Source organism: Pseudophryne corroboree, chromosome 9 (assembly GCF_028390025.1).
Source record: "Pseudophryne corroboree isolate aPseCor3 chromosome 9, aPseCor3.hap2, whole genome shotgun sequence".
Classification (NCBI taxonomy): domain Eukaryota; kingdom Metazoa; phylum Chordata; class Amphibia; order Anura; family Myobatrachidae; genus Pseudophryne; species Pseudophryne corroboree.
Genome location: NC_086452.1, coordinates 120571385 through 120693280, shown reverse-complemented (window position 1 = coordinate 120693280; position 121896 = coordinate 120571385). Strand labels below are relative to the sequence as shown.

Sequence of the window (121896 nt, the reverse complement as noted above, 5' to 3'; positions counted from 1 at the left end):
AGTAGCCGCAGGCACTACAATAGGTTGGTTCAAGTGAAAAGCTGATACCACCTTAGGGAGAAACTGGGGACGAGTCCTCAATTCTGCCCTATCCATATGGAAAATCAGATAAGGGTTTTTGCATGACAAAGCCGCCAATTCTGAAACACGCCTGGCCGAAGCCAAGGCCAATAACATGACCACTTTCCACGTGAGATCTTCAGTGGTTCAAACCAATGTGATTTTAGGAAATTCAACACCACGTTGAGATCCCAGGGTGCCACTGGAGGCACAAAAGGGGGCTGAATATGCAGCACTCCTTTTACAAATGTCTGAACTTCAGGTAGTGAAGCCAGCTCTTTTTGGAAGAAAATCGACAGAGCCGATATCTGCACCTTAATGGAGCCTAATTTTAGGCCCATAGACACTCCTGCCTGTAGGAAGTGCAGAAATCGACCCAGCTGAAATTCCTCTGTTGGGGCCTTATTGGCCTCACATCAAGCAACATATTTCCGCCATATGCGGTGATAATGTTTTACAGTTACATCTTTCCTGGCTTTAATCAGCGTAGGAATGACATCCTCCGGAATGCCTTTCTCCTTTAGGATCCGGTGTTCAACCGCCATGCCGTCAAACGCAGCCGCGGTAAGTCTTGGAACAGACAGGGCCCCTGCTGCAGCAGGTCCTGTCTGAGCGGCAGAGGCCATGGGTCCTCTGAGATCATCTCTTGAAGTTCCGGGTACCACGCTCTTCTTGGCCAATCCGGAACCACGAGAATTGTCCTTACTCCTCGTTTTCTTATTATTCTCAGTACCTTTGGTATGAGAGGCAGAGGAGGGAACACATAAACCGACAGGTACACCCACGGTGTCACTAGAGCGTCCACCGCTATCGCCTGAGGGTCCCTTGACCTGGCGCAATATCTCTCTAGTTTTTTGTTTAGGCGGGACGCCATCATGTCCACCTGTGGCCGTTCCCAACGATTTACAATCAGTGTGAAGACTTCTGGATGAAGTCCCCACTCTCCCGGGTGGAGATCGTGTCTGCTGAGGAAGTCTGCTTCCCAGTTGTCCACTCCCGGAATGAACACTGCTGACAGTGCTAACACGTGATTTTCCGCCCATCGGAGAATCCTTGTGGCTTCTGCCATCGCCGTCCTGCTTCTTGTGCCGCCCTGTCGGTTTACATGGGCGACTGCCGTGATGTTGTCTGATTGGATCAGTACCGGCTGGTTTTGAAGCAGGGATTTTGCCTGACTTAGGGCATTGTAAATGGCCCTCAGTTCTAGAATATTTATGTGTAGGGAAGTCTCCTGACTCGACCATAGTCCTTGGAAGTTTCTTCCCTGTGTGACTGCCCCCCAGCCTCGAAGGCTGGCATCCGTGGTCACCAGGACCCAGTCCTGTATGCCGAATCTGCGGCCCTCTAGAAGATGAGCACTCTGCAGCCACCACAGTAGAGACACCCTGGTTCTTGGAGACAGGGTTATTAGCCGATGCATCTGAAGATGCGATCCGGACCATTGGTCCAACAGGTCCCACTGAAAGATTCTGGCATGGAACCTGCCGAAAGGAATTGCTTCGTAAGAAGCCACCATCTTTCCCAGGACTCGCGTGCAGTGATGCACCGACACCTGTTTTGGTTTCAGGAGGTTTCTGACTAGAGATGACAGCTCCATGGCTTTTTCCTCTGGGAGAAACACTTTTTTCTGGACTGTGTCCAGAATCATTCCCAGGAACAGTAGACGTGTCGTCGGAACCAGCTGTGACTTTTGAATATTTAGAATCTAACCGTGCTGGTGTAGCACCTCCTGAGATAGTGCTACTCCTACCAACAACTGCTCCTTGGATCTCGCCTTTATTAGGAGATCGTCCAAGTATGGGATAATTAAAACTCCCTTTTTTCGAAGGAGTATCATCATTTCCGCCATTACCTTGGTAAACACCATCGGTGCCGTGGACAGACCAAACGGCAGCGTCTGGAATTGGTAATGGCAATTCTGTACTGCAAATCTGAGGTACTCCTGGTGAGGATGGTAAATGGGGACATGCAGGTAAGCATCCTTGATGTCCAGGGATACCATGTAATCCCCCTCGTCTAGACTTGCAATAACCGCCCTGAGCGATTCCATCTTGAACTTGAATTTTTTTATGTATGTGTTCAAGGATTTCAAATTTAAAATGGGTCTCACCGAACCGTCCGGTTTCGGTACCACAAACAGCGTGGAATAGTAACCCCGTCCTTGTTGAAGTAGGGGCACCTTGACTATCACGCACTGGGAATACAGCTTGTGAATTGCCTCTAGCACAGCCTCCCTGTCCGAGGGAGTTGCTGGCAAGGCTGATTTGAGGAAACGGCGGGGGGGAGACGCCTCGAATTCCAGCTTGTACCCCTGAGATACTACTTGAAAGATCCAGGGATCCACCTGTGAGCGAGCCCACTGATCGCTGAAATTTTTGAGGCGGCCCCCCACCGTACCTGGCTCCGCCTGTGGAGCCCCACCGTCATGCGGCGGACTTGGAAGAAGCGGGGGAGGACTTTTGCTCCTGGGAACTAGCTGTTTGTTGCAGCCTTTTTCCCCTACCTCTGCCTCTGGACAGAAAAGACCCGCCTTTTCCTCGCCTGTTTTTCTGGGTCCGAAAGGACTGTACCTGATAAAACTGCGCTTTTTTAGGCTGTGAGGGAACATGGGGTAAAAATGCTGACTTCCCAGCTGTCGCTGTGGAAACGAGGGCCGAGAGACCATCCCCGAATAACTCCTCACCCTTATAAGGCAAAACTTCCATGTGCCTTTTGGAATCTGCATCCCCTGTCCACTGCCGGGTCCATAAGCCTCTCCTAGCAGAAATGGACAATGCACTTATTTTAGATGCCAGCCGGCAGATCTCCCTCTGTGCATCTCTCATGTATAAGACTGAGTCTTTTATATGCTCTATGGTTAGCAGAATAGTGTCCCTGTCTAGGGTGTCAATATTTTCTGACAGGGAATCTGACCACACAGCGGCAGCACTGCACATCCATGCTGACGCAATAGCTGGTCTAAGTATAATGCCTGTGTGTGTATATATAGACTTCAGGATTGCCTCCTGTTTTCTATCCGCAGGCTCCTTCAGGGTGGCCGTATCCGGAGACGGAAGTGCCACCTTTTTAGACAAACGTGTGAGCGCTTTATCCACCCTAGGAGGTGTTTCCCAACGTGCCCTATCCTCTGGCGGGAAAGGGAACGCCATTAGTAATTTTTTTGAGATTATCAATCTCTTATCAGGGAAAGCCCACGCTTCTTCACACACTTCATTTAATTCTTCAGATGGGGGAAAAACTACGGGTAGTTTTTTCTCCCCAAACATAATACCCTTTTTTGTGGTACCTGGGTTTAAATCTGAAATGTGTAACACCTCTTTCATTGCCTCAATCATGCAGCGAATGGCCTTAGTGGACATTAGATTAGACTCATCGTCGTCGACACTGGTATCAGTATCCGTGTCGACATCTGGGTCTGCCATCTGAGGTAGCGGGCGTTTTAGAGCCCCTGATGGCCTTTGAGACACCTGGGCAGGCACAAGCTGAGAAGCCGGCTGTCCCGCATTTGGCATGTCGTCAAATTTTTTGTGTAAGGAGTCGACACTTGCACGTAATTCCTTCCATAAAACCATCCACTCAGGTGTCTGCCCCGCAGGGGATGACATCACTTCTACAGGCATCTGCTCCGCCTCCACATAATTTTCCTCCTCAAACATGTCGACACAGCCGTACCGACACACCGCACACACACCGGGAATGCTCTAAACAGAGGACAGGACCCCACAGAAGTCCTTTGGGGAGACAGAGAGAGAGTATGCCAGCACACACCAGAGCGCTATATACCGCAGGGACTAACTGAATTATGTCCCCTATAGCTGCTATAATATTTACTGCGCCTAAATTTAGTGCCCCCCCTCTCTTTTTTACCCTTTTTCTGTAGTGTAGACTGCAGGGGAGAGCCAGGGAGCTTCCTTCCAGCGGAACTGTGAGAGAAAAATGGCGCCAGTGTGCTGAGGGGGATAGCTCCGCCCCTTTTTCGCGGACTATTCTCCCGCTTTTTTAAGGATTCTGGCAGGGGTAATTATCACATATATAGCCTCTGGGGCTATATATTGTGATTGTTTTGCCAGCCAAGGTGTTTTTATTGCTGCTCAGGGCGCCCCCCCCCAGCGCCCTGCACCCTCAGTGACCGGAGTGTGAAGTGTGTATGAGAAGCAATGGCGCACAGCTGCAGTGCTGTGCGCTACCTTGGAGAAGACAGAAGTCTTCATGCCGCCGATTTTCCGGATTCTTCTTGCTTCTGGCTCTGTAAGGGGGACGGCGGCGCGGCTCCGGGACCGAACACCAAGGCCAGTTCCATGCGGTCGGTCCCTCTGGAGCTAATGGTGTCCAGTAGCCTAAGAAGCCCAAGCTAGCTGCAAGCAGGTAGGTTCGCTTCTTCTCCCCTTAGTCCCTCGTTGCAGTGAGCCTGTTGCCAGCAGGTCTCACTGTAAAATAAAAAAACTAAAATATACTTTCTTCTAAGAGCTCAGGAGAGCCCCTAGTGTGCATCCAGCTCGGCCGGGCACAAAAATCTAACTGAGGCTTGGAGGAGGGTCATAGTGGGAGGAGCCAGTGCACACCAGGTAGTCTAAAAGCTTTCTTTTAGTTGTGCCCAGACTCCTGCGGAGCCGCTATTCCCCATGGTCCTTTCGGAGTTCCCAGCATCCACTAGGACGTTAGAGAAATAACAATAATGCACTGTAGAAAATACACCATAGTCCTGTGCAGTATAATGTAACATATGCATAATGTATAATTGAGATGGTGGGCCCCCAGACAGTGGGGCCCCCAGGCAGTGGGGCCCACCGGTGGTTTCCCCTGTACCCCTATGGGCCAGTCCAAGCCTGTGCAGCGCTACTGCTGCGCCGTGAGCCTCCAGAGAGTGATTATTAAAAATAATGGGTGCAGAGTGTGCGGTGTGGGCCCCCCTGGACCATGGTCGCCCGTGTGCACCACACACACTGCACCCTTTATAAATATGCCAGTGGCTCTTTTCTTTACCAACATGACTGTGCCTCATTGCACAAAACAAGCACTATAAAGACATGGTTTGATGAGTTTGGTGTGGAAGATCTTGACTGGCCGGCACAGAGTCCTGACCTTAACCCCACTGAGCACCTTTTGGATGAACTTGAACAGAGATTGTGAGCCAGGCCTACTCGTCCAACATCAGTGCCTGACCTCATAAATGTTCTACAGAAAGAATGTGCACAAATTCCCACAGAAACACCCCAAAATCTTGTGGAAAGCCTTCCAAGAAGAATGGAAGCTTTTATAGCTGCAAAAGGGGACCAACTCCATATTAAAGTATACGTATTGAATACAATGTCATTACAGTCCCTGTAGCTGTAATGGTCAGGCGTCCGAATACTTTTGTCCATATAGTGGGTGTATATATATATATATATATATATATATATATATATATATATACACACACACACACACACACACACACACACACACACACACACACACACACACACACACGTAAAGTGGTTTTGAGTAAATAGACCCAGGTAATGGATAATAATTTCAGCAGTGGACAACGTCCAGTTGAAGAGTTCCAATATAATAAAAATAATATTTAGCTCCATGTGTAACTTACTGTTAAATGTTGTCAATTGCAACCTAAGCAATAATGTGAAAATAGTTAACAATCTGACAGCTCTTTTGCAATCTTCTTTAATAAATTGAGTCTTCAGCTGGAAAACGATTGTAGTAATTTGCTGTGTTTGGACAACACTCCTCACCTCTCTGTTCAAACTGAAGATCCTGAATGTAGGAAGTGGATATAACAGACCTGGCAAAGGGATCAAAACTACACATCACACCAGCACACCTGATAACGGAGTACCACAAATTTACCCACAGGAGTCCCATCAATACTAGGTTTGCATACCTCTCAACTTCTGTGTTAGCCATGGACGGACATTTTTTGCGTGCCGATGGTGCCTTGCTGAAATGAGGGGGGGTGGCCTTGCGGCAAGGGCGTGGCCTTGTGGCAAAGGCCGCAATCACTAACCACAACCCTGTTTTCGTCACTGTTGGGGCATGGACAGCGCTTAGCGAGCTGCTGGTCATGCCCCCTATCCCTATCTGCCAGGGAATAGATGCTCAGAGCAGTGAGTGACAGAGGGAATCTCCCAACTGGACCCCCCACCTCCACCGCAGGACACTGAGACCCGCGGGTGGGACAGTGGGACAAACCATGAAAAACTGGACTGTCCCGCCAAAATTGGGGAGGTATGGGCTTGCTTGTACAAATTAGGACATATGAAATTATACAAAAGATAATTTGCGATGCAGTTTTCATACTACAGTATGTATATAAAAATAATGCCTTGAAGAAAAAAAAAGTTTCAAACTAAATAAAATGTTTCTGTTTAGATCTTTTATTTATAATAATAAAATACATCTTTATCAGCCATTTTCATTATAGCAGGAGCCGGGTATGGCGGCCGTTGTCTCAGGAATACAAAATTAGATTCTGCCATGGACCATACACTAGGATGCTGCAGCATTAAAAGTGGGTTCTCATCTCCCTTTTAGCCTCTGCGTTAGAGACCTACTGGCACTCCAGCTGGGATTAATCTACATCTTTGAAGATACTAAGAGATTAGCTAAGGGTCCTGGTAAAATAGCAGTAGCTGGAATGCCTAAAGGGATTTTCCACTTCAAATAAGATTTCTAGTGAATCCCCTCCCTACTTTGTTGAAAGTCCCTTCCATGAAAGCCCAACTGTTAGCTCTGTTTAGCAGGGTCCCATCACTCACTTATCAATTCATCCTTGCTTGAGTCGGGTGTGGTTCATCAAATCGACAGTGTCTAGGTCGACAATGTTTAGGTCGACCACTATAGGTCGACAATCACTAGGTCGACATGGATGGAAGGTCAACAGGGTTTCTAGGTTGACATGTGCTAGGTCGACAGGTCTAAAGGTCGACATGAGGATTTTTGATTTTTTTTTTTGGTGTCGTTTTCTTCGTAGAGTGACCGGGATCCCAAATTAGTGCACCGCGTTCGCTCGCCATGCTTCGGGCATGGTGCCTTCGCTCCGCTACCGCTTCGCTCGGCATACTTTACCGTTCCAATCGTAGTCCACGTGGATCGTTAAGTATGAAAAAATTCAAAAAAAGAAAAAAAAATGTGAAAAACTCATGTCGACCTTTAGACCTGTCGACCTAGCACATGTCGACCTAGAAACACTGTCGACCTTCCATCCATGTCGACCTAGTGACTGTTGACCTATAGTGGTCGACCTAAACATTGTCGACCTAGACACTGTCGATCTTCAGACCGGATCCCGCTTGAGTCTCTTGCGGTAGGAGAGATCCTATACAGCAATTCTTAATAGGACGCAGGTACTGATTGGAGGAGAGCCTGCTGGCCTTCATTAACTGCTACTTTGGATCACTCCTGCTACTGAGAGAGGCAAGCAGTGCTGAAGGAACAGGCCTCAGCTATAGAGAAAATGGTGAGGTTCCATGGTAGCTATCCCCACCAAAGGTATATTACAGGTTGAGTATCCCATATCCAAATATCCGAAATACGGAATATTTCGAAATACAGACTTTTTTGAGTGAGAGTGAGATAGTGAAACCTTTGTTTTCTGATGGCTCAATATACACAAACTTTGTTTAATACACACAGTTATTAAAATATTGTATAAATGACCTTCAGGTTGTGTGTATAAGGTGTATATGAAACATAAATGAATTGTATGAATGTACACACACTTTGTTCAATGCACAAAGTTATAAAAAATATTGGCTAAAATTACCTTCAGGCTGTGTGTATAAGGTGTATATGTAACATAAATGCATTCTGTGCTTAGATTTAGGTCCCATCACCATGATATCTCATTATGGTATGCAATTATTCCAAAATACGGAAAAATCCCATATCCAAAATACCTCTGGTCCCAAGCATTTTGGATAAGGGAGACTCAACCTGTATAGGGAAAATGGGGATTTACTAAATATCATATTTATAGTGACAAATGCCTTTCCGGCTACCCATCCTACCCACCCATCCAGCACAGTGCTACAAATACAGGGGCCGATGTATTAACCTGGTGAAGGCATAAGGAAGTGATAAACCAGTGATATGAGCAAGGTGATAAAGGCACCAGCCAATCAGATCCTAACTGTTAATTTACATATTGGAGCTGATTGGCTGGTGCCTTTATCACCTTGCACATATCACTGGTTTATCACTTCCTTATGCCTTCTCCAGGTTAATACATCTGCCCCACAGTACCTGAATAACCAATATATGTCCGGGCGCAACACTGTCGTTTGCATGCACCCAAATATATAAATAGGATGCAAAATAATACACACCGCAACAGAAATGGATACTATAGTTCAGCATTGCTTGTACTGATTCTTTGCATTGACACTTTCCCATGAAATGCCCTTTTCTTCTTTTTAAGTCATTACGTTGAGATCAGAACTTTCTAATTTTTAGCAAAGACAGTTTTGGGTAGTGTCCAGGATCCCGAGGATCAATTTTGAGCATTGTTTGTTTTTTTTCTGTTGCAAATGTCATGTTTGGTGTGCATTATATTGCATTATGACACAGTACTTATAAACCACAGAAACAACAGCTACAAAACAGAAAGACATTTTCGTAAACATCCGTTGCACCGCGTAGCACCATTTTGAAAATAAAAATTAAGGTAACAGTATTTGCTATCACTCTATACTTGAAACTTTTACAGATTACTTGCTGACTGTGGTACTGCAAAACAGATTGTTCCCATATTATGTGTTATGTCCCCAGTGCTGACTGACAGTATTATCATGGTAATACAGTACTGTGTTACTGTATCATAGTACATTCTGCTATCATAGGATAGCACATTATTGTAAGACATGAAATAGTCTCGGAAAGATGGAATCAGGGAACTATAAGAAATGGAGGAAGTTTTCTAGACATTACAGCAGGGGCGTTTTAAGAGAGGAGGAGGTCCGTGTGAAGCCTCCTCCATCCATACCCCCTCCTCTTTAGCTGGCAGTGCTGTGCAAAGTCTGACCACTAGGAGCTCAGACTCTACTGCGCATGCACAAATCACCGGGAAAATGGCCGCACAACATTTTCCCGGGGATTTGTGCTCTGCTGCTGCTGCCACTGACGGGGACACTGGAGAAGGGAGTGTAAATAAATGGGTGCAGTGTGGGCCCCCCTGTATTCAGGAGCCCATGTGCACCACACAAACTGCACCCACTATAGACACGCCTGTGCATTACAGTCAGGTCTATAAACCTAAAATGATGTAAGTCAATGGGGCAGATGTACAAAGCAGTAATAAAACTGGAGAAGTGAGCCAGTGGAGAAGTTGCATATGGCAACCAATCAGCATTGACGTAACATTTATAATTTGCATACTATAAAAGTATACAGAGCAGCTGATTGGTTGCTATGGGCAAGTTCTTAGCTGGCTCACTTCTCCACTTTTATCACTGCTTAGTACATCTCCCCCAATAAGATAGACTATTGTATTAAACCTACATTTAACAGCCTGTGAAATGACAGAAGCTGATTAGTACAATTTCTCTCCACTTTATCTCTCTCCAGGGCTTGATACATCTCCCCTGGAATGTTTTATAATTTCCCCACACCTGGTATAAGCACTTGTTCTCTGGCGGTATATTTACTAAACAGCGGGTTTAAAAAAGTAATCGATTATAGGCGGCTTTGACAGCTGGATCTAAAATAGCAGTAACAAGCCTGATTTAGCATTTATTACTTACTACAGGTTGAGTATCCCTTATCCAAAAGCCCACATTTTTGGGTCCCCTACTGAGATAATGACATATATATTATATATTATGTGTATATATAGATATATTATATAGATATATAATATAATATTATATCATTATCTTAGTAGGGGAGCCAAAAATGTGTGATTTTGAATTTTGGATAAGGGATACTCAACCTGTATTGTCGTTTTAAACACAGCAGACATACTGTAGCTGCCATCATAAGATGGTGTTGAAACCCCGCTGTTCAGTAACTATACCACCTGGTGCAAGATCTTGTTCACAAACTCCCCATATCTGGTGCAAACTCTATTCCGATTCGGTTTGTAATAATAGGTTAACCTTATGGATGCCAAGTTTTTAAAGCCATATGAGGGAAAATGAAATTGGGCTACAAAGCTGTGGTTTGAATCAGGAAGGAACTCCTTAGCGCAATCTCCCTGTGCTTGCCCCAGTACATAATGCCAAAGTTTTATATATTTATAACAAACAAAAACTGTACTTTGTCACAATAACACTGTTTGCAGACTCATTGGGGGGAATGTAATAGCCTGCGAGAAGCAGGAAGTGCGAGACTTTGTGCAAGTTTTTTAAAGTTGCAATTATTTAAACAGCAAGAACAGGTTGGTGATGCCGTGTAAATGATTTCTGCTTTAAAAAACAAAAACGGAGAACACGCACAAAGTCTCGCACTTCCTGCTTCTTGCAGGCAATTACAGTACATTCCCCCCATTGTCTCTGTTGGGATAATTATAACAGAAGCAGGCATGGGTAACCTGTGGCGCTCCAATTACTGAAGCAGGAGACACAGATTGCCTAAGCTTGCAATAGAGGCATCTCAGGCGCATTCACATAAACAGAACAGCAGGTTGATCACTAGGCACTGTAAAATTATATTACAATGAAGAGGTAAAAATAACCGCTGTCACACACCTTCATCTACCATCTAAAGCCCCCCAATAGTGTGTTCATAGGGTTATTAATAGGAGCACCAGGCACAATCCAAAATGTACAGAATTCACAAACATAAAGAAGAAAAGGGAGCCACAGTCAGGAGGCTTTTCCCCCACAGGCTCGGCAGCAGGCCTTCCGGTAATACCAGTGTGAACACAGCTTCACCTTCAAAACCAGGGAACAGTTAGCAGTTGCCTTGTCTTCACAGCTTTCATCTGGATGAACAGGAGAAAATAATGGTTAACACTGGTGACCAAAGCTATAGTTTCGTACCTGCACCAATTTACACCTGAGAGATTACATGTAATTCAGTTGAAAAAGTCCCATAATCAATACATCCTTTGTCAACCATCCATGACCCAAGTGCACTGTCCTCCACAAACATGTGTCCTGTCGGGATCAGTATGATTTGCCAATGTACGGGATGCCAGATGTCAGTATACAGACAGAGGCATCCCGTCCATCATAATCCCAACAGCCCCCCATTACGACCCCTAACCTTCACCTTTTCCCTATCCTAACCCTACCTTGGGGGTGCCCAACCTTACCCTCCCTGGTGGTGCCTAACCCTAACCATCCCCGCTTGGTGTCTAACCCTAACCCTCCCCTCCCTGCTGCCTAAACCTAACCTGATGCCTAACCCTTGCCTACTTCTCTAAATGCCTAAACCCACACCTTCCTCCCCAGTCCTTAACCCTAACCTTCCCATTCCTGCTCCCTAATGCTAACCCCCCTTCTCCTGTCTAAACCTAACCTCCCCCCCCCCACACACACACACCAGCGCGTCGTGCTGTGAAGACGACCGCGATCCTGAGTGACGTCAGTATGTAGATGCCGGCATTGCGTCCTCCTTCGGGATCCCGGCGTTGGTATATTGACAACCGGGATCCCATCCATCGGGAAGCTAATTGCTTTGCGTCCTGTCAGCTAATCCCCAGCACTGTGCATTCATTCAACCAATGTTAGGACAAAGTTATGGAGCACCACAGTCAAGGCACCGCACAGTGCATAAGACTAATAGGGCATGGTGCACTACAGTTTGTACAGTTGCCTCTATATTTCCACCATGGCACAAGTGTTTGCCAAGCAAGCTGCCATCATTTGCAAAAGGAGCTGCAATTTGTACCAGCTAAGAGGAGGAGTGTAGATGTATAATGTAGACTCCCTAGGGCACCTAGTTCTGTGACATATCAAGAGTGCGGAGGGTGAATTTTCAGTTCCAGATGTACTTGGCTAGGAAGCGAATGTATTTGTGCAATTTTTCCAATGTAAAAAAATATAAGCTTAAAACACATTTAATTGGAGATGAGCGGTTCGGTTTTGACTTGGCTCTTTTTGCTAATATAGCGCAAGTTCGGAATTGAAAATGTTATCTTATTGGCTATCCAAACCATGTGAGAGTCAGAGAGCCAATAAGATGATGTCTTCAGATCCGAATGTAGCCGAGTCAAAACTCATCTCTGCTTTTAATAGAGAGCAGCCACTCTCCACCTACGCTACAACCAGGCTGCCAGCACGGATATCTGATAAGTCTCCAATGTGCATAGGCGTGCGCAGGACATTTTATTAGGGGGTGCACGATTAGAAGAGCGTGTTTAGCACAGCCTATTGGCCATGTCTAACACCACCTAATGGGCGTGTCTAGCACCACCTATCAGGCGTATAATATAGAGAATTGATGCACAGATATCTATCTATCTATCTATCTATCTATCTATCTATCTATCTATAAAATCTGTTTAATATATGTTAAATTTGTATATTTTATTACCATAGATTATATCCTAATCTCTCAAAATATATATTGATATTGAATTTGAACTTGTCCTCCTCCAAGAGGAACGCTGTATTCTGTGGCGTTGGCACATGATGAGGAGAGAAAGAGCGTGGGTGGGAGCATGAGCGGGCATGCACGCGGCATGACATCATCACAACACGTCCCACAGGTTAGAGGAACTGGGAGTAGGATTACGTCAGTGATGCTGCGCCATACAAATGAATGACAACCAGACTGAGCGGAGGGGGTGGCGGTCGCAATGGGCGGGAGGACAGAAATGAGCACACTCGGCGATCGCCGATATTGCAGTAGCAGGTGTGAGGGGGTGACAGACATTAGGGGGTGCCTGTGCGCACCAGGCACCCCCCATGCGCACGCCTATGCCAATGTGCAGATCTATCTGGCCTAGAACTCTTATAAGTCTGAAATGAGTAATTAGGAGACTTGTGTGACCAAAAGCCTGCACAGACTGTAAAATCTCTAGCATGTTTATTTTTATAGGTAAAAGAATTTATAAAGTTAGTCCACATGAGACCCACAACAGCATGCTTGCCTTCATAATGCATGGTTACATTCATGTGAAACAGCTGTTGGTAAGTGATCTTTCTGTGATGCTATAGGAGCTATCTATTGCAGTGTGCTGAGCTTCACAACTGCTCTTTTGTAGTGGGTTAGTGTTAAATTAAACACTATGGGGTTATTCAGAGTTGTTAGCAAACCCAAAAAGTTAGCAATTGGGCAAAACCATCTGCAAAGCAGGTGGGGCAGATGTAACGTGTGCAGAGAGAGTTAGATTTGGGTGGGATGTGTTCAAACTGAAATTAAATTGCAGTGTAAAAATAAAGCAGCCAGTATTTACCCTGCACAGAAACAATATAACCATTCCAAATCTAAACCTCTCTGCACATGTTACATCTGCCCCACATACAGTACAACATGGGGGCTAATTCAGACCTGATCGCTGCTGTGCGTTTTCGCATAGCATCGATCAGGTCTGAACTGCGCATGCGCCGGCGCATGCCAGACAGCCGACGGCTGTCTCGGCCCTGCGATCGCCTCTGCCTGATTGACAGGAAGAGGTGGTTGCTTTGTAGGAGGGGGTGGGCCGGCGGTGTTTTGCCGCCGTTTAGGGGGTGCGGTCCGGGCAATGAAGGCGTGCCCGGACCATTGGGGGAGCAGACAGCGGCGGCTGCATAACGTCAAAGCGACAAGTAACTCCTGCCAGCACGCAGGAGCTGCGCTGGTAGGGAGCTACTCTTCCAGTACAAAAGCATCTCCGCTGTGCGATGCTTTTGTACTTCTGCAAAGGGGGGTCGGGCCATGCGGGGTGGACTAGCCGTGTGCTGGGCGTCCCCCCGCATGTCTGTATGACTGATCGTAGATGTGCTAAATTTAGCACATCTACGATCAGGTCTGAATTAGGCCCATGGTTTTGCCCAATTGCTAGCTTTTTGGGGTTTGCTAACAACTCTGAATAACACCCCATGTGCAGTCACAATTTCATCAGTTATCTTTCAATCTGACAAGCTGAGGAGGAAGAAGAGTGTAGTAAGAAAAGGGATGTATGCCAAACATGAGGCTGCAGAAACTCCATATTTAAGATTATGTATACTTGACAAAAAATGTGTTTATCTGAGTATTTGACAGAGCAATGTAAACTGAAGCAGATATAAAGGAAGAGAGAGAGCAAGTGATGAAAGCGAGGGAGAAAAAGGAGAAAGAGAAAGAAATACAATCTCTATGGCCTAGTTTTTTAAGAATCACTTATCGCTGACTGTGAAATCTCTGTACATGTTAATGTTTTATGTTCTCTGGGGTCTGTCTGGTTAGTGTGTTTAGATGTTTCCTTCACACACAATCTGTGTTCAAACTGTTTATGTTGTGCTCATGACATGTGGGATGACGAGCAATCAGGTCTATTTCCAGTCTTACTGTTTTTCTTCCATTTCTGCGTGGGTGCACCTTAGCACACTTCAAACTTATCCAGTTACTTTACATTTACAGTTCACCAAGTTTATTCATGTTTTATAGTGTACTTTTTAGTTGACAGCTGTAATGTGAATTGTGGTCACACAGTTATAGAAATGGTTTCTAGGACCAGTGATGAAAAGTTCTACATATTACCATTCTGTTTGTGCATTCAGTGCCATCCCTAAAGAAAGTACAGTTGGCTGCCTTAGGCAAACCCTTGGCACTTGTGACAGCAAGTGTATTACTGCTGGTATTGCAATTACAGTTATAACAACACATAGGGGTATATTCAATTGAAGTCGGATCCATTCCGACATTAATTTGTCGAAATGGATCCGACCTGAGCTATTCAATGGACATCTCAATTCGACTTTTACAAAAGTCGAATTGAGATGCGGGGGACAGCAGCACTACAGCAGCAGCTATATATCCGCTGCTGTAGCGCTGCTTTCCCCCGTCTGTCCACGGCTTTCCCCTGTCCCTCCTGTCTCACAGCCGCCGCTCCATCCCCCCTGTCACAGCCGCCACCGCTCCGTCCCCTCTGTCACAGACGCCACCGCTCCCCGTCTCCCCCTCTCTCACAGCCGCCGCTCACAGCAGCGTCCACCCGGCTCCAGCAAGCGAGGTCTTGCTTGCTGGAGCCGGGTGGACACTGCTGTGAGCGGCGGCTGTCCTCCAGCGCTGCTCAACCCGTCCCCGCCTCGGCTCTCCCCGTCTCCAGCGCTGCTGTCCCCATCTCATTCGGCTTTTTTTAAAGTCGAACTGAGATGGTCGAAAAGGGGGCCAAAACCTGACGGTTTTGGCACTGTTTTCGACACAAGCACGTGGATCGGCAGCTATTCGGCTGATCCACGTGCTTTTCGACAAGTCGAATTCATCGACTTGTCGAAAAATTTTGGGTTATATTGAAGAGGTCGAATCACGATTCGACCTTAAAAAGTCGAAAACTGCCGCCATTTCGACACACAGCAGCTTACAACTTCAATTGAATATACCCCAAAATGTGTGTATGATCTTTATTTCATCAAGCATAATGTGGGTGACAGCACAGACTTTCTGTATACATATGACAGGACCCTCGGATCACTATGCTGAGCTGTTGGGAGCTCTGTTCCATAGATGTGATTTCTGGACATACAGTAGAGGTGATTGTCAGGGAAACCCCACTAGCATCCACACCCTATCAGAGACTTACCTCGCTACCAATGCGTAGCTTGGCAGAATGACTACTGGTCTAAATAAGCTTAAATAACTTGCCTGGTGGTTCATTCAGCCTGTGATAGTTCCTGCTTCATGGTAATGACCTGCTCTCCTGAGATCTAACTCGCTGCTGAAACTGACATATATATAATTTAATGTTACTTACCTTGGTTATTCTTTTGATTATTGGCCCTCATTCCGAGTTGTTCGCTCGTTATTTTTTTTCCGCAACGGAGCAATTTGTCGCTAATGCGCATGCGCAATGTCCGCAGTGCGTCTGTGCCAAGTAAATTTGCTAATAAGTTAGGTATTTTACTCACGGCTTTATAAAGAAATTTCTTCGTTCTGGTGATCGGAGTGTGATTGACAGGAAGTGGGTGTTTCTGGGCGGAAACTGGCCGTTTTAATGGGTGTGTGCGAAAAAACGCTGCAGTTTCTGTGAAAAACGCGGGAGGGTCTGGGTGAACGCTGGGTGTGTTTGTGACGTCAAACCAGGAACGAAACTGACTGAACTGATCGCAGTGGCAGTGTAAGTCTCGAGCTACTCAGAAACTGCAAAGAAATTTCTATTCGCAATTATGCGAATCTTTCGTTCGCAATTCTACTATGCTAAGATTCACTCCCAGTAGGCGGCGGCTTAGCGTGTGCAAAGCTGCTAAAAGCAGCTAGCGAGCGAACAACTCGGAATGAGGGCCATTGTTTTTTGTCTCTACTGGCCCTGGAATAGGTAAACATTATACTGTCTGCTCCAACTCTTGACATTTATGTGCATTATCGGATTTCATTTATTCTATGCCTTTGCATTACCTACTACCCGATTTAAGTGGTTCACATTGGTATTGTATATATTTGCAGGCCTTTACTCTGTATATGATATCTGAATACTGACAGATGTGTCCTCATACATCTTGCCCCAATACGCCACGCAATGGGAGATGCCTGGCGTGAGTGAGCTGAGAGGTCCCGTGCAACTCCGTTAAGGCCAGGCGTCTTTTTTGCTGAAATACGTTTTATTCGTATTGCTGTGTGAATAAGTCGCACAAGCATGCCTTTATTCTGTGTGCTTCTGCAGCTGTATCTGCATACAAAAAGATGTTACAGTGTTTCTAGGAAAACAGTGTAGCGTAGCATTTCATATGCAGATACAGCCGCACACAGAATATAGGCATCCCGCACAACATTTTAATCAGCAGTCTGCTTATGTGTCCTATTGACATAATTTTGCGTATAAGATGCATTTTAATGGAAAAAGTCACACAATAGATGCTCGGTGCTACTGAGTCACGCCACAGCATGGCATGACTAGAAGGGCTGTTTAACGTATTTGGAGGCTAGATGTACATATGAACACATCTGTAAATGTGACCCACCTACAACCAGAGCCAGATTAAGAACCCATGTGGCCCTAGGCAAAATACTTGTTTGTGGCCTTTGTTCCTACCAAGCGTTCTCTGCAAAATTATCTTTTGAGGCAAACAGGTGCCCCCCTTCTACTACACATGAAAACTTATACACTGAGGAAGCTGCTGAGGTGAAAGCCAAAAGCGGAGTAACGCGTATGTCATTATTCACGCTCAGGAGAGTTACCACGATTTGCCCGGACGGGATTAAACATCTATCCAGCAAACACTAGTGAGGTCTGGATTGCCAATACATCTTTTCAGCAGAGCATTCATACCCCTGAGAGAGGGTTGCTGCAGGCTCCATGCTTTGGCTGCAAAGCTAATCAAGCAGCCAGGAGACAAACAGACGGAACGTGAAGACTGGCTATAAGGACTGCTAAAGTGCAAGTACTAAACCCTGCATGCCTGGGTTATTTTGAGACATGTGCATTGAAAATATCAGGCAATTAGATACAGTTGAAATATCTCTAACAAATCAGTATGATGCTTATTAATATTAATTAGCTGCAGTAGGAAACACGCATGTGCTACTAATCAGTTTGCATAAAGTACACATTTGCACGGTACTAACAGCATCAATAAGGCTTTAACGACCTACATGCAAAGAAATGCATATATAATTAATGCGTCTGCTGATTCATTCATTTTATAGTATTACAGTACATGTCCTTTATATATATATATATATATATATATATAATTTATTTTTTGGGTTTATATATATATATATATATATATATATATATATATATATATATATATATATATAGAGATACCCCCATGCTGATTTCCTGATGCTATTAACAATAAAAAGGCATATGAAGACTGATGAGTGCTCCTGATGAGTGCTCCTGATACTTTATTACTACATTTGAATGGACTGGTCAAGGTGACACATGTCCATATATGGATGCAACCCCAGCAGTTAATATACAAGGCTAGAGTGTGGACTGTACAAGAATATATATATATATATATATATATATATATACTGTATATACCGTACATACTCAAGTATAAGCCGAGGTTTTCAGCACATTTTTTGGCGTCCGCTAACCCCCCCCCCCCCCCGTGGACCGTGCGCCAGAGCAGTTAGCGGCGAGGGGTGCTGATGAGAAGCCGAGATGCCCTCACTAGTTGCAATGCGCACATCCTGACAGTGGGTTTAATGTTATCCAGAGCAGCATAACTGCTGGGTGCCGCTGCTTCTAATGAATGTGCTTCCACTGTAGTGGAAGCCTGGGGTCTCAGCTGAATGTATACATTAAATAACTTTTATTTTTGAAATTTACCAGTAGCTGCTTTATTTCCCACCCTAGGCTTATATTCGAGTCAATAAGTTTTCCCAGTTTTATACGGTATATATATTTTGATGTAAGTACTGGCCGGTACATTGGTATTGTAAGTATTTTTATAAAGGTATCAATTAAAAGTGCATATTTGAATACATCAGCGCGGTCACAACCTGTCATTTGTTTATAAATTCTTCTTTTTCTTTGGGCTCATGAATCCAGCCCTGTGAACAGCTGCCGGTGCATTCAATCCAACTACAGCGCCAGGAAATCTCTTTTTGTGTTTGGTTAATATATAACTCACATACCCCACAGCACTGTCCTCTCTTTACACACACCTGTGCCTGCTCACCTCTGCTTTCCCCACATTCACCTGTCCTGTTATCTACACATCCAAATCCCTGCTTACCAATCTCACATATCCCTCAGCACTGTGCTCTCCTCACACACACCTGTGCAGGTATATGCACCACACACACACCTGTGCCTGCCCATCTCTGCTTTCCCCACATTCACCTGTCCTGTTATCTACACATCCAAATCCCTGCTTACCTCTCTCACATATCCCTCAGCACTGTGCTCTCCTCACACACACCTGTGCAGGTATATGCACCACACACACACCTGTGCCTGCTCACCTCTGCTTTCCCCACATTCACCTGTCCTGTTATCTACACATCCAAATCCCTGCTTACCTCTCTCACATATCCCTCAGCACTGTGCTCTCCTCACACACACCTGGCAGGTATATGCACCACACACACCTGTGCCTGCCCATCTCTGCTTTCCCCACATTCACCTGTCCTGTTATCTACACATCCAAATCCCTGCTTACCTCTCTCACATATCCCTCAGCACTGTGCTCTCTTCACACACACACCTGTGCTGTTATATACACCACACACACCTGTGCCTGCCCATCTCTCCTTTCCCCACATATACCTGTCCTCTTATCTGCACATCAAAATCCCTGTTTACTCTCTTACATAGAGTAACCATATTATCCCTTTTACCTGGGACGCTCATGGGTTACACAGGTTCTGTGGCTGGCTGACTACATTTCTGCTGATTTTAATCAGCCACAGAACCTGTGTAATCCATGAGCGTCCCAGGTAAAAGGGATAATCTGGTCACTCTATTTTACATATCCCCCAGCAATGTCCTCTCTGTGCACACACCTGTGCTGGTATATGCACAACACACCTGTACCTGTTCACCTTTCCCCACATTCACCTGTTCGGTTATCTTCATTAACAGAAGCTGGAACAGCTTTTATTACGCAAATAACAGAACCAAATTAGCAGGAAATGTGGAAACATAATCTAAGGAATCCTCCATATTTCCTATCCTGAATACCCCTCCCCCTAAAAAAAACCTTTAAAACACAATTTCACTGAAATTGTCTTTTAACCACTTGCCTGGCATGGTCGCATCAGATGCAACCATGCCACCATCTGACCTGGTCCAAAGGTCGACAGGGTCAAAAGGTCGACAATACAAAAGGTCAACAGGGTCAGAAGATCGAAATGAAACTGGTCTACATAAAAAAGATAGACAAATGTTGTTTTTTTAATTTAACATGTTTTTGGACTATTTCATACCTTTTCTATCCATGTCGGCATAGAGTTGGGTATAAACCTTGCGGCGAGCCCGAAGCGTGGCGAGCGTATGCCTTTCTAAAATTAGGGGTCCCAGATGACAAAACTATCCACACAAACCACAAAAATGCAAAAAACATGGAGGCTACCTTTTTTGTGTCAACCTTTTTCATGGCGACATTTTGACCCTGTAGACCTAATGTCTGTGTAATATATGGTGTCTATCTATTGAACAGGCATTATGAATAGGTTAGTGTTCAGCTACCTATAAACCTCAAAAATACCCTATTAGTGATAAGCCTTTACTACCTACAGCTGAAGTTCTGGGTGCTTTAGAAGAAAACCTCTATTATATCCCTTTTCCACTGTGAGCCGGAAAATTTTCAGGTCTATCAAACAGGTAAATTCCCGAGTCTCAGCTCCGTGACCCTAGTTGGGAGCAGGGTCGGGGACCTGAGATTAGTCTCCTTTCCCACTGACCAAGTTCATGTGCAAAAACCCGGGATTTTTATATCAGTGGAAAACAGCTATCCTTTCAGACTTACGGGATTCTGCCGGGTATACAAGCCAGAAAATTCCCGGTTCTCAGCCCCTACCCTTGAAAAGAGCAGGGTCGGAGACCCGCAACTTCATCCCAGTTATGTGTGTTCAGGCCTACAAAAATCCCTGGTTGATGCATATTCACACGTAAAAACCTGGGATTTAGGCGATAGTGTGAAAGGGGTATTAGTGATTCTAGAACGTTAAATCAGGCCCTACATGGGGCAGATGTATTAAGCCTGGAGAAGTGATAAAGCAGTGATAAGTGCAAGGTGATAACGCACCAGTCAATCAGCTCCTAACTGTCATTTTACATATTGGAGCTGACTGGCTGTTGCATTATCACCTTGCACTTATCACTGCGTTATCACTTCTCCGGGTTTAATACATCTGCCATGTCTTTCTGTGCCTGTAGTATATACAGATTTAATTATAATAACAATTCAGGAATACAATCAGACAAAATCAAGGTGTCATTTACTTACCAGGGGTCTCAGTGGGGCATGGCTGTAGCTGACAAGCCTGTCTACTTTCTGGTTTGGTAGACTGATCACATCCCTGGCTAACCAAATCTCCCAGATAACATGCCACTTCTCTAACCTGATGTCCAGAACTGCAGCTCTTACTGCACTGTGTAAGAAGCACAGAAGGTGATAAATATGCATGAAATGGCAAACACTAGTCACTCTCCTGCAAACACAGTCAAATCCTTTTATTTTGTTATATTAAACTTTGGCACATCCTATTCACCATATATGTATCCAACGTGGTAGGGTACGTGTAAAACCTGTGTCATTATTACATACTGTACTTCTGAAATGCTCCTGTTTGTGCATGAAGGTTCATTACTTGAGGGACAAGGCTCTGTGCTGCGGAAAGCATGGTCATGGCTGTACTTGGGTAAGGCGGCGGGAGCACCCAGTGTGGTGGTACTCTAGGCTACTGAGTACTGGTAGCTTTTAATTTTTGTTTTCTGGAAACAGGAAGTTCTTCCTTTACTAGTGTATTGTAACACTGGGATGCCAATAGACAGGATGCCATCGGTCAAAGCCATAATCGTAAAACATTTGGGACACCGGCACCGGAAGATGGACAGCCAACATCCCGAAAGTAAGTATCGGTGACACCGTGCGGTTTGTGTTAGGAACATGGCGCCCAATGTTCTATATGCATGTTGTTTAACTGTATCAGTTTTCCTAAATCTCCTAATATTGTTGTATGTAAAAGCAAGGTAAGGTTCTTCCAACCACAATGTATGAACTAGAAAGCAAGATTCACTGACTTAACTATGTTTTCCCATGTAAACACAATGTTAATATTACAAGAGAAGAAGCACCACCTGGGAGGTAAAAAAATATATTTCAACATTTAAACAATGGCACTCACTGGACCCCACTCAGCTGTCGTCCAGTGATGGTCACAAGGTGGTCCCAAACAGGACTTCTCAGCTGGAGGCTTTATGTTTTCATCACAATGGCTAGATTCTGTAGAGCATTTCACTTCCCTCTTCACCATTCCCTCAGATCCACAGGCAGCAGAGCACTGTTCAAGATGCATTGGGGGGGGGGGGGGAAGGAAAACCATAAGACCATAGGGGAAAGACTCATGAAAAAAAAACAACCCACAGATACCAGGTGAAGTGCAATGACATGCAAAGACAAGGTGAGTGGGAGGTTATGCATACCTCAGACCATTCGGCAGTATCCCACTGGGGTCCACAAGGTTTGTTCTTGCATACTTTCCTCTGGGGAGGTCTTGGGAGCTGGGCACCCTCACACTGTTCATCGTACACCGAACTGTCCAACCCTGGGGCCAGCATTTTCCAGCACCGAACTGAGCGAACTTGGACTCCTTGCCCACAGCTTCGTGAACATTCACTCCAACCACTAGACTCCCATCTTCATAAAATACAAGTATATATATTTATAAATATATGTAAGTATAGTACTTTTAAGGGCAACTGACTTTCTCCCTTGTCATCTCTTACCTGGGCATGCACTCTCGCCCTGAACAAAATTCCTGAGTTGGCTCTGGCCTCGTCATTGGATCACAGTAAGACTCATCTACTTCTCTCCCATCATAGCGGATGCACAAAGCATAGGTAGAACTGATTCCTACAGGGACATCACCACAAAGGTTTATGTATGAACATGACATGGGGAGTTAGTAATGATGGCGGGGGTGGGTGTAGCACACAGCTAAGATGATGTATTTCCAAAATAGTCCCTACAAGCACAAATGCTTTGCAGATCCATGGAGCATTTGACATGGCTATAGATGAACTGGGATTGTAAGCACACCTACTGTATATAGGTGAATCATATGTGCCATGTATAGAGTAAAACTTTTATGCTTGAGGTACAACCCCAATCTGAAAATGCATTAAAAAAGCGAGGTCCCCAGGAAAGCTTTGTAAGGAGTTAAAGTGCTTTTTGGATTATGTTGTATGTTCCACATTACCTGAGCTGCAGGTGGAGCTGCACGGGGAATAGGCAGAGACCTTCCAGCGATACATGTCCGCCCGGCTAATGTCCTGACCTGACACTAAATCACTGCAAGTAAGAATACATGTAACGGTCAGACAATAGGAATAGGAACCTGTACAAGAGCAGAGAATGAGTAGGTAACTGTACTGTGGATAATACCAGACCCGTTTCAGAGACGGATATAGCTGCATTCACGATTCTTTACGGATTCTGACTGCAGTAACATGTAAAAGCTAGTTGCAGCATTCCCCTTCCGTACTTGCATGCGGCAGAAAATGTAGGTCCTAAGGTGCCCACTTTCAATGGCCGTGGACGGTGTAAATCCACCAGTGGTTTTAAACAAGCCACCATCGGCACATCAGCGGTCTCACTATTCACACTTGCAGAACCCTATGACGGGCAAAGTGTCTTCTTCCCAACTCTAGCTAAACATGGCCTCTGTCGCTGTGCATTTGAGAATGCAGCCACCTGCATTGATGCATCTGCCACACTCTCATGCCCATGAGTCCCCCTTTATTTGCACTCACTTCAGTCAACCTCCCAGGATGCCCATAGTTTTGCCTAAGCTTTCCTAATGCCAGTGATCCTGTACGTACAGCCGGGATCCCGGGATTTTGTCCAAAAAGTGGCCGGGATTCAATCCCGGTGATTTCAAGATTGGCCACCACCTTACTTTTCTCTATGCCCGGCAGCATTGATCATCCTCAGGAGGCTCAGACGCTGTGCGGCTCCCCCTGCTCAGCTCCCACTACCCCCTGGCTGTGCTCTCTGCACAGCATGACGTGAAGTCAGAGGTCACGCTGCGCAGCCAGCTGCCCAGACCTCACTGCCTGCACTGCCCCACACCTCACCTCCTCTCCTCTTAGTAAGTGACCCACCCGTCCAGATTAGAGTGTGCTAAGCTGAGCTGGGCTGGGCTGGGGCGCACAGGGCATGGTTGGACACACTGAAAACAAACCTATTCCGGGAATCCCGGGAACGAAAAAATGGCCCAGGATTGGCCACCCTATGCACAGCGTTCGGAGTACAATCAGGTGAATGCATGCGCCATGGGGGTTCTCAGGACTATTTGCATATGTGCAGTAGCAAATCGCTCAACTGTGCAAACACTGGCATTGTATCCGCCTCGGAATCAGGCCCATTATTACTAATCAACAGCAATTATTTGTATTCCTATCAGATTCTTGGAGCTTTCCATATTGGAGTTTTGAAGGAAAAATATTCAATGTTTGTATATCATCATTATAAATGAATTCAATTCATTTGAAACGATTATTAATATACGGAGCAAAATACCTGTGCCATTGTGCACCCCAACATCAATTGCACAGTCATCCACAGGCGCATCTACAATGGGTGCAGTGTGTGCTGTGCATGCAGACCCCTGGGTCCCGGGTGGGGGGGTACATGGCGCAACCTGCAACCATATTTAATTACTTGCCTCTCCGGAGTCCTGCATCGGTGGTGCTGCTGCAGCAGAGATAACTCACAAAAAAGTTGCAGCGGTTATTTTCACAGTGATTAACTGCAGGGAACGTGGCCGGCGCCATGTTTCCAGAGACCTACGACCTGAAGGAGAGTCTACTGCGCCACAGAGAGGAGGGGGCCCGTACGGAGACATCCAGATAATCTCTTACTTTAAAGGTGGGTACACACTTATAGATATATCTGCAGATCAATTGAACTGCAGATATATCTATGGACGGATTGGGCAGTGTGTTGAGCATACACACTGCCCGATCCGTCGGGGACTGACGTCATGAACTGGGTGGGCGTGTACACACGCCCACCCAGTTCAGCTGTCAATCACCGCCGGCCCCCGCAGCATGTGTACGGGCGGTCGGTTGACCGCCCCATACACACACAGCGACGCGCCAATATATCGGTAGATATATTGGCCGTCGGCTGTGCTGCGCGGCCGACGCGATATGTCTGTGAACGACGGAGTTCCCAGACGTATCGGCCGTATACACTGGCCGACGGTCCCGCGATATATCGGCCGTTCAAGAGAACGGCCGATATATCGACCAGTGTGTACGGGCCTTTAGTTACCAAGACACTAGTGTGTTGGGGTGATACATTTTTATTATAATCTGGGTAAACGTGAATCTGCTGCAAATCACAGTGGATTTACATCATAATACCCAGATATACAGTTCTTGGCAAGGAAAGAGAATGAAAACCTACTAGTTTGCATCCAAGTACACTGTGCACAGATGTGTACCTGCTGAAACCGGGTGCTTGTAGTGCCTGTGTCCCGGGAATAGATCCAAGATCTTCATAAACAGCTGGCAGCATTAGGCTGTCTCTGAGTTGTTCTGCTTCGTGTGTGGACTCTGCTAGGGTCGGACCCCCAGGACTGCCACCGAAGAGAGATTGGCAGAGAGCTGAGTGACTCTGTTGATCACACAGTCTCCATAATTCACTCTGCAGAAATCCCTGAGGAGCATCTGTGCTGGGCTGGAGGCCTGAGGCAGGGAAATGAAGTGGTGCTGACAGTTACACACTATTTGACATTGTAAATACAATGCATATGAAGCAAGAGTAAACCATTCACCCCAAAAATTCCAAGAAAGGCTCGAACATTTCGTTTTAAGTCTTCAAAATGTTCTCTGACAGAATAAATATACCACCATGTGTGTTACATTTCTTGCAGGGACTGACAGATAAACAATATGGATCCACTTGTGTGTACATTTCTAATAGTATTGGTGTAAGTATTACGTTCATACTTAATGATCAGTAAGGGAGGTAAAAGCTCACATTTAAAAGGGACAACTTACTGAAGACTTTTTTTTATATATATTCTGAAGAAAATATCCTTAAAACAGAATTATGCTGACATCTGTATGCAGAGTTATCACATCTTACGTTTATATCTCTGTATGCATTAGGGACGTGCGGTGAGGTAAATGGCTCAGGAGGCACTGGCTAGCACCAGAGCCAGATTTATATGCAATATATAAGCCAACGGGTACATCTGGCCATTATACACAGGTGCAGCAGTATAAACTCCTAGAAATTTGGTGAGTTTTGATCAGAGATGTGTGGAAAAGATCAGCAGGGGAGAAGACATATTTTTCATATACTTTATACAGTCAAAACTCTGGCAGAACTGTTAGTATAACAGGAAAGCCTCTGCCTCACCTGCCTCTCCCCACCGCACGTCGCTGTTATGCATAGAGGCAGTACAGAGGTGGGGCGTAGTAGGCAAGAGTAAGCTGAGTCAGAGCTGTAGTTTGGGGTGTGCGACTGGTGGCGTCTCCAAGGGTGCAGGGCCCTGGGGCAACACTGTCACTGCCCCACAGCACCTGCATTTGAGTAGCAGGGTGTCTGGAACACTGCAAACAGCCTGTAGAGTACACACACCCCCCTGCAGCCTGTATAGCTACTGCTTCCTGCTGCCAGCAGCCTTGCCACCTTGAATTGATGTAATGACATCACGTTTTACGGGGTATGGGTCATTAGGTCGACCACGCTTAGGTTGACCACTATTGGTCGACATGCATTAGGGTGACATGGTCACTAGGTCGACATGGTCACTAGGTCAACATGTACTAGGTCGACATGGAAAAAGGTTGACATGAGTTTTTTTTACTTTTTTTGATGTAGGTTTCTTCATAAAGTGACGGGGAACCCCAATTAGTGCACCGTGTCCCCTCGCATGGCTCGCTTCACTCGCCATGCTTCGGGCAAGATGCCTCGCTAACACTGCGCTCAGCACAGGTTACTATTCCCAATCATAGTCCACATGGATCGTAAAGTATGAAAAAGTTCAAAAAAAATGAAAAAAAATGTGAAAAACTCATGATAACCTATTTCTATGTCAACCTAGTACATGTCGACCTAGTGATCATGTTGACCTAGTGACCATGTCGCCCTAATGCATGTCGACCAATAGTGGCCGACCTAATGACTGTCGACCTAAGTGTAGTCGACCTAATGACCGTATCCCGTTTTACGGGGAGTATTCACAGAAATGCATCCGAGGTGACCTGGCCACATGTGTATAGTAGACATCAGCATTTACCACTAACACAGATAAGCCATATCTCCTCCTGACATAAACCAGGCACATGCTGCGGTTGCAGAGATGGATGTAACTGCATCGGTTTTCTGGCCACATTTTACATCTGCATTTTATTTATATAAAATACAACAAATGTACACAAGCCCATTTATAGTCTATTTTACATTTGACCACTAGATGGAGCTAGGTTTTTTTCTTTCTTTATTGTTTAGATTTAATATCTCCCGCAATTGGGCCGTAACATAAGCACAATTTGCATCTACTAAAGAAATGCCACTGAGTGTATATGCAGATCTGCAACATGTGCAAGATACGGGAAAGCTGCCATTGGTAATCAATCCATACACTACAGTATTTCACCGGAAGACAATATAAAGTGTCACAGTTGATACCACTTCATAGAGTCTTCTGGTGAAATAGTTTATGTATTGATTCAACCAGCCTTATACCATTGGGCGTGGACATAGCGTGGACATAATGGACATAGTGAAAAGGTCTAGCATTAGGCTTAAGGTGCATACACACTGGGCGTTTTTGCCCAGCGTGTATGCACAGCGATGATCGTGAACATCGCTGGCAGGAAAATACCTCAGTGCATACACACTGAGCTATTTTCCCTGTGCCAGCGATGTTCACGGGGAGTGAAGCACTTTCCACAGCAGGAGACTTGGTTGTACAAACAGCCCGACGGACGGCGGCGGCTAGCGATGCTGGAGCGCGCATCAACACTCACTGCTCATCACCGGCACATACACACAGGACGAGTTTAATCTCAAAGTAGCTCAAAATGCCAAAAGTTAGCTACTTTGAGCTCAAAACCGCCCAGTTAGAGTTTACGGATAGGCATAACTCAAAAATGGATTGCGACATTGTGACCCTTCTCATATCATTATGGTCGGAATGTAATGGGAGACAGTAATGCCAGCTGGGAAATTATCGCACAACATCGGACATTACAAATGAGCATCTATTTCCCAGAACTCGGCCAATGTAATGGCGTGCATCTATTTCCCGGATTCTGCGTATCGGATCCGAGGTGTCACGGTATTTCAATTAGAAAATGAGATTTTCGGACCAACTGTAATGCTTTTAGTATAGGAGGACCACAGTGTCAGAGAAACTCACCCATTGTCCCCCAAAAGTCCAATGATTAAAGCAACACACATCCTAAATAAACCCCAGTCCTCAGGACGCACAAGCATCTTATGCTGATTTAAATGATATGCGGCATGGCTGTATTCAGTGTGTAATTACCACTGTAATGAAGTCAGGTGACCGGCTGTCGGGATCCCAGCAGTCAGGATACCATCTCCGGAATCCCGACCACTTCAAATGCCGACAGCCAGAATGCAGACGAACAGGGACTATTCCCACTCATGGGCGTCCAAGAACCTGTGGCAAGCGTAGCGAGCCACCGAGCCTGCAGCGTGGTGAGCGCAGCGAGCCCACAAGGGGCTTCGTTGCGCTCGCCCCCCTGCCGGCATACTAGCATCCGGGATCCCAGCATCGGTATGTTGACCGCCAGGATCCCAACCGCTGGTCACTCAACCCGTATTAGCATATCTATTTATGTTATAGTGTTTGGCTGGAATACACTGTAGCATAAGATTTTTTATGCAGATACAGTTGCTATTACACACAGCATATAGGCATGCTGCATATCATTTTAAAAAGGAGCTGCTTGTACGTCCTATTTTGCTTCTAAAATGAAACTATGCATATAGGACGCAGCTGTTTAAAATTATATGCAGCATGGCTATATTCTGTGTGTAATAGCAAATGTATCTGCGTACAAATGTTATGCTACAGTGTATTCCAGCCAAACACTGTAACATAATTAGATATGCTGATACAGTCGTAATTACACACTGAATATAGCCATGCCGCATATCATTTAAATTAGCATAAGCTGCTTGTGCGTCCTAATACATCCATTTGTGTATCAGTCATATTTTCCTGTGCAAAAATGACACGTACACTACATGGACTATTTGGGGGGGGGGGGGGGGGGTTGTGTCAAAATTTATTGAAAAGTGTTTATTTATTGCAAATGTGCTTGAAAAGTGTACTTATAATTGACATTTTAATAACCAACTTGGCCAAAAAAAAACACTTCTAAATTCTTTTTTAGAATTTTAAAGCTTTTTTGTGTCCGACTTGCAATATCAGACTCCATTACATTGGCAGAGATCTACACTCTTAACATGGGCAAAACATCTGGAGCCAACTTTTTTTATCCGGCTCTCTACTCTAGAGCCGAAAGTGTCCGAAAAATTCAGTTTGCGTCAATTAATACATAAGCTGACTTTGCAAAATGCCAGATGTTTGTGGCTATAGGGGTATATTAAATTTGTGCCGGTTTTTCCGACAGTTGGAAAAACGACACTTTGACAGTTTTAGGTCGAATTTGTATTCGACCTATTCAATAAAAGTGAAGTTTTTTCGACTGTCGAAAAAAACGGCACTTGTCGGAAAACATGTAGATCAGCGAGTTACTCGCCGATCCATGTGTTTCTATCGAAAACGCGTCTGTTTTCGACAGTTTGCCGCTGATGCAGATTTGACTTGTAATCAAGTCGAGTCTGCATTGTTGGAATGCTGCCCGTTTCCAGCCAGCATTGAATAGTGACGTGTGGGATCTGCTCCATCATCCGACATCAACTGAATATAGCCCATAGCCTCAAACATCGGACATTTTGCCTAATCGGCTCCCATTACATCCTAGCCTTAGAGTGTTGACATGGTCATTGGCGAGTTAATACACTGAACTCGTTACATACATGTATGCCTATGTTTATAGCCACTTGTTTTGCTTGCAAAAGACACATTAGCTATGAGGTATTAATAAAACATCAAACACTTCTCATATACTAAAACATCATAAACAAATCTTGAGGTATAAAAGCAAAAACATTAACTTAAACAAGCAGCATTCAAGCATAATATATTCCAGAGCAACGAAGAAAGCACAAATCACAAACAGCCAATCACAAGCAGTTCACTAGTGCTAGCATCATCATCATCATCATCCAGTATTTACGTTACCGCTGACCACACTCAAATAATAAATCTTTCTCAGGCGTGTATGTTACTGAGATTCACCCTGTTTAAGCATATCTGCGCTTAAACTATTACAATGCTTTCCATCGCATCACTACCATGTCGGCATGCCAGGTTCGACATATATCGCAGTCTACTTGTCATTGTCGGCATTCTGAATGTTGATAGCTAAGCTAACTACACCGTAGTGAAAGCAACATACAGTGCAATACATTTTATGTGACTTGCAAACTTGGCACAAACAAATATATTTGCATCCCTCTCTAATTCCGGACCATTGGGTGACAACACAATATAGCTCTTATCCTAAATACATCTGTTTATCCAAGAACTACATACTGTACTGTACCAAATTATATATTAGCAGGCTAGATTACAACCCTTGATACAAGAGAGAGCTTACCCTCAGTTTGGTCTTCCTCTACTATCAAGTGTTCTTTACTAGACCTCTCTTGATGTAGAAGTGAGTTGACTGTTTCTTGAGCGTTTCCCCAGTTCCAGGTATCAGGTGAATCAGGTAAACTGCTGTCAGGTCCTCTCTGGACCCCACTTTGAACGTTACTTGGAGCTGGAGGAATAGGTTGTACTGGTTCGGAAAGATAGGGCAGAGGCACTTCTGGGGCACGAGGTACTGTATATTCATATGTTATGTGGGGTATCTTTCCGTTGAAGTTATAGTACTAAATACAAAAAAATATAAAATAAAATATAGACTAATTTATATACGTTTAAAGTACAATTTTGCTACATTGGCAATGCTACAAGCAATTTCAAAGTTGTCCAGTTACACAACAGTATATATAAACAAAGCTACTGTATAAGCACATCATCTGTGTATAGAAAAAAACCTACATAGAAACATAGAATTTGACGGCAGATAAGAACCACTTGGTCCATCTAGTCTGCCCCCCCTTTTTTTTTTTTACATTATTTTTAACTCTAACCTTGTTTGATCCTTATTTCTTTGTAAGAATATCCTTATGTCTATTCCATGCATGTTTAAATTGCTCTACTGTCTTAGCCTCTACCACCTCTGATGGGAGGCTATTCCACTTGTCCACTACCCTTTCTGTGAAGTAATTTTTCCTCAAATTTCCCCTGAACCTCCCCCGCTCCAGTTCCAGTGCATGTCCTCGTGTCCTATTGCTTCTCTTCATTTGGAGAATGTTTCCCTCCTGGACTTTGTTAAAACCCTTGATATATTTGAAAGTTTCTATCATGTCCCCCCTTTCCCTTCTCTGCTCCAAACTATACATATTGAGATTTCTTAGTCTTTCTGGGTATGTTTTGTGATGTAGGCCATGCACCATTTTAGTTGCCCTTCTTTGTACAGTTTCTAATGTATTAATATCCTTTTGAAGATATGGCCTCCAGAATTGAACACAGTATTCTAGATGAGGCCATACTAGTGACCTATACAGTGGCATTATTACTTATTTCTTTCTGCTGCTGATTCCTCTCCCAATGCAGCCAAGCATCTGACTAGCCTTCCTCATTGCTTTATTACATTGATTACCTGCCTTTAAGTCACCTGAAATAGTGACTCCTAGATCCCTTTCCTCCTCAGTAGTTTCCAGTATAGTGCCAGTAATACTATATTTAGCCTTTGGATTTTTGAGACCCAAGTGCATGATTTAGCATTTTTTGGCATTAAACTGTAATTGCCACACTCTTGACCATTCCTCTAGTCTACCTAGATCCTCAATCATTTGTTTTACCCCACCTGGTGTGTCTACCCTGTTGCATACCTTTGTGTCACCTGCAAAAAGGCATACTTTCCCTTTAATGCCATTTGCAATGTCACCAATGAAGATATTAAAACGCACTGGTCCAAGTACAGATCCCTGGGGTACTCCACTGGTAACATTTCCCTCCTGTGAATGCACTCCATTTACCACAACTCTCTGTTTTCTATCCTGCAACCAAGATCTTAACCATTCAATAATCCTAATATCCAATCCCAAACTTTCAAGTTTATTTAGCAGTCTGCGATGTGGAACAGTGTCAAAAGCCTTACTAAAGTCTAGATAAGCTATATCCATAGCTCCACCTTTATCCATCAATTTAGTCACACAGTCAAATAAGTCAATAAGATTTGTTTGACATGATCTCCCCCCAGTGAATCCATGCTGTTTGGGATCCTGTAAATTGCCAGATTTTAGATAATCTACAACTCTTTCTTATAAGAGTGTTTCCATCAATGTCCCTACTACTGATGTAAGACTCACTGGTCTGTAGTTGTTTGCCTCTTCCTTTCTTCCACTTTTGTGCAGTGGGACTACGTTTGCTCTTTTCCAGTCCACTGGAATTACTCCTGTAGCTAATGACTAGTTGAATAATTCTGTCAATGGTGCTACCAGCACCTCTTTAAATTCTTTTAGTTTCCTTGGATGTATCCCATCTGGCCCCATAGATTTGTCCACTTTCAGCTTTGAGAGTTCTGTTAGGACCTTCTCCTCTGTACATAAATAAGTGCTATAAAAACTATTACTGTTGTGTTATGGAATAAGAAGTTGATGAACCCATAGCCAGAGCTAATTTGAACATTACAGTTCCTAGGAGAATTCTGTTCCTGTACATACATTTTTAGGAACTGAGAAAGGAGGTACTGTACATAGAAAAAGAGCGTGCTGAAGTTTACAGTGGCATTGGCAGTACTGATGGATGAAGGCTGTCTGACAGTTTTTCTTTTCAAATCCTTTACCTGACAATTACTCACTCCTGGGTATTTAACCACAGACAGATTTTAAACTATTTCGAAAAAACGAAGGTGAAGAAACGCTGGTAAGAGGCTAATATCATTAGTGTTTATTTATAAAAAAATTATAATAAAAACAATATCTCAATCAATACAATACTTTAAACATGTAATGACCGGCCGTAAAGCCGCAGTAATCACACTATAAACTATATATGTATTTTCTTTTCGCAATCCTGGGATAGGAAAGCAACAATGAGAGTGTCCAATATATCATATAGTTATCAAATCTGGTCAATTAGACCTAAATGATAGATGTAGAGCACAATTCAAATAAGGAGCGCATAATAGTAATAGCCATGCATGTTAAGGCACTATTATCCAACGGAGATGAGATAAGGTATAATAGTAACAGTTAGTATTGTTAGTTTAATAATACCACAGAGGCTCCAGACATGATATCCAGAGGTAGATGGTAATTTCCAATTGTTACAGGTGCCCCAATATGAGTGAGACTCCTAGAGTTGCTCCTTTGAACAGAAAGTCCTACTGACTGCAAAGGTTTAGGGTTCCCACTGTGTACGACCAGTGTAGCTGGTCTGAATGAAGGAGCAACTCTAGGAGTCTTACTCATATTGGGGCACCTGTAGCAATTTGAAATTACTATCTACCTCTGGATATGGCCATCATCTAACGGACGAATAGCACCAATGGCCGGGAGAAGTTTTTTGCTACCAATAACCAGGACACCGGTAATATGTATGCTTACTGACATTCTCTTTGCATGCTGACCATTCTGCTCCCAGCTGTACAGTACTCCTGACTAATTCATTTCAGCTAAAGGATGCTTTCTTTACATGCTGACCTTTAATATCATGTCTGGACTCTGTAGTATTACTAAACTAACAATACTAACTGTTACTATTATACCTTATGTCATCTCCATTGGCTAATAGTGCCTTAACATGCATGGCTATTACTTTCATGCGCTCCTTATTTGAATTGTGCTCTATATCTATCATTTAGGTCTAATTGACCAGATTTGATAACTATATGATATATTGGACACTCTCATTGTTGCTTTCCTATCCCAGGATTGGGAAAAGAAAATACATATATAGTTCATGGTGTGATTACTGCGGCTTTACGGACGGTCATTACATGTTTACAGTATTGTATTGATTGAAATAATAATTTTAGCCTCATACCAGCGCTTCTTCACCTTCGTTTTTTCTAAACATTTTTGTCTGTTTGTGGGTTGAGTATACCTACTGAATAAGCTGCAGGTATTCGGCTGCTTAATAGGTGCCAGGTCACCTTTTTCTCTAGATTTAAACTATAGATTTGGGGGACGTGGGGGAGATTTGTTTGATCGGATTGTTGAGGAGTGCTGACATTGACAGCATCATTCAGTAGCATATAAAAGCAGATGAAGTTACAATTATTTTAAATATAGACAAGTTAAGTCCAAATTACTCACACCTCCAGCTTATCATTGCTTTTGGTTACTAGAGGTAAAAGTGGGTATATTTTTAGAATTAGAAGTCAATTTATCTGTACTTCCAGCTCTCTCCACTTTTCTAACTCCACCCCCCATTGTCCATTTTAAAATGAACTGTAGTCTCTCATGCACACAGAAGACATCTCTCGACATCCAGATCCTCCCAAAAAGCATGGAGCATGTATAAAGACTTGTCCATTGTAATAAGGCAGCTTCTTCTGCACGTGGTTGGATGGTTCCTTCCTGCTGTCCCAAAATAATATGGACAGAAATCTACATCATTTCACGTGTTCAGGCCCTGTCCAACCCCAATGTTCTCATAGTTATCAGTAAGAATTAGTAATAACTAATCTGACGAAAAATGGACATCGCATTTAAATATCCTATTACTTTCTAATGCTGATTATCAAAGGATAGATTTCTGGAGCATATTAAGGGGCCAGATCTGTTTCCAAAAATATATACTTTTTTAACCTTCACCTCCCTCATCCATAATTTCCATTCCCCCTCTCCGCCAATTGTGCAGGACTCAGTGAGAAGCGTGCTGGGGTAATATGGTTCTGCACAACATGGTAACAGGGAGCAGAAATGAATTAATGGTTGGATAGAAAAATATTCTGGGACTGTTAACTGGCCTTTTTATTGTATGAAACTGAAGAGTACACAGATAGGCTGGGGTCTCACACACACACCATGACACTGAGAGACTGGTTAGTTGGCCCTGGTGTAGTCAAATATTCCAGTCCATCACTCTGCACATTTGGTGGGCGTCGATACTTGACCAGCGTCCCAGCGACTCTGAAGTTTTGGGGATTATCCATCATCATGTTCCCATTAATGTAAAAATTCCCGGCAGAGTCTGCTAGAGCTGAGGAAGAAGAACCAAAAAGGGTATGAGATAGGGAGAAAAAGGAGAATGAGTGCATATTAAATAATACAATCTAAAAACACAAAAACCTGAAGATAATGGCTGTAATGTTTATTTAACTCTAAATGGATGGTGGCACTGTTGGCTACCCATACTGCACATGCCCATACAGACATGCATACTTGCTTCATACTTTGCAACTGAATAAGTGAGATAAATTAGGCAATGCCATTGATCAAACCAAGCCATGTCCTACTGTCACGCCCATTTGCCACAAGGCTACACCATTTCAGTTACCATCTGTAATTTGGCCTACAAAATCTTAACTGCTCCTTGAAAATCAGTACAGTGATGTGGTATGCTTGCTATTGAACAATAAAAAAACAATAATGGACTTATTTCAGAGATCATTTTCTAAATATATTTCCACGTGTGAAAGCATTTTATAGTAGCGTACATCAATTCTACAATCTCATTGTGTGCTAACTTGAGCCTGCCATGGTGATCCATTTCAAAGTAGGCAGAATGACCAAGCATATCCTGGTAACAGTAGACTACCAGCAGTAACCTGTAGGGGGTGGCAATGTCTCAGTTTAGCCTCATCACTCGCTATGAAAGTTGATGACCTCTATGAAAGTTGATGACCTCCATGAGCAAATGACAAGATCACCACTTGCCTTCTCTTGAATCCAATGCAGGGTCCTTCAGGCAGCACCTGGGCCTGGACTGGCCCTAATACTAGTACTGTTCTGAATCTACTCTATTTCATTTATTTTTTAAAGATGCATATGACAAGGGTTTAAATATATTTTTGTGTTCAGTCTTTTCGTCCAGGATGGGGAAAGAACAAATACGAACAACTGTGGCCTTCCTTCAAGGCAGCAGGAGATGGTTGATCACTTATGTTATTATGTTACTGAGGACAGGGATTCATGTTTTAGGGACAGAGGAGACCAATGGAGACAGGGTCCCTCATCATAAAGGAGTGCTGCTGTGATACTCCTAACAAGCAGCGTTTATGAAACGGAGAGCAACCAACTTTTTTCTGATACAGAATCTGAAAATCTGGTCAGAATATTTTTGAAGGACAAGTTCTGTTCTTCCTTCAAAGAAAAAAGCCCAGAAGTTATGGATGTTTGGCACTAGTTTCATTCAATAATGGCTTTTTTACCCTTGAATTTTGGATTTATAACTCAGCTTAAATGAATTTACAGTGTACATGCAACAAAGACGAAACATGCTGACTCTGAATAACAACACAAGAATGCCTGACTGACAACTATCTCCTTCAGTCATATTTTCCTTATTCGCTTATCATCTCCGAAGGAACTCACAAAGGCCCTTATGGAACCGGCGTGATTCCGGTTATTTAAAGCAGCAATAATGTAAAATGAAAAACGCCTGATATTTCCCATAACATTTTTGCCGCTTTAAATGTATGGACTAAATTACCTGAGTTGTGCCTGTTCCTGCAACTCGCAGGCTATTACTGCACATAAGAGCCAAAGGCAAGGTCCAGCCACGTTTTCTCACCTAGAATATTTTCAGTATTTCTCTTTTCTGTGATCAATATGTCAAACGCACCCACTGGAATTGTTGTGATAAGAGCATAACCTGGAAAACATTAACAAGGAACATGATGGATAGCAATGGCATAAAGTAGCAACATTTATTTGTATTTTAGTTGTGGAGAGGAACAATTGAAATGGTTATATACCAAGTCACTTATCTTAACTGAATGTTAGTGTGACATACATGACAGAGCTAAGCTTCCGATTCAGATCTGATCGTTGCTGTGCGTTTTCGCACAGCAGGCGATTATCGATAGACTACACATGCAGTAGCGGATCTTGCAAGGGGCACACAGGATTTTTGCCCGGGGTGCCGCCTTCTGGAGGGCGCCGCCGCCATGGCAAGATCCGCTAGTGGTGGTGCCCCCCCCCCTCATGCTGGTACTGCTTTGCGGTGCGATATGAAATCATCGCGCACCGCACTGCATTGTGGGAGCGGCACTTAGACACTAGGGGTCATGATTGACCTCTAGTGTCTATGCGGTTCTATGGGAGAGACGTCAAGACGTCTCTCCCATAGATCAGAGGAGCGGCGCCAGCGGCCAGAGACGCAGGGCAGCAGTGGTCGGGCATCAGGAGCGAGGATGGTAAGTATTAATTTTTTTCTTTTTAAAGCGGCACAAACGGGGGCAATACTACTGGGGCCACAAACGAGGGCAATACTACTGGGGCCACAAACGGGGGCAATACTACTGTGGGCACAAACGGGAGCAATATTACTGGGGGCACATTGGCCACACCCCTTTCTGAAGACACTCCCCTATTTTCACCCGGGGCGCCACAAGGGCTAGAACCAGCCCTGCACGCATGCATATGCACAGCACTGCGCACGCCATCGCAGCATCGCCAAACAGCGACAAGCTGGTGCGAAAATTTAAATCGCACAGCCATTCGCATACTGATTGACAGTAACAGGCCGTTTGTGGGTGGTAATTGACCTTTTCTGGGAGGGTCAGGGAAAACACAGGCATTCCCAAGCGTTTTTAGGGCGAGTATGCGACGTCAGCTCTGGACCCGATCAGCCTGTTCTCATCGCACTGCGGGAGTAAATCCTGGGCTGCGCACAGACTGCATTCGATGGTGAGTGTGGTGCAAACGGAATAGCAGCTGTCCGCTGACTGAGGGATATTTGTAGCACGGCGTACACATGCGATCGCACACTTGCACGGGCGAATTTACACTCCCCTTGGGCGGCGACTATCTGAACGCACGACAGCAAGATTAGCAGCACAGCAATTAGGTCTGAATTGGGCCCTAAATTAGGCCACTTTCAGAATTTTTTCCAGAGCCACTATAAGTTCCCGATGCTCAGATGGCAGTGATCATGGGCAGATATTTGAACATGTTTTTAGGCGCAAGCCAGAACAGCAGATGCACTACAGTAGGTGCAAATACGAATATGCTTTTGCACTGAACATAATAAAAATGACCCATTATCCAATATCAGTTCATGTAAATAAACTGTAAATCATTATCATGTTTAGTACATGAATGGTGTTTCAGATATAGGACAGTACTATGGGCTCATTAAACTGATACAAAAATGTTTTAAAGATTTTTTAAAAAGACACTCATATTAAAATGTGGTCCTGGGAAGTAATGAGTTAATGCTTAGTCTATTTATATATGGCGAGTGGTAAGGAAGAGAATTTTTGCCCAGATACTGGCACACCCCGCAGTGACCGGGTCCATATAAATAGGCGACCTGGAAATATGCTGGGATATGTAAAGAGTTTCCCAGTTTAGAACCGAGCATGTTATGTATTCAACATTTCTGTAGTGGAGGGAAAATATATATTCCAAGATATGTTGTTCTGCTTTATATTTAGAGAAGGGCAGTCCTTTATTAATGGGGCTCCAACTCCAGGCCAAGGCTCACCAGCATTAGGATTTTTAATTACGTGGTTAGGGGCCTATTTGTTATGTATTATTTGTGGTGTTTTCCGGGCATACCCACATATAATAAGTAGCCCTGAATGTATCTACAGGTGACAGCAGCAGAGCAATCTGCAGCAATTCCCCTGGTTTTATTCACTGCTCAATTTACTTTGCATTCCAGTTTTTGGCTCAGGTAGCTAAAGCCATCTGCAGATGGCATTAGCCATTGTAGCCTATAGACTGCAAAAAGTACCGGAAGAGGGATCCGTAGAACGCCTCCCCGGCACTCAACACTTGCACACGCACAGTAGTGCGGTGGCCCTCGGCAAGTGAAAGTTTTTACACATCACAGGGACGGGCTTCTATTGGTGGTACTTAATTTACCGCAAATAGCTAATTTCTTACTGCAACAAATTAGTTATTGGGTCTAGGACCCAACAATTAGTAAATATGCCCCTTAGTCTCATACAGCAGGAAGAAGATGCAGCAGAGGTTTTTGAGGGAAATTAATTTACTATTTTAAATTGAATTCATCTACAGTACTATGGGGGTCATTCCGAGTTGATCGCTAGCTGAAAATGTTCACTGCGCAGCGTTGATGCAAAAAAAGGCACTTCTGCGCATGCGTATGCGGCGGAATGCGCACGCGCAAAGTAATATTACAACAACCGATGTAGTTTCACACAAGGTCTAGCAAAGCATTTCAGTCGCACTGCTGGCCGCAGAGTGATTGACATGAAGTGGGCGTTTCTGGGTGGCAACTGACCGTTTTCAGGGAGTGTTCGCAAAAACGCAGGCGTGCCAGGAAAAACGCAGGCGTGGCTGGGTGAACGCAGGGCGTGTTTGTAACATCAAATCCGGAACGGAATGGTCTGCAGTGAACGCAAGCGCTGAGTATGTCTGGAGCTACTCTAAAACTGCACAATTTTTTTTTGTAGCCGTCCTGCGATGGAAGCGATCGCACTATTGCAAAGCTAATATACACTCCCAGTGGGCGGTGGTATAGCGCTTGCACGGCTGCTAAAAACTGCTAGCGAGCGATCAACTCGGAATGACCCCCAATGAAACAGGGCAGTGATTATGGATGTTCGATATTTGGAGGAAAATATTTACTCACAGCCAGAGCTGGATTAAGACTGTGGGGGGGTCCTAAAGACATTTATGACGCAGAAATTGGATCATATTACCCTCCCTTCCTTTCTTCACACAATTATATACATACACACAGTCATAAACATTTTCACATACATATATACGGAAGGCGATCACGAGACCGCCTGTCGGGATCCAGACGATCACAATGCCGACGCCAGAATCCCAACAGGCGGTGAAATGCAGCTGCTGGAATACCAGCGCCACAGCCGTGAGTACAGCAGGCCACCGTGCCCGCAGCGCGGCGAGTGCAGCAATGCCGCAAGGGGATTTCTAGCGCTCGCCCCGCTGCCAGTATACTGGTGGCCGGGATCCCGCTGTCGGGATCATGACAACCAGATCCCGGCCATCAGTAAAATGTATGTATTCCATATATATATATATATATATATATATATATATATATAGTCACATACTTATACATATACATACATATATACTGTTACCAATATAGACACATACCTGTAATTATATACAGTTAAACACATACAAACAGCAACACACATACAGTCACACACTTATACACATATATACATATTGGGGGTAATTCGGAGTTGATCGCAGCAGCAAGTTTGTTAGCAATTGGGCAAAACCATGTGCACTGCAGGGGGGGGAGATATAACATTTGCAGAGAGAGTTAGATTTGGGTGGGTTATTTCGTTTCTGTGCAGGGTAAATACTGGCTGCTTGTTTTTACACTGCAATTTAGATTTCAGTTTGAACACACCCCACCCAAATCTAAATCTCTCTGCACATGTTATATCTGCCTCCCCTGCAGTGCACATGGTTTTGCCCAACTGCTAAAAACTTTCCTGCTGCGATCAACTTGGAATTACCCCCATTGTCAGAAACAGATATTAACATATGCATATACATACAGTCACACACATGCAGTCACACTTATACACATTGGGTATATACATATTGTCACACACAGTACCACACATATACACATACATATTTACTGTACAGTCACACACATATATACAGCCACACACATACAGTCACACATTTATATATTCTGTGTGCAATCGTGACTGTATATGGATAGGAAATAGTGCATTATAGTGTGTTCCTAGTAAGCACTGTAGCATAGCATTTCGTATGCAGATACAGCCACAGGTGCACAGAGAATATAGACATGCTGCATATAATTTTAATCAGCAGAGTCTGCTTGTGCATTCTATTCGCATAGATGACGCTAACAGAGTTGCACGTGACATCTCAGTTTAATGATGCCAGGCATCTCCCGCTACATGGCATATTGAGGCAAGATGTATGAGGACACATCTGTACTTGCTAAATGATAGCTAGAAGCTGGTTGCTTGCTCTGTGCAACCTCCCGACTTGTCCCCTTTAGAAGATTTGATGCATTTCTCCCCTCAGTACCATAAACAAATGAAGCTTTTGAAAAAATGTTGAAAGCATAGTAAAATAGCTAGGGATTGAGAAAAACGAACTTGTACTAATGGCGCAATTAATCGCTAATCTCTTAGCTCGAATCAATTACACTGCTCCTCTCTGCCCATGTGAGACTGGGTTGGTACTGTGTACTCTGGCATGTCATCATCACTTCTACAGGTGTCACAGTGAGTTCTGTGATAGCTGTATCAGCTCCCCTCTGCCCATGTGAGTCTCATACAGTAATGCCATGGAGTGGCTGGGTTAGTACTGTGTACTCTGGCACATCATCCTCACTTCTACAGGTGTCACAGTGAGTTCTGTGATAGCTGTATCAGCTCCCCTCTGCCCATGTGAGTCTCATACAGTAATGCCATGGAGTGGGTGGGATAGTACTGTGTAATCTGGCATGTCATCCTCACTTCTACAGGTGTCACAGTGAGTTCTGTGATATCTGTATCAGCTCCCCTCTGCCCATGTGAGTCTCATACAGTAATGCCATGGAGTGGGTGGGTTAGTACTGTGTAATCTGGCACGGCATCCTCACTTCTACAGGTGTCACAGTGAGTTCTGTGATAGCTGTATCAGCTCCCCTCTGCCCATGTGAGTCTCATACAGTAATGCCATGGAGTGGGTGGGTTAGTACTGTGTACTCTGGCACGGCATCCTCACTTCTACAGGTGTCACAGTGAGTTCTGTGATAGCTGTATCAGCTCCCCTCTGCACATGTGAGTCTCATATAGTAATGCCATGGAGTGGGTGGGTTAGTACTGTGTAATCTGGCACGGCATCCTCACTTCTACAGGTGTCACAGTGAGTTCTGTGATATCTGTATCAGCTCCCCTCTGCACATGTGAGTCTCATACAGTAATGCCATGGAGTGGCTGGGTTAGTACTGTGTAATCTGGCACGGCATCCTCACTTCTACAGGTGTCACAGTGAGTTCTGTGATAGCTGTATCAGCTCCCCTCTGCACATGTGAGTCTCATATAGTAATGCCATGGAGTGGCTGGGTTAGTACTGTGTAATCTGGCACGGCATCCTCACTTCTACAGGTGTCACAGTGAGTTCTGTGATAGCTGTATCAGCTCCCCTCTGCCCATGTGAGTCTCATACAGTAATGCCATGGAGTGGGTGGGTTAGTACTGTGTACTCTGGCGCGGCATCCTTACTTCTACAGGTGTCACAGTGAGTTCTGTGATATCTGTATCAGCTCCCCTCTGCCCATGTGACTCTCATATAGTAATGCCATGGAGTGGCTGGGTTAGTACTGTGTACCCTGGCATGTCATCCTCACTTCTACAGGTGTCACAGTGAGTTCTGTGATAGCTGTATCAGCTCCCCTCTGCCCATGTGAGTCTCATATAGTAATGCCATGGAGTGGCTGGGTTAGTACTGTGTACCCTGGCACGGCATCCTCACTTCTACAGGTGTCACAGTGAGTTCTGTGATAGCTGTATCAGCTCCCCTCTGCCCATGTGAGTCTCATATAGTAATGCCATGGAGTGGCTGGGTTAGTAGTACTGTGTAATCTGGCACGGCATCCTCACTTCTACAGGTGTCACAGTGAGTTCTGTAATAGCTGTATCAGCTCCCCTCTGCCCATGTGAGTCTCATACAGTAATGCCATGGAGTGGCTGGGTTAGTACTGTGTAATCTGGCACGGCATCCTCACTTCTACAGGTGTCACAGTGAGTTCTGTGATAGCTGTATCAGCTCCCCTCTGCCCATGTGAGTCTCATACAGTAATGCCATGGAGTGGCTGGGTTAGTACTGTGTAATCTGGCACGGCATCCTCACTTCTACAGGTGTCACAGTGAGTTCTGTGATAGCTGTATCAGCTCCCCTCTGCCCATGTGAGTCTCATATAGTAATGCCATGGAGTGGGTGGGTTAGTACTGTGTACTCTGGCATGTCATCCTCTCTTCTACAGGTGTCACAGTGAGTTCTGTGATATCTGTATCAGCTCCCCTCTGCCCATGTGAGTCTCATACAGTAATGCCATGGAGTGGCTGGGTTAGTACTGTGTACTCTGGCACATCATCCTCACTTCTACAGGTGTCACAGTGAGTTCTGTGATAGCTGTATCAGCTCCCCTCTGCCCATGTGAGTCTCATACAGTAATGCCATGGAGTGGCTAAGTTAGTACTGTGTAATCTGGCATGTCATCCTCACTTCTACAGGTGTCACAGTGAGTTCTGTGATATCTGTATCAGCTCCCCTCTGCCCATGTGAGTCTCATACAGTAATGCCATGGAGTGGGTGGGTTAGTACTGTGTAATCTGGCACGGCATCCTCACTTCTACAGGTGTCACAGTGAGTTCTGTGATATCTGTATCAGCTCCCCTCTGCACATGTGAGTCTCATATAGTAATGCCATGGAGTGGGTGGGTTAGTACTGTGTAATCTGGCATGGCATCCTCACTTCTACAGGTGTCACAGTGAGTTCTGTGATATCTGTATCAGCTCCCCTCTGCACATGTGAGTCTCATACAGTAATGCCATGGAGTGGCTGGGTTAGTACTGTGTAATCTGGCACGGCATCCTCACTTCTACAGGTGTCACAGTGAGTTCTGTGATAGCTGTATCAGCTCCCCTCTGCACATGTGAGTCTCATATAGTAATGCCATGGAGTGGCTGGGTTAGTACTGTGTAATCTGGCACGGCATCCTCACTTCTACAGGTGTCACAGTGAGTTCTGTGATAGCTGTATCAGCTCCCCTCTGCCCATGTGAGTCTCATACAGAAATGCCATGGAGTGGGTGGGTTAGTACTGTGTACTCTGGCGCGGCATCCTCACTTCTACAGGTGTCACAGTGAGTTCTGTGATAGCTGTATCAGCTCCCCTCTGCCCATGTGAGTCTCATACAGTAATGCCATGGAGTGGCTGGGTTAGTACTGTGTACTCTGGCACATCATCCTCACTTCTACAGGTGTCACAGTGAGTTCTGTGATAGCTGTATCAGCTCCCCTCTGCCCATGTGAGTCTCATACAGTAATGCCATGGAGTGGGTGGGTTAGTAGTACTGTGTAATCTGGCACGGCATCCTCACTTCTACAGGTGTCACAGTGAGTTCTGTGATATCTGTATCAGCTCCCCTCTGCCCATGTGAGTCTCATATAGTAATGCCATGGAGTGGCTGGGTTAGTACTGTGTACCCTGGCATGTCATCCTCACTTCTACAGGTGTCACAGTGAGTTCTGTGATAGCTGTATCAGCTCCCCTCTGCCCATGTGAGTCTCATATAGTAATGCCATGGAGTGGCTGGGTTAGTACTGTGTACCCTGGCACGGCATCCTCACTTCTACAGGTGTCACAGTGAGTTCTGTGATAGCTGTATCAGCTCCCCTCTGCCCATGTGAGTCTCATATAGTAATGCCATGGAGTGGCTGGGTTAGTAGTACTGTGTAATCTGGCACGGCATCCTCACTTCTACAGGTGTCACAGTGAGTTCTGTAATAGCTGTATCAGCTCCCCTCTGCCCATGTGAGTCTCATACAGTAATGCCATGGAGTGGCTGGGTTAGTACTGTGTAATCTGGCACGGCATCCTCACTTCTACAGGTGTCACAGTGAGTTCTGTGATAGCTGTATCAGCTCCCCTCTGCCCATGTGAGTCTCATACAGTAATGCCATGGAGTGGCTAAATTAGTACTGTGTAATCTGGCATGTCATCCTCTCTTCTACAGGTGTCACAGTGAGTTCTGTGATATCTGTATCAGCTCCCCTCTGCCCATGTGAGTCTCATATAGTAATGCCATGGAGTGGCTGGGTTAGTACTGTGTACTCTGGCACATCATCCTTACTTCTACAGGTGTCACAGTGAGTTCTGTGATAGCTGTATCAGCTCCCCTCTGCCCATGTGAGACTCATACAGTAATGCCATGGAGTGGGTGGGTTAGTACTGTGTAATCTGGCACGGCATCCTCACTTCTACAGGTGTCACAGTGAGTTCTGTGATAGCTGTATCAGCTCCCCTCTGCCCATGTGAGTCTCATACAGTAATGCCATGGAGTGGCTGGGTTAGTACTGTGTACTCTGGCATGTCATCCTCACTTCTACAGGTGTCACAGTGAGTTCTGTGATAGCTGTATCAGCTCCCCTCTGCCCATGTGAGTCTCATACAGTAATGCCATGGAGTGGGTGGGTTAGTACTGTGTACTCTGGCATGTCATCCTCACTTCTACAGGTGTCACAGTGAGTTCTGTGATAGCTGTATCAGCTCCCCTCTGCCCATGTGAGTCTCATATAGTAATGCCATGGAGTGGCTGGGTTAGTACTGTGTACTCTGGCACATCATCCTTACTTCTACAGGTGTCACAGTGAGTTCTGTGATAGCTGTATCAGCTCCCCTCTGCCCATGTGAGTCTCATACAGTAATGCCATGGAGTGGCTGGGTTAGTACTGTGTACTCTGGCACATCATCCTCACTTCTACAGGTGTCACAGTGAGTTCTGTGATAGCTGTATCAGCTCCCCTCTGCCCATGTGAGTCTCATACAGTAATGAAATGGAGTGGGTGGGTTAGTACTGTGTAATCTGGCATGGCATCCTCACTTCTACAGGTGTCACAGTGAGTTCTGTGATAGCTGTATCAGCTCCCCTCTGCCCATGTGAGTCTCATACAGTAATGCCATGGAGTGGGTGGGTTAGTACTGTGTACTCTGGCACGGCATCCTCACTTCTACAGGTGTCACAGTGAGTTCTGTGATAGCTGTATCAGCTCCCCTCTGCACATGTGAGTCTCATACAGTAATGCCATGGAGTGGGTGGGTTAGTACTGTGTACTCTGGCACGGCATCCTCACTTCTACAGGTGTCACAGTGAGTTCTGTGATAGCTGTATCAGCTCCCCTCTGCCCATGTGAGTCTCATACAGTAATGCCATGGAGTGGCTGGGTTAGCACTGTGTACTCTGGCACATCATCCTCACTTCTACAGGTGTCACAGTGAGTTCTGTGATAGCTGTATCAGCTCCCCTCTGCCCATGTGAGTCTCATACAGTAATGAAATGGAGTGGGTGGGTTAGTACTGTGTAATCTGGCATGGCATCCTCACTTCTACAGGTGTCACAGTGAGTTCTGTGATAGCTGTATCAGCTCCCCTCTGCCCATGTGAGTCTCATACAGTAATGCCATGGAGTGGGTGGGTTAGTACTGTGTAATCTGGCACGGCATCCTCACTTCTACAGGTGTCACAGTGAGTTCTGTGATAGCTGTATCAACTCCCCTCTGCACATGTGAGTCTCATACAGTAATGCCATGGAGTGGGTGGGTTAGTACTGTGTAATCTGGCACGGCATCCTCACTTCTACAGGTGTCACAGTGAGTTCTGTGATAGCTGTATCAGCTCCCCTCTGCCCATGTGAGTCTCATATAGTAATGCCATGGAGTGGGTGGGTTAGTACTGTGTACTCTGGCACGGCATCCTCACTTCTACAGGTGTCACAGTGAGTTCTGTGATAGCTGTATCAGCTCCCCTCTGTCCATGTGAGTCTCATATAGTAATGCCATGGAGTGGCTGGGTTAGTAGCACTGTGTAATCTGGCACGGCATCCTCACTTCTACAGGTGTCACAGTGAGTTCTGTGATAGCTGTATCAGCTCCCCTCTGCCCATGTGAGTCTCATACAGTAATGCCATGGAGTGGCTGGGTTAGTACTGTGTACTCTGGCACATCATCCTCACTTCTACAGGTGTCACAGTGAGTTCTGTGATAGCTGTATCAGCTCCCCTCTGCCCATGTGAGTCTCATACAGTAATGAAATGGAGTGGGTGGGTTAGTACTGTGTAATCTGGCATGGCATCCTCACTTCTACAGGTGTCACAGTGAGTTCTGTGATAGCTGTATCAGCTCCCCTCTGCCCATGTGAGTCTCATACAGTAATGCCATGGAGTGGGTGGGTTAGTACTGTGTACTCTGGCACGGCATCCTCACTTCTACAGGTGTCACAGTGAGTTCTGTGATAGCTGTATCAGCTCCCCTCTGCACATGTGAGTCTCATACAGTAATGCCATGGAGTGGGTGGGTTAGTACTGTGTACTCTGGCACGGCATCCTCACTTCTACAGGTGTCACAGTGAGTTCTGTGATAGCTGTATCAGCTCCCCTCTGCCCATGTGAGTCTCATACAGTAATGCCATGGAGTGGCTGGGTTAGCACTGTGTACTCTGGCACATCATCCTCACTTCTACAGGTGTCACAGTGAGTTCTGTGATAGCTGTATCAGCTCCCCTCTGCCCATGTGAGTCTCATACAGTAATGAAATGGAGTGGGTGGGTTAGTACTGTGTAATCTGGCACGGCATCCTCACTTCTACAGGTGTCACAGTGAGTTCTGTGATAGCTGTATCAGCTCCCCTCTGCCCATGTGAGTCTCATATAGTAATGCCATGGAGTGGCTGGGTTAGTACTGTGTAATCTGGCATGTCATCCTCACTTCTACAGGTGTCACAGTGAGTTCTGTGATAGCTGTATCAGCTCCCCTCTGTCCATGTGAGTCTCATATAGTAATGCCATGGAGTGGCTGGGTTAGTACTGTGTACTCTGGCACGGCATCCTCACTTCTACAGGTGTCACAGTGAGTTCTGTGATAGCTGTATCAGCTCCCCTCTGCCCATGTGAGTCTCATATAGTAATGCCATGGAGTGGCTGGGTTAGTAGTACTGTGTAATCTGGCACGGCATCCTCACTTCTACAGGTGTCACAGTGAGTTCTGTGATAGCTGTATCAGCTCCCCTCTGCCCATGTGAGTCTCATATAGTAATGCCATGGAGTGGGTGGGTTAGTAGTACTGTGTAATCTGGCACGGCATCCTCACTTCTACAGGTGTCACAGTGAGTTCTGTGATAGCTGTATCAGCTTCCCTTTCAGCCACCACTGGACAGATTTATCTAGTCACACAAGGTCATTGTGAAGCAATATATTCCATTAGTCCTTGTATAACTTACCTAATACGCAGTTTCTGAAGCTCCCTGATACCCTGTAGCACGTGCCCCCACCTCCACCACAAACACCGCACCGATCCAATGATCTGGCTGAATGCAGCTTCCCATCACATCCTACTGGCTGCAGATAAAGAGAGACACATTCACATTATGTAATAGTCATATAAATTGGTGCTAACAACTTTTTAAAGAGACTTTAAAGCTACAACAAACATTTTTATATATTATACATTACTGCATTATTTTTAATATTAATAAGAAATCAATGTAATCTGGATCATAAGAAATTACCATATCTTTAAGAAAAGCCATCCAACTCTAGTCACTGACTTCAGGTAAAGGACCATTAATAGCAAGAATATAAACTGTTACTGAAAAGCCTTGTCTGGCTTCAGCAAGTGGCTGTTTACCATTACTATGCTGCAGGCTTCCCTTAGTGCAGGCCTGGCCAACCTGTGGCTCTCCAGCTGTTGTGAAACTACAAGTTCTAGCATGCCCTGCCACAATTTCACTACTAGGGAATGCTTAAACTGTGGCATGGCATGCTGGGATGTGTAGTTTCACAGCAACTGGAGAGCCACAGTTGGCCATGCCTGCTTTAGTGAGTGCCGGTATAGCAGTGTGCAATACCTGTTCTCTATCCTCCTTTCTGATATATATATATACCACAGGTGCGGGCTATGGGCGTGGGACTATGGCACTTCTGCTGTACTACAGTGTTATGAGAACAGCCTCATGCTGCAATGCTTTAGACTGTGATTATACCACTATAATAACACATCAGTTGGGCCTTGCAGTGTTGCTTTTCCATTCATAGCAGCCTCTGAGGTTTATAAATAAAAGGGAAAAAAGCCTTGGAGGATGTACGCTGTGCAAACCCTTGAAGCTTTGGCGTCTTATGACGATATTATAATTAGACCTGCCGACAAGGGCGGGGCTATTGTTATTTTAGATCTACAATTTTATAGAGATGAGATCTATGCCCAACTTGAAGATGTGGAAGTGTATCGGAAACTGCCATCGGATCCAACCCCTCGGTTTCAGAAAGAGCTTCTGGGGATCCTCAATTCAGCCAAATTGTCTGGTAAATTACCAGACAAAATTGTCAAAGTTCTTAGTGTCAGTCATCCCAGGGTCCCGCTACTGTACACACTCCCCAAGCTACACAAGAATCCTCTTAATCCCCCGGGACGTCCGATTATTTCGGCCCCAGATTCTTTATACAGATCAGTCGCCCAGCTACTCGATTCCATCCTGCAGCCTTTGCTGCTACATAGCGACGCTTTTCTGAAGGACACCACTTCATTTTTGAAAAAGTTACAGTCTGTTCCAGATATCCCTCCAGGAACTTTATTATGCTGTCTCGATGTTTGCAGCCTGTATACGGCCATTCCTCACGATGAAGGTCTACTTGCTATGAGGAACTTTTTGAAGGCTGAACTTCCTGAACAGCTATTTGATCATGAGCTATTTTTGTCCCTCCTTGAGCTAACCCTCAATCGCAATTATTTTTTGTTTGATGGATCTTTTTTTCTCCAGCTGAGAGGATGTGCGATGGGGTCCCCTGTGGCCCCTTCGTACGCCAATATTTTTATGTTTGAACGAGAACAACAAATTTTCTTTTCTAATTCGGATATTAGCGACAATATTCTATTATATTGTCGCTATATAGATGATATTTTTTTGTTGTGGGGTGGGGGGCAGGATGCGCTTGTGGAGTTTTTAGGTGGAGTCAATGGCTCCGATTCTTCCATTAAATTTACTTACACCTGCAGTCTGACAGACATCCATTTTCTTGATGTTATGATTCATCTCGAAAATGGTCGTTTGTCCACTGAGGTTTTTCATAAACCCACTGATCGTAACACCCTTTTACTAGCGTCCAGCCACCACCCGGGGCCCCTCAAGAAAGGGCTCCCTCGCTCGCAGATGATGCGAATAGCCCGTATAGCGTCAGATCCTTTGAAAGTTCCCGGAGAACTTGATTCTCTGGAACAGAATTTTGCATCTCGTGGGTATGACCCTGATATGCTTAAGACACAGAAAGATGAAGTATTGGGTATGTCTCGGCAATCCCTCCTGGAACCGACGAGTAGACACCTTAAAAATAGGATTCCTTTTCCTAGTGACTATACTTCCTCTAGCGGGGGGATTAGCAGAGCCACGAAGGCCTTGTGGCCAATTGTGTCGTCTGACCCTGAGCTTAAAGTGTTCCATCACACTACCCCCTTGATGTCGTTCCGGCGTGGTCGTAACATCAAAGACAGAATTGTTAGAACTGACATTACCGGTATGGGTATTGCGAGACTCCCCAATGTCTATTACAAACCTGATGGATGCTATCGTTGCAGTGGTTGTGCGACTTGTAAGCTGATGTTGAACTGTAAATCTTTCAAACACCCCCACTGCAACAAAACATATGATATTAGGTTTGTGCTAACCTGTTCATCTGTTTTTGTTGTATACATTATTGTCTGCCCCTGTGGGTTAATGTATGTAGGTCAAACTACCCGAAAGTTCTCTGAAAGGATGGCGGCTCACAGATCAGCTATCAAACTTACTCTTGAGGGTAAACCAATAGACCAACCGGCAGCCAAACATTTTAAAAGTGCTGGTCATTCGTTAGAGTCCCTTCGGTATTTTATTATTGATCATGTGCCCCTCAGCCTTAGGGGCGGCGACCGTGCAAAGTCCCTTTTAGTCAAAGAAACTAGATGGATCATGAGATTGGGTACCTGTGCCCCGAGTGGTTTAAATGAAAAAATCAACTGGAATATGCTTGTGTAACTTATTCCCTTGATGTGTATACGGGGGATGTGTTTCATTGTGATTTATTTGATGGTTTCTATAATTTTTCTATATACTTGTGTTTGTTTCTCTCTTTTTTTGCTTTAAACGTTTATATACTGAGTTTTATATCACTGTCGTTCTTCTGTGTTTTCAGACCCTCCTCCCCCGTGGGTCCGGCCTGCGTCCTCTCCTGCTGATGGAACGCAGCCGGGGACGAGGTGAGCCGCAAGCTGCGGTTCCCATGGAGACGGCTGTCGCCGGAAGCGGATGTTTGATGACGCACGCGGAAGCGGGGTTTGAGCTGCGGGCGTGCACGGGACGGACGGCAGCGGTAGGATCACTTGGGTATTAAGGAGAGTAAGTGTTGGTTATTCTTGTTGATTCTGCTGTATATTTGTCCTGACGACGGGGACTTGATCCCCGAAACGTTGACTGTATGGAATACAATCTTTTTCACATATGCTGTCTCTGAGTGCCGTTCATTGTTGGATTTCTATGGATGATTGGTCCTGGCACCTGAGCATCAGTGATTACGTCGTTGGAGTGACGGCTGCTGCTGGATGTGTATATATATATATATATATATATATATATATATACCACAGGTGCGGGCTATGGGCGTGGGACTATGGCACTTCTGCTGTACTACAGTGTTATGAGAACAGCCTCATGCTGCAATGCTTTAGACTGTGATTATACCACTATAATAACACATCAGTTGGGCCTTGCAGTGTTGCTTTTCCATTCATAGCAGCCTCTGAGGTTTATAAATGAAAGGGAAAAAAGCCTTGGACGATGTACGCTGTGCAAACCCTCACCTTCTTGGCTTATCAGCTACAGTTGGTCACAGGTAGAGCAAGGGGAATGATGATGCCAGACCAGGGCTGCTTAGTGAAGTTCTACCCACTGACGCAGCCGACATAGAAGAAATTATTTATATATTATTCTAATTGTATGGCACTATGTACTTTGTTAAAATGTAGACATTCACCATGAGCATGTCAACATGGTAATAATGTCAACAATTTAAGTATGTCAATCGGCATTCAGCATGTCAACACTGACTAAATGTAGACATGCTAACAATGTCGACAATCAGTGGTGTAGCAATTCGGTTATTCCGGTGGTGAGTACCCTAAGCCCAACACTTACCCGGCGGCTGCAGCTAATGTTACAGCATTTGCTGCTTTAGGTGGACATTTACTAAGCAGTGATAAGAGCGGAGAAGTGAGCCAGTGGAGAAGTTGCCCATGGCAACCAATCAGCACGGAAGTAACATCTATAATTAGCATACTATAAAATAATACAGAGCTACTGATTGGTTGATGGGGCCACTTCTCCACTGGCTCACTTCTTTGCTCTTATCACTAATTAGTAAATGTCCTCCTTAGTCACAGGTGTCGCAGAACAGCTGTAAACTAACTGTAATCCTAACCCTAACCCTCATGTTGGCATTTTGCTAAATTTGCAATGTCCATATTGTGAACATATCGACATTTTGCAGGTGTTGACATGGTAGCTGTCAAACTGTAACTGTTGACACTGTACTGTTGCCATTATGACCACTGCCAGGCTGTCTGAAACCCATAGTGGGTAGTTACAGTACATACCATAATAAAGTCTTGTGCGGGTTACTGCCATTAAATGCTGTGACTTATGAGAGACCAAGCTGGGATATCTGTGCCTATTAGGCACAAGAAAATGTACACACTGCAAAAAGGATATATACATCAGGTATTATATGCAGCACTGAAGGTGACTACAACTAACGTCTTCAATCTATGATTTCTTAGCAATAATCCTCTGTACACAATATGTAAATATAATCCTAGAAGTTTCCCAGAGAAAAGTAGAAGGATCAGCCCTGCACTGGTTATCTCCTAAACTAGTAATGCGGCCCATACTGTGCCTAATATCTAATCTGGCAGATAGAACACAGCAGACCACATTGCTCTATACGCACAAAGCAGAAGAAGAAACAGCTCAGCCAATGGGGGTAATTCTGAGTTGATCGCAGCAGGAACTATGGGGGTAATTCCAAGTTGATCGCAGGAGCTTTGTTAGCAGTTGGGCAAAACCATGTGCACTGCAGGGGGGGGCAGATATAACATGTGCAGAGAGAGTTAGATTTGGGTGTGGTGTGTTCAATCTGCAATCTAAATTTCAGTGTAAAAATAAAGCAGCCAGTATTTACCCTGCACAGAAACAAAATAACCCACCCAAATCTAACTCTCTCTGCACATGTTATATCTGCCCCCCCTGCAGTGCACATGGTTTTGCCCAACTGCTAACAAAGTTCCTGCTGCGATCAACTCAGAATTACCCCCAATGTCACTAAAAACACATATGGGGTGCTATGTGGTCCTGATGGTTAGAGACAGCTTTGGGCAGAGGTGGACGCAATGTCAATGGTGAACGCTGTGAGGATTTACTTGCAAAGTGAGTGACAGGTAGTGTGACCATTTAGGGCAGGTAATGGTGATTGGCTAAAAAAACGCAGGTGACAGCCACTGCGGATTCGTTCACAGAAGGACTGGCCCTGGCGTCTATGTCGAGACAAACATTCTGAGACAGCATAGGGTTGTCCAGAAGTTTGATGGTGCAAATGATGTGCGACCGGTGTTCCCGATGTTGCAGATTTTGTACGTAGGTGGGGGATCTGATACTCCGCCAGTGGGTGTCTCTGACCATAAGACAGCAGCTGTGTCATTGGCATATTTTCTCACGTCCGTCTGCGAGTTTAAGCATTGGCCTACAAACTCCTTCTCTCAGTGCGGCTAAAGGTGCAAGGGCTCAGATGCCCACTTATAGCGTCCATGCACACTATGATTGGTACATCCTCACACATCACCATCAAGTGCAGTGTCTGACCACGGCCTCCTATGCTTGCGACTGTGTGTCTGGGAACGCAGCTGCTAGCATTGACACGCCAGTGACACTTGCATAATACAGCCACTGAAATGCCCATTTCTGCATGTACTACTAGCCACCTCCCAGTCACCCTCCAGGAACACCCATTACTTTCCCACTACCTATCTCATACTGGGGGAGATGTACTAAGCAGTGAAAAGAGTGGAGAAGTGAGCCAATGGAGAAGTTGCCCATGGCAACCAATCAGCTGCTCTGTATAAGTTTATAGTTTACAAATTATATATGTTACTTCAGTGCTCATTGGTTGCCATGGGCCAACGCCTCCACTCTTTTCACTACTTAGTACACCTACTCCACTGTCTGAATCAATCATAGCAGCATCTTTGTGCGTACACTCTGTGTAATGCATGCTCCGCAGGGTTTTCAGAACGTTTCACGCACGCACAGTTACAAATAATCGCTCAACTACATTGCGCGTATATCATATGTGACTGAGTATCAGGCCCTGATACTCTCACGTGTACTAGCATTTCTCTGCCTGTGAAAGTCTACTTGTTTACACGGCACAATGGGAATAATCTGCCACAGAGCAAGGATACAGTATAGAACTGGACCTACTGTTTCTAGTGTTACCTGGGGTATGGGTCGTTGGGTCGATACAACTTAGATCGACAGTCATTAGGTCAACCACTATTGGTTGACATGCATCAGTTTGATAGGGTCACTAGGTCGACATAGTCATTAGGACGACATGTACTTGGTCGACAGGTCAAAAGGTCGACATGAGTTTTTTTACTTTTTTGGCATTGTTTTCTTTGTAAAGTGACAGGGAACCCCAATTAGTGCACTGTGTCGCCTCGCATGGCTCGCTTCGCTCGCCATGCTTCGGGCAAGGTGCCACGCCCTGCTACTGCTGCACTCAGCACAGGTTACCTTTCCAAATTGTAGTCCACGTGGATCGTAAAGTATGAATAAGTTCAAAAATTGAATTTATTTGTGAAAAACTAATGTTGACCTTTTGAACTGTCGACCTAGTGCATGTCGACCTAATGGCCATGTCGGCCTAATGCATGTCAACCAATAGTGGTCAACCCAGTGACTGTCGACTTAAGTGGTGTCGACCTAATGACCGTATACCGTTACCTGTGGAGTTATTTGTAGATGCAGTTTATGGGGTTCACTGTGACTCCCACGCTGCTGTGCACCTAGCCCCATGCTAGGCACAGAATCTCTGTCAGAGTATGGCCCCCAATGTACCCAATTAAGCACCTCCGTATTCGCAACCAGTGGCGGTTTTTAACTATAGGATGCAGGACTGCAGCCTCCACCCCCCCCCCCACCCCCCCAAGGTAAAGTCAGCCACCCAGCTCACTGTCAGTGAAGCCAGATGCAGTACGTGAGACCTGTAGGAAGCCAGCTCCCTGCCTCATCAGCCCTAGACAGCTTCTATGGGCTGCAGCTGATGCAGTCCATAGAAGCCGTTGCAGCTACTGCGCATGCGCCGGGTCCCAGCGTCTGTGAACTGCATATAGCACAGGCACCAGGACCCAAGTGTCGGCGGGAACAAGGAGGGAAGGACCAGCACAATCGCCAGCGGCAGCCCTCCTCCTCCAACAAGGTAGGAGCCGCCGCTGTTCGCAACCTCTCCTGCTACACACCTGCGACTCTTATAAAACACCCATAACGCACAAGATGTACTAAAAATCCTAATTTAAAGAAAAACAATGAAATGATTGATGGCATTAAGCATGTCCCCTGGGCAGCACTAGGCTAGACCACTCTACTGGAGCGCTGTAGAAACATTTGTCTCTAGAAGTTATGGGGGGTCCCCTTCAAAATTTTGCTATGGAGCTCCCAAAAGTTCTAACTATGCCCCTGATCTAGCAGAGGAGGTGAGAGATTGTGATAGATTGTGACCTTGCTCTGCATCTGCTGTGTCAAGGCTACGTCTCTGGCCCTACTGTACTTGCTAAATTACAACACTTCCTGCAATAGCAATAAACCATAAGGACCAACCTCCTTACAGTCAAGGGACAAAGTTGACTCACAAGGTCATACATTTATGTATTCCTAAATTGAGATTCAACCCACCTAGAGGCACCACATTTCCTCCAATACAGCACTACAAGGATCAGCATACCCTCCAACTACTAAGCCCATCCTTGCCTCTCAGAACAGAGATACACAGAATAGTAGTTGCTCTAATCAATTTATTTGTCCATCACAAGTGCATGTAAGGGAGGGGTTTATCAAGACTAGAAAAAACTAATTCCCCCAGCACACAGCAATGGACCTGCAAAAGAGACATACATACTGTACTACATGATACTAGTAATGCAAAGATCTCAGTTAGATACATTTGCAAACAAATGGTAAGCCACCAGCCATTGCAAGTTGTCTCAGCTCTGGAGTCACCTAGGCATCCTTTAACAGTATAAAGGCCTTCATCGCATCCAAATGTTCAACACAAACAACTGATCCAGTTGTACAACTAGACAAAGCAAAGCCCAATTCAATAGTAACTCTCAAAGCAGAAACTGTGAGAAAGCAAAACCAAACCCATGCTGGCTGACAAAATGACTTATCATCTACAAATAAAAAACTCCAATGACACTACAAGAAAATGGAACACAATGGTGACAGTTAATAAGGACAACCTGAGGGAAAAAGTAACTTCCACCCATCACAAACTCTATGAAGCAATGTGAAGAGGACATCTCACCCCAATCCACCATTCAGACGTTAACCATCCACCCACCATGACAATCCTGGCACTATCTAGAGAATATATACATAATGCACCCACTTATGATAAGCATATTTGCAACCTACCAAGAGGACAACAACCAAGTCTATCAAAAGCAATGCCCTTGCGCTGGAAAACCCAATGTACCAGGCATGAACGCTCAGACTAATGGTACAGACCCACAACCCAATCCACACTCTAGAGCCTGACCCATGACCTCAACTTGAAGGAATAGAGGGCTTGTAGAACTACACTTGTTTCCGCAGCAAGATCTGCATCAATGTACTCACATGCTGGGGGCTGCCTAACACAATGCAAAGCCACCCCGAATGTGTGTTGCGCCACACCCCGTGATGCGCTCGCAATTAAATTGTGAAGCATCGATTAAAGGATGACCCCTGCCAGGAACGGCCTGGGGACGAAAAGTGTTCCTGGCTTGTGCATGCACGTGAAAGGGGTGGATACTACTCATGGGGGCGTGCCACGAGTCAGGGGGCGTGGACTCGCGGCTTGTCCTCATATTCATAAGAAACAGGCACTTCCTGTGGCAGGGGGGACAGAAAGAGAGCTGCACTGCGTACTGCCTTCCTATCTCTCTGTGTGACAGCACTGGCCCCCCAACCCATCGGCCCTTCTGGCATTTGCCAGATGGGCAGTCCGGCCCTGACACCTGCCTGCGCAGGCGGTCCAGTGCCATCTTTTATGTCGGAGTGGCTGCAAGTGACGTCACGCAGCCACCCCGAAAACAGTCTGGGCACGTTTGTGTTGCCCAGACCATGCCCACGAAATGCTGCGACAATGCTCCCCCCTGCCCCAATGACCTGGAGCTGTCAATCATGATGCGATCGCATACTCTGGGATGCAATCGCATCATGACAGCCTGCGCACGTGCACTGCGGCCGGTGTGCGCTCACAGACCCTCTGGATGAAGCCGCTGCATACAAATGCACAGCTGCGTCTGGGTTAGAATGAGACCCTATGTAGACTAAAGTGATTAGACACTGACAGCAAACAGATTAATGACATTTTATTGACATCAGTATGCTGTAGCTCCACCATGTGCAGTGATTACTGCAGACACCTTTCTTGGCAAAAAAACTGTCTACAAGTTCTTGGACAACATCAGGCTGCTTGTTTTGCCAGTCCGCCTTAAGTACAGTGACCAACTGTGACACTGAAGAAGGTTGAGACGGTCTAGAACACACCCATCACTCCAATTCGTCCTATGGTTCATATCTGGGGTTAATATCTGGACTCTGAGCTGGCCAGCCCATCTGGGTTACCGAATTCGCTGTATACCAGCCCAGCGTCTCCCTGGAAACGTGACATCACACAGCCTAAGATTATCTACTGTTCAAACTCAGGTAGCTCCTTCCAGCAATCCTTTGTGTTAGCAAATGATCTAATCAGCGCCTCTCTACCCGTTTCATACATGTCTGCTGCAGGAGCACACTATTTCGCTTGAGCAGTGGGGGTTGGGGGGTTCCAATAACTTTTGTCTACATAGTGCAGTAAATAGGAATACATATAGCAATCCACAAGTGAGAAAAGATAAATTAAAGATATTTAAAAAACATTTAAGTTTTTTGGCTGCTTTTGTTCTTTTTCTGTATGTACTGTAGGTCCAATCACTCAAACTTAGGAGTGAAATATTAACGGCTGTAACAAGCCACATAATAAAATGTCTTCAGTTCATGGCACAAAATGTAGTGCTTTATGGGGGTCATTCCGAGTTGATTACTCGCTAGCAGTTTTTAGCAGCCATGCAAACGCTATGCCGCCACCCACTGGGAGTGTATTTTAGCTTAGCAGAAGTGAGAACGAAGGGATCGCAGAGCGGCTACAAAATCATTTTGTGCAGTTTTAGAGTAGCTCCAGACCTACTCAGCGCTTGCGATCACTTCAGACTATTCAGTTCCTGTTTTGACGTCACAAACACGCCCTGCGTTCGCCCAGCCATGCCTGCGATTTACCTGGCACGCCTGCGTTTTTCCGTTCACTCCCTGAAAACGGTCAGTTGATACCCAGAAACGCCCTCTTCCTGTCAATCACTCTGCGGCCTGCAGTGCGACTGGAAAGCTCCGCTAGACCTTGTGTGAAACTACATTGTTCGTTGTAATAGTACAACACGCATGCGCATTGCGCCGCATACGCATGCGCAGAAGTGCAGATTTTTTCCTGATCGCTGCGCAGCGACCGAAAGCAGCGAGCGATCAACTCGGAATGACCCCCTATGTGCACAAGAAAAATAGTTGCCTGTGTAAATACACTGCAATTAAATAGCTTAGTCTCACATAATACAACACAGCACCAGTTATACTGATATACAATACAAATTTGTGTACTAGACTTTGAACTATTATCACAGCGCTTATACAATTATAGAATCTGATGTTATGTAGAGTGACCATATTATCCCTTTTACCTGGGACGCTCATGGATTACACAGGTTCTGTGGCTGATTTGAAACCAGCTGAAATATGGGGGGTCATTCCGAGTTGTTCGCTCGTTGCCGGTTTTCGCTATACTGCGATTAGTCGCTAACTGCGCATGCGCATGGTACGCAGAGCGCATGCGCTTAGTTATTTTACTAAAAACTTGCTGTAGCGTCTGCGGTGCTTTTCAGTCGCACTGGTGTTCGGTAAATGATTGACATGAAAGGGGCGTTTCTCGGCGGCAACTCAGCATTTTCCCGGCATTGGCTAAAAAACGCAGACGTGTCAGGAAAAAACGCAGGAGTGTCTGGAGAAACGGGGGAGTGGCTGGCCGAACGCAGGGTGTGTTTGTGACGTCAAACCAGGAACGAAACGGACTGAGCTGATTGCAGTGTAGGAGTAAGTCTGGAGCTACTCAGGAACTGCTAAGAAATTTTATTCGCAATTCTGCTACTCTTTCGTTCGCAATTCTGCTAAGCTAAGATACACTCACAGAGGGCGGCGGCCTAGCGTGTGCAATGCTGCTAAAATCAGCTAGCGAGCGAACAACTCGGAATGACCCCCATAGGCTTGAAGTCAGCCAGCCACAGAACCTGTGTAATCCATGAGCATCCCAGGTAAAAGGGATAATATGGCCACTCTATGTTATGTAGCATTCCATAATGGAGGCAAACTTCACCAGTTGGAGATGAAATACAATTACAGTCTATAAGTAATTGCAGTTATTTAAATACAGGAATACAATACAGGAATGCACCAACCACAGTGTCTGGTTGCATAATCTCAAGGGCCCCATTATCTTACATATGCAGGGTATGTAAGCCTCAATCCATACTGCTGCAGTCTACTTTATTCACGGAAAAGTCCAGCAGACAATCATTATATAGCCATATAGCACAAAAAGCCTCAGATAATGGTTTCACTCCTGTACAGTATCGGCAGAAATGCGGTGTATTCTATAGGCGGGAAGAAATTATACAACAGTAAATTAGTTACATAACCTCAACGCACACTGGGTATAGTGAGCTTACAGGTTCTTCCTCTCCGCAATTATGTGCTGTCATTAGGAAGCCTTCTGTTGTCATAACAGCAATGACACAATTTCTTACCAAACAGCCCTCTTTCCCCACTATCTCACTCCCTGCTAATAGAGGAAGGGAAAACCTGTAGGATGCTGAGGGGTATATTTACTAAGGTGCGGGTTTATAGAAGTGGAGAAGTTGCCCATAGCAACTGTAGGATCAGATTCTAGCTATTATCTTTTAGAAGGTGCTAGATAAATGAGGAGAATTTGATTGGTTGCTATGAGCAACATCTCCACTTCTATAAACCCGCACCTTAGTAAATATACTGTACCCCTGTGTCTTTAACCGCTTAACTGGCATGGTCGCATAAGATGCGACCACACCAGGCTGGGCTTTCACTGACATGGTCGCATCTGATGCAACCAGTCAGAAACACCCGTTGGGCTGCTGTGGGAAGAGATTCTTCCCATAGCTGCCAATGTAAGAGGGACCTCCCGGCCCCTATGGAGCTATGGCGCCTTCTCTAGTGTGTCCGGATCACTGTTTCAACAGTGATCGGGGAGCCCAGCATCATCCCCTCCCACCTGGCGGCTACTGAGAGCAGCAGCCGCCAAGATGTCAGCGTTGCTCGGCTGAATGAACCCAGGGGCTGCAGAGAGCAGTAGCCGCTAGTAACGTGCTCCGCTTCGCTCTGCCTCTGCATATTGGGGGGAGGGGGGGAGTAATGCCTATGGAGGTGGTGTGGGGCGAAATAGTAATATGACGTTGGGGGGAGGGGGCTAAAGTAATTTAATAAAAATACACTGGCCACAAGAGGAGGGGGGAGCAAACAAAAAAAAGGGAATGGCAAGTGATTTTATTATGGGGACTAATGGACGCGGGATGGTGCAAGGCATATTTCAAAAATAATAATACAATTAAATATAGCTTTAAAAATGCTTTTTAAACTATATTACATAAAAAACAAAACAACAATTTCTGACCGGTTTTGCAGCAAAAAATCGTCAGTTAAGTGGTTAAAGAGTACCTGTTACCTATGTACAGACACCTAAACAATAATAGCTGACAGCTAAATATGTGACATTTACTGTAAGTTACAACCTTATGGGGTCCTGTAAATACACCTATTTCATGTCTTCATGAACGTAATCGTTATGCATAGAAGGTCTGAAATATTTCTGCATATTAATGAGAAAGTGATACTGGCAGTAGAAAGTCTAAACTGGCTCTGAGATACAAGGCTTATACACTGCATTATGGTATCAAATTTGCATTAACCTTAGTAATCAATAACCAGTAACTTTCATTGTCCAACCTGGTGACAGTTTGATTCAGTGTAGAGCTGGCCCTAAAATGCAATTTTAATAAATAAGCCCTAAATTCTTTGACAACAGTAAATGGTGGGAAGTATGAAGTATGATATGCTCCTAATTGGCTGACTGGTCAGGACATTAGTGGTATGCTAGATGCATCATTGCTTGGAGAGAGATAAAGTGGGGGGAGAAAAAGTCCCAGCCAATCAGCTCCTAACTGCCATGTCACAGACCCTGTTTGAAAAATGTCATTTAGGAGCTGGTTGGCTGGTAGTTTATCAATTTCTATTTTATCACTCTCCAAGCGATGGTGCATCATAGGATATTCAGCCCACAAGACGTCCCACTGAGTTAAATAGTCCCTAAGGTATTATACTGAAGCAAGTACAAGTAGATTGGGAAGGACACAGGGCCCGATTCAGAGATGGTTGGTAATGCAGCTGATCTCTCAGTAGTGGTTGGGGAAATATGCAAGCGCAGAAACCCCACTTTCAGGCTCCGTGGTCTGTGCAATTGTGATGGAGATTGTAAACACTGCAACATCGAGTCAACATCGGTCACATTATTGACATTTGCAATAGCCTAGGGTCTCTTCTAGCTACTCTCCTCATATCCAACTAAACATGGCCTCTGAAACAGTGGATTAGTGATTGGGAATGCAGCAGCGTTCCTAGACACACCCGTGACACTCCCATGACATGGCTATGAAACGCCCCCTTTTGTTCCCCTCCCTGTCTTCACCCTGAAACAGTCAGGGATCATAAACCCCTTCTCAGGTGTTAGCGATACATTATGTAATTGCGAACGCCATCGGACATTTGGGTTCATGTGTGCGCATTGAAGGGTTTCCAGTAGCAGAGAGTCGCATATCTATCTCTGTTTTATAGCTGATTTTCTCAAGAATAGTGGGCCAAATTCATGCCATGCGCAATGCCGATGTTCATGCAACTAAGCGATTGTCGCCAGACTGCACAAGCGTTGCGATCACAGTGTGCACGAGCAAATGTACCTCTGCGGTGCTACTCGCAGTGAGGATTTCATTGTAGAGTGAGTGACAGGAATGGACCTTTTGGAGGAGTTACCAGGGAGTGGCATGGACGTTTTCGGGGGGGGGGGGGGGGGGGGGGGGGGGGGTGCGTGTCTCTGCCGTCACCTGCGATCATGTACGTAGAATAACATTGCGCCAGCTTCGCTACTGCCATGGCCAGTCTGTGTAGCCATCCTTGTTAAAGGGTGCAAAACCCGAAACGCGTTGGAGAAGTCACGGAGAGCATCGGAGGAGTAACGCCAGTGTGTGCTATCACTGCCGCACTCAGAATCCGGAAGCCGCGTAAGGAGGTTTTTAGCTGGAGCGACAGCGAGACGGGACCTGACACATTTGCGGCAGCCGGTCAGGCTATTTAACACCAAGCCGCTAGCAGGTCAGTTAGGGATAGCAGGGACAGTTACTCATTACAAGAGACTGTTACATCTATCCGGAGCAACAAAATTATACCTCCAAACCAAACATATTTCACAAAAAGAGCTGTAACATTGCAAATTAACCTCTTTTTTCCATTTACAGGTATGTGCGTTCACATTAATTAGCGCTCCAATTTACATTATTTTATTACTGTTTTATTTATGGAGCTGCTCATTTAAATACAAGCGCGGGAATTTTTTAAATAATTTATTATCAAGTCTGTGTAGCCAGCCATAGGGGTACAATTGCAGCAGATGTTCCGTGTTATTGCGTATAGGCTGTGCATGTGCACTCTGTTGCGAATGAGCTGGCGATGGCCCTGGTGGGCGTATATCTTCTTTTCACTTGCGAAGATTAGCAATTCCGTAGCCTTAAAATTTGCATCTGCATAGGCAAATGTGCATAAACATGAATTAGGCCCGGTGTGTACATTACAATTAGGATGCATCACAGGTACACTCTAATGTCACAATTTAGAGTATGCTATTAACCTCTTCAGTGGCTGTCAGCGCTGGCTACGCCGGAAGATTTCCGGGCATGCTACTGACTGATTCCCCCGTGACGGCGCCAGGGAATCAGCATAAGCTATTATGGAGTTAAGCCCACCCCCCGGACTCCTATTGGCCGGGTGGTCGGCTTAACTGTGTAATGGTTTATGCTGATTCCCGGGTGCCGCATGGCGGCAGGGAATTAGCGCTGAAGCTAGCATTCCAGGCGGGTGTTCCCCAGCGGGTGATCACCCTCCTGCACTCGCCCCCAGCATTTTTAAGCCCTGCACTCCCTGAATTCAGCACTTGCTGAAATAAACACACCCTGGTAAGTGTGTATTTTATAAATAAAGTAATTGTTTATGGGTATAAAGTAATTGTTTATGATGCTGGCCATGCCCACAGGTGTTCCCACGCGGGCGATCGCCCTCCTGCACTAACCCCCCTACACTTTAACCCCTGCACTACCTGATTTTAAAAACACAACATGGGAGGTGTGTATTTTTTAATAAAACCCACAACTGAAGGGGTTAAAAGGTGAATTAAAATGTTCTTGCACCTTACCACTGAAATGGAGATTCTAACAGCAACAGTCACACAAAGAGGGTTATTCGATTGTTTGAGAAGTCAGTTGGGTGTTTGTTTTTTCCTATCTAATAGACAGGAAAAAACAGACACCCAACCGACTTTTCAAACAATTGAATACCCCCCCAAAGAATACTTGTAATTAACAGCAAAAGTCAGAGAAAACATGGAGAAAGAAACTCTGGGCTGAGTAATTCTGAGATTTGAGAAAAAATATCTGAGAGCTTTAGAAGTACCTAAATCTAATGGCTCCGGAACACACCCTGAAGATTACATATATGTTAAAAAGACAGTTTAATAGTAATGTAAACTTAGAGTACTATAAAGCCAGGATTGTCCCAGTCACAAAATGTATGCATCAAATATACAGCCCCAGTGGTACCTCACATTTGCCGTTGATACAAACTCCCTGATATGTTCTGTCTCTACAGCTAGTTCCATCATGGGCCGGTACCAGGAGCTGTCTCTCCCTGTTAGTGCTGGTGCACTGAAGGTCACACGGCTTGCTAGAGATGCTGGTGTAATCATCTGAGGGAAGGAACAAGCTACAGTTATTGAGGAATCTGAACCCAGGAAGATGATGAACGCTGGAACACAAAGCTAATCATACCCTATACAATTATCTGGCAGATAATCTGCCAGATCTGGCTGGTTGGAATGAAAATCTGGTAATGGATTCGTAATATATACTTATAAAATGTCTCCCGGACCTTGGGTCGCGGGCTGATGACGCGCCACTCCCCCGATGTGCACCCGGGTGCTAATGACAATCAGCTGTCAGTATTGGGACAGCTGGGAGAGTAGCCGTCCAGCTTTATATCAGGAAGCTAATAACAATATATGGATAAGATCAGGGCTCCCATTATTGAAAGGTAAATAGAGGATCCATTCAGACATCATTCCATGGTTATTAATTTACCACAGTTTTCATGTGACCTGAGACTTTCTGATTTTTTTTAGACATTTTATAAGTATATATTACAAATAATGGAGTATTCATTACATATAAGAATTAATTTTTTTAATAAGTTTAATAGTGCAATTTACTGTCTGTCATTATTTGGTCATTTAATGAGAGAGGATGGTCTTAACCAATTACACATGCAAATGAGCAGCCATATTGAAGGGTTTATAAACCCAGAACAGCAGCACTACTAACACCTTGAAAAAGTTGCGTGTACGCAACGAAACGCGTCGGTGAGATCTGCTGTGTGTGCCCACTCCGCCCATTGGACCTTGAAGGATCTTTACCTGGACCAAGTCCCTTCACTGCATAAATTTGGATCCCGTTTCAGGACATTCTCCCACCGTGGTATATTTCTATACAACCAACCAAGGGTAAAGACTATGCGGATGCCAACCGCTTAAACGCCTTGAGAACTGCTGGTGGTAATTATTACATACGGTGTGTTATATACGGGACATTTGAGTCAAAGGGGACTGTTTTTCTAGAATAGGTTAAACGGACTGCCTAGATCCTTCCCTTCCTTGGAAATTGAGAGGGGCACAGCTCACTCGAGACCTAGATACATAATTATTGTATAATTATTCTATTTTTCCATTGTTTTTAACTATTTTATTCATGTGTGATTATATAGCTATGATCTATTAAATCATGTTAACTTTTAAGACATACCTCTCTCATTTATGACCAATTAGCGCTATTGTTGTTTTTTATGCTGTCTTGGAAATGCGCTGGGTGTTCCTGAGCGGTGACTGGGAGGTGGCTATTCAGACGCACAAACATAGTCCATCTTATGGGCATGTTATGGTGGACATGTCACTGAATTGGTTGCAAAGTAAGATTTTAATTGGAGGCGATACACTGACAGAGATTCTGCACCAAGCAGTGTCAAAGGGAGCATCTTATTCCTTGCACATGCAGATGCAAAGATGTACACCAGGGAAGGGCTTGTTGTGGTATTAGCATGCAGTCGCACACACTACATCCACAAAAGACATAAAAATGGACGTGGCAGCGTCCGACTCAGAATCAGCCCCAAAATGTATTGCTTGATAGTTTCAGTGAGGTAATGTCACCAATTGACAGGCTTATACAACAATCTTTTGACTAGATTTACCCCAGTTAAGGGCTTTGATACACAACAGTACAAGGCTATTGGTTGCCAGTAACACCAGGGTACTGGCACTACATAGTTTCTGCAATTGCTGGGCCCCGTGGGACCTGCTAAACTAAAGGTGTGTACACACGGTAAGATATGTATTTGCAATTTTGACTATATAGTCAAAATCGCAAGGAAAGTTAGGTGAATATCGCAAGGTGACCCGATTCGATCCTGATGCGCGGTCCCGCAGGGTCTGTATCGCAAGCCTAGATAGACTGTGCAGGCAAGTCAATTTTCACTATCTAGTATAAAAGTATAGTCAAAATTGGCACTTAGTCAAAATCTCACATAGCCAATATCGCAAGCACAGTCTATCTAGGCTTGCGATACTGACCACAGTCCATATCGCACAATGAGAATCAAAAAGTCAACATCTGACCGTGTGTACACACCTTAATTCTTATTGCAGCATTCAAATACATGCAGGGCTACAGCTGCTGACTGTAACTGCCTTCATATAACTGCTTGTCCGTCTGTGCCTTAGGGAGCCATCAGGAAGAGGAGACAACATATCTCATGCACCAATCACAGAGCACCCTAGGGGTCCATAGAAATAGTTTACAGTACATGTATCTTTTAGATTGTAAGCTCGCAAGAGCAGAGTATTCTATCCTGATGTGCCTTTCCTTTTCTTACGTACACTTAGGGCTGTAACACACACTCCGGTTTTTCCCGGATGGCAAAAAGCCGGACAAACTTTGTCCGGCTTTTTGCCATCCGGGAGAAACCGGCAGTGTCTGTCACACAGGACGGCTTTGAGCCGTGTGTGATGCTGTGCGCATGCGCAGCATAAGACACGGCTTCAGAAAAAACCGTTGTGTGTGAAAGCTCCCCTTCACACACACGGTTTACTGGCTCCAAAGACGGCCCGGCGGCCGGACCTTCCAGTGGTGAGACCCGGCTGCAACCCGGCAACCGGGCCGGGGCCGTGCAGTGTGAAGGGACCCTACCCCTCACACTGTTAACTACAATGCCGGCACGGGAAAAAGCCGTCCGGCTTTTTCCCGGCCGGCAAAAGCCGGGTAGTGTGTTTTAGCCCTTATACTCCATACTCCCTTTGATGGCACCTAACCCCGGGTTTTCCATATCTGTCCTACATTGTCTTGAACTGTAAGTGCTGTTTTCTTTTTTGCTTATTTGATTATGTACTGTGTAATGGGCGCTGTGGATCCCTTGTGGTGCCATATAAATAAAGGATAATAATAATAATAATAATAATAATGTATTCACTGTGGGGTCTATGTACTAAGGGGTCTATCTACTAAGCCTTGGATGGAGATAAAGTCGCTGGATACAAAGTACCAGACAATTGGCTCCTAACTGCTATGCCATAGGCTGTGTTTTAAAAATGACAGGAGCTGATTGGCTGGTACTTTATCTCCAGCGATTTTATCTCCATCCAAGGCTTAGTAAATAGACCCCCTAAGCCTTGGAGAGAGATAAAGTGGACGGAGATAAAGTACCAGCCAATCAGCTCCTAACTATCATGTTACAGGCTGTGCTAGAAAAATGACAGTTATGAGCTGGTTGCCTGGTTCCTTATCTCTGTCCACTTTATCTCCCTTTATTTCCCACCAAGCCTTTGTCTGTCCCTGTAAGCAAATCACTAAAAGGACAATCACTTTTGTACAAACAGTGTGCCATAGGAAATCATTTTGAGGAATATCCCATTGATGCTCCCATTTGCAGCCAGGGTCCAGTAAAAAAAGAAAAGGGCTTTTAGTGTCAGCAGGTATTTCAAATCCACCCAGGAGACAGGTGTGTTACCAATGTGGCACATGAATGGACAGAACAATACAATACAATAGCCAATACAATGCAATAGTAGTTATACACCACCGTCCACAGCTCTACTTTCTGTGACCACATCTGCAAACAGATAAGGGAAGGAGTCCCAAACATCTGGAAAAAATGTCAACAAAACAAACTAACAAGAAAAAGGCAGGGTGAAAAAAGCAATTAAAATACATATAAAACATACTACGGACTAGATTTTAACTCACTTTGCATTGTTTATTTTGTTAAAATAAAATAAAAATCAAACATCTAGTTAATTGAACTCTTCTGCAAGGTAAAGAGAAAGTGGTATAACATAAGACATCCTCTGCACACATACATAATAAACATTTTATTATTGGGACAGTATAATAACGTTTTGTCTGGTTGTAAGATGTTATACAAAGTAAGGCAAAGTAACTGACCTGGATACAGTGGCACCCAGCGGTGATACAGTTTCCCAAACGCCTTAGCATTAAATGCAGAACACTGATACTGTTTGAAGCTTGCAGAGCCAGCAGGACAAAGCTGAAGCCAGAGAGAACAGATAATTCATTTATTGCATGGATAGATCTTGACATTACCCACAGATAGATGTCTACTAAGTCTGAGAGCAGCTGAATATTCCCTCGGCATGCACTACTCAATCATCACATCAAAATATAAGTGCTGGATATTCCATCAACGCGGCATTTAATGTACTGTAGCCTTCTGGAATTTACAGAAGATAAAACACAGTTAACATTTACACAGTTTGATAACGACAAACTGTGTACTTGTATGTACGGGATGCGGTCAAGATCCTGCCGGCCGGAATCCCGGCGGTCGAAATACCGATGCCGGAATCCCGACTGCCACAATCCCGACATATTCTCCCTCCGTGGGTGTCCACGACACCCATGCCGAGCGTAGTGAGGCACAGTGCCCACAGCGTGGTGAGCGAAGCGAGCCCGTAAGGGGCTGCCTTCCGCTCGCCACCCCTGTCGGGATTGTGTGGTCGGGATTCCGGCGTCGGTATTTCGACCGCTGGGATCCCATCCAGCGGGATTTAGTACTGATCCCGTATGTACATTATCTTGATGCTGATGTACTGTAGATTCGGTTCAGAACCACATCACAAAATAGAAATTTTTGAATATGCATTAATGCTCATGGAACCACTATAAAAACATAGAATTTGATGGCAGTTAAGTACCACTTGGCCCATCTAGTCGGCCCTTTTTCAACCTTTTGGTAACCTCAATATTTGATCCCTAGTTATTTGTATTCTTATGCTTATCCCAAGCATGTTTAAAATGCTCTACTGTCTTGGCCTCTACCATTTCGGATGGGAGGCTATTTCATGTATTCACTACCCTTTCTGTGAAGTAATTTTTTTCCATTATACACTATTGAAGATACAAAGTTATTTAAATGGGTTGGGTACGAAATCCTGGGCACGGCATGCCATACAGACAGTCAGTATCCCGGCAGCAGAATCCCAACATTCAAAGTCCCGACGGATCCCGGTAAATATTTTCAACTCTAATCCTAACCCACCCCTCCCGCAGCCTATCCCTAACCATCCCCTCCCGCAGCCTAACCTGAACCATCTCCTCCTGCAGCCTAATCCTAACCGCCCCCTCCGGCAGCCTAACCATAACTGTCCCCTCCACCCACTCTCCCGCAGCCTATTCCTAACCATCCCCTCCGGCAGCCTATCCCTAACGATCCCCTCCGGCAGGCTAACCTGAACCGTTTCCTCCTGCAGCATAACCCTAACCGCCCCCTCCTGCATCCTTACCTGAACCGTCTCCTCCTGCAGCCTAACCCTAACTGCCCCCACCTGCATCCTAACCTGAACCGTCTCCTCCGACAGCCTAACCCTAACTGCCCCCTCCATCCACTCTCCCGCAGCCTATCCCTAACTGTCCCCTCCTGCAGTCTAACCCTAACCATCCCCTCCTGCAGCCTAACCCAAAACTTCCCCTCCTGCAGCCTTACCTGAACCGTCTCCTCCTGCAGCCTAACCATAAACGTTCCCTGCCCCCACTCTCCGCAGCCTAACCCTAAATGTCCCCTCCCGCAGTCTAACCCTAACCTCCCCTCCCGCAGCCTAACCCTAACCACCTCCCATAGCCTAAGCCTATAACCCCCCCCCCCCCCTCCCCAGTGCCTAACCCTAACTGTCCCCTCCGGCAGCCTTACATTAACCGCCCACTCCCGCAGCTTAACCCTAAATCCTCCCCCCCTACCTCATCCTCTCCATGGTGGCTAACTCTAAACCTAAGCCTAACCCTAATACTTACCGCTGGAATCCGTTGGGATTTTGAGTGACAGGATTCCGCTGCCGGGATTCTGAATGTTGGCATGCTGTGTGCCAGAATATTAACTACATCCCCTTCGAACAATGTTTACAAATATAAAAGAATTGTGGGAACATGATTCCACACCAGGCCAACATTACACATAGGCACAGCATAAGCTCTAGTCTAGCACTGGGCACAGGGGTGAATTTCTAAAACAAAATGAAATAATGAGTAGATATAAAGTACTAACGCTTCTAATAAGGAAATGTTGAAGTACATGCGAGAAACAGGGTATACATACACAAATACTGCTGCGATTGGGACATATAGTATCAGAAATAGGGTGTAAAAGCAATGGACGTTTCTTGATAATTGGAGTGAACGCAAAAAAGTCTATCTCATGGGCATGTTCTGTGAGTATCAGTGAAAGTGGCTGCACTCACGCAAGGTCAGCCACAGTCATAGGAGGCCAGAGTCAGGTGGTGAAACTACACCTTCCACAAGGCTGGAACCAATGGCTCCCCATTACCGTGCTTCTGGAGGCGCTGTGGTGGTAACTACTCTTTGGATGTGACCCCTTTTTTCTGGGATTCCTCTACCTGTCCAGCTTTCCTTTCTGATAGGATCTGAGGATTATGCTGATCGCTGAGCTGTGTGCCTTATTGAGGATTTTGTGATATGCTGTCTATCTACTTTTGTTTGTTAGCGCATATATGTATTAATTCCATTGATTTTAAGGAATTACTGCACTATTCTCTGCCCTTTATGTGTCTACCATTAACCATACGCTGTTGTGGAGGGATACACATTGTATTTTACAGATTATACTTAAGGACAGTGATAATTCAAGCTGTCTGAAATATATACCCTCTGCATCCCATTGGGAACTTATTGGTTTGATCATTGTCTAATGTTCTGTTTGTGTGCATGCAAATGTCTCACCATCTGTATTAGGTATTGTTTTTATCCATAGAGCGATCAATGGCCCTCATTCCGAGTTGTTCGCTCGCTAGCCGCTTTTCGCAGCAGTGCACACGCTAAGCCGCCGCCCTCTGGGAGTGAATCTTAGCTTAGCAGAATTGCGAACGAAGTATTCGCAATATTGCGAAAAGACTTCTCTGTGCAGTTTCTGAGTAGCTCGAGACTTACTCTTCCAGTGCGATAAGTTCAGTGCCTGTCGTTCCTGGTTTGACGTCACAAACACACCCAGCGTTCGCCCAGACACTCCCCCGTTTCTCCAGCCACTCCCGCGTTTTTCCCAGAAACGGCAGCGTTTTTTCACACACTCCCATAAAACGGACAGTTTCCGCCCAGAAACACCCACTTCCTGTCAATCACACTACGATCAGCAGAACAAAGAAAAAACCTTGTAATGCCGTGAGTAAAATACCAAACTTCTTAGCAAATTTACTTGGCGCAGCCACAGTGCGAACATTGTGCATAGTAACATAGTAACATAGTATCTGAGGTTGAAAAAAGACAATTGTCCATCGAGTTCAACCTATTTGTGGTCTCCTATGCATGATGATTTGACTAAAATTTCTGACTGATGCTGCTGTCAGCCGTTACATTTTATCCCTATTTATAGTAACTATAATGCATGCGCAGTTAGCGGAAAATCGCACCGATGCGAAGGAAAATAACGAGTGAACAACTCGGAATGAGGGCCAATGTGTAGTTACGTAACTTCTCTGATGGTGACAACTAAAAAAAATCACCGGCACTATTACAGTGTGCAGAGACACAGACAGTGGGTGTCTCAATCCTAGCACATTCAGACGCAAGCTATTACAGTAAACTGCTGAGAGTGTCAGGTGAGGGGCAAAAGATAAGAAAAGCTGAAGAACAGTAAACTAAGGGCCTGATTTTGAGATAAATCCAAATCCAACTCTGCAGTTCAACGATTATCGGAAGTCTGCACATACTTCTACGTTGGTCTTGTGATGTTGGTTGCAGTGAGGAGTGAGGCGTGTCACCCCCGCTTTGAGGGCATATGAGGGTACGACCATGATCCTGTGCACAGCTGCAATGTCTCCAGGCGTCTTATTTCCTGCGGCCTTACTGTGCGATCACACAGCTATTCAAATCTGCAATGGATGCTGCATGGGCGTCTCAGTACAAAGCCAGGCAGCAACAACATTTGCACATGTGACAACCAACACAAACACAGATCTCTTGCCCAGACTCTGAACTTGTTTTTTACGTTTCTACCCATTGAAAAGTGTTTTCTTGGTTGCCACATTCTTCTTCTAAATTCCATAGCATATTGTGAATTAATACAAAACCCTGCCCACTTCAAAGGCCACTCAGCCTCGTGACACTCCTTCAGGCTACCGATGGCTGTGAATGAGCTAGCCGTGGTTATTTGCTGTCCACACAATGATCTATGATTTAGACGGGATTATATGTGGGTAATTACATGCTTTACATGAGAGTAATTATAGGGCTATGTGTGGATTATGACAGGGTTTTCCATCAGTTGTGCAGAGTTATGTAGTAAGCGTAGTGGGTAACAGTCACATCATATCCGCTGGTTTTGTTTCAGGTGGGGAGACAGTGGTCACGTACAGACTGTCACCTGCAGTTAGTAGATCATTTTTATTGCGATATAAGAAGCAAAAGTATCTATTTTACTGTAATGCTGCCCATATTTCTCTGTAGAATCACACCTCCCATTATACCCTCTGCAGAATATTTTGGCACCTTATAAATAACTGTGTTTAGGTTCAGCAGGAATGCAGACTGCGCTATGTATAGTGTGTGTGGGTTCCACAGGTCATAAAACAAGTACACAAATATACTGTACAAGGATACATGATTATTATACTGGTTATGAATTTTATATATCTTAAAGGAGAATACCAGTTTGGAAGAGACTCACAAGGCACTGTGACTGTCTCTCCTAGAGGCCTAACTACTTGAATGTCAGCTGGGCTTTTTAGTGCTGGTTGTTATTTGGCCTGAAGCATGCGGGCAGCACTGTCAGCAGAGGAGGGAGGAAGTTCTCAAACAGAGGGGTATATTTACTAAGCAGTGATAAGAGCGGAGAAGTGAGCCAGTGGAGAAGTTGCCCCATCAACCAATCAGCACTGAAGTAACATCTGTAATTTGCATACTATAAAATTATACAGAGCTGCTGATTGGTTGATGGGGAAATTTCTCCACTGGCTCACTTCTCAGCTCTTATCACTGCTTAGTAAATGTACCCCAGAGGCCTGATGCTGAGTTGGACGGAAATTGTACTCCCAAATTGAGTGCACAGGGGAAATGTTTATGTGCAGTTGTACGCATCTTGGGGTGTGCTACTCATCAGTGCTTACCAGCACCTGCCCTATGCTAAGTGCATAGTTATCATCTGAAAACAGCCATCTTTATTGTGGCCGGAGAGACTAGCCAGCCACACGTGTAATGGCGTCTGCGGCACTGAAGGGGTTAACCCTCGTGCCCGGCGCCATGTTGCGGACAATAGGCGCTTGGCGTCACTGTTAAATGTACTTACGGCGCTGGGCGCGGACTGTTTAAAAGTTTGTTTAATGATGTGTTTTAACATGTCATATGTAGTGCTCTGTGCACAATTGCAGGAATGCATGTTTAAATGTATTTATTTTATATTCAAGACAGGCTCAGTGTATATTTAAAGGAAACACGTGTTTAAATGAAATGTATTTAAAGGAAAAATGCAGTTACTATAGCTGTCTGAATAAGCATCTCTTATCCTCTGGAAATAGGAAGTGGCATGCTAATGGCCCTGTCCTAGCCGAGAGGTGTGAAGGACAATACCTTTTGATGTGTAAGTTTCTTAGAGAGAGATGCTAATCACTGGGTCTATGGGCTTGGAACTTGTTTCATGTAGGTGATTTAATTGATATACGATCCCTGAATGGCAGATACAGGAAGGAAGACTGTTTGTTTGTATTGTAGCCATTCCTGTTGTAATCTCAAACACTGGGATTGCCTGGAGATGTGAATGACCAGAAACATTTGTATTTTGAAGCTATGTGATAAATTTATCAATAGTGAATGTTAATCTGATACCAAACGTTGTCTGTGTGACAGGAAGGAGAAGATTGTTTTATTGCACTTATCTCCTTTTGAAATGTAATTTATTTATTGGTATTTTGTAAAATAACCTGATTGGTTGGAGAAGACAGGGAGGGCTTACCCCCCTGTGGTACTGTGTGGAAAACTGACATAAAAAGGAGACCTGCGTGCCTCCAGAGTTGTAGTATTGTACCATCTTATTCTGCTGAAACATCTGATTGTATGCTGTTGCCCCTAGCAATAGGGAAGAGTTCTCTTTAGAACTATTGAGCAAATAAACATCATTGCCTCAAGAAGACTGCTTCATCTTGTGACCAACAGGGTTAGGCCAAACCTAGCCCCGTCCTCCGGCTGTCCAGGGAAGCACCTAACGTCTCCAAGCTCCGCCTTCCGCCAGCTACCGGTAGAGGCCTAGCAAGTGGCTAGTGGGGATTCGTCAACACCACACAGGTGTGGTAAGGCAGTGCGTCGGCACATACAGAGCAGAACCGTGGTTCCAAACGCCACGGCAGTTTAGGAGTTTGGTGGTGGCAGCAAAACCCGCCCACAACGCAGTGGGTGGAGTCAGTAACAGGCGGTTACTGACGGTAAGCGGGAATCCCCTATGTGGTCAGGCCTCGTGTGACTTGACCTTCCATTCTGTGCGCAGCCAACGGGACGCGAAAGCGGCGAGTGCTTTCGTACGGGACCGTCCTGTCACAGAAATTGGTGGCATAGTGGTGGGATATTCCCAGGCGGCTTTTCATCACCCAATTGGAGAAGCCGAGTTACTCAGGAGAGGAGTAACTGCAGCGCAGGAGAACGCACAAGATGGCGGAATTCAGCGGAATGTCCAAGGATGATCTGGAGATCGTGTGCCAAGAGAAGGGTGTGGATATCCCTTCCAACGCGTCCAGAAGCGTCATGAAGGCGGCGCTCAGGAGCTGGGAGGAGTCCCATCGGGCGGAGGTGGAAAGCACTGACGGCGTCAGCATCGCAGAGGACGGCCCAACAGTGGACCTTCGTAAGGAACCGGTGAGAACCACAAGCCCCGCCCTCTCTCACAGCAGCAATGTTTCCCAGCAATCCCTAGCAGGGCCAGGATCCCAACGTCCCAGGGGGGGCAGTACGGATAGCCTAGCAGATCGGCTAGCGGAATTGGGGGAAAGGGCAACGGAGCAAGAGCGCTTGATCATCATCCAGATGTGGCGTGATGAGCGGGCACCACAGGCCGTGGTACCCCGGGAGCCGTTGTCAGCTGTTGTACACAGATCAGGACGTATTCAGTTTGCCAAGTTTGCAGACAGTGATGGGGACATTGATGGACATTTGCAAGTTTTTGAAAGGACTTGTAAACTACACGATCTACCCAAGTCAAAGTGGGTGAGACACCTTGTGCCCACTCTGCATGGAGAGGCCTTGGAGGCCTATCGAGGAGTGGCCACGGAGGACTGTGGGAACTACGACGAAGTCGCGAAGGCCCTCCTCCAGCGATTCTTCATCACTCCAGAGTCTTACAGCAAGAAGTTCTTGCCCAAGAATCCTAGCAGCACCCATGAGCAGTTCGCCACCCAGCTGCGGCAGTACGTGGTGAAGTGGGTGAAGGATTCGGAAGCCACTACATGGGACGCACTGATCGACCTGATCTGCAGGGAGCAGTTCTACCGCAGGTGCGCCCAAGAAGTGAAGGAGTTGGTGCTAGATCGGGAGCCACCCAGTTTAAAGATGGCTGCCCAGTTAGCAGATAAGTATGTGGCAATTCGGCCACAGGGGCAGAAGCGCCCAGCCAGCAGCCAGCTCCAAAAGACTGCACCACCAAGGGGACCCCCCTCTTCAGCTCATCACCCCCAAAGACGAGCATCTTCCAACCCTGGTGCTCTTGGCCAGCAACCGCACCGCAGCGTCCCTGCAACTGATCAGAGATCATCGGTGCCACGACTGGAGAAGAAGTGCTACGGCTGTGGGAAAATCGGACATCTGAGGATGAACTGTCCTGCATCCCAAGCACCCCAGACTCGTGCCCCAAATCCGAGTGCTGGAGCCCGGCTCGCTTGTTTGACGAGAGGAGATGAACCTACAGAGACTGTTCCCCCTCCAGTCAGTCCGATGGAGTGTGGCGAGAGACAGGTGCACTCTGCGGAGAGAGTCACCTGCATGGCCAAACAGCCCCTACACAAAATGTGGAGGCACCTGCAGCCAGTCCACGTGGGACCCCTGCAGGGGGAAGGCCTAAGAAACTCTGGGGCCTCAATCACTGTGGTGAGCCCCTACCTTATAGATCCTGCTGCAGTATTGCAGGGTCGCACTGCCAAGGTCACCCTGGCAGATGGAACAGAGAAAGCGGTTCCCATGGCAAGAGTCTACCTGGACTGGGGAGCTGGACCAGAGTTGCGAGAAGTTGCCGTCATGGATGGTCTCCCAACTGATGTGGTCCTAGGAAATGATCTGGGTGGTGGGATCGTCACTACGTTTGTTGGCGCCATTCCCCGGAGTCAAGTTCCACAACCACCGTTGACATCAGCTACTCCAGCACAGCCCAGCCCAGAGGAAAATACTACAGCTGCTAGACAACTGCCAGCACAGCCAACCACAGCATCAACCAGCCCAGAGGAAAAGATTAAAGCGTCTAGATCAGTACATCGACCCCGCATGCCTTTTGCCTCTGGTATGCCTATGTCTCCTAGCAACGCAGAGGATGTCGGTTTCAGCTTGTTTGATCCTGTGGGGGTGCCCACTGATGCTCCTGACCCAAGTGGTTTGCCAACTCCGGCGGTGAGTATGAGAAACCACACTGACTTTTCCATGACTGACCCCTACCAGACTGACCCTAGTAGTCCCCACCTAGATCCCCCTGTAGAGTGTCCCAATTTAGGAGAGATTGAGGGCCACAGGCAGGAGTTTAGGGAGGCTCAACTCTCTGACCCATCCCCGAAAGGCATGAGGCGCCACTCTGGCAGCGGCCTTGACAGGGTTGGGGCAGGAAGTTTGACCTGGCGGGAAGGGTTAAGGTACAGGGTAGCCAGGAAAGTGGGAGGGGATAGACCAGATAGGGAATGTGTCCAACTGGTCCCCTCAGGGAACGTTCCTGCGCAACAGGTGTCGGTTGCCAGCGAAACCCCTTTGGACAGTAACCCGGAGACAGACCGTACCCTGAAGTGCCTGACACAGAGCTTACCCTGGTCTGGAATGTCGAATGACTCCCAGACCAACTGTAGGGCTGGTGCCATGTGTTGGCAGCTGGGGCACTCCAGCGGTTGTGTTGTCTCTGGGCCTCTGCCCATAGGAGAACCCTTGCAGCAAGTTGCTGTGGACATAGCAGGTCCCTTGCCTGTGCACAGTAGATCGGGGAAGACACGCAGCCTCCCTGTAGTGGATGCCACACAGGATCCAGAGGCTGGTGGTCTGGCCGCCATCACTATGGCACAGGTAGCGGACGAGGAGGGAAGAGTAGGCCTAGGTGACAGGGTAGGTTTCCCGAGTCATAGGTCGACAGAGGAGGATGGGAGGGCAGGTCTGACGGTTAGGGCAGACAGTTGCCAGATAGGTATGACGGAGGTGCAGTGCCTGGGGCACCATGTGGGAGGAGACAGGGGTAGGCCCAAACCAGAGGGGGTGGAGGCAACCAGAGGCTGTCCCCGACCCACATCACCCAGACCGGTACTGACCATAGAACCTGTAAGGCCCTACGGACACGTTGTCATTGACTTTAGTCCTGTAGTGAACCCCTTGACAGAGATGGCTAGGAAGGGCATTCCCAAGTCAGTGGACTTTGCACCCGCTTGCGAGTTGGCACTCCAGTCATTGAAGGAGGCTCGGGTACCCGCTCCAGTGCTGATGGCGCACATTCTTGACCAGGACTGTGTGTTACGAACTACTGCGCCACTGCACGGACTGGGAGTAGTACCGAGCCAGAAAGAGCCACATGGGCAGGAGCACCCTGTGGCCTGTTTGAGCAGAAAACTGCTATGGTGGGAGGTGGGGTATGCCACAATTGGGACACCTTGGGTGGCACTTGTTTGTAACCAGCCCCCCGCTGTGGTGACTTACCACCCACCTGTTAGGTGGCTGCAACCTACCTTGGGGAAATTGGACAGACTTTTGTGGTGGAGCCTTGAACTTGGACTTCAGGTGGACTATTTGAACATTGTGCACCCACGAAGAGAGGCCCACTACACTATGGATGAACTGTCTAGGCCGGAGCCTACACCCCCTAGGTAGCGTCCCCTTCAACACAAGGGACTGCGGGACCAGGACCCAAATCGTTGGGACATGGGTCCCTGGTTGACCCGCTTGAATGGGGGGGGGGGGGAATGTGGCCGGAGAGACTAGCCAGCCACACGTGTAATGGCGTCTGCAGCACTGAAGGGGTTAACCCTCGTGCCCGGCGCCATGTTGCGGACAATAGGCGCTTGGCGTCACTGTTAAATGTACTTACGGCGCTGGGCGCGGACTGTTTAAAAGTTTGTTTAATGATGTGTTTTAACATGTCATATGTAGTGCTCTGTGCACAATTGCAGGAATGCATGTTTAAATGTATTTATTTTATATTCAAGACAGGCTCAGTGTATATTTAAAGGGAAACACGTGTTTAAATGAAATGTATTTAAAGGAAAAATGCAGTTACTATAGCTGTCTGAATAAGCATCTCTTATCCTCTGGAAATAGGAAGTGGCATGCTAATGGCCCTGTCCTAGCCGAGAGGTGTGAAGGACAATACCTTTTGCTGTGTAAGTTTCTTAGAGAGAGATGCTAATCACTGGGTCTATGGGCTTGGAACTTGTTTCATGTAGGTGATTTAATTGATATACGATCCCTGAATGGCAGATACAGGAAGGAAGACTGTTTGTTTGTATTGTAGCCATTCCTGTTGTAATCTCAAACATTGGGATTGCCTGGAGATGTGAATGACCAGAAACATTTGTATTTTGAAGCTATGTAATAAATTTATCAATAGTGAATGTTAATCTGATACCAAACGTTGTCTGTGTGACAGGAAGGAGAAGATTGTTTTATTGCACTTATCTCCTTTTGAAATGTAATTTATTTATTGGTATTTTGTAAAATAACCTGATTGGTTGGAGAAGACAGGGAGGGCTTACCCCCCTGTGGTACTGTGTGGAAAACTGACATAAAAAGGAGACCTGCGTGCCTCCAGAGTTGTAGTATTGTACCATCTTATTCTGCTGAAACATCTGATTGTATGCTGTTGCCCCTAGCAATAGGGAAGAGTTCTCTTTAGAACTATTGAGCAAATAAACATCATTGCTTCAAGAAGACTGCTTCATCTTGTGACCAACAGAGTTAGGCCAAACCTAACCCCGTCCTCCGGCTGTCCAGGGAAGCACCTAACGTCTCCAAGCTCCGCCTTCCGCCAGCTACCGGTAGAGGCCTAGCAAGTGGCTAGTGGGGATTCGTCAACACCACACAGGTGTGGTAAGGCAGTGCGTCGGCACATACAGAGCAGAACCGTGGTTCCAAACGCCACGGCAGGTTAGGAGTTTGGTGGTGGCAGCAAAACCTGCCCACAACACAGTGGGTGGAGTCAGTAACAGGCGGTTACTGACGGTAAGCGGGAATCCACTATGTGGTCAGGCCTCGTGTGACTTGACCTTCCATTCTGTGCGCAGCCAACGGGACGCGAAAGCGGTGAGTGCTTTCGTACGGGACCGTCCTGTCACATTTATGCTTCTGTCCAATTCTGCACAGCCCGCAACTGCGTCGACAGGCCATCACTGATCTTTGCCTATGTGAGAAGTTCATGTTACAGCCTAACTCCTTATGTATGATTATGCATCATCTGTGTTGTGTACGCTTACTTCAGGGGCATGTACAGTATGAAATGATGCAAGATAAGTTCCTCCCACAGGCAACCTTCAACGCAGCAGATGTCCTAGTTAAAGTAGCTAGCAGAGAAACCCCAAGAGGGAATCCGTCCATCAACCAAGCAGAAAACTGGAGATCTCCCTTACAAGAGGAGTGCTTACTGGCAGTCTTTACCACACTGCCTAGTGAGGTAGACTCTCAAGTCAGGGAACAATGACAGAATCAGGGAATGGTAGAATCCTAGCAACAGGACCGACAACATCTTAACATGTAAGAAAAAAAAGAGACATTGTTTCCCCCAGCACCCTGATTGATAACAGTAACCAGATTTAAATCCCACATAATATTAGAATTCACAGATCTCGGTTACACATATTTGTGCAAATGTGTGAATAAGCCCCAAAGCTGCATCAAGGTGTCTCTGTATATTTGGGGTCCCTAGCGCTATATCTAGTTGCAGGGTGTGGCACCCCAAAACACCAGCATACGCCATAAAACCCAGGGCAGCATACCAGTGAAAAAACTGGCTTATGCTGGTGTTTTGGGGTGCCACACATTCACACATTTGCGCAAATACGTGTAACCGAGATCTCTGAATTCTAATATTATGTGGGATTTAAATCTGGTTACTGTTATCATTCAGGGTACTGGGGGAAACAATGTCTCTTTTTTTCTTGCTTAGAAATACCCCTCCCTTTCGAGCACCTGAATGATATCATTAAGCTGATTGAGCATCTACCATTATATATATCTTAACATGTAAATTATAAACAATCTTTGAAAAAGATGACTTCAAATAAATGAGGCTACATACAAGGCATATAAACAGTAAAAGCCTGCATATAAAGGCACGTCTATATATATATATATATATATATCAAGTGCTGGTAAAAATGATGTAATCCCAGTTTGGTCCTAATGTGCACAGTCTCCACATACTCTGCACACCCGCCACACTCACACCCTTGCTCCCCCCTCCTTAGCAAATACAAAATAAATACACTAGTCCTCTGTAAAGATTAAAAACACAATGCAGACGCAAGTGCTTGTTAAGTCTGCCATGCACAATCACGTGGGGCTAACGCAGGGAATGCACAGAGCATACTGCAGCCAGTGTCTTGTCGCTGTGACCACAACAGAAGAACTGAAGACAGGTATGCGGAGGAGGAGGTTTTAAAGTCCCAAAACAAAAATAGAAAGAGAGGGGGGAAAAGAGCAAGAAAAAGAGGTTCTGGAAAGAAAAAGAAAAGCAGACACAAAAAGGGCAGGATAAAAGAGCAATTCCGAGGGGTGAAGAGAGCGGGCGAGAGAGACCTAGGCAACACTGGAGATAACAGCTAGCCTAGTATAAAATACAATTGTTCAGTTCCCTTGTTCACCTGTTTCTGACACAGATGATATTGTTTAGACTGTCCCCCACAAACAGTGCTATCCATTCCTGGAACTGTCTGGAGCCTGCAGGAGAATAGACAAATTAGTGGGTTGCACAACAAAACAAGTGTATTCTTTTACACATTCCCCTTCAGTACAGGTGAAATTTGTTTTAGTTCTGGGCCACATGATAATAAGCAGAGAGAAAAAGAACTCTTGTTTTTGGGGGCAGTCTTATGGGCCCTACACACTGGTCGATACCAGTGAAAGATATGAACAATCTCGTTCATTAATGAACGAGATACCGTTCATACAGTTCATATCTTTCAGTGTGTAGGCACCAGCGATGAACGATGCGCGGCCCCGCGCTCGTTCATCGCTGGTGCCAGCTCGTTTAAACATGAAGGCCAATATGGACAATCTCATCCATATTAGAATGCAGTGCTATGGAGCCGGGTGACGGGGGGAGTGAAGAAACTTCACTCCCTCCGTCACCTCCCCCTCCACCGCCAGGTCGCCCGTCTGCCGTATCGGCCGTCGGGCAGCTCGGCGGCGGGTCGCTATGTGTGTAGGGCCCTTTTTACTCTATTATTAAAAGTAAATTTGAATTAATTGGTTAAATTGTTTTAAGACCCACACAAATAAGGACAACCATATCGTAGGGATACTATTAGTAGATTGCAAAAATAAGATTTTAAACCTACCGGTAAATCTTTTTCTCCTAGTACGTAGAGGATGCTGGGGACTCCGTAAGGACCATGGGGTATAGAATTAGGAAAACAGATGTCCTGTATGCTGCCAACAAGATTGGCGCGCCTGCTTCGAAGCAGACTATTGCTCGCTGGATCTGTAACACGATTCAGCAGGCTTATGTTACGGCTGGATTGCCGTTACCGCATTCAGTAAAGGCCCATTCCACTAGGAAGGTGGGCTCTTCTTGGGCGGCTGCCCGGGGCGTCTCGGCATTACAGCTTTGCCGAGCAGCAACTTGGTCGGGGTCAAACACTTTTGCTAAATTCTACAAGTTTGATACCCTGGCTGATGAGGACCTAGCATTTGCTCAGTCGGTGCTGCAGAGTCATCCGCACTCTCCCGCCCGATTGGGAGCTTTGGTATAAACCCCATGGTCCTTACGGAGTCCCCAGTATCCTCTAGGACGTAAGAGAAAATAAGATTTTAAACCTACCGGTAAATCTTTTTCTCCTAGTCCGTAGAGGATGCTGGGCGCCCGTCCCAGTGCGGAAAATCTGCAAGACTTGTATATAGTTATTGCTTACATAAGGGTTATGTTACAGATAGACTCGGTCTTGGACCGGTACTGTTGTTTGTTCATACTGTTAACTGGTTATGTGTATTCCAGGTTATATGGTATGATTGGTGTAGGCTGGTATGGATCTTGCCCTTAGATTAACAAAATCCTTTCCTCGTGTTGTCCTTCTCCTCTGGGCACAGTTCTCTAACTGAGGTCTGGAGGAGGGGCATAGAGGGAGGAGCCAGTGCACACCATACTAGAAAGTTCTTTTAGGTGCCCATATCTCCTGCGGAGCCCGTCTATACCCCATGGTCCTTACGGAGTCCCCAGCATCCTCTAGGACGTAAGAGAAATATAAATAATAATATATTGTATCTATGTGATAATTCATAATAAATGATCTGAGGCAGCAACCACAGTAATGGAACGCGATCTCCCATGATAACACAGCCAATGTCACATGAGTCGTGGAACATCAGTTCAGCATGAGATATAACCAAAAGGGCTGGGTATGGGTCACATGACCAACAGCAGCATCCCGACACCAGAGAGGAAAGGTATTCTACCCTCCCCCATCCCCTACTCTAACCATAACTCTCCTGGTGTGGCAGCTAAGGCCAACCATTTAACCCTTCAGGGATGGCGGCTACGGCTAGCCCTCGGCCGTTGGCGGGTGATTAGCCAATCACCCTCTAGTGCCTAGCCCTAACACCCCCCGGGCCCTAACCCCATCCTGTACCCGGATACTCACCTTCGGGATGATGGCTGTCAGTGTTTCCCGTCGCTGCCCTTCTGATGACCGCTGGCATCCCGACGCCAGGGTGCCAAATGCATCCCAATCAAAATTAGTGGTTAAGATTATCAAAGACAAATAACACGACTGTGGCTGCTGTTTTACATAATTTATTGTGAATTATCACATAAATGCAATATATTATTTACATTTCACAAGCTACTAATAGCATACTTATGTCACAAGAATAAATACACATATATATATATATATATATATATATATACATTCATAAGAGTGCTTTTGTGTGCTAATATAGGGGTGCCCTTCTTCCACATGTGGTACAGTTATGTCATAACAAACAAGATTTTAACTGTTATAGACTGTGGATATACCTACTGTAGGTGGATATTAGTACATAGTCAATCTGATTAGTGCTCAGGTCTCCCCCATTTCCCTTCTTCCCTTAACATTACCCCATGAGAAGAAAAGTAACAAGTGTAATTGCCTAATAGCGGTTTGTGAGTGTCCCTGCCAGAGCCTTAGCTCCTGGATAAGGCATTCCAATGTACAGTACCAGACTGATAGTGGCAATTAACATGTTTGAAAACCCTTAATAAACAGTTAACAAAGTTTTGCTAATACCACAAAGGGCAACTGAGAAACTACTGCATTCCAGTCACCCAGGAAAAAGTTTCACGCTTCCTTTTTACTAAACTTGTGTTTTGCATGGGGGTCATTTTTCTAATATGCAAGTGAGTGAACCACAAGTCTTTGGGATCTACAGCAGGTATATGGGTTAGAAAAAATAAGAATTTACTCACCGGTAATTCTATTTCTCGTTGTCCGTAGTGGATGCTGGGACTCCGTAAGGACCATGGGGAATAGCGGCTCCGCAGGAGACTGGGCACAACTAAAAGAAAGCTTTAGACTACTGGTGTGCACTGGCTCCTCCCACTATGACCCTCCTCCAGACTTCAGTTAGGATACTGTGCCCGCAAGAGCTGACACAATAAGGAAGGATTTTGAATCCCGGGTAAGACTCATACCAGCCACACCAATCACACCGTATAACTCGTGATACAATACCCAGTTAACAGTATGATCACAGGCGTGCGCAGAGACTGACTGGCGGGTGCCGCTCCGGACTTCCCCCCCTCCACGGCATTATAGTGTTCTCTCACCTCCCCTGTCCTGGATATAGACTGCTCACCTGGTCCGCTCACCTGGACCGCCCAGGTGAGCAGTTTATATCCAGGACAGGGGAGGTGAGAGAACACTATAATGCCGTGGAGGGGGGGAAGTCCGGAGCGGCACCCGCCAGTCAGTCTCTGCGCACGCCTGTGAGTATGATAACAACTGAGCCTCTCAACAGATGGCTCAACAATAACCCTTTAGTTAAACAATAACTATATACAAGTATTGCAGACAATCCGCACTTGGGATGGGCGCCCAGCATCCACTACGGACTACGAGAAATAGAATTACCGGTGAGTAAATTCTTATTTTCTCTGACGTCCTAAGTGGATGCTGGGACTCCGTAAGGACTATGGGGATTATACCAAAGCTCCCAAACGGGCGGGAGAGTGCAGATGACTCTGCAGCACCGAATGGGCAAACTCTAGGTCCTCCTCAGCCAGGGTGTCAAACTTGTAGAATTTAGCAAATGTGTTTGACCCCGACCAAGCAGCTGCTCGGCAAAGTTGTAGAGCCGAGACCCCTCGGGCAGCCGCCCAAGAAGAGCCCACCTTCCTCGTGGAATGGGCTTTCACTGATTTAGGATGCGGCAGTCCAGCCGCAGAATGTGCAAGCTGAATCGTACTACAGATCCAGCGAGCAATAGTCTGCTTTGAAGCAGGTGCACCCAACTTGTTGGGCGCATACAGGATAAATAGCGAGTCAGTCTTTCTGACTCCAGCTGTCCTGGAAACATAAATTTTCAGGGCCCTGACTACGTCCAACAACTTGGAAGCCTCCAAGTCTTTAGTAGCCGCAGGCACCACGATAGGTTGGTTCAGATGAAAGGCTGATACCACCTTAGGGAGAAATTGGGGACGAGTCCTCAATTCTGCCCTATCCATATGGAAAATCAGATAAGGGCTTTTACATGACAAAGCCGCCAATTCTGATACACGCCTGGCCGAAGCCAAGGCCAACAACATGACCACTTTCCACGTGAGATACTTCAATTCCACGGTTTTAAGTGGCTCAAACCAATGTGACTTTAGGAAATCCAACACCACGTTGAGATCCCAAGGTGCCACTGGAGGCACAAAAGGGGGCTGAATATGCAGCACTCCCTTAACAAAAGTTTGAACTTCAGGTAGTGAAGCCAGTTCTCTCTGGAAGAAAATCGATAGAGCCGAAATCTGGACCTTAATGGAACCCAATTTTAGGCCCATAGTCACCCCTGACTGTAGGAAGTGCAGGAAACGGCCCAGCTAAAATTCTTCCGTTGGGGCCTTCCTGGCCTCACACCACGCAACATATTTTCGCCATATGCGGTGATAATGGTTTGCGGTTACTTCTTTCCTAGCTTTAATCAGCGTAGGAATGACTTCCTCCGGAATGCCCTTTTCCTTCAGGATCCGGTGTTCAACCGCCATGCCGTCAAACGCAGCAGCGGTAAGTCTTGGAACAGACAGGGCCCCTGCTGCAGCAGGTCCTGTCTGAGCGTCAGTGGCCATGGGTCCTCTGAGATCATTTCTTGAAGTTCCGGGTACCAAGCTCTTCTTGGCCAATCCGGAACAATGAGTATAGTTCTTACTCCTCTTCTCCTTATTATCCTCAGTACCTTTGGCATGAGAGGAAGAGGAGGGAACACATAAACCGACCGGTACACTCACGGTGTCACTAGAGCGTCCACAGCTATCGCCTGAGGGTCCCTTGACCTGGCGCAATATCTTTCTAGCTTTTTGTTTAGGCGGGACGCCATCATGTCCACCTGTGGCCTTTCCCAACGGTTTACAATCAGTTGGAAAACTTCTGGATGAAGTCCCCACTCTCCCGGGTGGAGGTCGTGCCTGCTGAGGAAGTCTGCTTCCCAGTTGTCCACTCCCGGAATGAACACTGCTGACAGTGCTAACACGTGATTTTCTGCCCATCGGAGAATCCTTGTGGCTTCTACCATCGCCGTCCTGCTTCTCGTGCCGCCCTGTCGGTTTACATGGGCGACCGCCGTGATGTTGTCTGACTGGATCAGTACCGGCTGGTTTTGAAGCAGGGGTTTTGCCTGACCTAGGGCATTGTAAATGGCCCTCAGTTCCAGAATATTTATGTGTAGGGAAGTCTCCTGACTTAACCATAGTCCTTGGAAGTTTCTTCCCTGTGTGACTGCCCCCCAGCCTCGAAGGCTGGCATCCGTGGTCACCAGGACCCAGTCCATTATGCCAAATCTGCGGCCCTCTTGAAGATGAGCACTCTGCAGCCACCACAGCAGAGACACCCTGGTCCTTGGAGACAGGGTTATCAGTCGATGCATCTGAAGATGCGATCCGGACCACTTGTCCAACAGGTCCCACTGAAAGGTTCTTGCATGAAACCTGCCGAATGGAATCGCTTCGTAGGAAGCTACCATCTTTCCCAGGATCCGCGTGCAGTGATGCACCGACACCTGTTTTGGTTTTAGGAGGCCTCTGACTAGAGATGACAGCTCCTTGGCCTTCTCCTCCGGGAGGAACACTTTTTTCTGTTCTGTGTCCAGAACCATCCCCAGGAACAGTAGACGTGTCGTAGGGACCAGCTGTGACTTTGGAGAGTTTAGAATCCAGCCGTGCTGTTGTAGCACCTCCCGAGATAGTGCTACCCCGACCAACAACTGCTCCCTGGACCTCGCCTTTATCAGGAGATCGTCCAAGTACGGGATAATTAAAACTCCCTTCTTTCGAAGGAGTATCATCATTTCGGCCATTACCTTGGTAAAGACCCTTGGAGCCGTGGATAGACCGAATGGCAACGTCTGGAATTGGTAATGGCAATCCTGTACCACAAATCTGAGGTACTCCTGGTGAGGATGGTAAATGGGGACATGCAGGTAAGCATCCTTGATGTCCAGTGATACCATGTAATCCCCCTCGTCCAGGCTTGCAATAACCGCCCTGAGCGATTCCATCTTGAACTTGAATTTTTTTATATACGTGATCAAGGATTTCAAATATAAAATGGGTCTCACCGAACCTTCCGGTTTCGGTACCACAAACATTGTGGAATAGTAACCCCGTCCTTGTTGAAGTAGGGGCACCTTTACTATCACCTGCTGGGAATACAGCTTGTGAATTGCCTCTAACACTGCCTCCCTGCCTGAGGGAGTTGTTGGCAAGGCAGATTTGAGGAAACGGCGGGGGGGGGGGGGGGGGACGTCTCGAATTCCAGCTTGTACCCCTGAGATACTACTTGAAAGATCCAGGGATCCACCCGTGAGCGAGCCCACTGATCGCTGAAATTTTTGAGACGGGCCCCCACCGTACCTGGCTCCGCCTGTGGAGCCCCAGCGTCATGCTGTGGACTTAGAGGAAGCGGGGGAGGACTTTTGCTCCTGGGAACTGGCTGTATGCTGCAGCATTTTCCCTCTACCTCTGCCTCTGGGCAGAAAGGACGCGCCTTTAACCCGCTTGCCCTTATTGGGCCGAAAGGACTGTACCTGATAATACGGTGCTTTCTTTGGCTGTGAGGGAACATGGGGTAAAAATGTAGACTTCCCAGCTGTTGCTGTGGAAACGAGGTCCGAGAGACCATCCCCGAACAACTCCTCACCCTTATAAGGCAAAACTTCCATGTGCCTTTTAGAATCTGCATCTCCTGTCCACTGCCGAGTCCATAACCCTCTCCTGGCAGAAATGGACATTGCACTTATTTTAGATGCCAGCCGGCAAATATCCCTCTGTGCATCCCTCATGTATAAGAGTGCGTCTTTAATATGCTCTACGGTTAGCAATATAGTGTCCCTGTCTAGGGTATCAATATTCTCCGACAGGGAATCTGACCACGCAGCTGCAGCACTGCACATCCATGCTGAAGCAATAGCTGGTCTCAGTATAACACCTGTGTGTGTATATATAGACTTCAGGATAGCCTCCTGCTTTCTATCAGCAGATTCCTTCAGGGCGGCTGTATCTGGAGACGGTAGTGCCACCTTCTTTGACAAGCGTGTGAGCGCTTTATCCACCCTAGGGGATGTTTCCCAACGTGACCTATCCTCTGGCGGGAAAGGGTACGCCATTAGTAACCTCTTAGAAATTACCAGTTTCTTATCGGGGGAAGCCCACGCTTCTTCACACACTTTATTTAATTCCTCAGATGGAGGAAAAACAACTGGTAGTTTTTTCTCTCCAAACATAATACCCTTTTTTGTGGTACCCGGGGTAACATCAGAAATATGCAACACATTTTTCATTGCCTCAATCATATAACGTGTGGCCCTATTGGAAGATACATTAGTCTCATCGTCGTCGACACTGGATTCAGTATCCGTGTCGACATCTGTGTCTGCCATCTGAGGTAGCAGGCGTTTTAGAGCCCCTGATGGCTTTTGAGACGCCTGGGCAGGCACAGGCTGAGAAGCCGGCTGTCCCATATTTGGTATGTCGTCAAACCTTTTATGCAAGGAGTCGACGCTGTCACATAATTCCTTCCACAGAACCATCCACTCAGGTGTCGACCCCGCATGGGGTGACATCACATTTATCGGCATCTGCTCCGCCTCCACATAAGCCTCCTCATCAAACATGTCGACACAGCCGTACCGACACACCGCATACACACAGGGAATGCTCTGACAGAGGACAGGACCCCACAAAGCCCTTTGGGGAGACAGAGAGAGAGTATGCCAGCACACACCAGAGCGCTATATAACACAGGGATCCCACTATAAATGAGTGTTTTTTCCCTTATAGCTGCTTATATTATATATATATATATATATATACTGCGCCTAAATTTAGTGCCCCCCCTCTCTTTTTTACCCTTATGTAGCTTGACACTGCAGGGGAGAGCCAGGGAGCGTCCTTCCAGCGGAGCTGTGAGGGAAAAATGGCGCCAGTGTGCTGAGGGAGATGGCCCCGCCCCTTTTCCGGCTGACTTCTCCCGCTTTTTCTGGAATTCTGGCAGGGGTATTTTTACACCTATATAGCCTTCCTGACTATATATGGTGTAGATTTGCCAGCCAGGGTGTATTATATTGCCCTCAGGGCGCCCCCCCCAGCGCCCTGCACCCATCAGTGACCGGAGTGTGAGGTGTGCATGAGGAGCAATGGCGCACAGCTGCAGTGCTGTGCGCTACCTTGTTGAAGACAGAAGTCTTCTGCCGCCGATTTTCCGGAACACTTCTTGCTTCTGGCTCTGTTAGGGGGCCGGCGGCGCGGCTCCGGGACCGAACGATCGAGGACGGGTCCTGTGTTCGATCCCTCTGGAGCTAATGGTGTCCAGTAGCCTAAGAAGCCCAAGCTACCACCAGTTAGGTAGGTTCGCTTCTTCTCCCCTTAGTCCCTCGCTGCAGTGAGTCTGTTGCCAGCAGATCTCACTGTAAAATAAAAAACCTAAAATATACTTTCTTTCTAGGAGCTCAGGAGAGCCCCTAGTGTGCATCCAGCTCAGCCGGGCACAAGATTCTAACTGAAGTCTGGAGGAGGGTCATAGTGGGAGGAGCCAGTGCACACCAGTAGTCTAAAGCTTTCTTTTAGTTGTGCCCAGTCTCCTGCGGAGCCGCTATTCCCCATGGTCCTTACGGAGTCCCAGCATCCACTTAGGACGTCAGAGAAACACACATCAGAAATGGCATTATACTAGGCTAACAATACCTACCTTTGACGTAGGCAATGCCTTTCTCTGGACATCACTCCCCCTCCACAGGTTCTAGAGCAGGTGGACCAGGAACTCCACTCACCCCACCACTCAGTCACATCTTCATCCCACACCTCACTGCTGTCCTGACAAGACCAGAGAGCGTCAGCAAACAACACAGCACCACAAAAGCAAAGTATCAGCAATCACAACCAGATGCCACATTCTAGCGTCATAAGCATTACAGTACATAGATAATTACTACGCCACTGAAAAGGCTGTTCAGTTCTAGGTCACTTTGTTATAATGCAAATGTAATGGCAAGAGCAATGAGTAGTAACATCCTGATTTTAATACAAAGTATTAGTAACAATGTTCTAAATTCGCACATAAAATAAAGCATACTCTGTTGCAGATTGTGTCACTATTTATCAAAGCGTAGAGAAATAAAGTACCAACCAATCAGCTTCTGTCAATTTACAGGCTATGGGTGAGATTTAGCAAAGCTTGGAGAGGGATGTAATTATGATCCCGGCGGTCGGGATTGAGCCCGCAAGGAGCTTCGGTACGCTCGCCCCCCTGCCGGCATTCCGGCGGTCGGGATCCCGGCGTCGGTATTCTGACCATCGGGATACCGACCGCCAGGATCCTGACCGCCGGGATCCCATACCCAATCCCTTGGAGAGAGATTAAGTCGAGAGAGATAAAGGGGTCTATTCATGTAGCAGAGAAAAGCCCTGTTTTGTGCGAAACAGGGGTGTGGATCGTTGGGTCGTCAGTAACTAGGTCGACACCCGAAATAGGTTGCACAGTCATTAGGTCGACATGTAAAAGGTCAACATAGAAAAAGGTTGACATGAGTTTTTACATTTTTTGGGTGTCGTTTTCTTTGTAAAGTGACCGGGAACCCCAATTAGTGCACCGTAACCCCTCTCATGGCTCAGGCGAGGTGCCTCGCTCCACTATTGCTGCGCTCGGCACAGGTTACTATTCTCAATCATAGTCCCCATGGTTCGTAAGTATGTTAAAGTTCACAAAATGAAAAAAATTTGAAAAACTCATGATGACCATTTCACATGTCGACCTAGTGACCATGTCGCCCTAATGCATGTCGACCAATAGTCATCGACCTGAGTGTCGATCTACGTGTTGTCGACCTAAAGACCAGATACCGGAAAAAAGGGCTTTCTGCTATTCACAGAGCAGGTAACCAGGAGAAGTTCCTGACTTTTCCAGCGGGACATCTGCTCCCTGGCAGAATCGTATCACCATACTTCAGTATGGTGAGTGCGATTCATGAAGGAATGGAAAGCTCAACTTTCCGCTTCTCCATGGAGCTCAGATTCGTATCATCTGAACTCTAGTGCAGTAACTGCGTTTCGTGCTCTTCACACGACATCCATGCTGGCTCCGCCCCCTGACCTTACAGCAGCCACTGCAGTCTCCCGGGAGGTCAGTCAGCGGTGCATGCGCAGAAGGGACCCGCCAGCTGACTCCAACACCGCAGAAGAGGACAGCAGCTGAAGACGCCACCGCTGGAGCCCTGGATGCTGCATCGCATTGCCGGAGAGGTGAGTATACACAAATTGCTACTTATCAAAGCTATACATCACATCGAACTGATCGTGGTAAGTAACAATTCATTTTTCCATTTCTTTATGAATAGACCCAAAAGTACCAACCAATCACCTCCTGTCATTTATCAAGCACAGCTGTAAAGTGACAGTTTGAAGCTTATTGGCTGATACGTTATCTCTCTCCAAGCTGTGATATATACCCCCCCTTATAGCCTTAACATCTGATTACATTGTCCGTAACATCTAATACCCTCCTAATCTACAGTAGGTGAAAAGAGATTTAATAACATTGTTGCTATCATGTGAATACAGTCCTGGAGTACTGTCAGATTTTACCCCCAATATCTATATAGTAGTCATCTAAAGTATGTCTTGTTTCCGACGTCCAGTCGGCGGCATGGTAGACCACTGACTGTGCCAGGAATGGGTAAGTGAAGCAGGGTGGGGTCAGGTGAGGGACTAACCAGGGGACAGACCAATGTAACGTAGCATATAGCAGGTCCCTTATCTAGCGGCTTGATTCAGAGATGGAGGCCAGTGGCGTAAGTTCATCCCCGTCGCCCGGAGGCAAGTTAGAGTTTGGTGCCCCCAACCCTTGAAAAAAGTGCCAGGACAGAGGTATCAGGGACAGTACTGAGATGAAAGGGAAAGTCCAGTGGGGCCAGGACAGACTAAGACAGAGGGGACAGGCACAGGACAGATATGACAGGGCCAGGACGAAACAGAGGGCCAGGAAAGATGGGTGACAGGACCACGACAGAGAGGACACGGAGAGTACAGGGATGACAGGGCCATGACAGAATAGAGGGGACAGGAGAGAAGGGTGTCAGGGACAGGACAGAGGTGACAGGGACAGTACAGAACAGAGGGGACAGGAGAGAATGGTCTCAGGAACAGGACAGAGGTGACAGGGCCAATACAGCGAGGACAGAGACAGTCCAGTGGGGAAGAACAAAACTGACAGGACCAAGATAGAGGTGATAGGACCAGGACAGAGGGGAAGGGGACAGGACAGGACAGGAAAGAGGTGACATGGGCAGAACCAGGACTGAAGTACCAGGACAGAACTGAAGGGATAGGAGAGACGGTTAGCAGGGTCAGGGCAGGGATGGCAGGGACTGAACAGAGGGCACAGAACTGAAGGGTCAGCAGAGAGAGATGATAAGACCAGCAGCACAGAGGAGACAGGGATAGGACAGGGGTGACAGTGGCAGAGGTGGCAGGGATGGGACAGTACAGGGGTAGAAAAGAGGGGCGACAGGGCCAGCACAGATGTGACAGGGACTGGACAGGGGGGACAGGGTCAGAACAGAAGTGTCAGCTGAGAGAGATGACAAGGCCAGCAGCACAGAGGTGACAGTAACAGGAAAGAGGGGAGACAGGGCCAGCACAGAGGTGGCAGGGACGGGACAGTACAGGGGTAGGAAAGAAGGGTGACAGGGTCAGCACAGGTGTGACAGGGTCAGGACATGGATGACAGGGACTGGACAGAGGGGACAGGGTCAGAACAGAAGTGTCAGCTGAGAGAGATGACAGGGCCGGTAAGAGGTGACAAGGACAGGACAGGGGTGACAGGAGAGATGGGAGGCAGGGCCAGCACAGAGGTGACAGGCACAGGACAAGGGTGACAGGAGAGAGGGTAGGCAGGGCAAGAACATAGGTGCAGGGAAAGGACAGGGGTGAGAGGGACAGGAGAGAGGGGAGACAGGGCCAACACAGAGGTGGCAGGGATGGGAACAGGACAGGAGAGAGGGGAGGCAGAGTCAGGCTTAGGCTTAGTTAAACGACCCTGTGAGCGGTGACAGCAGCAGGTGTTCTGTCATCTCCCTCACGTGTTCCCCCTCTCCCAAATGGTTTGCACTTACATCGGGTACAGTTTTCAGGAGTCCACGCTCCTGACTGGAACAGCCTCGCTTTTCCCCACTGCGCACTGTCTCCTGGCGGCTGCTGCTACAGTATGTGTCCTGGCGGGCAGCGGCTGAGTCGCGGAAGGATGTCACGTGACACCCGCGACCCAAGCCAGAGCACAGCAGCAGGGAACACAGAGACGAGGAGTGAGCACCGCTGATGCTGATAGGCGCTGCGCTCGCTCGGCTCCTCTAGCAGCGCCTGCTGCACTACACTACAGAAATTAATCATGTGTGGACGGAACGGGGGACAATGGAGCAAGTGCCGAGCCCCCTTCAGGGCAAGGAGCCCGGCGGCAACGGACTCCGCTGTCTCCGGGAGTTCAGCCCCTGATGGAGGCAGTTCACATCGCTGCTGCATCTTTGGAAATGTAATAATATGCTAACGCAGCAAGAGGCGTCTGTTGGCATCTCAGATATGAGTGCGGAGTCCTAAGGCGCAGTATCAGATCATCTGCGGGAACGTTGGCCGCCTGAGTTTCCCTGAGGTTACTCAGATTGGCCCTTCCAGCTCCATAGCCGAGACCAGGAAGTTGGCATCGTAAGACACAGACCCTGTCTTGGCATTCCAGGCACAAGGGAGCAACACTACCCTGTTTTCAGGAATGCTGCCCAACACTGGCCCAAGTGGCTGCAGCCTTTCAATAAAGCTGCGGCTCAGGGAGCACTGCGTACAATGATACAGGCCTCTTTCTGCACAGAACTGGTCCTGCACATGCGCAGGCGTCCTACCATCGCAGATGTACGCGATAGATAGATAGATAGATAGATAGATAGATAGATAGATAGATAGATAGATAGATAGATAGATAGATAGATAGATAGATAGATAGATAGACAGACAGACAGGACCACTCATGATGGCAGCGAAAGGAGGAGGGGCATTTTTAAGACATAAAAAGAATTTAGGAAACAATTAGAAAGAAGCTGAGAACAGAATGAAACACACAACTCCTGGAAAGGAAGAACTTAAAAATTGAGATTCATCTTAAAGATGTAGGGAGAAATCCTCCCTAAGTGTAGGTCATTTGTCTTCCCCTTTTTTCTTCTTCCACTACCCCCAGGCCTGGTGGTGTTAAAAGCTGTAAACCTCTCCTCCAGCAAAAAACGTTTGATCTCCTACTTAAAAGGGACGCCAGCAGAGTTACACCCCTTCAGTGCTGGAGGGGGCAAGAGCAGAAGGAAAGGATTAGGAAGATGGTGTGAAGTGATAGACGGGGATGAGGGAAATTTAGAAAGAGGGTCAGTAAATGCTGACAGATGACGTATAATAGCCACATCTGTATTCTGGAACCTGGGCCAAACAAATTCTATGATAATGAATAAAAGTTGAATACGTTATTTGCACACAAGAGAAAGGGTTAATCCTTTATCACTATGGCAGAGTGGTAGTTGGCTGCATGGGGGGCTGCAGGAAAAGTCATGTGTCTTTTGTGCTAAGGGTAACCTAAGGTCTTCCCATTCACAAACCACTGAAGTTGCAAATTCCAGGGTGATTCTGCACATTGTGCATGCATTTAACATTACTGAGCCCAACTGCGCAGAACCTGAGAACCTTCTGCCCTAAGGCAAGTGACTCTTTTCATTTCATGAACGTAATCTGTACACTTTCCAAGGACTCATAGCACATACAGTACCTAGCACATTAGTGTTGTCATCTGAGGATAAATTCCCATTAACTCTCTACTGAAACAAGAGGTCTGCACAGTACTCCAGGTAATCTGTCAGTAATGGGTTAAACTTAAAAGTGGAACATGTATTATAGATTTATGTATGGAAAAAGGTCACAAAAATAAGCTCTAGATGAAAATGTAGTAAATATGAAACATAATTAGAAATGCCTGACTCTAATTGCGATGTGGATGTTATACTATATTATTCATTATATTATTATATTATTACACCAATAGCTACATTTATGGCATTGTCATCCTTCAGGTATAATAGTAAGCAGACTAAACTACACTCCCCTATGTGTAACTCTGTATACTGTCATACAGCACACATCTAGAAGTGTAGATGCAGAACCGGCTAATGAGAGGTACCAAATGAGCACACCAGCTTGGATACATAGATATAGTGTCCAGGACATCTTTCTGTAGCTATATATATTTTATATATATATATATATATATACACACACACACACACATGCAGACTTACATGTTACGGTACTGTTCACAGATATATACAGCTATATATTTCTAGACACACAAATATGCAAATAGCTATTTTGATTGCACTCCAGATATATATGCGAAGTATACTATACTACTATTAGAGTATACTCCATTGGAAAGCAGATTTTTTTCTAGTCTGATCTGTGTGACTGTATATACACACACAGACATAAACACACACACAAATATGACTATATATAAATTTTCTTTCAGATGCTTATGCCCAGGTTGTTGAACCGTCTTGGTGTTATGCATGAAACAGAATATCCTAATAATAATAATATTATTATTATTATTATTATTATTATTATTATTATTATTATTATTATTATCATTATCATCAATATTATTAATACATTCAACTTTCTTGGCATGTTAATGACATGTATGGAAATAAATGTATTGTACACTGCATGGTGTGTAGACATTCCCCCACAGTACACCCGGCTGCCCCATACAGTATGTCCCCACTCCCCTCAGTGATAGCGCCGTGCGTGCAGGGTGATGGTAGGTGGGATGCCTGTTACCTTAGTGCTGGAGGTAGCTCCGGGCTGCAGGCAGTGGAGGATGAGCAGCAGGATCAGCCCGGGGGGGCAGCGGTGAGAAGCAGACATCCCTGTACTGCAGCTGCGGCAGGAAAAGCCTCGGGACCGGCTGGGGCAGCCCGCTCCCTCCCCGCATGGCCAAGTAATTACAGGCTCTGAGCTGTGTGAGGCTGGGGGAGCTCCGAGCCGGGACAGGGGGAGGGGGAGAGGGGGGCACTGGAGGGACAAGGAGAGATGGGTCAGGGGAGGGAGAGAGGTAGAGAGATAGGACGGTAGGGGGGAGGAGGACAAGTAAAGGGGATGGAGCAGAGGGAAGGGTGTAAGGATGGGATAGGGAAGCCTTTGGATGGATGAAGTGGGAGACAGGCTGAGATTTGGGATGCTGATATAAGGGGAGAGAAGAGGTGATGAAAGGGGTGTGAGGAGACAGAGGTGGTGACAGGGGAGGAGAATGAGATGGGAAGTAATAAGAGGGAGGGTAAGAGGTAGCCAAATAGGTAACACACTTTGGGGGGAATTCAAATGTTTAAAAAATCGGTTGGGTGTCTGTTTTTTCCTGTCTACTAGATAGGAAAAAACAGACACCCAACTGACTTTTCAAACATTTGAATCCCCCCCATAGAAGGGTTTTGGTTGGCAGTTGGCACTATGCAGGGTGTCTATTGGGAGGAGATAATTATAGGAATGACACTCTGGTCTGCATAAATGGAATGCCATTTCACTATAATGGGAGCAGATTGATCTTTTATGTACATTTAAAAAAACTCTATGGGCCCTACTGATACGGCAGACGGGCGACCCGGCGGCGGGGGGGCAATGACGGGGGGAGTGAAGTTTTTTCACTCCCCCAGTCACCCGGCTCCATAGAAGTGCAGGCAAATATGGACGAGATCGTCCATATTGGCCTGCATGCACAGTCGACGGAGCACCAGCGATGAACGAGCGCGGGGCCACGCATCGTACATCGCTGGTGACTCCACACTCAAAGATATGAACGTTGCCCCTCATTCCGAGTTGTTCGCTCGCAAGCTGCTTTTAGCAGCTTTGCACACGCTAAGCCGCCGCCTACTGGGAGTGAATCTTAGCTTATCAAAATTGCGAACGAAAGATTAGCAGAATTGCGAATAGACACTTCTTAGCAGTTTCTGAGTAGCTCCACACTTACTCGGCAACTGCGATCAGTTCAGTCAGTTTCGTTCCTGGTTTGACGTCACAAACACACCCAGCGTTCGGCCAGACACTCCTCCGTTTCTCCAGCCACTCCCGCGTTTTTCCCAGAAACGGTAGCGTTTTTTCGCACACACCCATAAAACGGCCAGTTTCCGCCCAGAAACACCCACTTCCTGTCAATCACATTACGATCACCAGAACGAAGAAAAAACCTTGTAATGCCGTGAGTAAAATACCTAACTGCATAGCAAATTTACTTGGCGCAGTCGCACTGCGGACATTGCGTATGCGCATTAGCAACTAATCGCTCCGTTGCGAGAAAAATATAACGAGCGAACAACTCGGAATGACCCCCGTTATCTCGTTCAATAATGAACGACATCGTTCATATCTTTGAGGATTGTCGGCAAGTGTGTAGGGCCTATTAAACCTATGAACTGTATGTTCAGCACACTTCTCCCTAAGGTGATGTCACATATTTTACATCCAGAATGACGCGGAATGATGTCTGTTTACTATGGAATGACAGCTATTTTATTCACGCCCGAAAGCAAAATTAGTATTAAAGCAGTGCATATATGCCATATAAAACCCCCAATTTTTCTATGATCCCCTAAGCGCACACACTAATCCTTATCCATATGCATCCGCCTACATTTATACCCTACTATACATGTCACATAATGCGCAATGACGGCTATTTACTGTGGAATGACAGCTGTTTTATTCGCCGCCCCTAAGCAAAATGATCATTAAAGCAGTGCATATGCCCCATATAAAACCCCCGATTTTTCTATGAACCCCTAAGCGCACACTCTAATCCTTTTCCATATGTGTCCGCCTACATCTGTACCCTACTATACATGTCACAAGGCCAGGATGTATCAATGCTCACCGCTGCGGACCCATCCCGTTTTCGCGTCTTTTGTTGTTTCCTGGAATGTATTAATAAAGTTTTGTGTAAATAAAATCTCCTTCTGCATTGCGCTGATATCGCAAGAGAATCATGCTGTTACTCCTCCCCATTGCCGGCTATAGAGCTATCGCTTATGTACCCTGCTTAATTCGCCACCTTGGGCTGGCGTAGTACAAGTTTTTTGTGCTCCTATAAGTGCCCCAACTTTTTATTAAAGGTGAAATGGTGTTAGTGATCCATTTTTTATTGTGAATGGGGTGCCTATGCAGTTGAGGCAGGGGTAGCAGGTGTGTTAAGCAGCAGGGAGGCGTGAGGCACAGAAGAGGATACGGCAGGTGTGTTAAGCAGCAGGGAGGAGTGAGGCACAGGAGGTGATATGGCAGGGGAGGCAGTTGTGTTAAGTAGCAGGAAGGCATGAGGCACAGGAGGAGATTTGGCAGGTGGGTTAAGTAGCAGGGAAGCGTGAGGCACAGAAGGGGATATGGCAGGGGAGGCAGTTGTGTTAAGTAACAGGGAGGCATGAGGCACAGGAGGAGATTTGGCAGGTGGGTTAAGTAGCAGGGAGGCATGAGGCACAGAAGGGGATATGGCAGGGGAGGCAGGTGAGTTAAGCTGCAGGGAGGCATGAGGTACAGGAGGGGATATGGCAATTGGGTTAAGCAGCAGGGAGGCATAAGGCACAGGAGGGGTTATGGCAGGGGAAGCAGGTGTGTTAGTAGCAGGGAAGACTGAGGCACAGGAGGAGATATAGAAATATGGGTTACATCCAGCGCTAGTAAAAGTAAGCAGCTCGTATGCAAAAATTAAATTTTGATAGACAGGTAATTGATTGACAAGCACTATTAAAATATGTGTTAAAATATATGTGTTAAAGGAACAATAAATGAACATGAGACATAAAACAGTAAGCTATGTTTACAGCTCTTTTTCGAGTAGTTTGTAGGGATGGATATTGAATTTGGGCAATGCACAAGATGTTTCTGGAGAGTGTTGGTAGCACAGTGTGAGCTGTGCAGTTTGCTAACCCTAAGCTTACCCTAACTCACGGTGTGCTTCACAGGCGATCGTCCTCTTGCCGGCGCTGTTTGTGAACTGCTGTAGCTTTCAGCGGCGCCTGGAGCATAGCCGGTGGTCTCCCTTGCTCCTTCAGCCGGGCGCTGTACAGAAAGCCGTGTGCCGTGTTTCGGCCGTGGCGCTCCGTGATGTTGTCACTGGAACGTGGCGGGGAAGGTGCGAGCTTCCAATTCAAACAGTCTCTCCCAGTTGCCTTCCTAACCAACGCGTTTCACGCCACAGCGGGCGCTTTTTAACTTAACTGCACTGCAAAGGGGATATTGGGGGGCCATGGGCCATAGAACCTGTTGTTAATTTATTTGAATCCCACCACTGATTAGGGTCACGTAGCTGTTATTGGACTGCAAGTACCAGCATGGCTGAGGGATACTAGGGCTCTCCACCGCTGTGGCCCAGGTGAAAGAAAAGTGGGAGAGAATTTATAGCGTACTCATTTGTCGCAGCTCCATACATAGAACAACGGATGTCCGTTGCTGGATCCTCCATCAGTGGTGCCAGCGTTGGTCACTCCGATAGCGAGATTCCGCAGGTCCAATGGGGGCTCTCTGCAACAGCTATCCTTACCGAGGATAGTCACACGCATCACAGTCGTCGTACCTGCCCCACTGAGATTACAATCTATGCGCCTGATTCAGAGGTGGACGCAATTTTGACATTTTTGCAGTTGGTCAATGGTTTTCTTACTGCGCGTGCATCGCTATGGTCTTGTGATGCGTCTTAGTACTGGTTAGATTTTTAGAGCGGGTGACAGTATGTAGGTGACAACGGGGGGTTGCTACAAAAACACATTAGGGCTATTTCTCTTACGTCCTAGAGGATGCTGGGGACTCCGTAAGGACCATGGGGATAGACGGGCTCCGCAGGAGACATGGGCATTTTAAGAAAGACTTTAGGTATGGGTGTGCACTGGCTCCTCCCTCTATGCCCCTCCTCCAGACCTCAGTTTACTACTGTGCCCAGAGGAGACTGGGTGCATTACAGGGAGCTCTCCTGAGTTTCCTGTCAGAAAGTATATTTGTTAGGTTTTTTATGTTCAGGGAGCCTGCTGGCAACAGACTCCCTGCATCGAGGGACTGAGGGGAGAGAAGCAGACCTACTTCTGTGAGTTTCAAGGCTCTGCTTCTTAGGCTACTGGACACCATTAGCTCCAGAGGCAGTCGGAACACAGGTCTCACCCTGGAGTTCGTCGCGGAGCCGCACCGCCGTCCTCCTCACAGAGCCGGAAGATAGAAGCCGGGTGAGTATGAGAAGAAAAGAAGACTTCAGAAGCGGCAGAAGACTTCATGATCTTCACTGAGGTAACACACAGCGGTGAAGGTGTGCGCAATTGCTCCCATACACCTCACACACGGAAGTCACTGTAAGAGTGCAGGGCGCAGGGGGGGCGCCCTGGGCAGCATATAAACCTCTTTCTGGCAAAAATAATTATATATACAGCTGGGCACTGTATATATAAAGAGCCCCCGCCAGTTTTTAGTATATTTGAGCGGGACAGAAGCACGCCGCCGAGGGGGCGGGGCTTCTCCCTCATCACTCACCAGCGCCATTTTCTCCACAGCACAGCGCTGAGAGGAAGCTCCCCGGACTCTCCCCTGCTTAATCCACGGTGAAAGAGGGTTTTGAAGAAGAGGGGGGGCACATAATTGGCGCATTTAAATGTTACAAACAGCGCTACTGGGTAAACATATATTTATATAGTGTTTTTACCTGGGTCATATAGCGCTGGGTATGTGCTGGCATACTCTCTCTATCTGTCTCTCCAAAGGGCCTTGTGGGGGAACTGTCTTCAGATAAGAGGATTCCCTGAGTGTGTGGTGTGTCGGTACGAGTGTGTCGACATGTCTGAGGTAGAAGGCTTTCAGGAGGAGGAGGTGAAAATGAATGAGGTGTCTCCGTCGACAACGCCGACACCTGACTGGATGGATATGTGGAATGTTTTAAGTGCTAATGTAAATTTATTGCACAAAAGATTAGACAAAGCTGAAGCTAGGGAATAGCCAGGGACTCAACCCATGTCTGCCCCTATGTCGCAGGGACCTTCGGGGTCTCAAAAGCGCCCACTATCCCAAATTGTAGACACAGATACCGACACGGATTCTGACTCCAGTATCGACTACGATGATGCAAAATTACAGCAAAATTGGCTAAATGTATTCGATATATGATTATTGCAATAAAAGATGTTTTGCATATCACAGAGGAACCCCCTGTCCCTGACACGAGGGTACACATGTATAAGGGAAAGAAACCTGAGGTAACCTTTCCCCCCTCACATGAGTTGAACAAATTATGTGAAAAAGCTTGGGAATCTCCAGACAAAAAACTGCAGATTCCTAAAAGGATTCTTATGGCGTATCCTTTCCCGCCAACGGACAGGATACGGTGGGAATCCTTCCCTAGGGTGGATAAAGCATTAACACGCTTATCCAAAAAGGTAGCGCTGCCATCCCAAGATACGGCTACCCTCAAGGATCCTGCTGACCGCAAGCAGGAGGTTACCTTGAAGTCCATTTACACACATTCTGGTGCCTTACTCAGACCGGCTATTGCGTCGGCCTGGGTTTGTAGTGCGGTAGCAGCATGGACAGATACCTTATCAGTGGAAATTGAGACCCTAGATAAGGATACCATTTTATTGACCCTAGGGCATATAAAAGATGCTGTCCTATATATGAGAGATGCTCAAAGAGACATTAGTCTACTGGGTTCTAGAATCAACGCTATGTCAATTTCTGCTAGACGAGTCCTATGGACCCGGCAATGGACAGGTGATGCCGACTCAAAGAGGCATATGGAGGTTTTACCTTACAAGGATGAGGAATGGTTTGGAGAAGGTCTCTCGGACCTGGTCTCCACAGCTACAGCTGGTAAATCAAATTTTTTGCCTTATATTCCCTCACAGCCTAAGAAAGCGCCACATTATCAAATGCAGTCCTTTCGATCACAAAGAAACAAGAAAGTACGAGGTGCGTCCTTTCTTGCCAGAGGTAAGGGCAGAGGAAAAAAGCTGCACAACACAGCTAGTTCCCAGGAACAGAAGTCCTCCCCGGCCTCTGCAAAATCCACCGCATGACGCTGGGGCTCCGCTACAGGAGTCCGCCCCAGTGAGGGCACGTCTTCGAGTTTTCAGCCACATCTGGGTTCACTCACAGGTGGATCCCTGGGCAATAGAAATTGTTTCCCAGGGTTACAAGCTGGAATTCGAAGAGGTGCCTCCTCGCCGGTTTTTCAAATCGGCGCTACCAGCCTCTCCCCAGAAAGGGAGATAGTGTTAAATGCAATTCACAAATTGTATCTGCAACAGGTGGGGGTCAAGGTTCCCCTGCTTCAACAAGGGAGGGGATATTACTCAACCCTGTTTGTAGTCCCGAAACCGGACGGTTCGGTCAGACCCATTTTAAATTTAAAATCCCTGAACCTATACTTGAAAAGGTTCAAGTTCAAGATGGAATCGCTAAGAGCGGTCATCGCCAGCCTGGAAGGGGGGATTTTATGGTATCTCTGGACATAAAGGATGCATACCGTCATGTTCCCATATATCCACCTCATCAGGCGTACCTGAGATTTGCGGTACAGGATTGTCATTACCAATTTCAGACGTTGACGTTTGGGCTTTCCACGGCCCTGAGGATTTTCACCAAGGTGATGGCGGAAATGTTGGTGCTCCTGTGCAAGCAAGGTGTCACAATTATCCCGTACTTGAACGATCTCCTCATAAAATCGAGATCAAGAGAGCAATTGCTGAACAGCGTCTCACTTTCACTGAAGGTGTTACAGCAACACGGCTGGATTCTCAATATGCCGAAGTCTCAGTTGGTTCCTACGACTTGTCTGACTTTCTTGGGCATGATTCTGGATACAGACCAGAAAAGAGTTTATCTTCCGATAGAAAAAGCTCAGGAACTCATGACTCTGGTCAGGAACTTATTGAAGCCAAAACAGGTGTCAGTGCATCACTGCACTTGAGTCCTGGGAAAGATGGTGGCATCATACGAAGCCATTCCCTTCGGCAGGTTCCATGCAAGGACTTTCCAATGGGACCTACTGGACAAGTGGTCCGGGTCACATCTACAAATTCATCAGTGGATCACCCTGTCCCCCAGAGCCAGGGTATCTCTCCTGTGGTGGCTGCAGAGTGCTCACCTTCTAGAAGGCCGCAAGTTCGGCATTCAGGACTGAGGTTAGGGAGCAGTCACGCAGGGAAGAAACTTCCAAGGTATTTGGTAAAGTCAAGAGACTTGTCTTCACATCAACATCCTGGAACTGAGGGCCATATACAACGCCCTACGTCAAGCGGGGACCTTACTTCGCGACAGACCAGTTCTGATCCAGTCAGACAACATCACCGCAGTGGCTCATGTAAACCGCCAAGGCGGCACAAGGAGCAGAGTGGCAATGGCGGAAGCCGCCAGGATTCTTCGCTGGGTGGAAAATCATGTAAGCGCACTGTCAGCAGTGTTCATTCCGGGAGTGGACAACTTGGAAGCAGACTTCCTCAGCAGACACGACCTGCATCCAGGAGAGTGGGGACTTCATCAGGAAGTCTTCGCACAGATTGCAAGTCAGTGGGGACTGCCCCAAATAGACATGATGGCATCCCGCCTCAACAAAAAGCTACAGAGGTATTGCGCCAGATCAAAAGTCCCTCAGGCGGTAGCTGTAGACGCCCTAGTGACACCGTGGGTGTTCCAGTCGGTCTATGTGTTTCCTCCTCTTCCTCTCATCCCAAGGGTGTTGAGAATAATAAGGAAAAGAGGAGTACAGACAATTCTCATTGTTCCAGATTGGCCACGAAGGACCTGGTATCCAGATCTGCTGGAAATGCTCACAGAAGATCCGTGGCCTCTTCCTCTACGACAGGACCTGTTACAACAGGGGCCCTGTCTGTTCCAAGACAACCCGCGGCTGCGTTTGACGGCATGGCGGTTGAACGCCGGATACTAGCGGAAAAGGGCATTCTGGATGAGGTCATTCCTACTCTGATAAAGGCTAGGAAGGACGTGACAGCTAAACATTATCACCGTATATGGCGAAAATATGTTGCTTGGTGTGAGGCCAGGAATGCTCCTATGGAAGAATTCCATCTGGGCCGTTTCCTTCACTTCCTACAAACTGGAGTGAATATGGGCCTAAAATTAGGCTCTATTATGGTTCAGATTTCGGCCTTATCCATTTTCTTTCAAAAAGAATTGGCTTCTCTCCCAGAAGTACAGACTTTTGTGAAGGGAGTGCTGCATATTCAGCCTCCTTTTGTACCTCCGGTGGCGCCTTGGGACCTTAACGTGGTGTTGAGTTTCCTTAAGTCGCACTGGTTTGAACCACTTAAAACGGTGGAGTTAAAATATCTCACTTGGAAAGTGGTCATGTTGTTAGCCTTGGCTTCGGCTAGGCGAGTGTGGGAATTGGCGGCTTTGTCTCATAAAAGCCCCTATCTAGTTTTCCATATGGATAGAGCGGAATGGCGGACCCGTCCTCAATTCTTGCCTAAGGTGGTGTCATCTTTTCATATGAACCAACCTATTGTGGTGCCTGCGGCTACGCGAGACTTGGAGGATTCCGAGTCCCTTGATGTAGTCAGGGCTTTGAAAATTTACGTGGCCAGAACGGCTAGAGTCAGAAAAACAGAAGCACTGTTTGTCCTGTATGCAGCCAACAAGGTTGGCGCTCCTGCTTCAAAGCAGACTATTGCTCGCTGGATCTGTAACACAATTCAGCAGGCGCATTCTACGGCTGGATTGCCGTTACCAAAATCTGTTAAGGCCCATTCCACTAGGAAGGTGGGCTCGTCTTGGGCGGCTGCCCAAGGGGTCTCGGCACTGCAACTATGCCGAGCTGCTACTTGGTCGGGTTCAAACACCTTTGCAAAGTTCTATAAGTTTGATACCCTGGCTGAGGAGGACCTCCTGTTTGCTCAATCGATGCTGCAGAGTCATCCGCACTCTCCCGCCCGTTTGGGAGCTTTAGTATAATCCCCATGGTTCTTACGGAGTCCCCAGCATCCTCTAGGACGTAAGAGAAAATAAGATTTTAAACCTACCGGTAAATCTTTTTCTCGTAGTCCGTAGAGGATGCTGGGCGCCCGTCCCAAGTGCGGACTACTTCTGCAAGACTTGTATATAGTTTTGCTTACATAAGGGTTATGTTATAGTTTTCATCCGACTGATGCTATGTTGTTTTTCATACTGTTAACTGGTTAGTTTATCACAAGTTATATGGTGTGATTGGTGTGGCTGGTATGAATCTTGCCCTTGGATTAACAAAAATCCTTTCCTCGCACTGTCCATCTCCTCTGGGCACAGTTTCTCTAACTGAGGTCTGGAGGAGGGGCATAGAGGGAGGAGCCAGTGCACACCCATACCTAAAGTCTTTCTTAAAGTGCCCATGTCTCCTGCGGAGCCCGTCTATCCCCATGGTCCTTACGGAGTCCCCAGCATCCTCTACGGACTAGGAGAAAAAGATTTACCGGTAGGTGTAAAATATTATTTTTTTTAGTCAGAAGCCATTAACCTACCAGTATGTGTGGGAGGGAACTGGAGAACCCAGGGGAAACCACACAAACATGGGAAGAACATACAAACTCTACACCTATAGAGCATAGTCCAGTGAGGCAGCAAGCTAACCATTGCACCGGCATACTACCGTAAGACACATTGGAATTATCTCCCCAGCTACCCGAGTGACCATAAACCTATAAAATCGATCTCAATGGTAATAGTGCCATGTTTCCCCCAGGTCCGGGAGCCTCCCTGACATTGCAGGAGGGTAGTCTGCTATGCCTCTAATGAATAATAACTATCTTCCTAGTGGACGCTCATGTGATGACATCAGAACTCACTATTTATACAGATAATTATCATTTATCCACATCTGCACAGGTACAACAAAGCTCTGCATGGTTCCTCCTCCTCCCTACTTTACTGTTTGATAAAAGTGCTTCCAAAATACTGTAGTATTAAGAGGGATGATTCAGTTATGGTCGAAATTGCTTTTGCCGCAGTGTTTAAAAGCCGGCAATGACAGGCAGATTCGGCTGGCCAAATGCCCCATTTGTCTAAAAGTGCTCATTACCTATGGGGTAGCGAACCCTTTTAAGCAAAAGCCCCACCGGTGTAAACTGCAGCAGTGGCGGGAGGATTTGCTGGGCAAATTCATCCAGCACATAATTGAATTCCCCTATATGCCTCCTATTACTTGGGAACCACATTATGGGCCAGATTCAACTGGCCTCAGGCTTTGTCTCTGTTCCATAGTAAGTAACTGTCATTCCGAATTATGTGACATGTATAGTAGGGTACAGATGTAGGCGGACGCATATGGAAAAGGATTAGTGTGTGCGCTTAGGGGATCATAGAAAAATCAGGGGTTTTATATGGGGCATATGCACTGCTTTAATGCTAATTTATCTTGGGGATGGTGAATAAAACAGCTGTCATTCCGCATTATGTGACATGTATAGTAGGGTACAGATGTAGGCGGACGCATATGGAAAAGGATTAGTGTGTGCGCTTAGGGGATCATAGAAAAATCAGGGGTTTTATATGGGACATATGCACTGTTTTATTGCTAAGTCTGCTTAGGGGTGGCAAATAAAACAGCTGTCATTCCAAAGTAAACAGCCGTCATTGCGCATCATTCTGGATGTAAAATATGTAGAGATGTGCGGGGGGCACTTTTCGTGTTTTGTGTTTTATTTCTAATTCCCCGCTCGTGTTTTGGTCTTGGCTTGGTTTTGCCAAAACCACCCTTTTGTGATTTGGTTTTGGATCTGGATGACTTTTGAAAAAAACATAAAAACAGCTAAAAACACATAATTTGGGGGTAATTTTGCTCCTACGGTATTATTAACTTCAATAACATTCATTTCCACTCATTTCCACTCTATTCTGAACACCTCATACCTCACAACATTGTTTTTAGGTGGTCATTCCGAGTTGATCGCTCGCTAGCAGTTTTTAGCAGCCGTGCAAACGCTATGCCGCCTCCCAGAGTGTATTTTAGCTTAGCAGAACTGCGAACGAAAGGATCGCAGAGCGGCTACAAATTTTTTTTGTGCATTTTCAGAGTAGCTTCAGACTACTCAGCCCTTGCGATCACTTCAGACTATTCAGTTCCTGTTTTGACGTCACAAACACGCCCTGCGTTCGCCCAGCCACGCCTGCGTTTTTCCTGGCACGCCTGCGTTTTTTCGAATACTCCCTGAAAACGGTCAGTTGACACCCAGAAAGCCCTCTTCCTGTCAATCACTCTGCGGCCAACAGTGCGACTGAAAAGCTTCTCTAGACCTTGTGTGAAACTACATCGTTCGTTGTAATAGTACGACGTGCGTGCCCATTGCGCCGCATACGCATGCGCAGAAGTGCCGATTTTTTTCCTGATCGCTGTGCAGCGACCGAAATCTGCTAGCGAACAACTCAGAATGACCCCCTTAGGCCTAAAAGTTGCACTGAGGTAGCTGTATGACTAAGCTAAGCGACAAAAGTGTGCGGCACAAACACCTGGCCCATCTAGGAGTGGCACTGCAGTTGCAGACAGGATGGCACTTTAAAAATCTAGTCCCCAAACAGCACATGATGTAAAGAAGAAAAAGAAGTGCACCGAGGTTGCTGTATGAGTAAGCTAAGCGACACAACCACCTGGCCCATCTAGTAGTGGTATGCAGTGGCTGAATGTCGAAAGTGGCCCGCAATTTTTCAGTCCACTGACAGCATCTCCTGCACTCCCCTGTCATTTTTCAAAAATTCTGCAATTGGTGGACGTATACGGCAGTAACCCTGGACTAATACAACAGTATCCCTGGACTTATACGGCAGTGTCAGACAGGATGGCACTTTAAAAAACCATGCCCCAAACAGCACAAACACCTGGCCCATCTAGGAGTGGCACTGCAGTGTCAGACAGGAGGGCAGATATATAAAAAAAAGGCCCCAAACAGAACATCATGCAAAGATGAAAAAGAGGTGCAATGAGGTAGCTGTATGACTGAGCTAAGCGACACAAGTGTGCGGCACAAACACCTGGCCCATCTAGGGTTGGCACTGCAGTCCCACTGCACTAATAGCGGATACCGGACACACGTCTAACACCAGCATAGTTGTTATGGCCTCAGTAATCCGCTTTGCAACAGGGTATATATATATATATATATATATATATATACGACAGTATCACTGGAATTATATGTCAGTACCACTAGACATATACGTCAGGACCACTGGACTGGATTTATACGCCAGTACCACTGGAATTATACGGCAGTTCCACTGGACTGGATTTATACGCCAGTACCACTGGAATTATACGGCAGTATCACTGGAATTATATGCCAGTATCACAGGAATTATACAGCAATATCACTGGAATAATACGCCAGTATCACAGGAATTATACGCCAGTATCACAGAATTATATGGCAATATCACTGGAATTATACGTCAATATCACTGGAATTATATGACAGTATCACAGGAATTATACGCCAGTATCAGGGCCAGTGCTAGGTTGTTTGGCGCCCCCCTGCAAACTATAAATTTGCGCCCTCCCATATTCCACATAGGGTCAGCGCGCGCCTTTGGCGTGCGCCAGGAAAAGGGGTATGGTCTCACAAGGAAGGGACATGGCCACACAATAGTACCCCCATTTAAAATTACACCACACAGTAGCACAATCTTATTCATTTTATACGTAATACCCCACCCATAGTAGTAGCATCCTTATACATAATGCACCTACAGTAGTAGTAGCGTCCTTATACCTGGTGCACCCCCAGTAGTAGAAGCATCCTTATACGTAATGCCCCCCCCCCCAGTAGTAGTAGCAGCATCGTTATACGTAATGCGCCCCCAGTAGTAGCAGCATCGTTATACATAATGCCACCCCAATAGTAGTAGCGTCCATATACGTAATGCCCCCCCTGTAGTAGTAGCTTCCTTATACGTAGTGCACCCCCAGTAGTAGAAGCATCCTTATACATAATGCCCCCCCCAGTAGCAGTAGCGTTCTTATACGTAGTGCACCCCCAGTAGTAGAAGCATCCTTATACGTAATGCCCCCCCCAGTAGTAGTAGCAGCATCCTTATACGTAATGCCCCCCCCCCCAGTAGTAGTAGCAGCATCGTTATACGTAATGCGCCCCCAGTAGTAGTACGGTCCTTATACATAATGCCCCCCCAGTAGTAGTAGCGTCCTTACATGTAATGCCTCCCCAGTAGTAGCATCGTTATATATAATGCCCCCCCGTAGTAGCGTCCTTACATGTAATCCCCCCTGTAGTACTAGCATCTTTACATGTAATGCCCCCTCAGTAGTAGCATCGTTATACGTAATGTCCCCCCTGTAGTAGTAGCGTCCTTACATGTAATGCACCTTCCCAGTAGTAGCATCAATAATGAACAAGCACACAGACACACCTCACACACACATACACACCCCCACCATACACACACACATATATACATTTCTCTCTCACCCTCCACTTATATAAGTCTGGCTGACCGCCACTGTAATTACTCTCCCTCTCTGTACAGCAGCCTGGGCCGTGTAGCTCCGCCCCTTCCAGACCATGTAGCTCCGCCCCTTCTGACCCATGAAGCTCCGCACCCTCCTCTGATCCGTACACAGCGCTGTTATACAGGTGAGGGGAGGGGAGTGGGCTTTTCAAGCTGCCGGAGCCACTGCCTGTCATACAGTGAGAGGCATAGCAGCCGGCAGCAGCAGCAGGGGGGACAGGAATGCGCAGCAGCAGGGAAGGGATGCAGAGCAGGAGGAGCGCCTCTCCATCCCAGCACTTCCCTGCACTGCATCCCTTCGCTGAGCGGGTAGCACCGGGCATGGCCAGTATCACGGGAATTATACAGCAATATCACTGGAATTATACGTCAGTATCACAGGAATTATATAGCAATATCACTGGAATTATACGTCAGTATCACAGGAATTATACGCCAGTATCACAGGAATTATATGGCAATATCACTGGAATTATACGGCATGCGCACAGCGTCTATTCTCTGACAGAGAGAGACAGGGCAGGGCCAGCAGTTCACTGAGCGCTGTCCATGCCCCCACAGTGACAAAATCCAATTTTGGGCGCTCGTTAGTGTCCCTCCTCCGCTTTCTCAGAAGTTGGGAGGTATGCCAGAGTGTCATTCCTTTTAGTATGTCCTCCTATATGGTTACACTTCAATCCCTATAGAGGCAGTTGTGCTTAAGGTTAATATCTGTGGCATTACACTGCGGGTGTTAAAGATTGCCTGACAGATTAAGAAACATCTATATTCCAAACACCCGAACATTCATGCCTAGAGGTCTGGTGGCCTCATTTATATATTAATGTCATCATGAGAAAGTCAACATGGCACAAATGTCGACAGACATGTTAACAGATTCAGCATGATGACACTGATGAAATGCCGGCATGGTCACAATATTCCAGGTCCTGTCCATGTCGATATTTTGCATATGTTGATATTTAAGCCCTTAACGACCTCATAACATTTGAAATTCTGAATGTCGATATCAGGACTGCATTACCATGTTACGGATGCACATTTCTCTTACGTCCTAGAGGATACTGGGGTCCACATTAGTACCATGGGTTATAGACGGGTCCACTAGGAGCCTTGGGCACTTTAAGAAATCAATAATGTGCACTGGCTCCTCCCTCTATGGCCCTCCTACCAGACTCATTTTAGAAAATGTGCCCGGAGGAGCCGGTCACGCTTAAGTAAGCTCCTGAAGAGTTTTCTGCATTCATTTTCTGTTCGTTGTTTTCAGGCAGGTCTGATTGGCACCAGACTGCCTGCTTCGTGGGACTTAGGGGGGAGAACGGCCCAACTTCCTAAAGAGTTAATGGTCCCACTTCTCCGCTGACAGGACACTGAGCTCCTGAGGGAGTCATTTGCAAGCACTACCACTGCAAGCATACCCTCCCGCAGCATGCTGCCACCCCTAACATAGCCAGAAGATAGAAGAGCGGTGAGTACAGCGCCGGCGTCCCGGTTAGCGGGTCGCCGGCAGCAATGGCGGCACAAGGGTAGGAGCCCAGCTCTGAGTGCAGGCTGCGCTCCAGGGGGTCCAGAGGACATAGTCAGTGCGCCCCTGTGAGGGGCGCACTGAGCCACCAATGCATACCCACACTGGCTACATACCTAACAAGGGTTTTAAACATCTGTTAGGCATAAAAATTACCTCAGGCCTGTATAAAAAAGTGGGAAGCCAAGTGTCATTAATAGGGCGGGGCTTCACTATGAGCGGATCCAGCAGCTCACTAGTGCCATTTTCCCTCTGCAGCTTACACTGACAGGAATAACAGGGAAGCACAGCTCCTCCACAAAGACTCCACGTCTCCTCAGCGGTACCAGGGGTTCTTATAAGGGGGGAAGGGGGGAGTGTTGTAGTATAGTAAGCCCTATTAAGGGACTTAGTGTGGCGACCCAGCTAAGTTTTACTTGGTTACAGGGGCACTGTGTGGCTGTTCCAACTTCTGTGTCTCCCTGAGGGCTCTGTGTGTGTTAAACTGTGTTTTCATCTTCTGTCTGTGGGTGTGTGTGTGTCCCTTCACGTTACCATGTCCAGGGACTGTGTTTCCTGCACAACTGAGTGTCTTTCCTCCCCGGGAGACTCAATACCCTGTACTCAGGATAGTGCACATTCTCAAGCTAGTGGGGCAGAACCCCCATGGTTAGCTTCCATTAAAGGGATGATATCTAATATTTCTACTAAATTATCCCATAATGATAAAGAGACGCAGATTTTAAGACAGCCTATGGATGACCTGATGAATAGAGATTCAGTTCCCATACCAGCGTCTCAAACCCCCGCCATTTGCCCAGCTCACGCAGGATGATACTGATGATGATACATCAGATCCAGAGGAGGGTGAAGTGGATGCAAGTGGGGGGGGGGGGTGTGGTCCTGTCACAAGGAATACAGGCCCTGATAGAGACTATCAGAAATGTCCTGCACATTCCTGACAAGACGGCGGAGGTAGAGGAGGAATCTTATTTTAATATAAAAAAGAAATCCTGAGCTACTTTTCCTGCATCAAAGGAATTGAATGCCCTGTTTGAAGAAACTTGGGCTAACCCTGACAAAAATTTTCAGATCCCTAAAAGATTAATTACATCCTTTCCCTTTCCTCTGGAAGATAGAAAGAAATGGGAAAACCCGCCGATTGTGGACGCATCGGTATCTAGGTTGTCACGTAAGATAGTCTTACCTGTTCCTGGGGCAGCATCCTTAAAGGACACCTGGCCGCAAGATTGAGAACACTCTCAAATCGTTATACACTGCTGCTGGGGTGGCCCAGAGACCCACTATTGCTTGTGCATGGATCACTAAAGCCATTGCAAAGTGGTCAGGTAACCTAATTGACAGATTGGATACCTTACCCAGGGGGGAGATAGTTTTACTCCTGCAGCATATTCAGGACTCTGCTAACTTTATGGTGGAGGCCATAAAGGAAATTGGTTTGCTCAACGCACGCACTACAGCCATGGCAGTGTCAACACGCAGGGGCTTGTGACTACGCCAGTGGACTGCGGATGCGGATTCCAGGAAAGGCGTGGAAAACCTACCATTCACAGGTGAGGCCCTTTTTGGAGATGAACTGGATAAGTGGATATCCAAGACTATGGTGGGTAAGTCTACGTACCTTCCTTCCCCAGCACCCCCAGCTAGGAAAACCTACTCTGCTCCAACTCTGCAGTCCTTTCGGTCAGCGAAATTCAAAGGCAAATCCAAAGGTTCTTCTACAGCCTTCAAAGGTAATAGAGGTTAACCCAGAAAACCAGCAGCTGCAGGTTCTCAGGAATAGACCTCCGGGTCTGCTTCCTCAAAGTCTTCAGCATGACGGTGGTCCGCACTGCCTGGAAGACAGGCAGGTTGGAGTTCGGTTACATTATTTCAGTCACGTTTGGTCATCATCTTGCCAGGATCCCTGGGTCACAGACCTTATCACCCATGGATACAGACTGGAGTTTCAGGAACTCCCACCTCACAGATTCTTCAAATCAGGCTTACCAGCTTCTCCGGAAGCAAGTATGACTTTACAGGCAGCAATTCAAAAACTGGTACAGACTCAGGTCATTGTCCCAGTTCCACTTCAAATACAAAACAAAAGGGTTATTACTCCAACCTGGTACTGAAACCGGATGGTTCGGTAAGGCCTATTTCAAACCTCAAATCACTGAACCTGTATTTAAGGGTGTTCAAGATGGAGTCTCTGAAAGCGATGCTCTCAGGTCTGGAGGAAAGGAAATTCCTGGTGTCTCTGGACATCAAGGATGCGTACCTTCATATTCCGATTTGGCCGCCTCATCAGGCTTATCTAAGGTTTGCACTACAGGACTGTCACTACCAGTTTCAGGCCCTGCCATTTGGCCTCTCCACGGCACCAAGGGTATTCACCAAGGTAATGGCAGAGATGATGTTTCTCCTTCGCAAGCAGGGAGTGAACATAATACCGTACCTGGACGACCTGCTGATAAAAGCGCATTCCAGGGAGAGGTTGTTGGACAACATTACCCTCTCAACCCAACTACTTCAGAATCACGGATGGATTCTGAACCTACCAAAATCCCATCTGGAACCAACACGGAGGCTTCCATTTCTGAGAATGATACTGGATACGGAGGAACAGAAGATATTCCTTCCATTGGAAAAGGCATTGGTGATCAAGTTGATGGTGCGGGATGTCCTAAAACCAGCCCGGATATCGGTGCATCTATGCATTCGCCTTCTGGGGAAGATGGTTGCCTCTTACGAGGCTCTGCAGTACGGAAGGTTTCATGCGAGGCCCTTCCAGCTGAATCTGTTGGACAAATGGTCTGGATCGCATCTTTACATGCACCAGAGTATATGTCTGTCCCCAAAAGCCAGGATTGCTCTTCTGTGGTGGCTTCAGACTTCTCACCTGACGAGGGTCGAAGTTTCGGGATTCAAAATTGGGTTCTGTTAACCACAGTTGCAAGCCTCAGAGGTTAGGGAGCAGTCACCCAGGGAAAACAGTACCAAGGAAAATGGTCAAGTCAGGAAACCATTCTTCTGATCAACATTCTGGAACTAAGGGCCATATACAACGCCCTGCTACTTGCATCATATCTTCTTCAAAATCATGCCATTCAGGTTCAGTCGGACAATGTGACGGCAGTAATGTACATAAACCGACAGGGCAGAACGAAGAGCAGGGCAGCAATGTCAGAGGTAACAAGAATTCTCCTCTGGGCAGAAAGACACGCGGGGGCGCTGTCGGCAATCTTCATTCCAGGAACAGACACTGGAAAGCGGACCTCCTCAGCAGACATGACCTCCACCCGGGAGAGTGGGGCCTTTACCCGCAGGTGTTCGAGTTCTTAACACGTCGGTGGGGAATTCCACAGATAGACATGATGGCCTCTCGTCTCAACAAGCTAAAGCGATATTGTTCCAGGTCGAGGGACCCGCAAGCAGTGGCGGTGGACGCTCTGGTGACTCCATGGGTCTACCAAATGGTTTACATGTTTCCACCTCTTACACTGATCCCAACAATTCTCAAAAGAATAAAAAGGGAAAAGGTTCAAGCAATTCTCATTGCTCTGGATTGGCCAAGAAGGGCCTGGTACGCGGATCTACTGAAGATGCTCCTAGAGGACTCGTGGCCTCTACCTCTTCGAGAGGATCTTCTACAACAAGGGCCATTCATCTATCAAGACTTACCACGGCTACGTTTGACGGCATGGAAGTTGAGCGTAAAATTTTAACCCGGAAAGGCATTCCGAACAAGGTTATTCCAACCCTAATCCAAGCTAGAAAAGGGGTAACGTCTAGACATTACCATCGTATTTGGAAAAAATATGTCTCGTGGTGTGAAAACAGGAAATTTCCTGAAGTGGAATTTCAACTGGGATGTTTTCTCCTTTTTATACAGTCGGGTGTGGATGTGGGCCTACGTTTGTGCTCCATGAAGGTCCAGATTTCGGCCTTATCTATTTTTTCCCAGAAACTTTTGGCTTCTCTCCCTGAGGTTCAGACATTTTTGAAGGGGGTTCTGCACATCCAACCGCCCTTTGTGCCTCCTCCGGCACCTTGGGATCTCAACGTGGTGTTGCAGTTCCTACAATCGGAATGGCTTGAGACTTTACAGGACATTGACGTAAAGTTTCTTACATGGAAGGCCGTCACACTGTTGGCCTTGGCTTCTGCAAGGCGTGTGTCAGAGCTGAGGGCGTTGTCTCACAAAAGGCCCTATTTGATTTTTCGGAAACATAGGGCTGAACTCAGAACCCGTCAGCAATTTCTACCTAAGGTGGTGTCTGCATTTCATATCAACCAACCTATTGTGGTTCCGGTGCTTACTGAGACCTCTGCTATCTCAAAGTCCCCGGATGCTGTGAGAGCTTTGAAGAGCTACGTGAAGCGGACAGCTCATCAAAGGACATCTGACTCGCTGTTTGTTCTCTATGATCCCAAGAAAATTGGGTGTCCTGCTTCAAAGCAGTCTATTGCAAGCAGTCTATTGCATGCTTATTGATCGGCAGGATTGCTGGTTCCTAAATCTGTTCATGCCCACTCTACTTGGTCGGTGGGTTCTTCCTGGGTGGCTGCCCGGGGTATCTCTGCTCTACAACTCTGCCGAGCAGTTACTTGGTCGGGTTCGAACACGTTTGCTAAGTTCTACAAGTTCGATACTTTGGCCTCTGAGGACCTTTAGTTCTGCAGGAACCTCAGCACTTTCCCACCCGGTTTGGGAGCTTTGGTACATCCCCATGGTACTAACGTGGGCCCCAGTATCCTCTAGGACGCAAGAGAAAATAGAATTTTAATTACCTACTGGTAAATCCTTTTCTCGTAGTTCGTAGAGGATACTGGGTGCCTGCCCAGTGCTTCGTTTTTCCTGCACTGTTACTTTGTTAAGTAATGTTGTTGGTTCAGCTGTTGCTGTTCCTGTTCAGTTTTGGTTAGCATGGCTTTCCTCTTGTTTGTGTGTGCTAGTTCGAATCTTACCACTGTTCTGTTACATCCTTTCTCAGGATATGTCCATCTCCTCAGGCACAGTTTCTAGACTGAGTCTGGTAGGAGGGGCATAGAGGGAGGAGTGAGTGCACATTATTGATTTCTTAAAGTGCCCAAGGCTCCTAGTGGACCTGTCTATACCCCATGGTACTAATCTGCACCCCATTATCCTCTACGGACTACGAGAAAAGGATTTACCAGTAGGTAATTAAAATCCTATTTTTCCAATATCTATATACAGTTGAATGGAAATGTATTATGACAATGTTTGTTTGTTTGTCAGGTCATGTTTAGGAGTAATGCACTCTGTATAGAGTGTAACTGAATTTGATCATACCCAGTAGACAGGTCCATTTAGTGTGTGCTGCATATTTTCTCTAAATAGAGTGTGATAGAATTATATTATGATCATGTCCATTAGGTAGATAGACCAGGGCCTGATTCAGAGATAGACGCACCTCACACATGTGCTATGCCTTTGTATGCAGCGGCTAATATCACAGGAGGCATCTTGTGTGACGCCTCCTGCCCAGTGGCGGATTTACCACAAGGCAACCAAAGCGGCTGCTTAGGGCCCAGTGGGTCCCAGGGGGCATGCTGGCAAGGCCATGTAAAGGCCATTTCCGGTGGAACGCAAGCTCCGCCAAAATTGTCTGAGAGCTGGGCTGGAAGAAGACAGCTGTTGGCTGCCATCTCCAGTGTACGCCTGTGTCTCCAGTCCTGCAGTATTGTGCATCTGTTCTTGTCATGACACTCATGTGTATGACATCAGACACGCAGAGAGAGATGCTGGGACGCCCACAGAGAAAAACATATCGGGCCAAATGTAATAGAGTGAGAGTTTCAGAAAGTGAGAGATTTGGTAAGGTTGATCTTGCTGTGTAATTGATTGCCACTTTAAAAAAAATGCTTTAAATGCTTCCTTAGGGTTGTGTTTTAAGCCCTTTCTTTATACTCCTTGTATACCTCCGACTGTGAGTCCAACTCGGAACTGATCTCTGTGATAAAGTTTGCCGATGATACCACTTTAGTGGGTTTGATAACTAGAGGAGATGAGGATAGTTATAGAGAGGAAGTGAGAAGACTCGCTGAGTGGGGGGGTAAAAATAACCTGTTGTTAAATGGCAAGAAAACCAAGGAGGTTGTGATATACTTCAGGAAATCTAAGGAAACCAGTATTTGGCCGCTGGTATTGAATGGTGAGGAGGTGGATAGGGTTACTGATGCAAAATGTTTGGTGATTAAATTTACCGAGGACTTAACATGGTCTCTGCATATCACGTCAGTGGTTGGGAAGGCCCAGCAACATCTTTTCTTTTTGTGGAAGCTCCGAGCAGCAGGTTTACAGCAATCGACTCTTGTTTATTTTTACCACTGCATGATTGAGAGCTTGCTGACTTATGCAATCACGGTGTGGTATGGCAATGCCAAGTGTTCTGATCTTGTTACCTTGGATAGAGTGATTAAATCTGCAGGGAGGACCATTGGCCAATCTTTGCCTAGGTTAGCAGATGTACTCGCTGTAAGGAGTTTGTCGAAGGCAAATAAGATGATTGGAGATAGGAGTCACCCATGTAATGTGTTTTTTTCCCTCTTGCCGTCAGGGAGACATTATAGGTAATTGGGATGTTGAACTAGCAGGTTGAGGAATAGCTTCTTCCCTTCTGTGATTGTTAGCTTGAATTCTCAGCTTTGCTAATTTTATTTATGGTGTATTTTTTTTATATGACATGAGAGAACTGTGTGTAATTTCACTATACATGTTTCATGTTGTAGTGACAATAAATTATTCTTATAATAAATTAGTAATCTTATAATAAAGTAGTAATTAGTAATGCTAGTAGCTTTTTTTTTAGAAAACATACTTTTGCTTGCTGGCATGCTGGCAGTCAGTGTGTGCGCCCCGGCAGCTCCCTGGATTCGTGACTACATTTTGTGAGATGGTGGTGGCAGGATGGGTGGGTGCGTGCGCTCGCACCCATTAAAGGGGCACCCATAAAAGGAAGGTGACCCCACAGGGTATGCCGTCCTTTGCAAGCCTCACCCTTTATTTTCACTTGCTGGTTGGACACAGATAGCAGCAATGTCCATACACTGCCATTCTTGCTGGTTATCCAAAAAGACCAGTATCAAACATGTAACAACTGTCCTTTCTTCACTGTTCAGTGTGTTTGCTGGTGTCTGTTACTCTCGGCAACTGCATGCCCTTTATTTTATACTGCAGGAGCGATATGCTCTTCTCTCCAGTCTGACACGTCCGAAAGTCACGCTGCACTGATGTTTCATATAGAAATAGTGCAACGCAAATTACTGACCACGTTACAGTGCTAGATGGCAGGGGAATTTTATGGCATGTACTGGCTGAGAAGTAAAGTGTAGGAGAACACTGCCCATGTTTTGTCCCTGCAGACACCTGGGGTTTGCATAGGAATAAGGGACACACACAGAATGGCAGGGTCCCCCTACCCCATGTGCACAAGTAGTATAGGTGATGTCAGATTTATGTGGAGCAGTCTTCCAAAATACACATGTGGAATCATATGGAGCCATCACGTCTACAGAGGCACTCAGACTCTGCGTCATGACTCGATTTGCAATGATGCTACTGATGTATCAGCAGTTGTCCACGGTTGGATGGAAATGATGTGACAGCAGGGGGCATCCCTATGCTCAGGTTAGCTTCTGCCCATATTAGCATATGATCGCAATTGCATATGGAAAAAAGATACTGTAGCAACAGCAAGAACAGCCAAACCTGAATTAGGCCCAGTATCATAGTCACCCACTTTTCAGGAACATGTCCCAGAAAATAGTTCCCAGTGTTTTTGAGTGATATTTTTGTTATCACTCGTTATAAATGATAAATGGTGCTCCAACCAATCAGCTCCTAACTTTCATGTGTTTGAAAAATGACAGTTATGAGCAGATTGGCTGAAGCACCATTTAATATTCGTGATGAGTATTAACAAGAATGTCACTTGTGGTTAAATCTGCCCCTAAGTATTTGCACTGAATTCTTGCCACTAAATATGCTAAACTAAACATTTCGGAGCTGTAAGAGAAGGTGTATAAACAAGTTTTTTCATTTTTGATTAGAGAGGGTCTGGTGTCCAACATTTCTGCTACAACTGCCCTACACAAAAATTAAGATTAATAAGTCACCTGGTCCCGATGGAATTCACCCAAAGGTTCTTATGGAGCTTCATTCCGAACTAGCAAGACCACTATTTTTGACTTTCAAAGATTCAGTTATATCAGGTATGGTTCCCAAGGACTGGCGTATAGTGGAGGTGATGCCAATATTCAAAAAGGGAAGTAAAGCCGAACCGGGTAATTATAGACCAGTTAGTCTATAGTGGGAAAAGTATTGGAAGGTATTCTAAGGGATAGTATTCAGAAGTTCCTTGATGCCAATAATGTCATTAAAAGGAACCAACATGGATTTGTTAAGGATAGATCATGTTAAACCAACTTACTTGGCTTTTATGAAACAGTAAGTGCGAACCTTGATCAGGGTAAGGAGGTGGATATAAACTTTTTAGACTTTGCCAAAGCTACCGCACATGCGACTTATCTTATAAGCTACAAGAAATAGGGCTAGAGAGCACAATATGCACTTGGGTCAGAAATTGGTTAGATAATAGGGAGCAATGTATTGTGGTTAATGGATCATTTTCAAATTGGACTGAAGTGCTAAGTGGTGTGCCACAAGGGTCTGTACTTCTTGGACCACTATTGTATAACATTTTCATTAACAACCTAACAGTAGGTCTAGAGAGCATGGTGTCAATCTTTCCAGACGATACAAAATTGTGTAAGGTTATAAATATGGAGGGGGTTGCTGAGTCTCTTCAGAACGACTTAGTGAAACTAGACGCATGGGCAGCTAAATGGAAAATGAGATTCAATACTGACAAGTGTAAGGTAATTCATTGTGGTAGCAAGAACAAAAACAACACCTACATACTAAAGGGGGTAATATTAGGGGATTCTGTACTGGAAAAAGACTTGGGTGTTCACATAGATAGCAAACTACTGTAAGTAGCAGTACCCAAAGTAGGATTGCAGCAAAGAAGGCCAATAAGATATTAGCATGCATAAAACGGGGAATTGATGCAAGGGACGAGAGTGTTATTGTCAGGATTCTGTAACTGTCTGTCCCTGGAGGGGGCATTAGTGGGTCAGTGTAGGTGTGATAGAGAAAACGGGGAGACTGAAGAAAAGTTCCGCGCATGGGCGCTTGATATTTATTATCACACAGGGATAACTGATGACAGGAACAATGAATAATAACTTAATCCGATAAATGAATATTTCAAAAGTCACTGGTAACAAATGAGCAATGAAGATGAACTTGTAACTTGATATAAATGATAAGGCAATAATGAAATCAGATGCAGCAAACGAAACTCCGATATAGAGTATAACAAATAGCAATCAAAGCACACAGTCTCTGTAGAAGCACACGTCTTTAAGCCAAGCAAAGCCCGAGCAGGAGACAGTTCTAACACAGCAAGTTGTTAAGTGCTGAATGCAATGCACAATGCTAGATGCTGGTAATCAGGTGCACAGGCTGAGTAATGGAAGAACACCTGAAGAAAGTCTCTTACTGCAAGTTGTTGTGGCAAACTGTGGCTGGAGTTCATAGCAAACTGAAGACTGAAGAATAACAACAAGGAAACCACTGGAAACAGGAACACAAGAACCAGGAGAACTTGTACACCGAATGTGACTCGTAGGAAAGCTGGAATGGATGCTGGTACTTGTAGTTCCACAGGAACATTGGAACAGGGAAACAACTTGGAAATGCCAGAAATAGGAGATCGCTGGAGACAAGGGGATTGCAGACTGGAACTGGAACCGGAACTGGAATGGAACCTGTAGTTCCACAGGTCCAATACACTGGGGAATCTCTGCAGACAGAGGACTGAAGACAGGAGACGCCTGTTCAAAGGATGTGACACGTTGTCCAAGGCCATGAGACTGAGCCAGGAACTGGAGTTTATACCCCTTGGTCTGTGATGATTGGATATTGCATCTCTGTGAGAACACACCCCGCTGGATTGGGAGTTCAGATCAGCTGTGAGTTAGCTGAAGCTAATGATTCATCAGGAGAGTAATTCTGCAATGCTCTGCTGATTGCTGGCTGGGCTCAGTAGTGCACTGGGAGTAAATGCTGTTAACTAGAAGCACTGTGTACTCCAGGCTGCAGTAGACTGAAAACTGGAACTGGAACTGAACTGAACTGCTGGAACCTGTAGTTCCACAGTAAGTGATGCGATAGAGAATGCAGATTCCTGACAGTACCCCCCCCCTTTTATGGGTGGGCACCGAACACCCACGCTGGAACTTGGAAGGCTGAATGTCAATTGAAGTCTCAGAAGACAATGTAGGACACTTGAGAGTAGAGGACTGGAATAAGCATTCATAAGCAGGAGTAGAATCAACTTGAAATATTCTAGGATGGGGAGAGGACGTCATCTCCAGAATTGACTGACGGGAGTTCCCAGGTGAAGTTGACTG

At 46.2% G+C, this 121896-nt stretch overlaps 1 protein-coding gene across 1 annotated transcript; it reads right to left on the bottom strand.

The window, feature by feature from the left end:
- Positions 1 to 9945: 9945 nt before the first annotated feature.
- On the bottom strand, positions 9946 to 96721 carry LOC134957712 (ADAMTS-like protein 2). The gene is made up of 16 exons (XM_063939809.1): positions 96207 to 96721; positions 90037 to 90161; positions 81262 to 81337; positions 68177 to 68279; positions 64232 to 64377; positions 48138 to 48255; positions 36724 to 36804; positions 35015 to 35190; positions 30527 to 30803; positions 25258 to 25501; positions 23008 to 23099; positions 22535 to 22661; positions 22232 to 22445; positions 21934 to 22089; positions 21033 to 21177; positions 9946 to 10981 (listed from the first exon to the last, which is right to left on the bottom strand). Exons 1-16 carry the CDS (start codon positions 96291 to 96293, stop codon positions 10863 to 10865), a joined length of 2286 nt encoding a protein of 761 aa, XP_063795879.1. The 5' UTR covers positions 96294 to 96721; the 3' UTR covers positions 9946 to 10862.
- Between the last annotated feature and the right edge of the window lie 25175 nt (positions 96722 to 121896).

What these genes read in the sequence shown, in the direction of transcription:
- LOC134957712 (XM_063939809.1), bottom strand. Translation starts at nt 96,293, where the DNA reads ATGTCTGCTTCTCACCGCTGCCCCCCCGGGCTGATCCTGCTGCTCATC. An exon ending in CTGGGTGCCACTGTATCCAG is followed by an intron (nt 64,378 to 68,176) that starts GTCAGTTACTTT and finishes TCCTTCCCTCAG; the next exon opens with ATGATTACACCAGCATCTCT. An exon ending in CGACAGCTGAGTGGGGTCCA is followed by an intron (nt 21,178 to 21,933) that starts GTGAGTGCCATT and finishes CTTCTTACACAG; the next exon opens with TGCAGTAAGAGCTGCAGTTC.